The 144,179-nt window shown below is 36.7% G+C and overlaps 1 protein-coding gene across 11 annotated transcripts; it reads left to right on the plus strand.

Moving 5' to 3' along the window:
• The first annotated feature begins 5,161 nt into the window (after window positions 1-5,161).
• On the plus strand, window positions 5,162-102,845 carry chl1b (cell adhesion molecule L1-like b). Of its 11 annotated transcripts, none has more exons than XM_058779313.1 (30): window positions 5,162-5,388; window positions 31,497-31,597; window positions 67,502-67,696; window positions 69,029-69,046; window positions 69,972-70,080; window positions 71,531-71,721; window positions 73,064-73,186; window positions 74,897-75,067; window positions 75,374-75,418; window positions 75,829-75,940; window positions 76,386-76,570; window positions 77,120-77,251; window positions 77,493-77,636; window positions 78,775-78,886; window positions 79,945-80,111; window positions 80,228-80,387; window positions 80,468-80,592; window positions 81,005-81,106; window positions 82,029-82,226; window positions 82,456-82,526; window positions 83,611-83,833; window positions 85,358-85,473; window positions 85,648-85,852; window positions 87,138-87,260; window positions 91,148-91,324; window positions 97,206-97,313; window positions 97,765-97,926; window positions 98,291-98,422; window positions 99,638-99,710; window positions 101,603-102,845. In XM_058779313.1, exons 3-30 carry the CDS (start codon window positions 67,603-67,605, stop codon window positions 101,802-101,804), a joined length of 3,780 nt encoding a protein of 1,259 aa, XP_058635296.1. In that variant the 5' UTR covers window positions 5,162-5,388; window positions 31,497-31,597; window positions 67,502-67,602; the 3' UTR covers window positions 101,805-102,845. The 11 variants fall into 11 exon arrangements, with proteins under 11 accessions (XP_058635296.1, XP_058635294.1, XP_058635300.1 ...); XM_058779317.1 differs by lacking the exons at window positions 5,162-5,388; window positions 31,497-31,597 and adding exons at window positions 49,701-49,984; window positions 99,817-99,873 and having other exon boundaries at window positions 101,603-101,741; XM_058779312.1 differs by lacking the exons at window positions 5,162-5,388; window positions 31,497-31,597 and adding exons at window positions 49,703-49,984; window positions 52,150-52,206.
• Window positions 102,846-144,179: the final 41,334 nt, after the last annotated feature.

A 144,179-nucleotide genomic window follows, 5' to 3' on the forward strand; every position in this document is an offset into this window, starting at 1 on the left:
TGTGGTATGAAAAATGGTTATATTGGTTTGCAATCTTTTGACTTCCATATTTTTTCAGTAAACACAGACACATCCCAGTATTCTGAAGTAGAATGTTTGACAGTATGTGTTTTTATCTTTTTGTGCCTCCAGGTAATGGAGGATTTGACATCCACCCAGGGAACCAACATGCTTTTAGCCTGATGAATCAGAAATACAGCCTTGATCTACCACATACTCAGAGGGAATGAGAGGAAGTGACCAAAGGTCTACTTAAAACCCTTCAAAGCTTCCTAATGGCAGATGAAAACAGAGTAATCCCTTTTGCAAACCAGAAATGCATGTTCTGCCAGTTGAGACAAAGAACGTGATCATTTGTTAATTATGTGTATAAAGACTTGGGCACAATAATTCAGTCCTGTGTTTTTGGATTACTGGATTTATACAGACTAGAGGATATTGTAATTGTGAATTAAAAGTGAGAGAGAAACTAAGCTGTTGTAAATGTGAAATATATACAGTATATATATATATATATATATATATATATGCACTCTCTTAAAGGGAGTGCTCCTAATCTCAGTTTGTTACCTGTTTAAAAGACACCTGTCCAAAGAAGCAATCAGTCAATCAGATTCCGAACTCTCCACCATGGCCAAGACCAAAGAGCTGTCCAAGGATGTCAGGGACAAGATTGTAGACCTACACAAGGCTGGAATGGGCTACAAGACCATCGCCAAGCAGCTTGGTGAGAAGGTGACAACAGTTGGTGCGATTATTCGCAAATGGAAGAAACACAAAATAACTGTCAATCTCCCTCAGACTGGGGCTCCATGCAAGATCTCACCTCGTGGAATTTCAATGATCATGAGAACGGTGAGGAATCAGCCCAGAACTACACGGGAGGATCTTGTCAATGATCTCAAGGCAGCTGGGACCATAGTCACCAAGAAAACAATTGGTAACACACCACGCTGTGAAGGACTGAAATCCTGCAGTGCCCGCAAGGTCCCCCTGCTCAAGAAAGAACATGTACAGGCCCGTCTGAAGTTTGCTAATGATTCAGAGGAGAACTGGGTGAAAGTGTTGTGGTCAGATGCAGGGACGATTCTAGGATTTTCATTATAGGGGGGCTCAGCCCCCAATGAGGGTATAATAACAAAAAAATAAATAAATATTTACAAAAAAAATGATTGAAAATTTGTACAAAAAATTAACAAGCAATTAAAATGAGTGCACTGACTGAGGGCTGTCGGTCACTGTCTTTAATCATTTCTATGCATAACTGTATGGTAGTTAATGCCACATGCACTGTAATATTATGTTCTATATTGAAAGCTAAATTTCCAAATGAAAATAGCAATAACGTGATCGTTTTATAAAGTATGCGTTCATATGTGTTAAGGGCTTTCGCTGAAGGAAACAGCTGTGGTGTGATGAGTGGTGAATGCAGCGAAAACTTTATAGTAGATTGGAAACCGATTGCTCTCCCATGACTTTTTGTAAACTGTATTTATGACAAAGAACTGCATAGATGTAGATATTATAACAATCTATCGATAAACACACACCTTGTCCTCTCCTCTGCGCCACCGCAGTCTGTGGATTGAAGAACGCGCAGAAAGATGCGGAGGAGCCGAAGTCTGCTGCCGTTTTCATTTGAAATTTAAAGGGAAAGAATCGCAAGATTTTTAGGGGGGCTGAGCAGAAATTTAGGGGTGCTAAAGCCCCCCTAAAAATGGCCTAGCGACGCCCATGGTCAGATGAGACCAAAATCCAGCTTTTTTGGCATCAACTCAACTCGCCGTGTTTGGAGGAGGAGGAATGGTGCCTATGACCCCAAGAACACCATCCCCACTGTCAAACATGGAGGTGGAAACATTATGCTTTGGGAGTGTTTTTCTGCTAAGGGGACAGGACAACTGCACCGCATCAAAGGGACGATGGACGGGGCCATGTACTGTCAGGGCCAGGGCATTGAAGCCAGCCAGGGCATTAAAAATGGGTTGTGGATGGGTATTCCAGCATGACAATGACCCAAAACACACGGCCAAGACAACAAAGGAGTGGCTCAAGAAGAAGAACATTAAGGTCCTGGAGTGGCCTAGCCAGTCTCCAGACCTTAATCCCATAGAAAATCTGTGGAGGGAGCTGAAGGTTTGAGTTGCAAACGTCAGCCTTGACACCTTAATGACTTGGAGAGAATCTGCAAAGAGGAGTGGGACAAAATCCCTCCTGAGATGTGTGCAAACCTGGTGGCCAAGTACAAGAAACGTCTGACCTCTGTGATTGCCAACAAGGGTTTTGCCTTTACTAAGTACTAAGTCATGTTTTGCGAAGGGGTCAAATACTTATACAATTTATAACTTTTTTGAAATGCATTTTTTTCTGGATGTTTTGTTGTTATTCTGTTTCTCACTGTTCAAATAAACCTACCAATAAAATTATAGTTTATCATTTCCTTGTCAGTGGGCAAACATACAAAATCAGCAGGGGATCAAATATTTTTCCCTACTGTGTGTGTGTGTATATATATATATATATATATATATATATATATTGTGTGTGTGTGTGTGTGTGTGTTTGAGTAAGAGCATTGTTTGTTTTATTGATGGCATTTCTTCCAAATTTTAAATTGAAATGCTGTCATTTAGAGCATGAAATGACAATTGGTCCAAATAACAAAAAAGACATGTATTCAGACATGTTTATATGCATATTAATTTTGGGGCACATAAATAAACAAACAAACAAATAAAATCCTCTAAATAACAGTATATATATACATATACTATTTTGTACAGTGTTATATCATAAATTCAAATTATCACTGAATAAATTATTTTGTGTATGTATCACGTATCACTTCAAATTATCAATTTATTGCTAAAATTCCTTTCTTAAATCACGCAAATGATTGCATGATAAACATATCAGGAAAATATGTTTAACTAGGTTAAATCGTAATCTAGGTTGTTTGTTTGATTTAGGGCTTTACTCCCCTGTTACAAATGTAAAATATTGCTTTCTAATTGCAGTATACCTCCAGGGTCACATATAACATCTTTAAAGTCCAGCATTTTCTTTATCTCAGATGGAAATGCATATTCAGACCTAGCATACGGTCAGCAGACCGCAAACAGGCTGCATATTTATTTCCACATCATTTATTCTCATTACACAGTCCTCAGGATGTCAATGGAGCCATTTCTGCTCCATTGATACACCAGTGTGTGAGAGAGGGAGGGAGAGAGAGAGAGAGGCGAGATAAAAGGTATTATTGTGTTCAGGTTGAACTGGTGAACTCTGACACTTTTGAAAGAGGTTGTAACTATTTGCTAGCGCAGCGATGATTGTTCATTTCTCCATTTGTCACTGGAAAACAAATCTCTAAAAGAAAAATATCTGAAGAAAAACAATTGATGTTTTAATTTGGCAATTCAAACTGGAATAGTAGAAAACAGATATGTTAATAGTACAATTTAAATATTTGTCTCATATATACTGTATATCAGTATTTCAGGTTGTCCGTTTTACTTTACACACCCTCTGAATCCACAGCGATATTCACACCGCAATTAAGCTTGACTAACAAAAATCCTACTGAGATACTGTTACCAATCTGCTTCCAGCTGAGCAACATGTTCTGCTACACTGGACATAAGTCTAACCTTTTAGTCATCACATGTCTGATACTCATCACTATAGATTGGTGTAGTGCAAGCACTTTCCTGCCTCTGCAGTAGACGCTTAGATGTGACAGGTGTCCGCCGGCTGACAATAAATCAATTTGGATTTAAGAGAGCACCTACTGAGGAGCAGTGGGCCTCATAAAACGATCCAATTACATTTTGTGCTGGGTGAATCTATGATCTTGTAAGCCTCTCAATTAGATTAGATCGGCCCAAATTAGATTAGTTTAGATTTTCGCTGGTCATTTGCTGCCTTTGAGGGGATCCACCAGAATGAGCTAGGCACTCGTTTACCAGTTTAGCAGGTATGAATTTCCTCTGTTAATTCTGATGTGCTGGCTATAATAAATAAACTCAACTAAATGGGTTCAAATAGGGGTATAACTGACAAAAACTGTCAACACCAGTCTTGGCAATGTAAACTGTTTATAGATATTACTACAGTGGCCCATTTTAGACATTTAATATCTATTTTGTATAGATAGATAGATAGATAGACAGATACAATGTAAAAAAAAAAAGAAAATGTAGTTTTTACAAAATAATTTTGGCAGTTGTGCATTACCATGATATTAAAGGTAACAATTAACAAAAACAAATTAAATTAAATTATTATTTTTTTAGATATAATAATCAACACTCAAATGAATATATATATATATATATATATATATATATATATATATACATACACACACACACACACAGTATATATGCAAACATGTAAATCACATATAAGGCAGTTTTAGCATTATGTTTCTGCTCCAATTTGTTGTTGAAATATAATAATTTAAAATTCAGATAGATACAATAAGTGTTCTTGTGTTATCTTTCTTTATAAATGCCACTTGGTTCAATATTTTATGTAATGCAAATGAAATGTAGCATTTTAATTGTCCTTTTTGGGACTTTCTTCACTGTATATAACCTTAAACCCATGGTCACTATAGTGCATATTTCCATGACAATATAGTGTCTGTAAATGTTTAGGCCCACTAGACATAATCCAGAAGCCACCAATTGTGCTGCTGTCTAAGGTGCTGAAAACACAACAGGGGCATTTTTTTTTTTAAGTCCTTTCCATTAACATAACAGTATTTTGACTCTGCTGGTCTTAGCTGGTTTAAGCAGGTCTCCCAGCTTGGTCAAGCTGGTCTTCAGGCACTCCCAGCCTGAAAAGTCCCTCTAAAACCAGCCAACCAACTGGCCAATTGGTAAGACCAAAAAAACTGTTGTGTTTGTTTGATTGTTTTTATTATTATTATTATTTGTTTTTTAAAGGAACAGTATTTTAAGTTATGTTTTATGCCCATTTGATTCCATAAAAGTTTATATATTTATACATATTAGAACTGTATTACCCGTTTAACACAAAAGTGACGAAAGAGGAGCATTATACAGTGATTCAGTGCACTATTAATACCCCTAAGTCTTCTAAGAAATTCATAGTCAATTGGCATATTGTCGGCGAGGTAGAGTCACTGTCATTGAGGAAGGGGGTGTGTTAACCCCGGTCACAGTGTAGCGAAGTTGTGGAGGGTTTTCTCGGTTGCCATGGATTTGTAAAAGCTATTGACTGCGTTCAGCCTTTCACTGAACGTGTTTGTAAGAGAAACGCACCACTGAAGGGAAAGCATCATCGCTCGAGACATTCCGCTGTCTAGCGCTGACTAACAGCTCGAGCTCTGCGCACTTCGCACACAAACTACTGCGAAAGGTAAGCAATTCTTTATTTTTTGGCGAGGAGAGGTTTTTATCCTCGATATGTCATAAGATACGCGTGTTTTAACACTTTGAAAACCTGTTATGGGATGTATGAGAGTTATAGTAAAGCGCATCTGACAGGTGAAATCAAATCCGGTTATTTCCTATTCCGATGAGTAGCGTTCTTGCTCTGGAGTCCAGCTGTGATAGGAAACCCTACTGTTAGTCTTTTTTGACATACTGTGTGCTTTCACGGATATTAAGGCTGTTTAGATGATTCAAATATGGAGACAGAACTATGTTTGAATGTATCTGGCATCGTTTAAGTGTAGGTATTGTAGTCAGAACTGCATCATGTGAAATTAAAGATGGATTTAAGTGGCCATATGCATATTGTAAATTGCATTGCTTTTTGCTTGAGCCATACAGATGTATAGAGAATGAAGGTGTTAGATTTGCAACTCTTTTTCTCTTGGTTTATAGCATAATAGTGTATCAGTGGCGTTCTGTTCAGTCTGATGTAGTACAGTCTGTGAATCTAAAATTGATGCTGGCTTGCAGTTCTTTCTATGCAGCACATGTGGTACTTGCATTGCACTTGTGGTGCTTTAAGCATATTGTGCTTTTGAAAACATGCCCTTGGTAGCCCTTGACATCCTTACCAATCTTGAATAGATGCTAATTTTCCTCTACAGGATTGATCTCTTGTGTTTTTGGAGTGCTTGGCTTGCTCTTGGGTTCTCTCTGAACCCCAGGCTATATGGTCTTAAAATAAACATTTCGGTTAAAAGGAAAAAGGGTGTTAGAGCAAGCTGGTGAAGTTCCACAGTGTATTTTCTATTCTCTAGTTGAGAAAATCATCTACAGTATGTATTGCAGTGGCATATGGTGAGCTTTTGAAACGAGGAGGCAAAGTCCCATTCTTGCATTGATGGAGGTTTTTTAAATTCATGTTTCATTTGATGGTGAAATGGTTTCCAGGTTAATGAAACAGGTTATGAAATAACATTTATATTACATTATATTATAAAGCAGTCAGCTTTTTGAGTGAATAGTCATCAAACCCTCTGCAGGTGGATGCCGTTTATATATTGAGTAATTTCAGATCAATTTTGATTCAGATGTGACCAAAAGTGAAGATGTCTGTGTGGGTAAATTGTTTTCTTTGTCTATTTTGACCAGTTTCAGGCTGATATGCACATCTTTTATGAACATCATAGGCAGGTATTATTAAGCTGACGGTGTGATTAATAACCAATCCTCTCTCGTAACTTTTCACTTGTATCCCTAAACTTTATCCATTGGTTATCCATTCTTATCAGATTATTTTAGAGAAGGCAATACTACCTTTTCTTCCTTTGAGAAAACCCTGATGTATTGGTATTTTCAAGAACACAGAAACTAATATGTTGATTGAAAGAACTTATAGCCTGATGAAACATCAAAAACCATTGAAGAAACTTTCATTTTAAGAGTTTAGTTACACAGAATCCATTTACATAACACGTAGGCTTTGTGAACTCCTCAAGTAGACTCTTTAATGTAAAACATATTGAATGCAGCCCTCAGAGTTGAATTTTGATGTGATTATGAAGCCTTTCTGCCTATTATGAAAATCAGATTCTTTCTAAATCTGTGTCATGACAGCAAGATAAGTTACTCTACTGTAATGAAAACAATTAAAGTCGCATTAGAGACAGAAGGCAGCCTCGCGTGCTTTGAGACTTCACGAGTGAATTCGGGAGGATGAATTAGCACGATGATTGGTCTCTTCTTCGGTCCACAGTAAAAAGTGTGGAAAAACCAGATAAGAAATGAGTTGGATGTTCCTCCACTGAGACAGTGGGTGCGATTTGCTACTAATGAGTGGTGGCAGAGGAATGAACATTGTGCTCATCTGAGCTTGTGAGAACATCAAAGATTGCTGGTTTTCTATTAAACGTTTTTAAAATCCCACTTCCAGGAACAATAGGCTTCATTTATTTCAAATTCAAATCTTGCTTATGTATGATATCCAGTAGGGCTTATTATCATTATTATGCAACAGTTAACTTGATAAATTGGGTTGGGTCATACATTCGTGTGTTTATTTACTGGGTGATTTAACTGCGAAATTATAAATCATTAGGCCTGCACATAGTTTGAAAGCATTATGATTCATTATATGAAATATATTTTACAATAGCAAAGTTCAGTGCATTTTATAGTAATAAGGTTGAAGGCTTCAGAGCTCATGAGAAGTTCTAATGAACGTTATCCACCTTTCAAACCAATGGGTGATGTTTCTTTTTGGATTTGATGACCAAGAACTAACATACCCATTTAAGCAATTAAAATTTTATTGGAACTGTTGTTACGTTTTATGTTCATAATGTCTTATATAAGTTTTAACTGGAGTTCTTTCATGGCACAATGGCTATTTATTTGCCAAATTCTGCCAATTGAGGCCACTGTGAGGAAACTAGGGCAAATTCCTCTCACCAACAGTCCACAAATAGAACAATGCAGAACGCCACCAGATGTCTGCCATCCAACAAAATGATTTTCTATGTGTACAGTTTATGTGAGGATCAAGTAATGTCGCTTGTTGAGGAGAGGTGTGCTGTTTTCTAAACATTCAGATTTATGATTTAACGTGGCAGATGATAAAATGACTAGAGAAGAAGGTACTTAAGCATTTCTAGGGACCAGAACACCCCAGCGATTGCATAGGAACCTCCCACAACACCCTAGTTTCATGCTAGCGGGTCTTGCAGTCAAGCACCAGAAATCTAGTTCTTTATACTCTTTGAGGATCACTGTATATCGATGTGTGATAAGACCTTTTTCTTATTCATGAAATACTTTTATCTTATTCAAAGGTTGCAAAAACAATCCAGATTTCATTTTGTGTGGGAGATAACCTCTGTGGCCGAACGCAGTGTAGGCTAACTGATTTTCACTGTGGATTCGAACCATCGCAGGCAGAGATGAAACCTACAGCAAGGCCTCTCATCTCCATGTGTGAAGCCATATTCACTCAGACATACAAATTCAATTGAGGAACACCTGCGCCCTAAGCTACAAAATATGCTGCATCTCGCTTTTCATTTTCATGCGAGCTTAATGCAGGCGCCAAAGTTTTCTAAAGCAGAACGACACCAAATAAATAAATAAATGAATGAGGGTGGCATGCCTGAAAAGAATTGCAGATATGAAGTATATCCGTGTGAAAGGGAATGTGAGAGGGAGGAAAAGTTATTCAGAATGAGCTTTTTAGTCTGGTTTGCAAATGTAACATTACTGGAAATGTCACAGAGTTGATATTTTCAAACTTTGCAAACTGGATTTGGTTTGGTAACAAACACAGTATCAGTTCTAAATCATTTTTCTCAAGGACTAAGTTAGAGAGTATTGTTGTTAAGCTAAACATACAAATCGCTTCAAAAGAATAGTTCAGTCCAAAAATTAACATTCTGTCATTACTTATTTATCCTCAAGAATAAACCTGTATGGCTTTGAGCATATAGTGGAATCTCCAAAAAAGTACAAAAAACTCTGAATGACATATGCACACTGTTTTAAATTTATGACATAGCTTTGTGTGTGGAAACATAACCAAATGTAAATATTTATTCACTATATATATAAAATAACTTTATTAAATTTCATAAATAATATTTTTTATTTTTTTCCATTTTATAATGGCATTACTACATATTTTTAATATTTTATATAAAATTAACAATGCATTTTTGTAATAATATTATAATATCCTGTATTCTATATATTTAATTATAGTGCTTTTTTGTACTTCAGAATTTGGTTTATCAGCAGAAAAGAGAAAGTCTTACAGGTTTGAAACAACATCAGGGTCATAAATTGTGACTGAATAAAAACATTTTTGTGAACTATCCCTTTCATAATTGACCTATCGGTAAGCCCCGCCCCCCTTAGTTACTGTTGCTCCCTCGGACAAACAAACGGAGTTGCTCACTGTCTTTCAATGACAGCTACCTTGTCCCACAATGTTTTTGCACAATTTTGGACACAGAAGGCCACCAAATGGGAATTAAATATTCCATGGAGGGATTTATAAAATATTTAAAAATAAATCTGGTGGGTAACTCGAAGCGAGGGTTTACAAGATTACAATGTAAGCGGGAGAAGTCTCATATTACGGTCAGTCATCACGATCGCGGATGTCAACATGCACGATCAACACTGTTCATGTATTGCAGGCTACGATTAAATTAATGTACATTTAACCAGTTTAATATGGAGAGGCACTGAAATGTAGATCTACGTTTGTGTGTTTTTGACCTACACTGTACAAGACGCGAGAACAGTCCGCTATTTAGGTTTGTACGTTAGCATCACTAACTTTACCGTTAGCTAGTTTTAGCCAGAGATACCTTGCTAAAGCACAAGATAACATTAACGTTCTGTTTGAGCAGATGAAAACTGTAACTTAATGAGTGCATGACAACCAGAAAACGAACGTTTTTGTCTTCATTTGTATTGGGGTGAATACTTGGGGACATTTTGCTGTTTTGTTTGGATTCAGGAAATGTAATAAAATAAATTCCATTGCCCATCCTCTCCGGATATCTCGAATCAGTATTACAAGTACCCCAGGCACATCGTTTTACCATTTTTGCGGCACAATCACCACAAAACCGACGAGAACTCGCGATCTTCCAATGCTTTTCTATAGCGCTGAAACCTAAAGATGTCCGAGTTCCGGTCCCCGTGCAACTGATACTCGACTGCTATTGGCTCATCAACATTCTAGGGGAGGGGCATACCGATAGGTCAATTAGAACACCTTGGACCTATGCTATACTTAAGCCTTTGCTTAAGGTTTTCTATTACATCCCACATAGCAAATATTTTCTGGCCCAGCTCCAGGCCACACAATCACTTTTCCCTCGGCCCAAGTACCGTAAAAATTATGGCCCTGAAGTGGCCCAGAACTGGATTAAAGACAAGGGCCACACATGGGCCCTTAACACATTTGGGCCGTTTTCTATGTGGAATGAAATTACAATATAAGCTTCAGTTGTCAATTCTGAAGATATTCCTCACAGTGGCAGCACCTATAGAAACTATTGTTCATGATTACTAGCTTGAAGCCACTATCTCTGAGATCCACTTATTTGTTTAGTAAATTATTTTCGCCTGGGTGTTTGTGTGTAGCCTGTGTATTCTGTGGTTTTGAATGTGGGGGTGAAATAGATCAATTTTGTCTGTTCAGCATTGGGGGAGGGGAGTAACGGTAGCCGTAGTAAAGATTTGGTGATTATAGTGATGGAGATTCTCCCCTATACCTTATTTAACAGGCTGGTTGTCATTGGAGTTGCTCAGTCACCGTCATCAGTTACACCAAAAGGAGAATTAATATGATGAGGTAATACTGAAGGACAAACCTGAAAAGGAGGTCAGTTTTATCAGACATGTTCAGGGTTCCCTTTATCCATCCTTTCCCAAGAGGCAAACAGAAAGCAGGGAGAAAACCAGGCCTAAACATTTCGCAAATGCCTAAGGCAGTAGGAAAGCACAGTTTCTGTACGATTCATCTAGCGTTAGATGTTGTTTGATCATTCAGTATTATTTGGGGATCTTGAAGCACTGGATCATTAACTATTGGAGTTAACAGTTTTTTATGACTGTGAGAAAATGCCCTTTGGCTGTTTGTGTATTTGAGGTAATATAATATCTGCTGCGCACAGACTGTATTTCAGAGAAGCATCATTCTTTTTAGTTTGAAGTCAACATAAAATTATAATCGACCCTGTTTAATTCTCTTTAATGCACATTCCTGGTCTTATTGTGCACGTATAATCATAATTTAACATAATCATCTTTTATTAGTTATAAAAGCCTATAATCATAATTTTCAAAATGTAACAATTCTTTTTTCTTTTTTTTTTTACATTAATGCTAGCCAAAATCGAAATAGAGTGCTGTAGCCATGATGTCAAAACCCAGAAGACTAATTCGCCATAGGTTCCCTCAAGATTTTCCTATGGGTTTTTATAATGGGCTTTTTCAATTTATGAGTAAAACAAGGTCTGTGGAAAATATAAACTGACAATACTTGAATGTTTTGTAAATTACGCACACCTATACTAAAAATGTAAATATTGAAGCAGTTACTACATAAGAATTTTTGAGTGTGAGTGTGTGCAGTGTATGTTGTACAACAAATCATTCAAGTATTGTCAAGTTATGTTTACCACATAACTTATTTTATTTTACTTATAAATTTTATTTTATTTTGTATAGCTATTTTTTATGGCTGTTTCTTTATTTATTCTAGTGTGGAATGCCCATTATTCACTAATATCCAGTCAATTCTCGATAGATAGTGTCCCTGTAGATATACTTTTTTTTTTTTTTTTTAAATCTGAAGATCCCATTTCATTCAGACACATGTCACAAGTATGTTTCTTGTAATTTCCACTTTATATCTAGCAATTGTGATTTTTAGCTCCTAGTGTAAATATATATCTCACAGTAAGAATTTATTACTGATTTCAAATTTTTTTTTTTTTTTTTACTATTATTTTTTATGTGGTTTACCAACCATACCTCTCAACAGTATAATTTGAGTCAAGTTAAAAAAAAAGAGAGTGAATGAATAAAGGTAACGAAAAAGGCAATAGCTTCTTATTAATGTCTTGCCTTTGCATTCTTATTCATGTGTGACCTTATCAAGTTAGCTTGGATATAGGAAGTTGAAAGATCAGCATCTTTTTAAAAATAAAACATCACATTGTTGCACAGGGCTGTGAGGCAAACGCCAGCGGCAACATTTCCTGCAGGTGCCCATCCCCCAGCATGCCTGTGGTTAGAGTTGTGATTAATGGTCCTATCTCTTTCACAAATCTCCACTTCCACAGATGCACTTTAAATCTTATTCATGAGGCAGGACATATCAGTTAAACAACAGGAGATACGATTCTGAACTTTTCAAGACAGATCTCGTACTGCACCGCAGGGTGCCGCATTAAAAAATCATGCTAGTATATGTCCCATAACATGATGTGAAATATAGCATGCTTATGATGTCTACAATATAATGTTCCCTGTGATAGAGATATGAAACGCAAAGCATGTGACACTGATGGAATTTATACGAGCCATTATTCAAACCAGCAAGACCCAAACTGTGAAGAGAGCAGATTATATAAATAAAAACAAAAAATTATAAAATGACGAATGGGCTTTGACCGCTTATGGAATAGCGACATCTTTGTCCCTGGGGTTCTCATAAAGGAGGTTGTGTTTCAGGGTATGGGCAAGCCTGGAAAGGCACTGCAAAGATGGAGTGGAGGGAAAGAAAGGATGCTAGAAAGAAAGGATGAAGGAGGATAGATGTGACAGCCATGGGGACCTAAAAGTTCATGGCAGTGAAAAGGCTCATTGTGTCCGGGGACGTGATATGAAACATGCAGAGGTCTGCTTTTGCGCCAGTTTGTCCCTCTCACTATGTAAACAAGGATGTACCAGTCACAGGACCTGCAAAAAGACCTTTAATGAAGAAACATTTAGCTCTTGCGTTAACAAGCTCCTTTATAAATTTAAATGGATAGATCACCCCAAAATGAAAATTCTGTCATGTTCTTCCAAACCTGTATGGAATTTTTTTCTTCTGTGGAACACAAATAGAGATGTTTTGAAGATCATTCACGCTGTTCTTTTACCATAATGACACCAGATAAGAACCTGGGGATGGCTGCATGTTAAAAGTTAAAGTTTACACCTAGTGTCATTGTAAATAGTATTCGTAAGTTAAAATAAAATGAGCACTAAGTAAAAATGTATGCACTACTAATTATTTGAGTGTGCTTAGATGAAACATAGCTCCATGAATAAACTACAATGTAATCATTTTTCAAAGTTATAGAAAAAAAAGATTATTGGAGTATGGAGAAATAAATACTTTTTAATAAATCCATAAAAATAGAGAACAAAGTACAAAGTAATACAATACTGATTTTTTTTACAGGTTAAAATTTTGCACTTCATTGCGTTGTGTTGTAGGGTTAACAGAAATGCCCGTAAAAATAAATGGATAGCAGAAAAAGTAATTTTTTTTTTCAAGCTTTCACATTTAATTCAACGTGTTACTTGCCATTTCTTTGTAATTATTTGTTAAATTTACTAGCAATTTCTAAGAAAAAAAATCCACAATTCTACACCACAAGTTATTATTATTATTTTTTTTTGTGTGTATGTGCATGTATTTATGAAAGTATTTTTATGGACCTTAATTAATTGTATTTCTTTTTTTTATTATGTACATTTAAATATACAAATTATTTTATTTCATGTTTATTTATACACTCTATTTCAATGGAAACTCGTTATTGTTTTCAGTTATTTGAATTTTAAGAAAGGCTGTTGCAACACAGGAGCTGTCAATCTCCAAAATGAACAAAAAAAGCACCATAAAAGCAGTCGGTACAACTCAGGATCTATATTATAAGTCTTCTAAAGCTAAAGGATAGCTTTTTAAGTAAATATAAAAAAGTAATTATTGACTGACTCTTGCTTGACAGCTATGTTTACTATTCACTATAATCGTTCATGCTGTTTTCTTCCATAAAACTTTTTTCTTTTGTATCACAAGGAAGAAAGAAAGTAATACAGGTATAGAATAACACAAGGGTGAAATTATGAAAATATAATTTTTTTAAAGAATTATCCCTTTAAGCATGACTGCTAGGATTTAAATCGACAAAGCAGCCAAAACTAAGCTAAATAATTTAGCAAGGGCTTGTGGGTCATTAACTTGTTTTATTGTCTGAGGTCAACCTTCATGCCAGAGCTAAGGACTTCAGCTTGTCTTGCATCACATTGTAAATCAGTTCTAATGGGTATGAACTCCATATGCGCACACATAAACAAAAACAAGACCAGCAGGTGCAGTCCCCATGTGAATGAAGCCATTTCTGCCTTCTCTAATGCCCACTTCAATTTGTTTAGCATGCGCTATGGTCTTAACAAGCCTCTCTATACAGTATATCCAACTTGGAAACCATGTCTATCAGAATGACAGAGTGTGAGACCCATATATAACACCCCCATTGGGACCCATTACATTGAAGGTGTTACAAAGAGACACGCAAATGCAAAAAAAAAACACAACGCACATACTGCTAATATATGTGCGTGCCCTGCATAGAGAGAAGATGTTTACTAGCTAAGAGCAGTAAAGCGCTATTAGCCGGGCATCAGAGGGTTGATGAGCATTGATTAGAAAGAAGCATGGAAGGCATAATAAATGGCTCGCAAAATGAACTTCAGTCTCTGTCAGTCTCTCAATGTGCACTTAAACCTTAAAGACACTGTTGCAAAGCAAAGCGTCTTAAGGTAATTAGATTCAGCCTTTTATACGTGAAGTGTTGCACAAATCTCAACATATGGCCAGAGTTTGTGTGGAAATGTAATTGGATTTAACCCAGCGCTAATCGAATTAGCTAGTTAAATTATCTAAATAATTACATTTGAGTCATTCGGCAAACACTCATTGTAGATGTGAGAAGAACTTGCATCAGTCTTCAAAACATGATGAAACTAAATGCATCTCAATAAAGCCATAAAAGCATTATCTTGAATGTAAATTTGTGTTTTTAACCAACCAACCAGAACATTTTATCGATATCTATCTATCTAGCTAGCTACTGCTCTGTCTGTCTGTTGTTCTGTACGTCTAATGTTTATGCTTCTGTCTATAAACATTCAAATTTGAAAGCTAAAAGAAAACAACAACTTTCAAACAAGGCTTTGTTTTGTAAAAAAAAAAAAAAAACCTAGCTTTTTCTAGTTAATTGCAGTTATAAGAATTTCTTTTAATTACAATTTTTTTACATTTAATTTTGAATTGCAATTCAACATCCTGTTTGAAACCTCAATTCGAATAATTTCATAATACAGCAATAGAATCGTGATTAAAAGGCATTCATTATGTGACAAATTTCTCTGGAAATTTACTGTGTTCCTCCCTGTTAGGACACCGTTTAATCTCTGACAAAGAGTTTGCGGAAGGATAAGACAATCTTTGTGTCTGTCCTTGGCACTGTGCGCACCTAATCGTGCTTAGGGCCAGAAGCACAGCGATATTCAAGATCTCAATGTTCACATCCTGCAGGAACAGCAACTGTTGTACAAGAACACTGCCAAACCAATAATTCAACACTGCATTCTGGGACCAAAACCCCATGTCCCTTTCTGACCCCTCTGAGAGCCCACAGCCCTGTGACCTCATTACAATTTCTTCTGCAGGTCCCTGTGAAATCCCCTAAATTCAAGACAGATTCCAATTTGTTCAATTTATCTTTGTATTTAGAGGGAATACAGATGTGCTGTTAGTTCCCATATGGGTGATTGTTCGCTAATTTGGGAAGCCTTGGGAAATAAGGAAACTGGGTTCTTGAGTTACTTGGGTAACAAGCTTTTGCTTGCAGTTAATTGTGATGAAAAATGCTGTTATTGCTTTAGTTTCCTACATCCCATTCCTGTTGCTCAACTGGTGCTATAGCTTGATTTTAATACACAAACTGATAAAATATATATTTTTATGCACTTGAACAAAAGCATGTACAGTAAATATATATCTCAAAAACTTAAACCCTGCTGCAGTTACCTTATTTCAAATGTCATTATTGCAGAACTCAGGAGGGGATGGCATTCAGTTTAGACTTTATTTGAAGAAATGTAATCACTATGCTTATAGTGGCAATTGCTACATGGCAGATTTAGGTACATAAAGTACCAGAAAACAGAGCATAAGTGATGTTACTTTCAGTTTAATTGTTTTAGCTAATTACAGACATGCAGGTACAACAGCAGAATGCTTTAGAGTAGTACAAACAAAGTGTACTGATACAAGATGTTCACGTTTGACATGACTGTACAGTTGCTAGTAGTGCTTTCATAGGATTCAGATTGATGTAAGCAGAAGCAGGAGACACAGGTTTAGTTTCTTTTTTTGTGTGTGTTTTTAGAAATATAGTATCACAGGGAAAAAAATGGTAATACATTTGGTACAATAATTTTGAAATTATGATTTCATCTCATGATTTTGCCTTGTGTCATATTTTTTTAACTTTTTGTCTCATAATTATTACTCAGTATATCATCATGATGATTTATCATAGCATGATTTATTTATTTTTTTTAATTATGTGGCAGAAATGGGCTTAATGTTTACATGCAAAATTTTACTTTTATGTTGTTCTTTTGTAAAATGACTTTGAAGTGTGTTGGCTACAAATGTGAAAAATTTGAAGGCTACAGAAACAGTAAATTTTATTTATACATTCTGCAGAAAATCTCAAGATACTTCAGACTGTTTTGGCTCAAGAGACGTCAAATGGTAAAAACAGTTCAGAGTTACATTTAATGTTATGTATCATGGGAAACGATTGTCCTACTTTAGAATGAGGATATATTTGAACTATTATCAGACACCATGGCAATAAAATAAGTTGCTTAAAAGCAGAAACTATGGCATGCTGAGTGCCAAGCCTTGTTTGTTGTTATGTTGTTTACTAGTAGGCTAGTAGTAGCTACTCAGCTGTTGTGTTCAGCGTTGTGTGAATACCCCTTAGCAGTCAGATTTAAGTGTGAAAGATCATGTTTGTATGGTTATTTTAAGAAATGTATAGAATACTAACTGGTTCTTTATCACTCTCAGGCCAAGAGAATGACAAAAAAGATAGCTATAATTGGTTTTCATTACGGACTGTCCTTGACAAAAGAATTTCAAGCAAAACATCTCACAATTAACCCTAATTAGTGTATACTGATCCTTTTTTTTTGCCATTCTGCAGTTCATTTTCTCTTTTTCTTATAAGCTTTAGCTGTCTACCCATTACCTGTGTCTTACGCAGGTTTCCGCACTCTCCTAATTAGCATCTAGCTGGGAAAGCGAGCGCAGATGCGTTACTGTCTGCGCCGAAGCCCCTCAGAGACCTGCTGTTATATGACTCACCTCAAATATGGCTGCCAAAGTGGTTTCACTTCTTTGTCAGTCATTGTACGGGTTGACATGGATGAGAAGAGACACGAACAAAGCAGTTTTGCACACTTCTTTCCCACTAACGATGTTTGAGGAGAACAGTTATGTTAGCTTTCAACACAGTCTTTTTCTATATGCTCATGTGTCTACATGCATAGAGAGGCTTTGTGTTGGGCTAAATGCGTATGACAGCATAACAATATCCGTTAGGCATTTCGTCAACATCATTTGCATAGATTGTTCAGATCAAAAAAAGGTCTTTTGTGTCACTGACAAGCATCATTGTAACAGTCGATTTATATTTTAATTATTTATATATTTACAAAATAGTTTTTCTTTTCTTTTTCCATAATTACAAACCAATTTCTGCCTGTCGTATAGTGTATGTTTCAAATGTTCAGCAAAGGTTATCTGAACCCCCCTCATTTAGAAATGTCACAGATCCAGAACTGTCAACAAACCCAGTGGTAAATTGCACGATGCAGGTGTTCTTCCTACACCCGAGGTCTGTTAAATGCGACCCTTGTGGTGATCTGGCAGCGTGTGGTGGTAATTGGACGACGGGGCTGTCCATCATACAAATGGGGTCGAGAATCAAAAAAAGACCTGCCTACGCTTTCACAGGCCATCAGCTATGATTGACACGTTGAGCTCTGCTGTGCAATAACAGCCCCGAGCGGTTTGTATCTGATTCATTACATTCACTAACTGAATCTTTCAAGACTGCTGTGTTTGAAGTTGTTTTCACTACTCTTTAATGTATTATTTTCCATTGACTGCAGCTAAACCGGTTACTATGGGCAACCTGTGTCACATGGGACCCTTGATAGAACTACTAGTGTGTGAGGTGCCTGTGGCGTAAATACACCGTTTCTCCACACGTGCACGCAACAGAAAGAAGAGGAACACTGTTTCATCTGGCTGGTACCATGAGAGAGAATTCATGCAGTGCAGAATTCAAGTATTGTTCAATAGAGTTGATAAGAGCTGCTTTTAATTTTCAAAGCAGTTTTGGCAAAAATGATAATTCTTTCATCTTTTATTCACCCTCATGTTGCTTCTAATCCATATGACTTTCTTTCTTCGGTCCGACTTTATATTAGGTGGCCTTAACTACTATGTACTTACATTTAAATTAATAATTTGATACAAGGCACTTATTGTACATACATGTTTTTACATTGTACTTATATTTTTAAAAATACCTATATGTACTTACATCTGTAATTAATTTCTGTAATGTTTTGCAATACAATATGAACACAATAAGTACATTGCACTTATTTGTTGATGTAAGTACATAGTAGTTAAGGCCACCTAATATAAAGTGTAACCCTTTCTTCTATGCAACCCTAATAGGAAAACAAAAATTCTGCCCTACAAAAATGATTTTTCAAAGTAAAAAAAAAAAAAAAAATACAACAATTTCATGTTTAATTAAAGCTGCAGTCCATAACTTTTGCCTCTTTGTCGCCATCTCTGTTTGAAAACCTGGAACTGCAGCCGTGTGCAGAATTATCTTAATGCTTGGGGTTGTGAGTCAGCACGGCTTCAGGGCAGATAAATCTAATGTTCTGAAGAGTAAGTGTGGCAGTCAGTCACCGCACCGGTGTGGATATTTACTGTAGCCTACTTCGAAATCACAGATTCTAGCTTACGCCTTGGAATATATGACCCAAATAAGAATTTTCACCGTATAATGCCATTTGAACAAGTAAGAAATAAGTCTGCCACATTTGTTTTGACCAACTGAGGAAAAAAGCATTAAAATATCTCGCTACCAATGGTGATTAAATCTAAAGATCGGTTAGCTCATATCACATCAAACCATGCAAATTATTATTATTGTTATACTTTATTCTCAAATTATTCATGTTAACAACATCAGCATTGCTTGTAGCATTGAGTATAGTGTATATTAGCACGTAGATTTCAATTTCTGTAGTGTAATCTAATTGTCATGCCATTCGAATTTCTTAAGAAATTATTTTAACCCAAAAAGCAAATTATGCTACCTTCGAACTGGTTTTCTTTAAAATACAAATTGTGTGTAATCCCAGGCTATCTGTAATCGGAAGCATATTTAAAACTGGAATATACTTTCATTTCATTCACATGTGTTTTATAAACACATAATCCTTTCTGGATTACGATCCACTATCAAAATGATACATTTAATTATTCTAGCTGCTGTGAGAAAAGGCTATAAATGATACATCTCCTGCAGGATCCTCACATGTGATAGCCTACTAGCTGGGACAACTTCTTTATGTTTACAGACGTGACGTAATGACGCAGTGCCATGCTCGAATTTCCCGCGAAAACCTACCCGTACCACTCAAATTAGAAAACATTATTATAAGATAAACATTGTGAATCGGGCTAAAGTGAGGCGATAGTTTTGAACACTGGCTGGTTATGTACTTTCTCAGATATTGATTTCGGATAATTTTTAAGCAAACGTTACGGACTTCAGCTTTAAGTGTGTTGCTGTTTTTTAATTATTTATGAAATATAGTAGCAATTTCTGAGTAAAAATTGTCCATCCTACACCAATCTTTTTTTTTTCTGTGTGGAAACTGTGCCAGTCACTTTTTTCTAAGTGTATAAAATAGGAACCGGAGCTATTCAGCTTCTAAAAAGGATGCAAAATCTCCATAAAATTACCTAAAATTTATAGTTTTAAGTTTTTTGAAGTCATATGATAAATTTGTGTGATATACTGTCTGAAATTTGCATCATTATTCACTGATAATCTTCTCTTCCAGCTGTTAACCACTGTAATCGGATCATTGAGTGATTCAGAAGTACTAACCAGATTAGTCAGGTTTCCTGAAAGAATTGTGCAGACTGAATCATTTTGTGAATTGAATCATTTGTTCAAGAACTCAACTCAAGAACTTTGTTCAAGAACTCAAAGAATAATTAGTTCACAAATTATACATTGCTACCTCTCTCATGAACATACTTATAGAGAAATAGAGCAGATGTAAATGATTTTAAGATGTTTTTTTTCTTTCTCCTTTTAATCTCATGGCTTTAGAAGATTTTGAATGTAGCAAGATGAATTTGCGCAGCTTTTGCTTCATTTTTTGAAGTTTGAATAGTCTAGTCAATTTTAATTACATGTAAAGAGTGACCTGTTGTGTTCTACAGAAAAAAAAAAAACTAAGTCCATGGATTTGGGTGAAATAGGTTGATTAAATAATGTAAGAATTTTCTTTTTAAGACTTCCATGATCAACATGCCATCATACAGTCATCCACAGTGGTCACCAACTAAAAATAAAGAAATAAAGAGGGAGAGATTGGAAGTGGAAGGCATAAGGAGAGTGAGGGAACATACTCATGTTCATCTCCCGCTGATCCGTATCTAATCTCATTACCGTAATACAACGGCACCATATATAATGTCACTTTTTGTTTGGACAAAGATAGAAAAACAATCCCGCTCCCATGTCCCCCTCCCTCCACCTGTGGCATGAGAGGCTTTGAGCTCCGGTGTGCCAGCTCATCCATTAAAACTCACATTCCACTAAGTCTTTTATGCCACCCTATAAAGGGCACTTGGGCAAGCTCTTCTCCATTCACTCCCAAGTGCTCAGCATTCCTCTCACTTGACATGAACATCCTTTGCTGGACCCAAGTGGCCTTTTATTTGAATTGTGTCTTCAAACAGAAGCTACGCTGTTATGGTCTTGTTAGTAACTTTCTCAACCAGGCTAATTTGGAATAGATGCACTTCTGCTTGCTTTCCATCAAAGGCATTCTGAAGGAACTTCAATATTCTTGAAACATTTTGAGTATTCCAATTTGCAACCAAAAAATCCATTAAAATTAATGTTAGTTGGCATTTGCAACCCATTTTACTGCAGCAATATGACATAAAAAGAAAGAAAGAACAATAAATAACCAGAAAGGACCATCATTTTAGAGGCAGATTAAGTTAATAAAGTACATTTTGACATTTTTTAAAACTGTAATGATAACAATATTTCCATTCACATAATGCTATGTTATTTTGGGAGTGTTGGATAAAAAGGCTGGATGGAAACAGTAATATGCATATAATATTGCTAAATTTATATGGAAACTATTATTTTAAAATAAATCAGTCAGCAGATGTGCATAAACCATGATGCAATCACATTTACGAATACATTTCTAGATGTGTATCAGAAAGGTCATTTGACTGAATAATTCACTCAGAGAAGATATTGATTTTAGCAATATTCATTTTTTTAAATTAAAATTTCAACTTGTATATGTATTTAATGAAATGTGCACAGTAACTGAGGTATGGTTAACAACCTGTTTGTCAAGTGTGAAATCACAGAGCATGTGATTGTGTTTATGATATTCTATTCATAAGTATCAGTCTATTAATAATGTAGAAAGTGCTCTATAATGATAAATTATGCATTGACTTAAACATAGTTATTGTATGTGCTGTGGTAGTCAGAATGACCTCTTTTGTGACTGCAGTATAAATAATAGAAAATGGTCTTGTTGCTGTACACTGCTGTGAGTAATTTAGTATTAGCATTGGAGTCACGTCACCAAATTGCTTTTGTGCTGTGATGTGTGGATGACATACGGTGAGCTTAACCAAACCTAGCAGTGAATGCTAACAACAGACTTCACCTTCACTAGACCGTTGAACACAAATATCATCCGTTTGTACAGCAAAACCACAATTTTGGGATACAACAGCTTTAGCAGATTAGCATAGCAACACCTAGCACATCAGTGTAAAGACCTTAGTGTTAAGGTTATCGCTCCATGCATTACTAGCATGATTGTTGCCATTTTAACCCCCACTTCACATATTATCACATACACAGTTTCTTTGGTAGGCTACTAAAGCTGAAGGAGATGTGGCATTGCAAATGGATTTGTCTCAAATCTACTAGCGGTTCAGAACAAAGTAAAAAGGAGTGTGTCAAAAAAGGGCAAGATGAGATTTTTTTCATGTTTTTATTTAGTGAACGTACATATTTGTCCACTTGGTCTTGTCCACCCTGCACAGACTGTGAGGGGGAATGATAATGGTTTGAAAGAGCCGTGTCTACCTGCCGTTATCAATGGAAGACAGCTGGTGTGAGGAGATACGCTGGGAATTCATAAAGGTCCCAAGCTTGGCAAGATGATTGCTCTTCACACTGCCTGAAATGAAACCCCTCCCCCTTGTATTATTTTATATAGACATGTATTAAAGGATCTGTAAAGGAAATGGAATTTGAGAATGCAGCTGGCAAGATCCGGTGTGATTTCCGCAAAACAATCATATCTTTAGGGAAAATTGGGAAAATGACTAATTCTGAGAACAGATGTTCATAACAAAATGGCAGTACTTGAGTCTGTCTACAAAACGGGTGCTTCTAAAGAGCTTCTGCCAATTTTTTATATTAAAAATATTATTTCTTTATGTTCTTTAGTATATTTAATAATTTCTATAACACTTTTTCTTTAATCTTGAGGTCTTGAGCCAATATTTACATTTTGATCACCTTGATAAATGTGTGGAAATAAACTATGGATTTGTGTTTTGTCTTTATTTTTCCATCGGTCTGTATTCTTATTTATCTATTTATAGTTAATCTAGTTTTTATCTATTTATTTTAGATTTTTGTGATAAAATGATTAAAAGTATTTTATTTTTCCTCATAAGTATAGTTCCTCATATATATATATATATATATATATATATATATATATATATAATACATATATATACTCTAATTATTATATTAGCTTTACATGGCACTGTGTAATTTATTAATAATTTTTTCTGCCCATTGTCATTACAAAAAAAGCCATATTCAGTAGATCTTTATGTGTCAGCTAATTGGTTAAACATTGAACGGGTGCACAATTAACTGGCCTGATCAATTCTCTTTCACAAAATGAGAAGAATACTTAATCATGTGAAGTGCATCAGTGACCAGAGGCATGAAATCTGTCTCATGTGGCACAAAAACTAGAGGCCAATCAATACTAGCTGAACACGCAAAGACGAAAAAGACAGGCAGAGAGAACGTGCCCAATGCATGTAGCATCACAGACATTCAGGGACAGTTTTCTGTTTCCCTGCATGCTTAAAGTTTGAATTAAGACAGGCAGCACAATCAGCAACCTTGTTCGCCAGGAGTGGGGGGATGCAATCCCAGGGCTACCACGAAGTAGAAACTCTACAGCCATCATCATTAAAACGCCACCAAAGGACCAGAGACCATAATGCGTCCTTTCTGCAAGCGCTGCAGTTTTATCTGGCTCATTTGAGACTGAGGAGACCATAGCACTATGAATTATTGGCTATGGGATGCTCCTTCCCGCTAGCTCTTGGTGGTATCCAGGAACAACCACAAGAAGGAAGCATGCCATCCTACTGCAGCAGTTTTTTGCCCTTTCTTTTCAACCCTACCACCCGTCAGCCATCTAATAGGGGTTTTAGTCTTCATTTATCTTCATTTAGGATGGGGAGAGGGGATGGTTTTGTTTACTGTTCGAAATATTACGCGTTTGGACAAGGGAGGAGGGGTGGCCAATGTAGGCTGTGTTTGATTGGGGGGGAAGGGCGCTTTCGAGAGACTCCTAGACTCGCTTTTCCCCCAGACTCCTAATTACTCTGAAACATACTTCCATCGTCTCATAGTCAGTGCTGACAACGATTCAGAATTAAAGATCCTGGATGCCCACAAATGGTATTATCATGTAGCTACAACAATGCTATGTGCATTTATCATGCTGTCGACAGTGCTATTGAAAATGGAGTCAGTGCAATAAGATGACAATACACATTAATCAATTTATATATATATATATATAAATTTAAAATACTATTATATTATATTATATTATATTTCTATAATTTTTGTTGCAGTTGCTCATTGCAAACCGTAGTCTCAGTGCAATAAGATGACAATACATTAATCAATTTATATATATATATATATATATATATATAAATTTAAAATACTATTATATTATATTATATTATATTTCTATAATTTTTGTTGCAGTTGCTCATTGCAAACCGTAGTCTCAAAGATCCTACCAAAGTTTGTATTGGTTTTATTGGACCACAAACCAATAGTACATTGGTCCCCAGTTCTACCCTCCCCCATCCAATTGAACCCCACACAATCAATGAGAGTTTGATTTAACACTTGCAGCTCCAGAAGTCATGAGGGAGCTTTGGCCTGTCCCGTGCTTAGCAATGCCATTGATTGTTACTCTTAGTTGAGCCGCTGCTGTCCTGTACGGCTGATCGATTCAGGCAGCTATAGTGCACAGAGTGTGTCAGATATTGAGAGTGTATTTCAAGCTAAGGCAGACTCTTAAACAAATTAAATGTGCTCATGTGGATCTCTTGCTTAGCATTAGAATTATTGGAGTAACTCTTTATTTTTGGCCCACTTCGATCAGACCATGGATTCCTCATCAAATGCTTAGATAAGGGACATTGCAGAGTTCAAGTGAACTTTCCTTTGACTATTTCCTGTCTTGGCTTGTAATCAATAAGCTGTATATCATTGTCTAGATGGACCCTGTTCCTTTAAAACCCTTTCAGGTTCAGTAGTGAAAACAGTTTGAAACTGTTTATTTGAGGAAACTTTTGATTTGTTAAGTAAAGTGCACATGAGGTGATGGCAAACAATGCAAAAATGCATTCCTAATAAGTTGTTCTGTCTGATTTTTCACTTAAAATGTTTAAAAATCTTTGAAGCAACTTGAATTTACTTGAGAAGCAATATTACATAAGATATTAGATTTATTTACAGATATCTTCAGGCATCTTTATTATGAGTGTGGTTTCTCTTACTGTACTGCCAAACTTTTTCACCTTTACATATAAACAAGTAAAAAGTAGGGAATCTGCCATTATAGAGCAGTAAAAAAAACAACAACAACAACACCAAAAAAAAACAAAACAAAAAAAACCATACAAAATATTTTATATACTATATATGAAAACATCTTAATGTCTTATGTAGTTTTGCCTCTGAAGTAAACACGTATAGTTTAAGGATTTTTAGATATGTATACTGCAAAGCAAGTAAAAAAAAAGAAATTGTTTTATTAAAAAGGAGCCTCTAAAAATTGTTTACCAGGAGAAGCAGGCTGATCTTTCACATTCCTTGTTATTGTGTTATAAGTGTTATTGAAGGTAACAGTTTAGAGGAGGAATTTCTAAATATGAAAGCAAGAGCTATAAAATATTACACGTTTGATAATTAAAAAATAAGTGGTTTGGTAAAAATACAGGAAAAGTACAGGAAATACAAAATTACATAGCAAAAACTTTAGAAACCATTCTATGTTTAATGAAAACACTTCCTTGCAATACACAAAATGTGGTGATACATATCATATTGACAAATGAGTTTAATAAGTCGGATCTACAACACAGTTTGAAAGACTGATAGTTTCCCTCTACTTAAGAGATTAAAATTTTATGCTAATCAGTGCACCAAATAAATGCACACTAAGTGCACTGTGATGATTTGCATCAATCAAACCAATACTTTTAGGGCCTCTTAAAAGTAGTGGTCAAAACCACCTCAAAATGATGTATACATTACTGTATACTGTAATGCTTGAAAAGTAAGTCTGTCTGTGCCTGAAGGGGATAACTGAAGCTATGAGCCATCAATTATGATTAGCCTGTGGCTGCTCATTGTCACTAATCAATATTTTTTTTTCCTAATCAACAAGCGGCTTTGCCATGCAGAACGAGGCCTGACAGTGCGCCAGTAATGGCACTTGCTCCTTTGATTCGTGACCCCTCATTTTGTGTGATCGTATCAGAGACATAATGCCTTTCTTTGGTTTCGCTTCATTGGTGCTTCTGTCTTGTACCAACAAAGGGTCATTGCTCATTTGTCCCTGTCCTTTCTCTGTGTTGTCTCTCATTTCTCATATCATTCTCCTTCAGGACATATGTTTGGTTGGAAAATGCGTAACCCTGTGATGGACTGGCCACCTGTCCAGGGTGTTTCCCTGCCTTTGGCCAAGATTCTAGGATAGGATCCAGGAACCATGTGACCCTACAGATGAGAAGCAGTATAGAGAATAGATAGATGGATCGATGGACAATGTCTATCTGGAGGATTTAAAGGAATAGTTCAACCCAAAATGAAAATTCGGTCATTATCCATGCCCTCATGCTGTAAAAGCTTTTTTTTCCTTTGAAAGACAAAAGCAGACATTTTTAAAGAATTGTTATGCACTTCTTTTTTCAGGTTTGTGCACCATTCAAAATTCAATTGAGAATGTGTTTAAAATTCAGATCAATTCCTTAATTTGAGTTGAATTTGAATTCACATTGGAAGTTGAGTGTAAGTTAGTATAATTAATTGAATTGAAGTTAAAATAAATTTAGGTAACGCTTTGTTTTGAGGTGTCCTTGTTGCACATGTTAAATGTACTTTTTATTATAATAACAAAAAATTATGCATAATTACATTCAAGTAACCCCAAGCCAAACCCTAAAGCCCCGTTCACACCAAGAACGATAACTATAAACATAGCAATATTAGCGTCCACAACAGTGGACGACATTGTCAGTTTATTTTAAGTGCACACGTGTCTGCCGCTTTAAATTCTCGAGCTCGTGATAGTAGGATTGATTCTGATTGGGTGTCAATGATTTTATTGTTCATCAACTGAAAAATGGAAGTGATTCCATTTATTGTTTTCTTTATAATTATCGTCCTTGGTGTGAACAGGCCTTAATCCTAACCCTATCCATATAGTAAGTACATGTAGTTAATTAACATTACTCAGTACTTGTATAAATGTATAATTGCACTTCAACAAGGACACCTTAAAAAAAAAAGTATAATCAAAATTGATGTGACTGTATTTTTTATATGAAAAATAAAGGTGTTTAATTAGTTAACTAACCCATTATTATCTAATAATGAATGATACATTTGTTACAGTATTTATTCATGTTTCTAAATGTTAATAAAAATACAAAAGTTAATTGTTAATCATGTTTGCCCAGGATGTATTAGTAACTGTTGAAATTAACATTTACTAAGATTAATAAATGTTTTAGAAGTGTATTGTTGTTTCATGTTAACTAATATTAACAAGTTACATAACTAATTAAATAATACAACTTATTGTAAAGTCAAAAGTAGGTTCAGACTTCAAGTCTTCAAAGTCTTGTTTAAAAGTGTGGTAGATGGATGAATGGATGGATGGATGAATTTTTGTATATAAATATCTCTTTAAAATGCAACACGGATTAGGCTATGCTGTACTTTACCAACATGCTGAATAAAACAGAGCAAACTGTGCACAAAAAAGATGTCACCTTAAGGGTAAATCCCTATTTTCTTTTATTTCATAGACCTGTCACATTTGATGGGTGAACAGCTGGGTTTGGGAGATATTAAAACCTGAATGCAGCATCCTCCAAAGAGAGAGTTCCCGTCTATCCTTTAAATGGCTCAGCTCTGGCACAATAAATCTGCTAGACCTCTGTATCACTCTGTAATCTTCTTATCTAAAGGGCAGGGGCCCTACCCTGTCAGCAGTAAAAGATGGACCATTTCCAGAATCACGCGGCTCCTCTCATACTGTAGGTTTTTGGATAAGTCAATAACTAGTCTGCAGCCAATCAATTGTATCTCTCCCGCTAACCTCATTTTAGTTCTGAGATCATGATGCGAATCAAAGCATCCTCACAAATGTAAATTCAGGTGGATCTCTAACCTTTCATGCCATTATCACTTTGATTACTAGAGTATGACATACATTATGCATGTTTTGGGGGTAAAACAACAAAGCAGATTTGCTGACTTGAACTTTTGAGTGTTGTTGGATGAAAGCTGTGGGCGATATAGGGTGTGACGCGCTGCTCAACTGAACAAACTGTCCCGCTGTGTTACACAGCGTGGGTTTGCATCCCAGGTCAATAGCAACCATCATTAGTGCCAAAAGCAGTCAGATGGGATGTCGGCCTTGTCTCTTTCAGAGCTTCCAAAAGATATTGGGATCAAATCCATTAAAAACTACACTGTGGTGGGGCACGTTTTATTCGGTGTGAAAGTGGAATATAATGGGGAAGTGTACCATGTCATCTGAGTGGATGAGTATATTCATCAGCATGGAAATGACATCATGTGTGACTTTCTGCCTGTGCCTTTTCAAGCTTGATAAACTGAAAACACGGTGTGTTGTAGATTTTAGTGTTATTTTAAAATGTGAAGTTCAGATTTGTTCAGTTTTTACATTTTCAATTTGTTTTTACATTATACATGCAACAAAACGGATTAGATTTGTGGTGTTTCGAGTGTTTTGTGTGTGTGTGTGCTCGTACGTGTTGCAGAGTGGTTGTTCGGTAGTTGCTTACTGCTTTTATCAACTATTTTTTTTCATGTTATGACATTCTTGTATTATTTTAAACCTATACATGTATATCCACATCTATATATATATATATATATATATATATATATATATATATATATTAGTGCTGTCAATTGATTAAAAAATGTTATCGCGTTAATCACATTTTAAAATACTAGGATTTACCTGTAAATGTGTTGAAAAAGAAATGCATGACAAATTAGTTTAAGGAAACAGAACCTTTCACACTTCCGCCAGGTATTAGACATATGTAAGGAGTAATTGCGGGAGAGAGAGCGGGAGAGATAGAGTATGTGCTTTCCGTACATAATAAAGCGTAATTTTGTGGCAAAAACATGGACATGACCTGTCGTTTTTATCATATTGTTTACTATATTTATTTATTTGGCCAGTGTCGTTGTGGGTGTTGGTTATTTTGCTGTTGTAAGACCTTTGAAATAACAGAAATCATTTGGTGAAGTGATATGGTCATGTAATGCGGTCAAGAGCTGCCTGGAACTACGTTTGCCGTGTGTTTCCCTGAAAATAATTGCACACCTTAGAACGTTCGTCAGCCAATCAGATTCAAGCATTAAACGGCCCCGTAGTATAATCCTTATTATTCTTTTATCATTATTCTTTTGTTTTTATTCAGCCATTATCAGCCTTTAAACTGGCAATAAAACGTTTACCAAGCCACATCGCTTCAATCCCAGTATACATTTACCCAACTATTATCAAAAGTATTTCTTAATAAATACAACAAAACATTTCTTGCGACCTTACGTGAAGTATTATGACAAAATGCATTATAAAGAAGAATTGGACCTGTTCTGCAGGTGCATTAGAGCTAATATTAGCATCATGCTTCATAAGACAATTTATGAGATTAATAGTACACTTTTACTCAGAACTCACTTCAAACCACCATCGAGTGTTTGTAATAACTTCCTTTTGCGATCACATGTGAAATTTGGTCGTTTACTGTTGTTAAAATATGCTATTTATAGCCTTTTATATCGCTGCACAAATTAGCATTTCAGATGTACACTTTTAACTCAAGAAAATCACATACAGACCATATCTATCGTAATCGTGTGTTTATAATCTTATATAATCTATAGTGGCTGTTGTCATGTTTATTTCTGCTGCTCTGGCTGAAACTCACGTTATTTGATGTTACAACCGCCTCTCTGTTCTTAAGTTGCCAGGGATACATTCCAAGTATAATACACATCAGTAAATGGATCTATTTTAATTTTTATTTGTCTTTATACACTTTGGGTGGCCGTGGTACATTATAAAAGTAGCCCCAAAAACCGCAACCCACGGCTCTGTAATTTTTTCCCACGACTGTATTTTCAAAATAACCCAATTGTGCCTTTACCCTGGCAACAATGGCTCGCTGTACTCTCATCACACAATGATAGATAACCTTCCGCGCTGCGATGACGGTAAGAAGTTGGGGTCAAACCTTATCAAACGATTAATTTGCGTTAAAAAAATATTAACGCGTTAAAATTTTTTGATTAATCGCATGCATTAACGCGTTAACGTTGACACCCGTAATATATATATATATACACACACATACATATATATTAAAGACAAGCTTTTTATTCTATTTGAAATTAATACTTTGTGTGTGTGTGTGTGTGTGTGTGTGTATTATGTATTGTGTGTTGCTATGTGGTTGCTAAGGTGTTCAGAGTGTTTTTTAGTTTTGCAAAATGATTGTTTGGTAGTTGCTTACTGGTTTCTACACTGTAAAATTATTTTTGTAAACAAAACAAAGAATATTGTAGTACATTATACAAGAAAATACTAACTTATTTTTTTCTACTTCAAAATTTTATTTTAAATTCAGTGTATAGCTTGCCATTTGTTTATCATTTATGAAAGTTACTAGTAATTAAATATTGTGAAATGTTTCTACTCAAAGTTTGTTCATTACATTAAGTATTATTTTAAGTTATTATTTTATTAGTGTATTATGTTAGTACAGTAGTCTATTTTTAACAAGATTTAATTTTGTACATGTATTTTTTAATTTAAAAATGTTTTGTCTGTTGATTCTTGATCAAGTGTGTTAATGTAAATGTAAAACTTTCATAATTCCTTCTAACCTATCCTAAACATGTCAAAGACAATGTACTTCCATAGCTTTCTGCACTAACAAGCGCTTTAACTAGCATTAAAGTGGATTTCAAAATACTGCCACCTTGTGAACCTTGAAGCTATTTCTATGAAGGGCAAGATGAAAAGACCTGACATTTGCATTCATATAAACAGCCAGGAAGTGTTTGTCCTTTTCGCTTGCGATTTTCCCCTTATAATTTTAAGATAAAGCCCCCGTTTCTAGGACACGTCAAGCGACCTGCCAGAGAACGTAATTGACTGATGAACTAATAGGGGGAAAGCAGGGGGAAAAACCACAGTGCCTGATTTACTGCCTGACTTTAAAAGTATCACAGAGGCAAACGTACATCAATTGTCAGACTTATCATCCTCATAATCCTGACTTCTGAATATGAACAAGAATCTATAAACCATCTTAGACTTAACAGAGTCTTTCACTGAGGCGCAGGAAGAACAAATACTTTCATTCAGCGCCTTCCAAAATGCAAATTCCCCTGGCTCTTAACATCTTTTCTTTTTTTTTTATTGGGGTTCCCATGTCACAATATGGCCTCAGTGGGTCTTGCGTGTGGTGCCTCAGTCCTGTGGTAAACATGAATGTGTTTTCAGGGTGAAAACAAGACTGTTGGTTTCCTGTGGTGGTGAGAGGTCTGGTGACATTTCTTCACTTGGACAGAGCTGAACTTTTATTCATGCTACAGCAGATAAAGGTAACTTTTTGTTGTTGTTATTTTTTTTAAGTGATGCATTTATTATTTATTGTATTTATGATTTGACTTTTTTGGAGGGGAGGTAAATATAGTTATTTTTTTTCTTTTCTTTTTTTATTAAAATCACAAGTAACTTTTTTATTTTTATTTAAAACTGTTCTATTTAAAAAAAAAAAAAAAAAAAAGCTGCAATTTCATTAACTTTTGGTTAATCCATTAATCAACAGTAAATCTGTTATTGCATTGGATTTATCAATGCATCAATAAAAATGCAGCATGACCAGTGTAGTCCGATTCGAATGAATGACTTACTGGATCTTTTTAATAAATCTCAGAAAGACTCATGACTCAGTTTTGAACAGTCTTGAGTTTAAATCAGGGAAAAAATCAGTTTGAATCAGTCAAATTACTCAATTTGAATCAGAGTGGTTCTTGACTTACTTGCTACACTTGTCTCTGTCTTCTGTTTACTTAGTCTAGGACTTGAAACCAAAATCATTTATGAAACATTGAAAAAAGTGAAACGGAGACTTCAGTGTGGATCTGAACAATACCTGGTGGCTCAGTCACACTCAGGTAGCCTCTTAGTTCATTGTCTCTGAGTTTTAAAAACCTTGTCAAGAGAAGTGCTTTGCACGCTTGATGAGAGAACATTCAGTCACGTAATGGAAAGTTAAAGTAATTATGTCCTTATCTGGGACTCTTCAAACCAAGACTTCCTCTTCATTGAAAGGCAGATGTGACTTTAGCATCACAGCCTGACTCTGCTCATTTTTGCTGCCCCAGATTCACTTTTGCCCCTTCCAGCTCTTCATTGAAATGAGCTTAGTAAGTTTTTACATAACTTGATATTCTAAGTGCTAAATGCAAGAGCAAAATCTAATTTCCTATATTATAAAAGGTTGGAACCCTGATAGTAGACTTCAAAGCTATCCATCTGGCAGTTATGTGGCCTCTGGTTGCCCTCCAGAGAACATGACTACATTATTTTAATATATGAGTGTGCATTCCCACACTCTAGATCAGGGTTTCCCAACCTTTTATGTCAGCTGAACTCCTGTGATCTCAATGAATTTACTTGAAGTTCCCCTGAGATTTTAAGTCACGCTAACTATATATAATGAATTTTGCAACCTCTTTGCATATTCACTTATGAAATCTATTTTTAAGCCAGTACAGTAGTCTACTTTTATATAGATTTAATATTGTACTTTTTTATTTTATTCATTTTTTAAAATGAATTTTATTTCATTAAAATTCAATTCAATCCTTCACACAGACTTCTATGTAGGGCCTCAGATCAATCTGTGACTCATTTTAGTGAATCATTTAGGCCTGTTTTCACAAAATTTGATTTACATGAACCACCTGAAAGAACTGTTTCATAAATATGAAAAACTATACATTTAGGTTAGTTACTCTCTATGCCAGCATCATATTTTGCACAAGAATGTGCATATACTGGACCAATATATTTTTTCCTTTGTAGCCCTATATTTTTCATTGTGGCATTAAGCTCCATTTATGTGAAATGGTTCTTCTGAAACTACAACAATGAAAATCTGACATCATTGGCAAACACTCAGGAGGACTGCGCTCACATGTCATGTGCTTTCATCTGTCATACGCAAAAACCATGCCAGTCAGTTGTAGAATATAAATACATAAATATTCTAAGCAGGGTATTTACTTTACTGTTTTTCTCCATTCAAATGTCTTTTATTCAATGAACCGAAGGACTCAAAGCTTTCTCTTTCAGCATATATGAATTTTAATGTGTGTCAGCAAGGGACCTAACCTATTTTTTTCTTTTCAATACACCACGTTTTACTCAAGAGGGCAAACATACATTTTTGGGATATTTTGCATTGTTTGAAGATGGAGTACTTAGAAAGTTTAACATAGTTGCTGGGTGTGTCTAGCCAAGTATTAGACTGTCTGGCGGTTTTAAAGAGCCTTACATCAAGCAAACAATTCACCACGCACATTACCACTGCTCACTTTATCAACAGCCTGTGACAATAAGCATTTTTCTGTTTTCCTCCATAGACGAACATGTTACTCATGTCTTGTAACATCTGTTCCGTTGCTGTCACTCTTATATTTATTTTGTGTACGGCTTTCATCTTTGAAGTCTTTGTTGGAGGGTACACAATGAGCACTTTAGAGAATGCTGATTGCTCAGCTGTACAGTCCAAATAGCTGCATTTAAAGTCACCGAGAGCCATTTTCAAAGCAATGTCCATCTATCCTTTCATTTCCTGACACATTGTGAAAGCAGGATGTGCGCATGAAGAAGTCTTCATGATATTGCTGAAAACATTTCAGAAAAAGATAAAATAATGAATGGTTCGGATTATGAGTGAATGCATATGGGCTGAATGGACTAAAACTGCTTGGCCACATGATGTGTTTGGATCCGTGTTCAGAAACAATGCTTTTAGCCATTATTGAAAATCATTTAAATGATGATTTTCTCGCTAAAAGAAAATTTTCCACAGCCTTAGTTCCACCAGATAAATAGCGCTTAGTTCTGGCAACAATCTATAATTAATCTAATTTGCATAAAGGAGGCGTGTTTTGGGCTAAAAAAGAATGAGAATTACTTTTATATGCAGCTTAGTGTAATTTAAATGCATTTAAGGTGCGGTTAATCTGAATTGTGGGTGGTTAGGCTGTTTTGTGCAGAAATACACAACTCTTCAGTAGATTTATCCCATAATGCCCCCTTAAAATCTTGTGTTATTCCAGTGCAATGTCTATCCCCTCTATCCCCATGACTCTCATGCATTATTGTAAACATGATTTTTTGATTGTTTTAACAAAACGAAGGTTGAGTAAATACTATTTCCTGTGGTAACCAACATAATAATATAATATAATAATATGACATAATTCTTCTGCAAAATAAAAACGTTACTTGTATTGAGCCCTGAACTCTCTTGATGGTTGTCGTTTAGTATATCTGTTTTTATTCAAATTGGTATATTTTACAGTTTCTTTCCTGTCATTTGGCACATAGTTCATAGACTGTTTTGCCGCAGGAAGCCATTTACACAAATGTCAGTTCCATGTTAATGACATGTAGGCGTAACATCCTATGCTATCATTCATTTCCTAGTCGAGTAAATGTGAATTAGTAAATAGGAGTGTAAATAGTCTTCAGATCAGATTTCAAATGTGATTAACCAACCCTGTGTCTTTTTGGACTTATTGCAAGGACACAGTGTCCTTTAAACCAGTAACACAAAGACTCTCGAGAATTTCATTCATTAGCGTCCATTCAGAGCACATGCTAATTGCAGCCAAGATAACCCTTCTTTGCTCTTTAACCTTCTGACCAGCGTTCATCGAATTCATTCAGCACTCCTTAATTCAATCCACACTTTGGTTGAGGATGCAGACGTCACCAAGAAGGGTAATATATTTAGGCTTCACTATCAGTGTTTTAACATCTGCTCTCCAAATGACATTGTATACGAGAGCTGGTGGTCTCATGTTAATAATGAAGAGAGGATATGGTTTGAACTCAATGCATTGGCAGCAAGCTATAGCCTTAGGCTGAACAATGACAGAACATTCTGAAGGGATGCCAGTTGAAGTGCCCCCATGTGATATTGTCCTCATTTTGGCGGGTAATATCCATGAATTATACAGTGGGTAATGTGTTGCCACTATGAGACAGGTTTAAGCTTGTGATTTAAAGTTTTAGAAAAAAATATTCATTGTGAGTTGGGTATTGTTTAATAAAATGACATGTACTTTTAATAATAACTGCATGTATTAAAATATATATATATATTTAATTAATTTAATTAACAATGCATGTAAAGTGGACAAAAGATCAGTCTTAAGTCCATTGACTAAAAAATTAAGCCCTATTAGAACAGGAACAGTCTTCCCTGAAGAGGTTGTAATTTTAATTTTAATCCTGACCTAATCATCCATGTTTTTAATAATGCTTTCTGTAAAAATGGCTATTTTATGTTTTTATAATTATTTAATATTTTATAAATTCATTATATATTATTTCAAATACTTATATGTGGTAATATATATATATATATATATATATATATATATACACACACTCACACACACACACACACATATATATATATATATATATATATATATATATATATATGAATATATATATAACATTGTTATCTATAGATGCATATATCAAATCATAGATAACAATTCCAATTCAAACATCCATTAGAAAATATTTATTTGCATATTATAATTTATATGTGTGTGTAAATGTAATATTATTATTATATATATAGAAAAGTCCTATCTTAACAATTCTAGTTTAAAGTAATCCTGTCCAAATAGTGCTTTAGACTTGCATTCAAGGTTCTTTAAAGATGTCAAACTATGATATCATGCAGTGAGGAACAGTCTTGGTTAAAGAGCCGTAAAATGTTGGAGATTTCCCAATAGCTCTTTCAATAGGGTTAGCTCTGCGTGTACACAGGGATATCTCGACACCACAACAAACTCCCACCCATGCACTGCGAAACACAAAGCTAAACTATTCACTTTCCAGACGCAGCCTTTGATATGAGTTTGACAAAGACGCCTCTGTAAAAGCCCTCTTTTCACTGGGCTCTTTAATGCCGTGGCTCTCCTTTCAAGCATCCCGAAAGATAACTTTCAATGTTCTTGAGTGAAACAGGCACATGTGTCATCTGTGAGACACCCCGCAGGCCGCCAATGAGAGACTCTAAAGCCTCTTACATATGTTGAGTTTAGAGATTACTTTACATTATTTGAAATCATCAGGGTGGAGGAGACTGTTGAGATTTGTGGAATAAGCTGCATAAAACCCCAATCTCTTTTTTATCACACAGTGTGGAGAAGATAAGGTGTAGAATGTCACACTCAGGCTGTTTTAGGGTCATATAATAAACCAAGATGATTTTTTTTTTTTTTTTTTTTGGGAGTAGGAGGAACCCAGCATGTGGACCATAAAACTACATGATACCTTACCCTCTGAAATGGCTTAAGTGGACAATTACAAAGTTATATGTCCATGTCCCATAGTGCTTGTAAGGAAACCTGCACTTTTGGCCCAGGGGGTTCACAAATACCAGATGTGCACTGCAGGTGCTGCTATATTTTCAATCATGACTTCTCAAATGTATCTGCAGTGTAAAACATAGATGGCTCGGTTACCAAAAGCATTTGAGGATGTCTGAAATGTTGGCAGTTCTATAAAATATAGGCTGTTTTGAATGTTCAAATGTAGATTTGAATTATGGGGTGAATCTCAAGGGGAACATTACTACAAATGATTAGGAGATTACTTTACATATCTTAAAGCATTATGGAATTCATTTTAGTACCATGGTTTGTTAAAATAGCAAATTCAGCTTCTGCTAAATTATTTTCATTTTTTTTTTTAGAAACAAATGTTAGGCAGGGTTTAAAGGGCACCAGTTATGCCCCTTTTTACAAGATGTAATATTGGTCTTGGGTGTCCTCAGAATCTGTCTGTGAAGTTTCAGCCCCAAATACCCCACAGATCATTTATTATAACAGCAGGAAAATGTCATTTTTGGGGTGAGTCTAAAAAAGAGCTGTTTTAGAGTGTATCACTTTAAATGCAAATGAGCTGCATATTCCTGCCCCGTCTCCGGAAGGGGGCGTCGCGTATACGTCTCTCTGCATTGCATATCTACAGCAATAAACAGCTGGTAGAAGCAACATAACTGAGAGCGTGAGAACCGGTGTTTAGCTGTAACTTACATAAGGGAAGTCAAATGCACTGAAAGTTGGACCAAACAGTGCGATGTTACAGAGCTCACGCCCGCGCTGACCTGTCATCGGTGTGGATCAATGGACCGAGACGCGCGACCGCGCTACCGAACGAATCTCACGCTAAGAATGGTGTGAACTAATCTCAAAAGCGCGATGCTCATCAGTTAAAAAATACTTAATGTACGCACACAAATACGGTTAAAACGCTAAGCACTATAACGACATGCCATTCACATAAGAGTCTGGAGTGATACACGTATTTAGGTAGATTTTGAGTTGCATTACCTTGAAAAGTGAAAGTAATCCACAGCGTCCTCAGCAGCTCAGATGTTGGGAGAAAATGAAGACTCTTATGTTCAGTCTTACATCCAAACACAGAGCACGGGGTTTGCTTGCGAGACATTGCTGACGTTACAGCTGCTCGAGCGTGGAGAAAATGAAGGACAGCGTAACCGCTGAGGGCAGAAACTATAGCAATGCAGGGCTGTCAATCAACCCCCGTGGCCCGGCCCTCCGAAATGTGACTTCACACTGCGGTGAGAATCAAAACGGCAGGCCTAATGAGACAGACTTGGTTTAAAGGGGGTTAAAAAATTAGGAATGGTTGAATTTTTTCATTGTAGGGTGGTTGTGTTCACACACTGCCAACACACATTTATGTCCAAACTAGAGGTCTTCACGGGTCCAAAAATTTGTATACCCGAACCCGAAGAGAAATGTGCCGCACCGAACCGGACCCGTATTTAATTTCAAAGTGGGACCCGAACCTGTGTAGACCCGAGAAATGCCTTAAATGTACTACCCGGACCCAACGCAGACTGACCATTATTCGAAAGTTGTACCCGAACCCGGCTGGGAAAACACAGACCCGACTGCACCTGATCGGCGCATATTTCACAGCAAACTGCTATTAAGTTAATAACAAGTTGCGAGAGAAAAAAAAAATCCCCTTACTACTGTTAGTAGCCTTCTCCCTGACTGCGATGCATACAATCCTCCTAGCCAATACATTTACATCCATGTTAGCTGTTCGTTCCTCTCTATTGCGCAAAATCGCTAGCCCGACGTCCCGGGGCTATTGTGTTTTCCAGTCGGGCTACCAAAATGTATCACCGCCTGCCCGACGGGCTACCTTAAATACAGATCTCCCGCGGGTCCTTAAAAACTCTGAAAGTGAGTTGTATCAAAATTAAGGCCATCAAAAGTTTTAAATACGTTAAATGGTATAAGAAATGTCTTGATTATAATTTCAAGAGGTCTTACAGTTGGGGACGGAAAGACAAGAGTCGCGATACGGCAGGATTAAACTAAGGCAATGATGTCATTGAATAAATAATGAGCGCTGCACGTTTCAAGTCAAAACGTGGCGCGGATGTCTTTATGTGAATGTATCTGAAGGTAACCGACTGTCCTCAGAAACGTGTCCTTGGCATTTTAATTTCGTATTACCTATAATTCCTGATAAAGCAGCATTTATGAGCGCGGAGCTGCTTTGTGTACAGCATTTCCGGGGAAACCGCAATATTCGTGGCAGAGAATGAATTTGCATTTTCAATAAGCCTTTCTTGCTGTTTATGGTCAGATCAATGCAACTTTTTACGCAGCAAACACATAGAGTTGTAAATGAGAAAGAAGTTGATGTGCCTTCTAAAAATCTAAACAATTAAGACAGTGATATTTATACGTTTTAAATTAACATAATAATTTATATGCTTGATTGATCCCTTTTCATAAAAACGGTTTATAGCCTGAAACGCTGTTGTATAAGATTTGTTTTTGTGAAAACCTGTATCTGAACTGTAAATCATGTAATTTTATGGCTCAAAACTGTTACCATAGACATTGTCCAACCCCGTTCATTCTGTGTTCATTTTACTTGTGCAGCTCTTAAAATGGGTCATAAATTGCCTTAAATATATTTTAAAAAATTCTGCAGATACCCTGTAAATAGTGAAATAAAATTCCTTCCTTCATATTTGTTGATATTTGTGTATTGAAAATATTTTTGATTGACATTTAAACTCCTATCTGATTTTCTATTTTTAAAATAAATAAATAAAATAAAATAAAATAGTAGATTTTTAATTCGGGCTAGTTAAATTAATTTTCGGGCTACCAAAATCTGAAAAGTACCTGCCCGAAGGGCTACCAGGGATTTTTAAATTTTGCGAGCCCTGAGCCTTCTTAATCCACTGATTATTGCTTTAAAAGTCTACTTGCTGTCACAGTCAGTGACGGATGACTAATGCAACTTCGCAGTTTTTTTTTTTTTTCTCCATCTTCTTCTTGCCATCAATTCTTTTTTAGCACAAAACGTGCAGAACAAGAAGTGCGTTACACTTTACTGCATGCATGTTCAATAGGCGTCTCTTCTTCAGTTTTGTTTCAGCTTTTTTTCCCTCCAAATCACTCATGAAGGAATCCATGATCACCGTCTGCGTGCAGTAGGCTACATTAACTCCTCCCGCGTTCTGCTTCTGGCGGCTCGAGGTAACGCGTGTTTTTTTCTTTTTCTTTTTTTTTCTTTCACCTTATTTCCCGCTCACAATTTTCTCATCCCAATTTTACAAACTGCAAGTTACAAAACACACGCATGCTGACTGACACTGATCACTGGCGGGTGCGGTGTTCTCCGATCGACTCGGGTAGGCTATTACACACAATGTTAAACAGACCCGGGACACGAAGTAATAGATTGGGACCCGACCCGGACCCGGCTGACCATTTAAAATATAGACCCAAACCCGTACGGGTCCCGGGTCTTGGGTCCTCGGGTCTTGGGTCCTCCGTGAAGACCTCTAGTCCAAACACCATGTAAAAGTGGATTTTGCATAATAGGTGCCCTTTAAGACTAAGAACATTATCTTAAAGGGCCGGTCACATACCATATACCAGGGATACTCAAATCTGATTTGATTAGGATTGGAGCTAAACTCTGCAGGAAAGTGGATCTCGCGAGCCCGATTTGAGGATCACTGCCATATACCATGATCTACAGTGACCAGAAGCCATTTTCAGTTCATGTCAATTGCAGTGCTGAGTTATAGAGACTTTGGAATGCAGTGTAAAATCGCTGTATATGTAAACATGACATAAGGAAGCACTTAACACATTCTTGTTGTTTAGTGCATCATTAAAATACCTCTGTGGCTCTCACTTTTCAAGTTTCCTGTGAAATTTTTCTTAAGCACAAGTGTGTGTATTAGATTCTGTTGGTTGCAGAGTAATTGATCAATTTAATGAATCTTGGGATGTCAGTAGGTACATTTGCATAGTAATGCAGTTTTCTAAAGCATCTTATAAACTTAGCCTGTGGCTTCTTTCATTTGCTATTTGTTAATTGGCTTTGGGGAAGAAAAAATTACACCTTGTTGAGAAAGACGAGACTGTATCTTTCCCACCATTAAATTGCACCTGAGGCTAAGAACTACTGGAATTTTTATTTTATTGTTGCTCTGGGCACTTTCACAGGATTCCTAATTATAATTTCATAATTTAATTTGTTGTTTCCTTTATCCTGTTCATAACCTACGGTATGTATCCTATCATTTCATTTGCATTTATATATACGTATATACAAATTATTTTTAATATTATGTTTTAATATAACTGAAGTATATTTATATAATTAGATTACAAAATATGAGGTTTTTTGAAAATGATTTCATATGTCAAGCTTTACAGGGTAAATTATTTCATGTTACCAAGATTCCCACACTGCTCTCACGACAAAGAGTGGGTGTTTATGTAATATTTCAGCTGTATTTCCAAGATCTTGAATCTTCTCAAGCATTCTCTCGATAAGCTGAACGAGCAAAATGCTCTGAGGGAAGTTTACCATCTTCTCCACACTGTTCCTCCGTAGTCTGACTGAAGAACACTTGTGCATTCCAGAGGCATACATGACTGTGACCCGCATGTCAATGCAACACCTTGCTTTCCCTCTGAGTGTGGAGACCTCCACCTCATCAGGAGAAACTTGCTCATGCGAAGCTGATCCTTGATACATTATCCACCGCAGGATTAGAGCAGTATTACAACATGCCCTTCCATTCCCCTACCGCAACCCCCCAGCCTCCAAAGACACACCGCTGCTTACCCTCTCCTTAAAAGGCATTAGCTAGATGCTTTGCCTTATCACGAGCTTACTAACCGCTGTGTTTTATCTTATTAAGGGAAGAGGAAGAGAAGGATTGATATAGAGGCCTCCCAGAAACATGCATCTCACTTGTGAATCTGATTTAACAGGAACTGAGGTGTCTGTAGGAGTGGTATGGATTCCACCTGGAGTGCTTTATGATAGAATTTTTCTGTGATGATAGTCAGTGAAGCACTTGGCCTGCAGAATCATTCCATTAAATTACTATCGACCACTTTTTTTTTTTTTTTTGTAGGAGGAAACTTGAAAACCAGCCCTTGAAGCTTTTTGTACATGCACAGGCAGTTCAAGCGGGGATAGGTTGCCATGTACACTCATTCGTTTGGAAGAGACATGGTGGTTATTTTAATGAATTTGTCTTCACAGCTTTGTGTTTGTATTGCACTCAGACTGCTTGTGTACACATTCAGAGTACTTCAGGATGGGAGACCCTCTTCATTGTTGAGGTTGACCCAGGGGGAAATAGTTTATTGATTTCTGGGGTAACATGATTAAAATGGGTTTCAGGAAGACCCTGACTTGTCAACTAGATGAGAGACTTGGGGCAATAAAGAGAGCCGCAGAGGTGCCGCGTATCAGATAGGACACTACTGACCATTTTTTTCCCCTTTATGTTTAAAAGTGCTTTGTAAGAAAGTGTTAATATATATTAAAATTCTGGTTTATAATATTAAGCTAATATTAAATATTTATTAAGCTAATATTTATTATTAATTAATATTTATAGACAACAATGTTAATCAGTTAAATTCCCAATATTAGCTTATTTACACAATACTGAACACTGATAAATTTAAAAATCACTAATATCGGTGGATGTAGTACCTGTATTGTTTATCCCTAACTGCACTCACACACACACACACACACAAATAATAATAATAATAATAAAATAATTCACACGCAATTTTCACTCAAAAATTAAATTTCATAAATAATTACTAATATGTGTAGTCTAATATGTTTCGTTTTTTAGCCACTATCCAATATAAAGCTTGCAAAATATAAACCTTTAAATCTCAATTCAAGACAATTTGACAAGTTAACTTGCCTGTTTTGACACCCCAACCAGGATATCTCAGCGAAAGACGTTTGTTGAATTGACATATGTTTGCACAAGATCTTTGGTGGGGTGGCTAATCAGGAAGAATGATCACATGCTCACTGATGCCAGTGATTGCAGAGAGTGCCATCTGTGAATAAGGCGGCCAGAAAGAGTCTGAGCTCTCTCGACCTCTCTCTCTCTCAGGTTGAGTTATGCTAACCATATGGCACACTAAGCCTCACCCAAACCTCACCGAGCACTTAAACACACTTAGCTTTGTTAATTCCATTTTGAAGAAGAACATGGCTTTGAGTTGATGGCTTTCTCAAAAGCTGTGTCGAACATGCTATATTTTCGTCTCGGCACACTTGTAGATTGTGTAATGAATGCCTACAGTAAATTGCGTCCTGTATGTTGCTGCTTCTATAAACGTGCGTCTGGAAACAATTTAGATGCTATCAAAGTGTCAAGGCTAATGGGAAATTGCATATAAACAGGCAATCAAGACAATGGGTATTTTATTAGAATGGCATATGGTGTTAGAGTTCACGGAGCGCTACACATCAGATAAACGATAATTATAACATGTTTGAAAGAGTTCAAAAGGAGGTACTTGGCGGCAAACCAAATTAAGTTCTGGGGCTCTGGAGTGAATCAACCTGATAAATTATTTGAGGAAATTGACCTTACTTAAAATAAATACTTAGGAGAGTATTTTCTACAACTCCACAGGAGGCCATTGATCAGTGTTGTTTGATTTCAGTGACTCAATCAATGGTAACTAGAGCATGTCAAACAAGGTAATTCATGCTAACTTTCTTTTGTATCAGCAGCTGTTTTACTCTAAAGACAAACTTGAGAATTAAAATACACCAGGGAAGCACTGAAAACTGGAAGTGCATGAAAATATGTAAAAAGTTATGTTATGTTATATTATGTTATGTAGATTATTCAAAGGCATTACAGTACTGTGATGAGTAAATGATACAGAAAGTGGCTTTAAAAGTCAATATATTATTCATTGTTACCTAAAATTATTAATTGCACTATTAAATTACATTACATTTAATTATGTAAATGTAACAGTAAAAAATTTTACTAAAAAATTTTTTAAAAAATTATCAAAGTTATTTTAGCAGCTTAAATACTTTTTCAATAACCGTGCATCTCATTTTCCACAAAATTAAAACTTGTACACACATTCCGCTCATATATTATTGTAGCACAGTTTGAGCTGAATCAGACTTGAACTGAAACAAACTGTATGTAAGATGTAAGAAATATGTAAGAAACTGAAAAAAGCACAAATGTCAGGGCATGTCAAAACTTTTACAGGACCCAAAACCCCCCCTCAGACCCCAGAAGGTTAAATGTGTCTGTTGCACAACATGTCATGACATATGCATAAAGCATTATCAAAAGCAGTGGATATGTCTAATTACTGTTTGTTTAGATTATAAAAGTAGTGTAATTTGGCGGTTCTGTAGGTCTGGATAGAGTTCAGTTCAGTAATCATTGCACGCTGGATTAGCGTTCAGTCAGCAGGAGAGCGTCCTTATTCGGTCTGGTGAGCTGGGTTCGTCCTGCCCCTGACCTAGCACATGCCGTACAGCGGTCTTTATGCCTCAGCCTATATCGCCAGCTCTGAGACACACTCTAAATGCTGGTGCATATATCATCTTGACATGCTGGAGGGCATTGATCAGGGCCCAGGTGAGCTCATTGTGTAGGTTGTCAGCATTGCCTGAAGGTTACAGGGGGTTATTTCTCATAGAGGAATGCACCTGTGTTTCACTCTTCTGTGCCCTTCACTGTTTTGTGATTTTTGCAGGTTGTGCATTTTCCCCTGTCTGTCTATACAGTTATGGTTATTAGCAAATGTTAAATGGACTATCCTCAGAATAAGGTTTGGACATATTTTTGGACACATGCTTGTTACTATATTACTGTATATAGGGAAAGTAAAAATCAAGAATGTTTTCTACACTAGATGATAAAAGCCACTTCAATTGATGATGCAAATGAATCATTGAGTTGATTTATTTGAACAGACACTGGTTTTGTGTAAATAAATCTAACTTGCTAACCCTTATACTATGCTATCAAAGTTTAATTAACTTAATGACTAAATCTCAAAACACACACACGCACACACACACACACACACACACACACACACACACACACACACACACACAGTATAGACGACGCTATCTTTATATGACCAGCAAATCATTTAAAATATATCACATTTCATTTGTTACTTAATGCCATATATTACAGTACAATATATTGTATATTGAGGGGACATATGAGACTTCCTAGTTCTTGTTCATTTTAAACATTCAAACTTGGAATAGCACACACGGTCATGTGGAATGAATGAAATGTCATCATGAATGAAAACATCATATGAATTTGTGGGCCAAATTTCATATAGGCTATATATCAGCAAATTAGGGGTGTCCCCGACTAAGGATTTTCATAGTAGATTCGGAATTTTCGAATCATGCCGATGGTCGACTGATAGTCGAATCATATGTTTGGGGGCGGGGCAAAATACATTACCGAGAGTCAAGTCAGACATTCGACAGTCATAAATACACAGGGAAAATGTGTATCGGACGCCTCGCAAACGGGGTAAATAATGTTTTATGTTTTGATTAAAAGATAGTTAACATTAAACGTCAGCGAAACCCTTAAGAATTAGGGCAGGCTACTACAATGAAGCGCATTACTGTAGCGTAACTCAACCAAATGCATCTTATACAAGATAAATAATATATACACGATATATATAAACCGACTGAAATGTTTTGAAATTACTTGTTGTACCCTACCTGATCGAAAAAAGTCTTCCACTCTGCCTGTGTCAATTTGAGTCTTGAGATTTCAATCCCTGCCGCCAAAATGCTCCTCTGTCGGTGACGGATTAGAAAGCGAAATAGGGGAAGTTGGATTTATGCACGCACATTAATATTTATTTAAAGCTTCTTTCTTTTAAGATTTTTATTTACAGCATTATCATAATAGGCTGTATATTAACTTATTGGGAGAAAACCGGTAGTTCAATGTGAAATCAGACACTGAGCACCCCCATATAGCCAAAATGGCATGATCATAACACCCCGCGAATATTCGACTGTGAGATTGAGAGTCGAATCAGGCTCCTCGAATCGAAGCATCGAATCGTCGACTATTCGGGGACACCCCTACAGCAAATTATGTTTTTTTCTCACTATTCAACATTGAATATGGTGTCTGCTACACTTAATTGATACTTTATGTTTATTTCTGTGTATTTATATTCCTTTAATAATTCTAATTCTTGTACATTTATACTACGTGTATGCTGCTAAAACTCTAAAAGCAGCAGCAGCAGCCCTAGTAGACAAATTTAGAAGACATTTTGTGTGTGAGTGCCTAAGTATGTCAATGTGCACTAACGGTATTGTATGAGCATTATGCTACGTAATCATATTTGCTTCTAAATGGTCTTGTATCAAGTTAAAGCATTTTTAAATAGTCATTGTTACTCCTAGTACAGACATGTTAACCGCAGCACTCAATGTTGTTTTTGTTTGACTCCTTTTCATAAGTGAGGTTATTCAGTCATATATCGTTTATTCAATTACCAAGCAAGAAAACAAACAACATAAGTGGGCGTAGAACATGATAATGACAGATCAAACAACCTCAACCGAATCCTCCAAAGCGGAAAAGCGAGAGAGGTTTCTGACTGTGAACAGTGAATGAAATCGAGGAGCAGAGGAAAAGAAAAAGAAAGAATGGATGTGATCCCCTAGGCAGCGCCCAAAACAATGTCAGGTTTGTTCGGCCTGGTTGCGTGAGGACTAAGCTTGGTGGAACTGGCAGTTCGCCTCCCATTCGCTCTCTATACTCCCTCCCGCCACTCTATTCTAACCCTGTTGCTTTCAGGAAGAAGCATTCCTATGAAGTTCATCAGCCGTCTTTCTGTTTGTGTGGCCATAATGGCAGCTTCATCCTCCGAGCACTTAAAAAGGACACGCTGGGGACTGGAAGGGCCCCGTCAGTTCACCACCAGCACAGTGGCGCTTTGAGTGTTCTCTCTGTCTGGCAATCTGCTCACGCTATCAAACAACACTCTCTTCCTGCCAAAACCTGCCTCTGTCCCTCCTTCAACCAGTTAAGGGGGGCATTTTAAGGGTCTTGTTCACATTAACGCCCAAGTTCAGATGAATGGCCTCTTTGCAGAACAGCTTAGCATCAATAATAGATGCTATATTTGTTCGCTGTGCTTATTAAGACAAACATTACTGTTATTGCGCCTACTTAGTATCTAATTCATTTAACTCAGTACTTAGTATTTATCTCTTCCTTGTTTGTGCTGTGATTGTTTGAATGATCATTTTGATGATTGACAACCACTCAGAACACTCTAGCAACCTTTATAACACCACAGCAACACCATAGCAACATTATAAAACTACTCCAAACAGCAATATAACCGACCACTTTTTTTTAGCAACCTTGATTCCAAAAGTATCTTTCCCAATTGTTTTTTTTTTTTTTTTTTTCCTGTAGGGATTTTTAAAAAAAGTTCTCATTAAAGAGTCATCAGACATGAACCAAACAAACCAGCTACGAGGTGAATCGCAATATTATAAACTTTGATTTGAAACAAAAAATATTTGAAAATTAGACAAAATGACAAAGGTACAAGACTTTGGCTTTAATGAGGAAAAGAACTACAATCCCATGAAGCATTGCAAATGATATAAAATGCAAATAGATGGCTTCAGCAAAAGCATACTGAAAACATTGGTGCAGATCTGTCTCTAAGATTTATAAGTTATTGTCAAAAAATAGATTAAACCTTATATAAGTTTTACAACAGGAACCTTACTGTTGCAATCTATTGGTAGAGATTTTTGCAGAATCATGGGTAATGTAGTATTTTGCCATGACCTTTTGACATTAAACATGATCATTTAAAAATAAGTTGAAGTAATACAAATGCGGATTACCAAAACCACATACAATTAAAAAAATAAATAGATAAATATATAAAAAAGTGATTTTTACTTTCTGAAACCCTAAGTAATCATTCCTTTGTTATTCAATTAACATTCTGAGCATGTTAAATAGGAAAGGGGAAATGGTTTTGGCTTAACGAAAACATACTTAAGTCATTAATTAACCTAATCAGAAGCAGATCAAAACATCTGTCAGACACTGAGTAAGAATCTTGCATGGGAAAATATGTAAAAGTCCTTTATGCATTTTAGATGATCTTGTGCCCTGTAGCGAGTAAGAGTCACAGATAATGAAATTAATGGTACATTTAAATAGCGAGAACATGAAAGAATCCGTTTTAATTAGGAATGTTTATGGTGCCTGTTCGTTTAATGATGTTTCCTGTAATTGATGGCACATCGTGTGATCTCACCTCACACGGAGAGCATTTGACACATGGAGAGCATCATTTCCTGAAAACCTGAAAGACTAATTATACCTTTACCTGTATGGGCACTCTTCCATTTGACAGACACGTCAGCGGCACCTACATCAGCATAATTGAAGCAAACATGTCAAGCCTCCCTGATTTCAAGCTCTCCCCACACCCATTCACACATGACGGCGAGCCTGTTCCAACTCAGCACTGCAGGATTGGGTGGGGCTTTTGTGTTTAGATTGTGTGACCATGTCCTGCCCTGTGCTATTTGCTCTGTCGGCAAATCACATGATCCCCAGAGACCCAGTCCTATTTGTGAGGTACAAATGAACTGTTGCTGTCCACTGGCTTATGTCAATCAAGTGGATTTGAGACAGAGGTTATCATCATTATTCGGTCCATGGTGACCCATTTTTAAGTTTCAAAATTCTTGCATCCCCCTAATGCAGAAGCTACAGTCTATATGTTATGATCTCACAGGCTGCAAATGATATTAAGAATGAAATGTTATTGCTATCTATGATATAATTCAAAATTGATTTTTCAGTTTCATTTCAGTTATTCAATCCATTTTAATTTTTCTGAATGATTATAATTGAAAGTGCACAATCTGAATCATGTAGCTATAAAAGTATGCTGATAAAAATATGTATGTATAATAAGAAGGATGCAGTGTATAGAAATCTTCCACAGTCCCATTTGCATCTCTGGCGACCCTATGCGGGGTCATGAACCTTAAGGTTGTGAACCTATAATTTAAAGGGGTAGTTCACCAAAACACGAACATTTTGTGATCATTTACTTAACCTGTTGTTGTTCTAAAGTTGAATGCCTTTTCATTATTTTTAGGAACACACACACAAAGATATTTTAACATTGTGGTCCAAATAGCTATGGACAATTTGACTTTCATTGTATGGACAATATGACTGAACGGCATGAGATAATTTTTATTTTTGCTTGAACTAATGTAACCAATTACGTGACATTTTCTTGAGAAAATGTGAAAAAGTATCTAAAAATCACTAAACTACTGCTTTTCTCAGATGTGTATTGTATGTGTATTGTAGTTTTTGCATAGGATAGCATCACTGTTGCTTAGGTCTTTGAGGTCTTTTCCAAGAGATTTTCTTTCCTATTTACCCTGGCCAATGAGAAAATGAGTGAAATTCACTTAAATGAAGCAGTGACCCAACCCATATCTGTAGACCACCATATCATAGACTTGGGGATGGGCCCTTTTGATCACCCAGTACAAGCTAGCAACCGCATAGCAACTAAAAATCATATTGAACACCTTAGCAACTGCATAGCAATGCCCTTGCAATCACCCAGAACATCATAATCGCTACTCTTGTACCAGCAAATGCTGCTCACGTTGCCTTAAAATATAAAATGTGAAAGACTAAACTAATATGTATATTTATCCTTTCTTTTTAATATCAAACAATGCTCAAATAAACTTCAGATTAACCCTATTTAACCATACTGACAGTGTTACAAAAGGCAAAACATGGATCTTGACATCCATGGCACAAAACATGGACAAGTCTCCCCATGCACGAGTGCTTTAAATGCAACTTCTTCCATCTAGAATTCCTTCACTCTCTTTCATTCTCTCTCATTCATTCATTCTCTCTCTCTCTCTCTCTCTCTCTCTCTCTGTATTTCTCCTTCTTTGTACACTCCATGTGAAAAGCGCTCAGATCTGGCTTTGTGGGAGTGATTGTCACTCGTTTAATGAGCTTCTTTGCCAGGCGAGAGGCTTTGGCAGCATATGTCTCCCCAGTGCCTCTCTCGCTCCGCACCGTTCCGCGCGCTAGTGGTGGGGCTTCTCTCCCGCGTATGCTGTGGTAGACGTTTCTCTGGATTTCCTCAGCACTCTCTGTGTTTCACGCCTGTGGGATTAGACTGTGCAGAAGAGGAAGGTTCGTCTGTCTTTTTGAGGACGAGTGGACAAGAATGAAGCAGATTCCTGTGAGTATTTAGGCTTCTGTTTGATGGGTTTGTCTGAGCTTGATATAAAAGCGTGCCGGTAGAGGGAATTACTACTGTAGTAGTGTGTGCTGTGACACCCGCACGTGTGTTACAGAAAGCCTTTGGAGGGACAGTGAAGCAGTGTGTGATATGCAAAATGATTTTATTTTTATCCAGTGCTTATATAGTATTTAATATTAAGTGCGACCTTTTATATTTTTGCACTTTATTTTTTTTTCTTGCATATTTCCTGTGACTAATGTCCATGTCAGATGAATTTAACTTTTTATTTCACGCTCATATTAATGTTTTGGCTTATTAGCTCTCATGTTCTGTTATCTGTTTTATAAAAAATAAGGTAGATTGTTATTGTTAATGACTTTTTTAATGTTATGAGAATTGATTAAAAACAAAATTATGACTGTTAACATGCTTCAAACATCTTATGTTTGCAATCTTCGAGGCCACTTTATGTATGTAAATAATTTTTTAAACACTTCTGTATAAAGATAGACTGCTGATGTGGATCCCACATTTCCCTCCAATAGAAATAAATGTAATATATCTAAATAAGTGTGTGTCAACTTTGTGGTACAACAGAGGGTTAAACATTTAAGTAATATCTGCCCACTGGATTTTGATACAGTCCAAAAAACATTTTGGGTGTGGAAATTATTATTATTATTATTATTACTATTATTATTATGAGGAAAAATAAGTGTTTAATTCGAAATCAATAAAGCCAGTGAAGTCAATCTTAACAGTACATGAATGTTCAATTCTGTTTTTCTTGATTATTTGTATGCATTTTTCTTTTATTATTACAATGTTGGTTATTTGGTATGAGAAGAGTTGCGGAAATGGTTTATTTGCTCTGTAACTTCACTCTTTAATCTTTGGGATTTTCTTAATAAGCATCTCAATGAGTTCATAAAAGTGTATCCAATAAGCAATTTTTTGGATTTCGCAGTTCTGTGTCATGTTCTGTTTCATAATACACTAATAAAAAGGCCAGTGGTTTATCTTATCATTGAAATGGTAAAGAAATCCAGACTATTTTAGTGCTTCCGACAGAGCTGTCAAATAGCTTATTTAAAACAAGATTATCCAGATGTTAAGGAACAAGCTGTAACATGTTTTACATTAATAGCTCATATGAATCACCTTCTACACACCACAAAAGTCAATAGACACAGGTGTGCCATTGTTTGGAAAATATACAGAGGGGAATTAGTGTGGTATTTACTCTATGACAAACACTAGATATTTCTTTGCCTTAGGAATAAAAAATTCTGCCTTCAAGAGGAAAAATAAATTAGCTTTAGATTTGTCAGGGGAAGAAGATAATCTTGGGCACAAGTTCCATTTATCTTGTCTGGCTACAGCCAAGTTTCATCCTGGGAGATTGCCAACATCCGTCAGATCTGAATGAACGTAGCCAGGGCTCTTGCTGTGTCAGTTCCCACAAAATAACACTCCTGTCCCCCTGGTGTGCCTGTTTCCAATCCCCTCTACTTCAGGCCACTCAACACGGATAAAAGCCTAATATGATCGCTGTCCAGGGCACGTAGGCTTCCACTCACCTCAAAGACTTCAAAGAAAGAGGATAATGAAAAAAATATTATAAAAGCTGAGACACAAAAGGGAATTTCTGACTCAGTCAGTTCCTTCTCACATGTACTTGAAGTGGCACATATAGGGACATTTTTACGCTCTCTGTCTCTCTCTCTCTCTCTATCCCTCCCCCTCCTTCCTACTTGACAGCACATCTGTGATTGCCGAGCATTTGAACGATCTCTTTCATTCTTCACAGCCGTCTTCTGTGACCTTAGCCATGCGGACAATTTGTTTCTTTCTCGCTCTCAGATTGGGCTCTATGCATTTGGGCCCAACAACACATCTGTAGAACATTGCATTCTGGTCGTGAACTTGTTTTTAAATAGCTGAAATTGTGAAAAACTGACTAGCAATGCAAGACGCCTGCTGTACATGAACTTGTGTGGATCTAATACGTCACAGTTCGTTTCATTTGGTTGGTAGAAATGCAATCTGGCCTAATTTCCGTTAGTGAATACTGAGTATAATGAATTTCTCATTACCGCTTGTTTTCATGAAATTGCCTTTCGCAAGCAACATTGTTTGTTTCTTTTTCATTTGTTTTGCAGCAGACAGAAGCAAGTGCCAATCTGTATGTGTTTTGGTTTGGTAGTAAAACCAGTAAGGTAAGAACATGAATAAAACAGTGAAGCTTGTACATTCTCCTGAGTCATTATATATTTACAGCTGTAAACAGTTGGCAGTTGAACTTGAGTTGATGATGTAAATGTATTGTAATTTGGATACAACAGATACTTGTGAGGGCAGAAGAAGGGAATCTTTTCCAGAAGAGTAGAGCTGAGGACTTTGATTCCTCTGAGTGACTCTTTTTGTTTACAAAAGATTTGTTCAATAATTCTACAGGTTAAGTCATTATGCCAGTGAGTCTTTTAGGTGTCATGAGTAATGCCAATGAATCATTTACTCAAATGAAAATGGACTCACATGTTTGATCTTGAACGAACAACATGCCCTACAGATCCCTCGTTCAGTTTGTTCACAAACAAGATTTATTCTCATTCAGTCACTCTCTGAGTCTTGTTTAGTGAAGGGCTGTGCTCACTTTATAGTCTTTAAAGACAGGAAAACAGTCACATGTTTCAAAATTGAGAGACTTCAGTGAACGTTCATTTGTTCACTTGTTCAAAAGATTGTTTAGTAGACTATCAACTTATTAGAAAACATTAGTAGATACATTGTATTTAGACCATTAATTTTGAAATGCAGACATGGACAATGAAAACAATATGGACTATAATTAATATATCCTTTGGTTATTCACCTGGTGTGTATTTTTGCCCCGGCAAGAACATTTATGAGAGGAAGTGAGACCTTTTCCACTAGGGACCCACTCCATGAAATCAAGAACAGCATGTAACAGGTTGATACTCAGGAACTGGTCTTGGTTTGATGGCACTTTTAAAATAAATTGCACTGTTGACCAGGGGCACGTTAATCTCTGTCATAGCAGTTCTCAGGGGTCACAAGGTCATCTGCCATCTCTCCAATGGGGACTTAAGGTTAGGAGCTCATTTCATTGATTATAGTTCTCTCGCTCTATTTTCTCATCTTTTTTCACACTTCTTCTTCTCTAGCTCCTTCATAATCCATCTGTACGTCTCGGTCAATACGCCTTCACGTCATTCTACGTTTTGCTCATCCATTCTCCCACTCCATCAAAAAACAATCTCTCCACTTCTCCGTACGGCAAGTTCATGATCCACGCCCACACCATTCCTCGCCCCCATCCATCTACGTTCTGTCTCCTCCATTCACTCCCACATCCCTCTCCCATCCCCTGTCAACGACAGAGACAGTTTATGACTTCTGCTTCCCACTATCCTATTCCAAAGCTGTCTTCCACCTGCCCACATCTTTTTCTATTCTTGCCCAAATGCATGCTTTCTACCTCTGAGCGCAAAGCGTCCCTGCATTCCTTACTCGTCCCCCTGTCCCATTCCCCCCTCAAAGCCTCGTTCAGGCTACTGTATTATTGATGGGCTGGTAATTGAACCGTTTAGTCTCTGGCATGCATGTTAAAGGAGATTGAAGCGGAGTCAAATCTGAGTTAGCTATAGTTATTATTTAATATCGCTTACATGTTTTAATCTCATTTAGATTTATGTCTCTGCTTTGCCCAAACAGAAGTTTTAATAATATATATGTTGTGTAGCTGATGCCTGTTGAAGGTGGTATTTATGCAGTATTTATGCTGATTTTTAACAGTTTAGCAGCATCTTGAAGTGTTAGAATTGCAGATGTTTTAAGATTAATAGATATTGTATTGTAGAATGATAAGGACAGACAGATACTCATAATAAAGAAAAAAAATCAGAAATCTCTTTAATAATAACATCTTTGTTTCTCCAAGAGAGTAATGAGATTAAATTTTTGTGTTAGTTTCCCGCTTATTTAAGAAAAAACACAACTGTCAACTCTTCTGAGAAATCTCAACGTCTCGTGCTCAGAACAAAAAGTCATATATTTCTCATAACATTATTCAGTTCAAATTAGCTGATGAACAGCAACATTTACTTGATAGTTCTATACTCTTACTGCAGTCTGCATGTGATGAATAAAAAGTTCAATAGAACAATGTTTTTTTTTTTTTCATTTTTGCTGCTTTCTTTTTCTTTCTTTCTTTCTTTCAATGGTAGGGCTCCACAGTTTCCACAAAATATTCCACAAAAACTCTTTACAATATTGATAACAATAAGAACAGTTTCTTGAGCACCAGATCAGACATCAATTAGAAAATTCAGAAATAAATTACAATTTAAAATATATATATTTTTAAAAGTATACATTTACTATGCTCATTCACATAACATGTGAATATACCCTAAAGGTAACATCTTTATCCATTTTCTTCTATTTTTGTTCTCACTGTAATCAAGCTAAGCGAGAGATTAAAGTGACTAAATGGATGAAGCACTCTAATTAGAGCACAAAATGAGGTGAATTTGCTAATTGCTCTTCAGTGTGAGTAATCTCACCAATTTTTTAAATGTGCTGGAGAGATTAGAATCTGAGTATTTTCCAAAGGTTTGAGGAGAATACACAGCCATCAAGACTCTTCAGGCAGCAGAATATATTAATCCAGTTTGACAAGACAGGGATGGAGCTAATCCCATTAGTGGCCTTCACAGTGTGCACACAAAGTTTTCATACTAAAAGGCACTTAAATGCTGAGCGTGTGCTGAATAGAAGATATCTGTCTACTTATTGACAATGCAGTGGTACTGAGACCATTTGAAGAAGAATTACTGTAAACAGGCAGCTTTGCTTGCATTGACTCTTTCCTTGCCAGTTGTTAAGAGCGCCGTCATGCACTCTTAAAGAGATAGTTCACCCAAAAATGAAAGTTATGTTATAATTTACTCACTGTTATGTTGTTCCAAATCTGTATTTGTATTGGAACACAAAAGATATTTTGAAAAATGTCTTATACAATGAAAGTCAATGGAATCCAATGTTGTTTGGACCCCAACTTTTGGCTACACTTTATTGTACAGTACGTGTACTTATAGTGCACTTACAGTGTTTAACCCAAGTAAGTAGTGGGAGGTACAAGGTAATTACATGGGTTAATGTTAGGTTTAGGGGTAGATTCAGGGTTAGTACCTAGTTATTACCCAGTTATTGTAATTGTTATCCACAATATGTACAGTACATGCGGAACAAGAATGTAAAATAAAGTGCTACCCAGCTTTCTTCAAAACGTTTTTGTTCCACAGAAGCTAGAAAGTCATGCAGGTTTGCAGAACAGCATCTCTTTAAAATTTAAAACACTTTCATAGAATAATAATCTTTTCTAATATTTATCTCTATTACTGCATTAGATGCTGGTTTAATCTGGGAATTGGCTGGGTGATAAATATCCAATACTGATACTGATATATGCATTTAAAAAAACACTGATATTAGTTAATAACCAGCAGATGAATTGTGTATCTCTACATGTAAGCATCAGATGCATTTCTTCTGGTTATTTATTAAAATACGGCCAGGAATAATCAGATAAATGGCGATGCTTTGGCGGTGATGGATCCTGTTGTGTGAGGAATAGATGTGATTGTTTTTCCTCATAGAGTTGAACAGCCAACTGCTTCCCTTCCACTGCCAGTTTGCTTCCTATTTTTTCACTGTCCTGATTTACGCTTATCCTCCATGCTAAATGAGTCTTCACAGTGGGCGAGGCGAGTGCGCAAGGGGCAGGACGCCATCAGTCAATTGGGGAGAAAAGCTTGCTCTTGATTTCTCTCGGCCCGGATTCTACCTTCTCCTCCTCCTCTGGCTTTTTCTCTAGACCGCTTTGCCCAGGCAATGCCAGGTCAGAGTTCACGCAGACCTTCCCACGCTGGGCAGCTTTTACCCCTTGCCAGTATCATTAGACTGAGATGTGGGGATTAAGAGCAGGCTGTAGTTGTTAAGAAAGTCCCACTTTGTTGTTTACAGGGTATTTCTTAGATAGGCTGTATGGGGATGAGCTTTGTTAGTTTAAATGTTGCAGATTGAAACATTTAGAGGAGCTCTCTGGTTGCAATGTTGTCTTACTGACATTTCCTTACAAATCCACTTACGAGTGGATAGAGTTGATCTGATTCATGCTGATCTATTTGTAAGTGCCAGATTTATGATTTATTTATAACTGAAATGCTCTTTCATAGGCCTTCAGGCAGTCTGTCTTGAATATTCCTATGAAGACATTTTATGACAAGAGGCTCAGTATAATGTGTGATTTACAATGTTAGGAACCAAGCGAAGTAGCAAAGCTACTAACTTTGTATTGTATTTTTCAGTAGTGTGACAGTTGTTTTTAAAATAAGAAAGTATTACTTTTTCGAAATGAAATTCATTCAAGTGAATCGGTTTCTACGACATAACTCTTACACATGTTGCACTCTTACACATGTTTGTGCTAAATGACTCTCTCTTTCACATAGTGAAGGAAAATCTGATTCATTCTTGTCAATCGATTCATACTAAATGATTCTCTCTCATATATGTTGCAATGGAAAGTGTATTCTAGTGAATAGGTTCATACTAAAGTTTCTCACGTATTTTACTATGGAAAGACTGGTTTATTTTGCTGAATTAGTTCATACTAAATTACTCCCTCACATATAATGCTACTGTATGGAAAGACCAATGCATTTTAGTGAATCAGTTTATACTAAATTACTTATATGTTGTGATGGAAAGTCTGATTCATAACTTGTTCTCTCAAACATGTTGCTATGGAAAGTAATTCTAGCGAATGAGTTCATACTAAACAACTCTTGCTTGTTCATTTTTTTTGTGATTGAATCATACTAAGTGACTCTTTTTCTTTTATGCGTTGACATGGAAAGTGGTTGTCACGGTTGGTACTAAACAGCATGTTTCTTTCTCACACGTTGCAATGGAATGTCTGATTCATTCTGGTGAATTGATTCATTATGAAGGACTCTCATATTTTGTGATGTAAAGTCATTGTAATGAATTGTTTTGATCAGATGGTTCATGTAAATGAGCATATTAACATAAAGATTCTCTAAGTGTAGCACTTCAGGTTTCATTGTGACTAGTGCAGTAGTGAAAATCCAGGGTGCATTGTATTGGATCAGGATGATAAACATATGCCACCAGTAACACACTGTACTGGCCAGTAAATCACAATCCAATTAGCTTAGCGCTTTACCTTTTGATTTTAATCTGGCCTCTAAAGCTAGACACCATCTGTGTGAGATTGAGCAGGCTTGGGGCAAGCGGTAGAGCCTCAGGGATTGTCTTTGGCTTCAAGAAAAGCATCCAAGTCTGACAGACCGTAGCCACAAGCCTTTCAGTATGACAGTCAAGTGGTGCAGAAACCCATCCTTTCTAGTGACATCACAGAGGTCATCTCAGAGGTCACCATAACCAGCACTAAATCACAAAAGCTCTCCGCGGCAGAGTTAATACCATTATGAAGAAATTCAGGCATGTGGAGCAGAGTTCAAGCCCGTCAGAAAACAAGAGCCCCCACTGAGGAATGAAGCGAATCGACTCATTCACACAGTGGTCAATTATTCAATTACTTCTCCGCTTACTGGTGTTTGACCTCTGTGTTTCCTATCAGATTTGTTAAGCAGAGGAGAAGATTAAGGGGAAGATGGGCTTCAGAAGTCTGGCTGGAAAAGCTGGTGATTGAAGCAGCTGGTGGGGTTAAAATGGAGGGGCAGCGAAGTGTGGTTATCTCTCATGACTGGCCCTGAATGCTGAAATAAAGAGAACATAACAGTCCTGCACCAACCAAATCCTTCTTTGGACTTTAATTATATGCATGAATAAATGGTCTCATCTGGTTTCAAAGAGTCATCAATGGTTTTCTGTGAAAATGTAGCTCCTGAAGGGGTGGGAATGGCTGATAAAGTTGTATTTTGTGAGCTCTGAGCCTCCCTCTTTTTCTCTCTTTCTCTATCTGCCTTCCTCCCTGATCCTCTTTTGTTCTCAGAGTTAAGTGCGGATCTATTTTATTGTGTGTTTAACTAATTAAAGTCAAAAAGGAAGTGACCTAATGAGCCTGGGGCTCCAACCTACATGAGAACGGCTATTGAGCACCAGTGAGACTCTGTTGCAAAATTCGTATAGAAATACCGCCATTGAGATAAAGTCTTTGTAAGTAGTCATTAACAGACAATTATATTCAAAGTGACTTCCAGTACAGGGACAATCCCCTGAAGCATACTCCCCCAGCAGTAAGTGCCTTAGGTGCACAATGGTGATGGATCAGAATCAGAATCAGAAAGAGCTTTATTGCCATGTGTGTTTACACACACAAGCAATTTGTCTTGGTGTTAGGAGCTTCCAGTACAGAAAGTACAAACATAGTGCAGACAACATATAATTAAGGTAATAAAAACACTAATAATGAAGAGAATATAAAATAAATTATAAATAATAGTAATAAAAAAAAAATATATACAGAAAAGAAAAAATGTCCATAGACAGAACTGTGAATGTGCATGTGTCCTATGTACAGATGAAGGTTTGATGAGTTATTTACAGATGTACAGTACTGGGGTGTGTTATGTGTTGTTTAGGTGGGTTATGGCCTGGGGGAAAAAAACTGTTCTTGTGTCTGGCTGTTTTGGTGCTCAGTGATCTGTAGTGCCGGCCAGAGGGCAACAGTTCAGAGAGAGTGAGCTGGGTGTGAGGGGTCCAGAGTGACTTTCTTAGCCCTTTTCCTCACTCTGGAGATATAAAGATCTTGGAAGTTGGGTAGAGGTGCACTGATAATCCTCTCAGCAGTCCTGACTGTCCGTTGTAGTCTTCTGATGTCTGTTTGGTAGCTGAACCAAACCAAATAGTTATAGATGAACACAGAACAGACTCGATGATGGCAGAGTAGAACTGTTTCAGCAGCTCCTGTGGCAGGTTGAACTTCCTTAACTGGCGGAGGAAATACAGCCTCTGCTGGGTCTTTTTCACAACAGAGTTAATGTGATTGTCCCACTTCAGGTCCTGAGAGATGGTGGTTCCCAGAAATCTGAATGATTCTACTGCAGCCACAGCGCTGTCCATGATGGTGAGTGGGGGGAGTGCAGGGGGGTTCCTCCTGAAGTCTACTGTCATCTCCACTGTTTTGAGCGTGTTCAGCTCCAGGTTGTTGTGACTGCACCAGACAGCCAGCTGCTCAACCTCCTGTCTGTAAGCAGACTCGTCTCCGTCCTTGATGAGGCCGATGACTGTAATGTCGTCTGCAAACTTCAGAAGTTTGACAGAGGGGTCCTTTGAAGTGCAGTCATTGGTACAGAGGGAGAAGAGCAGTGGGGAGAGAACGCAGCCCTGAGGGGCGCCAGTGCTGATGGTGAGAGTCCTGGATGTGAGTTTGCCCAGCCTCACTAGCTGCTGCCTGTCTGTCAGGAAGCTGATGATCCACTGACAGATGGAGGTGGGCACAGAGAGCTGTGTGAGTTTGTCTGAGAGAAGGTCAGGCATGATGGTATCGAAGGCCGAACTAAAGTCCACAAATAGGATCCTTGCATAATTCCCAGGTTTGTCGAGGTGTTGCAGGATGTAATGCAGTCCCATATTGACAGCGTCATCCACAGACCTGCTTGCTCTGTAGGCAAACTGAAGAGGATCCAGCAAGGGTCCAGTGATCAGGTAGGCCAGGACCAGTCTCTCAAGTGACTCCATGACCACAGACGTGAGAACGACAGGTCTGTAGTCGTTAAGGCCAGTGATTTTGGGCTTTTTGGGGACGGGAATGATGGTGGAGCATTTGAAGCAGCAGGGAAATTCACACAGCTCCAAAGATCTGTTGAAGATCTGTGTAAAGATGGGGGCCAGTTGGTCAGCACAGACTTTTAGACAGGCAGGCGAAATACCGTCTGGGCCTGAAGCTTTCCTAGATTTCTGTTTTCTGAAGACCCGGTTCACATCTTCTACACAGACCTTAAGCGCAGATATAAAGATGGGGGAGGGAGGGGTTGCAGGGGCGGTAGGTGAATGTGTGAAGTGCAGATCAGAGCGGGTGCTGGGTGTCAGTCTGGCCTTTTCAAATCGACAGTAAAACACATTCAGATCATCAACCAGTTGTTGATTCTCCACAGACTGTGGGGGTGGTGTCTTGTACTTGGTAATGTTCCTCATACCAGTCCAAACTGACGCCGAATCGTTGGCTGAAAGCTCTCTTTTCAGCTTTTCAGAGTAGTTATTTTTAGCCACACTGATCTCCTTTGTTAGTCTGTTCCTGGCCTGGTTATACAAGATTTTATCCCCACTTCTGAAAAGCATCCTGTTTGGCATGATGAAGCTGAGTTTCCCAGTAAACCACGGTTTATCATTATTGAATGATAAGAATGTCCTGGTGGGGATGCACATATCCTCACAGAAACTGATATATGAAGTTAGTCTCTGTGAGCTCGTCCAGATCATTGGCAGCAGCTTCAAAAACAGTCCAATCAGTGAGGTCGAAACAACAACTTGTAAATCCCGCTCTGTTTCATTAGTCCATCTTTTAACAGTTCTTATTACAGGTTTAGCTGATTTCAGTTTTTGCCTATAGGTTGGTATAAGGTGAACCAAACAGTGATCAGAGAGCCCCAAAGCTGCCGGTGGGACAGAGTGATATGCATCCTTTATTGTGGTGTAACAGTGATCCAATATATTACTGTCCCTGGTGGGACATGTAACGTGCTGTCTGTATTTTGGCAGTTCACGGGAGAGATTTGCTTTATTAAAATCTCCAAGAATTATTAAAAGAGAGTCTGGGTACCTTTGCTCCATTTCCGATATTTGTTCGGCCAGCTGTTGCATCGCGGCACTCACGCACGCGTCCAGAGGCACGTACGCATTCACGTACGCATTCACAAAAATGAAAGAGGAAAACTCCCGTGGCGAGTAGAAAGGTTTACAGTTTATGAAGAGCGCCTCTAAATTAGGAGAGCACATCTTCTTCAGAGTTGTTGCCTTCATTTATGTAGAAACTAGTGCTGTCAATCGATTAAAAAATGTAAGCGCGTTAATCACAGTCATGGACTGTGATTAATCATGATTAATCGCAAATTTAAAATACTACAATTTACCTGTAAATGTGTTGAAAAAGAAATGCATGACAAACTAGTTTAAGGAAACGGAACCTTTCACACTTCCGCCAGGTATGAGACATAATCCTTATTATTCTTTTATCATTATTCTTTTGTTTTTATTCAGCCATTATCAGCCTTTATACTGGCAATAAAACGTTTACCAAGCCACATCGCTTCAATCCCAGTATACATTTACCCAACTATTATCAAAAGTATTTCTAAATAAATACAACAAAACATTTCTTGCGACCTTGCGTGAAGTATTATGACAAAATGCATTATGAAGAAGAATTGGACCTGTTCTGCAGGTGCATTAGAGCTAATATTAGCATCATGCTTCATAAGACAATTTATGAGATTAATAGTACACTTTTACTCAGAACTCACTTCAAACCACCATCGAGTGTTTGTAATAACTTCCTTTTGCGATCACATGTGGAATTTGGTCGTTTACTGTTGTTAAAAATATGCTATTTATAGCCTTTTATATCGCTGCACAAATTAGCATTTCAGATGCACACATTCAACTCAAGAAAATCACACACAGAACATATTCTATCGTAACCACGTGTTTATTATATAATATAATCTATAGTGGCTGTTGTCATGTTTATTTTTGCTGTGTAAAAGCCTTAACATGTATGCTCTGGCTGAAACTCAAGTTGTTTAATGTTACAACCGCCTCTCTGTTCTTAAGTTGCCAGGGATACATTCCAAGTATAATACACATTGATAAAAGGATCTATTTTTATTTGTATTTGTCTATATACACTTTGGGCGGCTGCGGTACATTAAAAAGTAGCCCAAAAAAACGCAACCCACGGCTCTGTAATTTTTCCCGCGACTGTATTTTCAAAATGGCCCACTTGTGCCGTTACCCTGGCAACACTGGTTCGCTGTACCCTCATCACACAATGATAGATAACCTTCCGCACTGCGATGACGGGAAGAAGTTGGGGTAAAACCTTATCAAACGATTAATCTGCGTTATATTAACGTTGACACCCCTAGAAGAAACATAGTCCACCACCTCTCGTTTTCCCCGTTAACTCCGCGATCTGATCTGCTCTGAACAGCTGGTAGCCCAGCAAATGAAGCGCGTTATCCAGAATGGCTTCACTCAGCCAGGTTTCAGTGAAGCACAATGCAGCAGAGTTTGAAAAGTCCTTGTTTGTGCGGGTGAAGAGAAGTAGATCATCCGTTTTGTTAGGAAGGGATCGGCGATTCATGAAATGAATGCTTGGGAGCGCAGTTCGGAAGCTGCATTCGCGGAGCTTAACCAGCCCGCCGGCGCGCTTCCCTCTTTTCCGTCTGAGCGTGTGTTTGACTAGGGCCGCTGCCCCTCCGACCAAAACATCCAACAAAGTGTCTGAATAATCAAAAAATTGTCCGGTGTGTGTTGCCTTATGTCCAGTAGTTCGTCTCTGGTAAAACTGATAGTAAGAGAATGACTAAACACAGAACAAACAAACAAAAACAGTAAAAGAATGGGAGCGTTCCACACCACGGCAGCCATGCGCGGCGCCATCTTCACTAGTAATCGAGGTTTGGTTCTTAGGGGCCTCAAACTAACGGGCACAGTAATATATATACTATATCACAATAATGGGGCACAGTGCATTACATACAGTACTTCAATGTTGAATGTGACAAAATATTTTAAAATATTAAATAAGTTTATAATATATTGAATATATTTCATTTTAATTAAAGACGTCACACGGACAGACGGCTCGATTTGAGAAAGGGGTAAAGATTTAACGAGATTACAAAAAAAAACACTGGGTGGATTTTTATCATTATAGGGTGGTTGTGTACACACACTGCCAACACACATTTCAGTTCAAACAATTTGTAAAAGTGCATGTAGCATTATATGACACCTTTAAAGCTGTTGTCCGTAAGTTTTACCTCTTAGTCGCCATCTCTGTTTGAAAACCTGGAATTGCAGTTTTGTGCGGAATTATCTTGCTTGCGTGGGGTTGTGTGCTGGCACGGCTCCAGCGCAGATGAATCTAATGTTTTGAGGTGAATGTGTGGCAGTCAGTCACCGCACCGGTGTGGATGTTTACTGTACTTCGCAGTCACAGATTCTAGCCTACGTCTTGGAATACATTATTATTGTAAGTATTATTATTGTTATACTTTATTCTCAAATTATTAATGTTAACAACATCAGCATTACGTGACTATGAGTATAGTGTGTATTAGCATGTAGATTTCAATTTCTGTACAGTCTAATCTACTGTAATTGTCATGCCATTCGAATTTCATATTAAGAAATTAGTTTAACCCAAAAAGCAAATTATGCTCCCTTCGAACTGGTTTTCTTTCAAATACAAATATTAGCTGTTTGATGGTTTTACAGCTGCAAAGAAGGCAATAATACAAAATTGGTTTACTCCACACGTGTGCAAAAACGTTTTGGATACTTAGTCTCCTTAAAATAGTGACTTGTGAATGTAAAACAGCACGAATTAACAAGGCTAAACCTAGTACCATTGATGCATGGCAATGTTTCTCTTCCAACATTTTGGACTATATAAAGGAATGACCATATAAAGTGGTTTGTTTGTTTGTTTTTTTCTCTCTCTTCTTTTCAGATTGTAAAATTATTGATAATATGCCTGTTGCTCCCCCTTCCCTGTCTGTTTGTTTGTTTGAATGGATGTTGTTTTGTTAATCTAAACACAATAAAAAGTTGATCACAAAACAAAACAAAAAAAGCAAAAAAATACAAGTCTTGTGGAATAAAGCTATCTGTAATCAGAAGCACAATTGAAACTGGAATATCATTTAATTTCATTCACATGTGTTTCATAAACACATAAGCCTTTCTGGATCCATTTTCTTACAATCCGCTATCAAAATGACACATTTAATCATTCTAGCTTCTGTGAGAAAAGGCTATAAAGATCTGTCACCTGCAGGGTCCTCACCTGCGATAGCCTAGTAGAATTTCTTCAACAAAGACAACTTCTTTATGTTTACAGACGTGAGGTAATGACGCAGCGCCATGCTCGAATTTCCCGCGAAAACATACCCATACCACTCAAATTAGAAAACATAATTATAAGCTAGCCGTTGTGAATCGGGCTAAAGTAAGGCGATAGTTTTGAACACTGGCTGGTTATGCAGGGTAAACACACCAAAATCTACATTAAGACATTTTTAGTGCACAAGATATTGGTTTCAGTATAAAAAGTTATGTTAAAATAAAATATTAATCTCTCACACAAAAATATTTAATTTTATTTGAAATGACAAAAGCATTTCAATTAAGATATACATCATTAAATTCAAAAAGTCTGGCTGTGCTTAATGGGTACATTTTTGTACCATTTAAGCACACCCTTATTGCCATTAAGCTCACATCATGTTTTATTAAAAATTCTTGTTTATTTTAAACAACCTTTTTAAAGAATAATTGAAAAATATTTTTTTGAAGGTACAAAGTCAATCACAAAAAAAAAGAATCAATTTGATCAGTTATATTCATAATGAAGTGTCATTTAAGCACATTGCAACATCTATACTAGTCCACGTTCAGCTAAGTAACACATTCAAAAATCAAATAAAACTAACCAATAAAACGTTTAATTCATGAGGATGAACACAGAAACTAGCCTCATTATGAAGCCTCTTTTTAAATTTATCTATAGTCTCTTAAGGCTGGAATAGACTACACAATTTTTGCCCCGATTTTCCACAGATTTACAGTCTGGAAAAGTTGATGCTAGTTGCCAAAGATCAGAGCCAGTCTGCAGATTTGAGTTGACAGATTCCATAGAAAATCGATTAACTTAACTTTAAGTGACAACCATCAGTTTATATGTAAAGTCTGTTTATGAAGTATTTACACAGACGTTCAATGTGGAAGAGCTTAAAGGGAGAACACTGAGGTTAATTGGAGCAGCAACAATTTTTAATAAATTGAATGTAATATTTATTAAAATGACAGGATTTTGCTAAATAAATAGTCTAGGTCATGTATTAAGTTCATACATATTTTAATATGAACAACTATCATTAACAATATCTATGAAATTATACTTATTCTTATTGATGTCACACTGAAGCTGTGTGATTTTCATAGTAGTGCACCCTTTAAGCTCACCTTACAATAATGTGAAATCCTCAAAAATTACAGCAGTGTAAAACCACAGACCAGCAATAAACTGTCAGTTTATAATATTATGGTTTTAAAAGTACAAGCCAGTAATGTCTGTCAAGTAATATATTAGCGTAGCACACAATCTTATACAGCTAGTCAGCTAACTGTGTTCTGTAGCATCTGCGTGTTGCTAACATGTTGCTAAAACTATCTTTTGGATCTGACTCTAATTATTTCCCACATCCAAGTTCCAGGTTATAATATGCAAAAGTCTGGACATTAATCTCTTAATTTTACATTAAGTAGTGAAACCTACCCAAAATAAAGGCTTAAACATCTAAAAAATGCACATTTAAGGGGCTCCTCTTTTGGTGAAAGTTTTTAGACAGCTTTCAAAATGGCCTCCGGACAGAGTGAACACATGGAGACCCATATCTTAGTGTGCAATGATCTGATTGATTTGAAATTATAGGAGGTATATAGTAACAAACATATCAATTGGTTAAGACATCAAGTAGGATAATAAATTATTTTTTCTTTTTATAATCTGAGCTCAAAAATGGAAGTGTGCTTAATGGTTATGTGAGCTTAATAGGTACGTTTACCCTATTTGCTCAGATATTGATTTCGGATCATTTTTTAACCAAAAAAAAGTTACGGACTGCATCTTTAAGTTGACACTGTATTTATGTACAGTACTGTATTTTATTTGCCAATAGAATATATTATTTTGCGATTAATCTCACATTTTTTACTGTATTTTTTTTTTTTTTGTTTACATTTTTTGCACTGGCATCAGCAACTGGTATGCCATTATTTGTCATTTACCACACATTCCTTGTCTTCATGTTTGTCTAGCATACAAATCACATTGTATTTTATTTATTTAAAATGTCAATAAAATAAAATAGTGTGATTAATCTCATTTTTCATTTTTGTTTACTTTTTTGTACATAATTTGCTACTAGTATGCCTATTATTCATATTATTGTAATTCTTTGGTTACATTTTTCCACATAATCAGCAACTGGCATGCCCATTTTTTGTTATTCATCATACCTTGCCCTGTGTTTTTGCCTTGCATACAAATTACACTATATATTGTGCATAATCCACTATTGGTATGCCTATTATTCATCATTCATCACACATTCCCTACGCTGAGTTCAGTAAATAATGTGACAACCAATAAGTGCTCTTTGCTCCGATTAACATATTTAATTTTTTTTTCAAAATCCATTCCACAGAATCCCATAGAAATTCACTATAGAAAAACTCTGCAGATTCTGTCTGACCCTAATTATAGATGTTGCAGACCAACAGGCACCAGACATTGTATCGTAGTTTTAGAAGTACAAGGCTGATTCCCAGTACACCATGTAAGGTGACCTCCATTAAAGTTACTCCGATCAACTGCAGCATTTTATTGCCAGCGCTGTTATGAATCTGATGGGAAAATGGGCGTGAACTCTATTTGTCTCCAGCCAGATGTCTCGCTGGCGCCAGATTCCAAAAGGTTAAAGCAACTACTGATCCCTTACCACACATGACATCACGAGACACTGCTCAAGACGACTTTAATGGCAGCAAACATGACATTTAACTCAAAGTTCATCCACTTTAGTATAACAAAGCGGCATATTTCTTACTGCATATTTAAGCACATCTGCAAGCTTTGTGATTTAACAGCCGTGTGGTTCTGCTCTCTCTACTGCATCCAGCTAATCAAAATCTGTCACTGTTATAGTGCCATGAATTCATAATTCAGAATAATTTCTGCAACAGCTGCTGCACATTACCATAACTGCAGGGGGGCTCCATTTATTTTATTTTTTTAAGGTTTCATTTTTCGTATTCAGCGTTACGAAGGAGAAACGGAGGGAAGAAATGTGCCTGCCACACATACACCGACAAACAATTTGCAGAAATACAATTCATGTCTCCAGGGACTCGGTGATAGAGAGCTTTAATATGGAGATTCCTCTCACAGATGCATTTCAAGTAAATACAAGTTGGGGTAGACATTGACGCAAGTTACTCAGCAGGAGACATGCAGAATATGCAAGTCTTTGTGTCTGTGCAGGTGACAGGGTTGTTTTTATATGTGATGTTGTGGGCCAACCGTAAGCATATGGTTGCTCGGAAGTCTGTGTATTGTTTATATTCACATGGGCATGCGTGTGTGGCAATGACTTCTTGTTTGCAGCTGATGTCTGGGTGCCAGTAAGATCTGTGTTGTGTTTTGTGCAGGTAGAGAGACCCCAGACTGTGTTGGAGTGAGATGCACTGACTCCTGGCAAACTGCAGCATTCCCTGTCATCCTCCGCTCTCCTCCGAGGCTTTGGCCAGTCATGCGGTTGCTACGGAAAATCCTCCTCCTTTTGGGCGCTTGCCTTAATATGAGCTGCAGGTATCAGAGTAATGCCTTGGATATTCCACTTGAAGGTAAGTTGAATAAATGACTTTCTGTTCTATGTATTATTTCTGTCGTTTTTTTCTTGTCTTTCTCTGTAGTTTCTTACTGGTTTATATATTTGATCAGATTTTCAGCACTGTTTCAATTTAGTTGTTTGCCATTTGCACAATTTGGCCTGTTTTTCTTGCCCTCTGAGAGAAAAATGAGCTATGGAAGCCTTTTCCTACCTCAGATTAAAAAATAAAAAGGAAATTGTGACTTCATATTACACACAGTTGCACTTTATTTCTTACAAATCCTACTTTTTATCTCACAAATGTGACTTTCGATGCCAATTAAGACTTTCTGTCTCAAAACTGCAAAATCATATCTCACAATTATGACTTCATATTTATATGAATTGCAACTTTATTACACTTTCGACTTTTCAACATTTTCGAATATTACAACTGCAGCTTCATATTCTGACAAATGTGATTTCATGTCAGTTAAGACTTCACATCTCACAAACACGACTTCATACCGCAATTGAGAATTCATATTTGTTATTTGCAATTTCATGCAAACACAATTAAGAATTTATATCTCATTTGCAACTTCGTGTCCGACAGGTCAATTTTTTTCATTAATTTTTTTATATCTCGGAAATGCTCCTTCATATCTCAAAAATGTCTTTATATCTCACATTTATCTCATAATAATGAATGTATCACAATTGCGACTTCATATCCCACAACTGCGACTTTATTTCTCAGAATTGCAAGTTCACATAACTCAATTGTTATTCCATATATAACAACTTTAACTTCATTTACATATCAGTTGTGACTTTATATCTCACATTATATCTCATAATAGCAGCTTTATTTCTCATAATTTTATCTCGTAATTATGACTTTTTCTATCGCAATGTGATATTATTTTACGTTTATCACATAATTGTTTGTTTTATTTTTTACTCTGAGAGGGAAGCAGGCTTCCATATTGAGCACACTGTTCTTACAACTAATCTGTTTGAAACTGGGTGTTTGTATGCAGGTTCACTCAAGCTGAGAGCAGGTATAATTTATTGCTCAGGCTATGCATTTAACCGTTTCCATGGAAACCAGATAAAAGTGTATTTTGTTACGGTTAAATTATTCACCATATATCTTTAGGACCTGAAAGATATCTTACGGGAACACAGCACTGATCTTTTTTTTCTGTTCTACTTTTATTTAGTCAATCATGGACCTGAATTTAATTGTTTGATGACAATAAATTATTTTTTAGAAGTTCAAATGAAGTCATATCTATATGGTTCTAACAAATCCCTGCACGTTTGTTTCTCTGTATTCTTCCTGCTGCGGTGGATTTGTTAGTTTTAGCGCGCATGAACAGTAAGTTTGTAATGCGTAGCCATCCATAGAACTAGTAATTTCATCCATAGAGTCCATTATCATCCACCAACCATCAGATTTCTTTTGAAAATCATGCATAAATGCAGAGATTTGCTTTTCTTTTCTTGGGGACATTTACAATGAAGTAGCTACTGCCTTGATACTATGGTATCAGGTAAGGATACCATCGCACTTCATAATTATCATATCCATGTTCCTTGATGGTATTTGGATACCATGGTGCTACTGTGGTACATCCTGAAATTTATTTTTATTTTTTTTATTATGAAATCATATTTAAATAATTGTGTACTTTTTGTTAACACAGTCTAATTCAAATGTTATTTTTCATAGACAGAAACAAATTAAACACTGTTTTGTTGTGGTGGTTAATTTGTAGAAATGTTAACCTGAATGTTCCCTCAAATCAAAGCATTTAGATGATTTTAGATTGTTTTGTTTTTTTTGTGTGCATAGTGGACAACCTACAACATCAGAGCCAGCAAACCACTTTACATTTGTCAAATTGTTACTAAATACCATCACTCCATCATGATTTTGATAATGCATGTCCAATTTTACACTCAAGATGTATTAGCCATTAGTTTCTTCCTGTTCTACAGTAAACCACAAACAAACTCTCATTGACATTATTTGTCCGTATCATTTGCCATTTCCTGATAACAACTCACTCTTTGGCCAACAACACAATCAATGATTCAATATCTAATTATGTTCTCCAACAAACATTTTGTTTACCTTTAGTCTTGTATGCATTGAGCAAAACAGTTGACCTGATTGTGGAAAATCATTACAATTGAACTAAAGCCATTTCACCTCACCATTTGCTGCATGCAGGTTGCATGCTACCATTTTTCCTCTGCAGTCTACTGAGCTCTTCCTCTCTGGCTGTTTCTTTATCTAGTGGAGCAGCTGCCCACAATTACAGAGCACTCACCTGCCTCTCTGATCGCCTTCCCTTTCGAAGAGAGCTTTCCTATGAAGTGTGAGGCCACAGGAAACCCTGGACCAGAGTAAGCAATACACACACACACACACACACACACACACATACAGACAAATACGCTACCATACAAAAGTTTAGTACATTTGAAAGTCTCTCCAAGGCTATGTTAATTTGATAAAAAAATACAATAAAATAAATTAATAATATTGTAAAATATTACTGCAATTTGCACTATTTGTTTTCTACTTTAATATATTCTATAAAAAAAATAAAAAATAAGTCTGTGATGGCAAAGCTGAATTTACTCCAGTCTTCAGTATCACATGATCTGCTGCTCAAGAAGAATTTTATTAATATCAGTGTTGAAAACAGTTGTGCTGCTTACAGTTTTTTTCAGCTGCTTACACACATTTTCAAAACTTTGCCACTTTTTTTCAAAACTTTACACACAAATCCAAGAATTGCAAAATGCCTCACATCTCTTGCAAAATGAAGCACTGCATTCAAAATATGACAAACACATCTCAAAAGCACATTTGCAAACAACTTTGCCATAATATTAATTCCTGTTAGATTTTTGTTTGTTACATAGAGAATTGTGTGTTGTGTTTTGCAAAAAGTGTTTTATGAAATTGAAAACGGAGTCAAAGGCCGAGAATTAGTGTATGGTTTTGCAGATTTGGTGTGTGGTTCTGGTGTTTGAGTGTCAGGTTTCAGAAATTGTGTGACAAGTAAAGATTTTGTGTGTAAGCACTTGAAAAAAAAAGAAAATAAAATGTAATATTTTGGTGGAAATCATGATTTGTTTAAGCTTTTAAGGACTCTGATGAATAGAAAGTTCAAAAGAAAAAAAAATTGTATTTAAAATTCTTTACATTTTGAATTTCTTTAACAAACACTTCTGTTTTCCCAGCCTCAATCTTATTATAACAATTGTATTAATTTGTTCCAAACTGATTAAATTGGATCAGATTCAATCATGAGATAGTCATATGTTATCATATGGTATGTAATCTTAATAAATGCATCTTCAGCTTGAAGTTGTCTTATCATTTGTCTTCCTTTGCTAATTACTTGCTTGTGCCAGTTTTGCATCAAATACTAGACCAGAGATGGAGGGAACGACCTTCAGAAACGACCGCAAGAGCATCATCATAGTGCTTCCATGCTGGTTGATCAGCATCACCAGCTATTTTACGGGTGAACAGTGCAGCTGTGGTAGATCAGCACCAAACCAGCATGGAAATTCATCAGGGTAGCTAGATCATGGGTAGAAACAGTTCATAATATATGTAAAAAAAAAAAAAAAAAAAACGTCAGAAACACCCCACTGGCATTTCAAAGCACATTTCAAAGCCTAGTCTGGGTATTTGATGTCATTTTAAATTTGAAAACCTGAACGTGGAAATCCTCTTTGCATGGTTGTGTTGTTTTCATCATATTTCAAAGGACGCACGCTGAGTGGTATAATGTCATTTAATTACTGATCATTAATTACTGTTTTATTCTTTTTTCAGATTCAGGTGGACAAAGAATGGTCAAGACTTTGATCCTTATCAGGACCCCAGATTGATAAGATTAGATGATTCCGGAACATTCATCATTCCCAATAATGGGAATCTGACAGAATTCCAGGGCAATTATCGCTGCTTTGCAACCAACAAGTTAGGAACGGCCATGTCGGAAGAGATTGAATTCGTTGTTCCGAGTAAGTAATGTATAACTTTGTGCTGTATGCTCTGTAACGACTCTTTCGGAATGATTTAGAGAGCAGTGTCCAGTAAAACAACCGCTCTGGTCCTTAGTGGGATATCCATTTTACTTGCCTGCTACATACCCTGGAGCTTTTCTTTCCCTTTCATCACAGTGTGTATGGACCGTGAGGAGAGGTCTGATGAAAAATGAGTTTTCTCCTCTCTCTCCATCATTTTTCGACGTCACATTTCTCATTGTGTTCTGAAATACACCACATAAATCTCCCCAGATGTAAGCAGAGCAAAGAGTCATCAGTTACCAAACAAGACCGGGTTTCAATCACTTGTACACGTACAGTTTCAGCAGCAGAGTGATGTGATATTGGCAGATTTTTGGACTGAATTTGGGAAATTGGAACGAATAATCTTTCTAGGAATGCCTAATGCCGAGTTCACACTGCACGATTTTAGCCCGATTTTTCACTCGCCGACAGGTTTTGATAAATCGCCGACAAATGCCCGACATCGGAGGCAAATCGGAGCTTGTTCACGCGAGTGACAATCGCGCAGTGTGAATTATCACAGACGTGATCTGAGGGAATCGCCGACATGTCGCCGACGCCTGTGAAATATTTGGCATGCTAAATATCTGGAGCTGTCGGCGATTCACAATCACTGTGTGCAATGATTTCTGACTGACTCAATGAGAGACAAAGATACAGGGCAGAGGGAAGTTCAGTGAGGAGTTATAGACCATATCAGTATTTTAATATGTTCAATTATATCATACAGAAACAAGCACAAAAGCTTGACCAGCCGCAACATCAGCATAACAGTTACTGCAAATTATTATTTACCACTCTTTGCAGAACACAATCCCTGTTCCCTGCATCTCCCTCCTGCATAATCTGTTTTTGTTTTTGTAGCTGGAAATCAGCGCACAGACAATTTGCGGGCTATATTTTTTTAATACTTCCAGTCTCGCTGGAGAACAACGGGCTGACGCACGCAGGTTCTCGCGTTATTTCCTTATCACTTCTCGCGTGTGTATTGTTGTGAAACGTAGTTTGCGGATCAGACAGAGTTGTCGGCGATTCTTCCTATTGTGAAATCGTGCAATGTGAAAGCCCCTGTCGCCGATCCATCGTGCAATGTGAACACAGCAGCGACTGAATGCTTCCCCAGATAGTCACGCAGTGTGAAAACAACAGCGATCCGACGAGTTTGAAAATCGTGCAGTGTGAACTCAGCATTAGGAGACAAAGTCTGTGTTATACTGCCACCTAATGGTGATTTAATTTGTAAAATGGTATAAAATGGTTTGTATCGATTCATTTTGCTTGCTCATTTCTGCAGGTGTTCCGAAGTTCCCTAAAGAGATCATTGATCCGATTGAGGTTATGGAAGGTCAGTCAGTCATTTTGGAGTGCAACCCACCTAAAGGAATCCCCCCACTGCAAATCTACTGGATGACAATAAGTAAGTTCAAGTTAGGTTATCTGGGTTAAATTTGTCTAAAGCACACCCACAGTCTGCCCAGTCTGCCCACAGTGTATTCAGTGATCATCTGATCAATATTGCACAGTTAAAATGATTGACTGGCCCCTACTTCTGAGTCGAGTATGCAGGTTTTTAATAACCCTCCTGGAAACAATTGTTTATGAATGATTTTATATTATGTATTTATTGTTTGTTAAATATATATATATATATATATATATATACACTGTAAAAAGTGATAAGTTGACTTAACTTAAAAAAATTTAGGAAACCCGTTGCCTTAAATTTTTTAAGTACCTTAAATGATAATTAAAAAAATTATTTAATTGAATTGTCAAGTTCACTTAATTTTTAATTTTTATTTTTTTATTATTATGTACTTAATAATTTTAAGGAAACGGGTTTCCTCAATTTTTTTAAGTTAAGTCAACTTTCACTTTTTACAGTGTATATTGAAATTAAATATATATATATTTTAATGATGTAATCTTTAAATAATTTATTACCTTTGAAAAGACAAAGGCTGCGTTTACACTTGGCATTAACATGCGACCTGTATCCGGATGTTGTCCATTGAAAAGACAAGTGTAAATGCGCTTCTGATCGGAATGTTATCCAATCAGCGTGTCCTGGTCCAGAGGTAGTCGAGGACGCATTGTGATCAGATCTCAGTGTAATGTAAATGCAATCCAGCCATCATGTCTGCATTTGCAGGTCGGCGTCACGCAAACGCCCGCCCCCTCTCTCGTGAACTGTCAAAAGAGAAAGGCCGTGGAGCACTAGGGAGACTCGTAGTTATTTTCCTTTGTTAAATGTCCAACGACTGAAAATGGTTTTCAAAAGAAAACCCACCACTTCAGGTCGACTTTGCCATCCTCTGCAGACTTATTTAAATATTGCTTGGAAACGACAGATCCGATCGGGTATCCAGATAGAGAAGTCAGCTGATGTTGCCAAGTGTAAATGCGCCATGTTCTGATTGACTGACGATCCGATCTGCTTGATCGGTGATCGCATGTTAATGCCAAGTGTAAACGCAGCCAAATGTGTGCAACAGTGGAAAACCTGGCTATGTGACACTAAAGAAACTTTAATAATGTTACAAATTATATTACTTACTTGAAGGACTAGTTCACCCAAAACTTTAAAAAAAAATTCCTCACCCTCAGGCCATTCAAGATGTAAATGAGTTTGTTTCTTCATTGGAACAGATTTAGAGAAATTAAGCATTACATCACATGTTCACCAATGGATCCTCTGCAGTGAATGGCTGCCGTCAGAATGAGAGTCCAAACAGCTGATAAAAACAATACAATAATTCACATTAATCATTTTCCCGACCATTGTTTGTGGCTTCACATGAGGTTAACAAGTGGACTGGAGTCTTGTCGATGTTTCTATGAGCTGGTGGACTTTCATTCTGACGCCACCCATTCACTACAGAGGATCCATTTCTTAGCAAGTGATGTAATGATAAAATTCTGTTCTGATGAAGACCCAAATTCATCTTCATTTTGTATGGCCCAAGGGTGAGCAAATTTTCATTTTTAGGTGAACTATTCCTTAAATTGTCCACATCCATTAATACTCATTAAAGTAATCATATTATTACTCTAATATCCTTGTTAATAAGTTAAAAGTTTATTGAGATATATTTTTTAAAATCTGAATTTCTGTGAAACATCACAGGTCTACAGCACATCGAGCAGGACGAGAGAGTATCAGTGGGTCTGAACGGGAACCTGTACTTCTCAAACGCCATCGAGACAGACAGTCGCAGAGATTACTGCTGCTTTGCTGCCTTCCCACGCATACGAACCATCGTCCAGAAAACCGCCATGTCTGTCGTGGTCAAAAGCAGTACGTTAAAATACTCCTTTTTAAGAGTTTGATTGCATAACATGATCATTGCTTTACATGACCAGCATCAATTTCAAACATGTCGGGCATGTGCATCTGATACATCCCCCCAGTTTCTCATATAGTCAATCTCCAAGCACTTGCTGGACTTCAGCAAATCAGCTTGGAAGATATTGATGCTTCCTGTGCTTTCATAATACTTCCTGTGATTAGTTGTTTCTGTATTTCATGTCCATATTATCTATTTTTTTAGCTGTTTTTGCATTTGCCACACATATTTTATTTGTCTCCATTTCTTCATCCAAGACAAGTTAATGAAGGACTCAGACTCTGGTAGCGGCAGAGGTTACGGTGAGTGACATTCATTAGGGATGCTATATGGGTGTAGAGCAGCTTCTTTGTTTTTAATTAGTTTTGATGAATTATCTCATTCCATGTCACATCATACTCGCCTACTCTTTAGCCTAGATTTGAAAATCTCAAAGGTTTTCTGTAATCAATGGGAATAATTCATAGGTTCATCCATGACTCATTCTCTATACTTGTTTTTGTTTTTTTCTATGTTAAAACACTTTTCATGAGTAATTTATTAATGCAAAACAGTGTTTTTGCAGCTCTTTTTGGTGATGCTAGTGGCGCAGTAATTAAAGCATTTAAATCAACACAACTGAGACAACTTGACACAACTGTGCATGATAACTATATTATATTATATTTTTTTCATGCATATTTATATATGTAATCTTTTAACTGTTATAAAGCAAACTCTCTCTTGGAGAGGAAGCCCAGTCTACTGATGCCCACAGGAAAGGAGTCACATACATATCTGGTGAAAGGCGAAGATCTTCAGTTGGAGTGTATTGCAGAGGGCTTGTAAGTGTCATTGTCTAATTCATTTTATTAATTCAGTTAATTTGTTAATCTAATTAAGAGTTTGGCATTCATCAATTATACCACTTGAAATGCGTTTGAAATCTAGAGGGAATATTTAAAATGTAAAAAATGTAATTAAGAGTATTTAGATCAGGGGTGTCAAACTCGGTTCCTGGAGGGTCACAGCCCTGCAGAGTTTAGATTCAACCCTAATTAAACACGCCTGATCCAGCTAATCAAGTAATTTAGGCTTATTTGGAAACTACATGGTATGTGTGTTGGGGCAGGGTTGGAACTAAACCCTGCAGGGCTGCAGTCCTCCAGGAACTGAGTTTGACACCCCTGTTTTAGATGAATTATAAAAATGATTGAATAGTTCATCTCTATTTGATCACAAAACTTTATTACTAGACTTTAAAAAGTTTTGATTGTTTCTGTCTTTCAGCCCCACACCAAAGGTGGAGTGGGTTAAAATAGGCTTCCACAAGCTTCCAGAAAGAGTCGTGGTGGAGAGTCATGGGAAGCTGCTTACTGTAGAGATGGTGAATGAGGAGGATGAAGGGAAGTATATGTGCAGAGCCAAAAATCCCCATGGAGAGGTTGTGCACTATTTTCATGTTACAGTAGAGGGTGAGTCATATTGTTGATCACATTAATCTCATAATTTAACTACAGTTAATGTGCCAGTATTGCTTTATAAATGGTTTCAATATCATGTCTGCATTAAAGACACTCTTTGTGGTAAAAGAGTGCCATCTTCTGGTCAAATACAAAGTATGCATGATTAATTTTGGGGATGATAAATGATCATTTTCAGGTTAAGAGAACATTTATGCATGCATATAACAAATTACTGCTCACAGCTGATAACCTTATATTTAGTGTTTCTGTATTTTCATCACATATAGTGTCTGTGTTTTTCCAATATAGACCTTAGTTAGAGTAAATGCCATACTGAATTTAACACAGAAAAAAAACGAGACTGTGAGGGATAGATGTATCTATATTTTCAAGCAACAAGAAAGGTCAGGCCACATGATTTCCACACACAACATCCTGACCTTTAACAACTGCTTGTGTTCAAACATCGGTGACCATTAGGAAATATCCAAGCACTGAATGCCACAATTGACTAATCAGAATTATGTCATGTAATTCTGCTGAATTCTGCATGAACAGAGCCTCCTGAGTTTGAGATTGAACCTCAAAGTCAATTGGTGACGATTGGAGCCGATGTGGTCATTAAGTGTGTTGTGAAAGGAAATCCTCAACCTAGTGTTACGTGGAGGGTCAACAGCCAACCTCTGAACGGTAAACATTCCTAATTCCTGTTTCAAATTACTGAACCTTCCATTGCATTGTACTATATAATGTACCGATGTTTGTTAATGAAAACTATAATTGTCACCACTTTTTTTGTTTCGTTTATGTAAATGGGTGTAATTGTATTCAAATAATCAATTTACTTATGATGATAATTTTACAGTAATAGTTTTTATAAAGATATCCTGCCATACTGTACTTTAACTAATCATTTAACCCACATTTTCAGATGTCCCATCATCCAATAGGAAAGTCTTAAAAGATGGCACCATTTCCATCCACAACACAAAGCCCGAAAACAGTGCTGTTTACCAGTGTGAGGCCACAAACAGACATGGCACCATCCTAGCCAACGCCAACATCATGATTATGAGTAAGTAAAACTGTACACGGCTGTAACTATTAGCAATCAAATGAAATATGGTGTCTTCCTGGTTTGAGATGAGCTCTAATCTAAAATTGTGATTGCATTCATTAATACACAGATCTGCATGTTGAAAATAAATTTCTGCTGATGTGCAAATAAGACTTGATATTACTTAATTTGATGATGCAATGTAAAAAAAGTGTTATGTTATGTTTTTTTTTTTTTTTTGCAAAATCATGTCTGGTGATTAAATGACAATGTAAGTGTAACATGCTAGAACAAAACAGGCATGATTTTTGAAATCAGCATCCCAAAATATGTATGATGCAGGGCAGTGTTATCATTTTCTTGTAGAGATGTCTTGTTCCATGCTTAAATGCAGTTCAGAGTACAGCAAAATGTTTTTAAGCTCGGCATCCATCCATTTAAGAGAGACCCGTTGCATTATTCCTTGCCTACTTATGGGATATTCATGGTTTCATTCACTTTAGGAAAAAAAAAATAACATAAAAAAACACCACGGTGTTGCCTGGCTGTGAACAAGCATCTGTTTTTTTGTTAGTGTGGACAGAGCCATAAGCTGAGGTGTGATATGGACAGTGGACGGCCCTTGGGTTTGTTCAGAGAGCATAAGGTCCTCATGATAGCACACAGGCTTTAGGGTGGAGCTCTTCTTTCAGTTCTGATCTCCAGACACACTCTCCCTCAGGCAGCCAGACGCTTTTATGTGCGAACAATTTTGCCTTCCTCCATTCATATTCAGTTGCTAGAACCAAAGCATGTGTTGCTTTCATCTGGGAGATAAAATAAGCTGCTAAGGATCTTCACTTTAAAAAAATATATATATATATATATATATATATATATATATATATATATATATATATATATGTGTGTGAAAAGGAAAAATAAAATTAAATAAAGAAGAAGCAGAAAAACATATCTCAACTCTCTCTCCATAACCCTACAAACCCACTTACCTCCCCTGATAGAGCAGGAAGCTGCTTTTCCAAGGACAAGGACTTTTTTTTTTTTTTTTTTACTAAACTGATAGCAACGTGCATCACAAGAAAAGAGATAAAGAGACTAATCCAATCGTGTTTTGTCATGTTTAATGGTGCAATGCTGATAACTCTTTCCCCAGACATCCAGCCCCTGATCTTAACAGAAAACAATCTGCAATATATGGCAGTGGAGGGGAAAGGTGTGGTCATGCACTGTAAGGTCTTCAGCTCGCCAGCATCCAGTATCACATGGTGAGTAGAGTATTTGCACAGGCCAGCAGAGGGCAGCACAGCTCTAGAGGTGTTAGTGCTGCAGTGATAGAGTGTCTTGCATGTGGTTTCGCACTAGTGAAGCAGTTTACTCAAGGGTGGGCCCTCAGGCTGTGTTCAGCACTGTGATAATGAGGTAAACTACTCATGTGGATCTGTAAGTATATGCTACAGTTAAGTTAAAGCAGTAACAGCAGAAGTGTTGACTGTGGTGGCACACAAGAGAAAGCAAACGGAGCGTTTTATTGAATTCATAAAATGCACACTATCGTTTAAAAGTTTGGGGTTGGTAATATTTTTTTTTAATGTTTGTAAAAGAGCTCTTATGCTCATCAAGGTTAGATATATTTGATTTTTTTTAAAATATATTTTTACAATTAAAATATGTTTTATATTTGAATGTAATATATTCTTGTAAAGGCAAAGCTGAATGTTCAGCAAATCTGATTTAGTAGAAACCATTTTTTTCTAGTCCAAGAAACGGCATTTATTTGAAAAAGAAAGCTTTTATTACATTATAAATATCTTTACTGTCACTTTTGAGCGAGTTGAAGTGTCCTTGCTGAGTTAAAGATTACATTAATTAACTTATTTCAAATCTTATGGACCTTAAACTTTTGAATAGCAGTATTTCTAAAAAATAAAATTAATGTTTTATTTTAAAAGTTCTGTTCCTTACACACTAAAGAGAATGAAATCTATTAAGTAGTGTATGTTTTGTGTACTGTGCAAAAGTTGCAAAAATTACCTGCAAACACTGAAGATGAAAAAAAAAAATGACAACAATAAAAGCAAATGCAAATGATTAACAACATTTTGGTCACCTTCTTTAGTGCTAATTAGGCACTGTTTTTTATTTTAGTTATTTTTTGCAGGTCTTTTCCCCAACTTTTTGTATACATGGATTATTGTGGTTTACAGGCTTTTAAGTGCAGTGAGGTTTTATTTTTTCCCCTGAAATTTTAGAAAGACAGGGGAACACTATACACACAGTTGGTGCTGTTTCCTGAAAATGACCCAGTTGGTTTTTGGTTGCACAGGAGTAAAGCTGACAGTGCCAATGCAGTGGAAGGAGAAAGGTTTTCTTTTCATAAGAATGGTTCGCTGGAGATCCACAATGTGATGAAAGAGGACATGGGGGAATATTCTTGTTTTGCTCAAAACACTGAGGGCAAAGTTGCCATTGCTGCAACACTTGAAGTCAAAGGTAAGAGAAACAGATACTCTTTTGTAAATCAGTCAAGTTCAAGGGGTTTACTCGATTCAGAAAATCAAATTAAGTTAATCCATATAATCCAAAATGACTTTTGTTTTCCTTGTCAGATCCCACCAGAATAGTTGATCCTCCACGCGATTTGCGGGTTTTGGTTGGAACCACTATCCAGTTTTCATGCCAGGCAGAGTTCGATCCCTCCATCGGTGATGACTTTGAGATCCTCTGGGAAAAAGATGGCATGGCCCTCAATGGCAGCGAAAACGCGCGGTAAGATACAACAGGATGTCATTCCTTTACAGTAGCGAATATCAGAGCTATCTAATCAGTGTCTTTGCTGGTGTCTGTAGATATATCCTGGACGATGGAGTGCTTGAAATCATTAATGTGAGCTTTGGAGACCAGGGCTTTTATGTTTGTGTGGCCAGAACACCAGTCGATCAGGACGTGGCGGTTGCACAGCTTTCAGTTGTGGGTAAGTTATGTGCTTTTGGTCTTCACGGTTTAGGAAAGTAAAGATGGACAGAAGTTTTGAGAGCTGAAATGGGTTCAGCACACGACACAGGCGGGATTCGGATACCTGCTGCAGCACGGCTGGAATTATACCCTTAATAAGACAGCACCATGTAGTATTTGTACAAATGAACTAGCTGGAGACATGCCCTGGCAGGTAGTGCATGAGCTCTGACATGTTTGAAACCAGCTGGAGTCATTTCCCAGACCCAACCTTCCTCTTCTATCATTTCCTTCTTTTCTCCCACTCTCTCCTAAATATCTATAAAATGGCAACAAAATCAAAAAAAGCAACAATATCATGTAATGAATCTGATTGAACTTGAGATGCTTGATCGATTTACAGCCTTAAATAAAATTAGCTGTTTCCTTAGATGTTCCTGATCCACCAGAGGATGTGATCCTTTCCGAGCACAATGGCAGAAGTGTGAAACTGCAGTGGATTCCAGGAGATGACCATAACAGCTCCATTACTGGTAACATAGTTATAACACTCATTTTGTCCATATACTGTGTTGAACAACCTCTTATATAAATATATAAATAATAAAAATTATATATTCTATAAATGAATCAACATAAACCTTTATGGTTGGTAATATTTTTAGGTTTATTAAGTCTCTTATTCTCACCAAGGATGCATTTTTATTTTTTTATCACTGTAAAATCAATACTATGGTGAAATATTATTACAATTTAAAATAACTCTTTTCTATTTTAATATATTTTAAAATGTAATTTATTCCTGTGATAGCAAAGCTAAGTTTTCATCAACCATTACTCCAGTCCTCAGAGTCACATGATCTATTAGAAATCATTCTAATATGTTGATTTGATGCTCAAGAATCATATTTTATCATTTCAATTATAAAACACATTTGTGGTGCTTTTTTTTTCTTCGTTTTTCCCCCCAGGATTCTTTGAACAAAGTTCAAAATATATTATTTTAACTTGAAATCTTTTATGACATTATAAATGTCTGTTACTTTCACTTTTTAAAGTAATGCATTATTGCTGAATAAAAGTATTAATTACTTTTATTAAGCCTTACTGATCTTACTGAACTTTTTAAATGGTTATGTAAAATGTAATTAAAATTATATTTAAATTTGGGGCGTTACAAAGTATTATACAAAATGAATATCACATAGCTACACTGGGATGCAGTTTATGGACAGATTCATTTTATAAAAGATTGGAAATGCGCCGTTGTTACTGTTTTGTTACTGTTACTGATCTGTTTTCTATCTGATTTATCCTTCAACAACAATTTTCATTGGTGTGACCTAATGTAGTTAGTCTGAGTCAGTCAATTTAAACAATATTTACTGACAAAATCCAGTTAATTAAAATGTTGTGCATGTGTTGACTCCAGTTCTAATTTCAAACTTTGTGCAGAGTTTGTTATAGAGTTTGAGGAAAGCCAACATGAGCCAGGCAGCTGGAGGGAGATGATGAGAGTCCCGGAAAACCATCACTATGCTCTGCTGAAGCTTCACGGACACGTGGACTACCGATTTAGAGTCTATGCTATCAATGAGGTGGGAAGAGGTCGGCCAAGCCAGGCCACTGAAAGATACAAAACTCCAGCATCAGGTATCTATGAGCTCTCCTACTGTTTCTCCTAACCACATTGCCTTTACAGATAGCAGTGAGGCCAACTTCATCACCTACTGAACTTTTAAAACATTCAAACTTGTGAGATAATTGATTTTCCCTGTCGTTTAAGCTCCAGTCTATAAAGTGCATATTTCACAGGCCATTTTTCTTTCTTCCACTAACAATTTCTCCTCCAACAAAATCCATATTTCTGCTCTTTCCAAAGCACCTGACAAGAACCCAGAAAATATCAAGATCGAAGGTCATTTGCCACATGAAATGGATATCAACTGGGAGGTACGGTGCTAAACGTTCAATTCCAATAGTCTTTGGGAGTATCTAACGTTCAAAGCTCTGGAAGGGCTGCATAGATAAAGAAGTACTCTCAAATACGGAATTTCATTTAGTTCTCAGAGGGGGAGAGAAAACTAACAGTGTCAGTTGTTAGGTTCCAATTATCGATAAGCGCATTCCCCAAGATAGGAGTTTTTGCATAGCAAAACACAGCTATCTCTATCGCCGTGCTGTTGGGAAAGTTACAAAGCCCTGCTGAAATGGATCTCTCTGGACACCGGTTCCCATCAAAAGGAGTCCAGAGTGAGTCTTTGATTAAAAAGTAAAAGAAATGGGATACATAAATTTAGATTTTCACATAAGGGTGAAACTCTTTTACAGTTTCTGAGCTATTACTCTGCCATTTTTTTCATGCTAATACACCTACTTTCTAGAATTACGAGGAATCTCATTGTTAATGGTGGATGTTAATGAATCATTGCATTTTGCTCGGTCTTTTGCTGCAAGATGATTGTAAAAGCATAGTTAGCTGTTAGAGCTTTGCTAATAAAAGTAAATTGTGAAAAATCACTGACAGTTAACCAGATATATCAGCACTGAACATTCTGCAGAATTTTCCACAATAATAGACCTGCATAGACAAAAATGAACTATAAAATCAAATAATTATAAAATGGAAAAAAAAGAAGAAGAAAAAAGGAAGTGACGAATCAAAAGTTTTGGGAATATTAAGGAAATATTAACGTTGGAAATGCTGCTTGAGCAAAATCCACATGTTGCATTTGATTTCTGAAAGTTAGTCTAATGGTAAAGACTGAAGTAATGGCTGCTGAAAATTCAACTTTGCTGTCACTGGAATAAATGACATTTTAAAATGTATTAAAGTGGAAGAGTTATTTTAAATATATACTGCTGTTTATAGAGTTGTTTTAAATACACTCTGTTTTCACTCTATTTTGATAAAACGAGAGACTTCAGATTAAAAAAATCTGAGGCTGAGACAATAAAAACACCAAGTGTAAATGCTATTTCCTTTGATTTACTGTTTCCTGTCAACTTGCTGAGCTCTTTCGTTCTCCCGTCACAGCCACTGTCACCTATTGAACACAACGGGCCTGGTCTGGAGTACAAAGTAAGCTACAGAAGACAAGGCACTGGAGAGGACTGGACGGAGCACATGGTGAAGAGGCACTCATTTCTGGTTAAAAACACCCCAACGTTCGTCCTTTACGAGATCAAAATTCAGGCCAAGAACCACGCGGGCTGGGGTCCGGACCCCAAAATAATAACAGCGTACTCAGGAGAGGATTGTAAGTAGGAAGAAGCTGTGTCTGAGCTGTGGAGATGAGCATGCATTCAAATAAGCCAATACCACTGACATTTCATTCACTGTCAACGCACTGTGCATGTTTACCTTTGAGAGCATACAAAGCAGGTGAAGATTTTGAAAGACGCATTTTTTTTTTTTTCTAACCTTTTCTTTGTCTGTAAGGGTCTTGTTACATTGCAAATAAGCATTGCCTGTAAACGGAAACACCCGCCCTCCCTCTAGCGAATGTGCAGTACATGTGTGACGAGAATATCAACAAACCTAGAGGGCAGAAAATGCTGATGAAATACCATCTTGCCTTTACACAATATCCAAACAGTTGCGCTGATATGCCGATTTGTTTTGCCTTATTGAGGATATTAAATTGCACAAGGGGGAACGATTTCCTCACTCAGAGTCTTTGTAGACTAACAAATGAAATGTTATCATGGCTATGAGCTATTTACATTTGTGGCTATAATTATTCTCTTGCCTTCAGTTTTCTTTTGGAGTTGCCCTCCCGATGTTATCTCAGGTCACTATGTCTCTGTACAGTACGATTAGTTTAGTCCCCCTTTCTCTCTCAGTCTCTCCCTCTTTTTTTATTTCTCTCTTATCTTAGCACATGTTTGCCAGTGTTGGGGAGTAACTAGCTAAAACTAGCGAATTAATGATAAATTGCTGTTTTGCACCTGCAGCTTTAAAGCTGAGCAAGCTGATGGTATGAAAGTATGATTCATTCTAGTGAATCAGTTCTTTGGACAGTTAAAGTACAGTAAATGACCACATTCAAAAGATGAGTCACCTGTCTGAATCCCTGTATGGCAGAGTTTTATCTTTTCTGATTCCTTAATTCTGTTTATAGTTCTAGTTACACTTTAGAATAGGGAACACACATTCACTATTAAGAGTTTTAAGGGATCTAAAATATGGTCATGCAGAACAAGGCATTATTATGTGCTAAATGCATGTTAATTCTAGAGTTATTTATTGAAGAAAAATATTGCTTCCATCACTATAGCTAGCTACTTTTTCAAAAGAACAGCTTGATGTAATTATGTATATTTATATGTAGCATAGCTTGGCAAGGTAGATTTTCAATGTTGCTCCTCCAACACTGGTGTTTACTAGATTTTATTCCATTATAATCAAATCTCTTCCCATTAGCAAGTGTCATATATGGTGTCTGTGAGATTGTGAATGTGATATGTTGTTTATATAGATTACTTGGATTGTGTATGGTAAATCACTGTTGTGTAGGCAATTTGCCAAGTGTTTGATAACGAAATGTAGTTACAAAGCATAAAAACAATATGATAGTCCATAACTCCACATAAACAACTATTACCCCGCCTCAGTTTTTCCCATGATTACCCACAAAATTACACCACATTTCTTGGTCCTTATTACATGGATATAGCTTACTCTAATTCACTGGCATTATCTTGATGTAGGAACAATGTAATTTGAAAGCAGCTGTATAGAGCCGTTTGTAATATTTCATTTGCATGTGATTTGTCCATAGTCCCCTCGGCTGCTCCAGAGGATGTAGCCGTAGATGTGACGAACAACACCATTGTGAAGGTCAGATGGGACCATGTTCACAAGGACAAACTCAATGGACATCTGGGGGGCTACAGGGTAATTCCGCACCAACATGTGTTTTGCTCTTTAGCCATGGTTTAAAGGCCAGTGACCCCTTTTTTGACCTTGAAGCTCAGCAAGCTGTCAAAGCTATCCACATGTATTAAACGGTGGTGGTGTTTTACTGATATTTCACTACCTATGGACTAATCTAATCTCTTGTCCTTATAGATAAGCTTTTGGAGGCTTCGTAGTCTGCTGGACTCAAAGAAAACACATGGTGACAAACACACATTGACATTCTCAGGCGAGAGGAACCATGCAGTGGTTACCAGGCTGAGGCCGTTCTCTGAATACAGCCTCATTGTCATGGCCTTTAACAGCAGAGGAAATGGGCCTGGCAGTCATCCGGTCAGCTTCAAAACACCTGAGGGAGGTGAGTGAGGAGAGGATGTGTGTGAGCACAACCTGAGGATGTGTGCGAGCTAAACATAATAAATTTGGTTCTGTGAGGTTAAGGCTTTTGCAAAGTTTTCCCCTGATTTGCAGTCAGAATGAGTAGATGCTAGTTGATGAAAGTCAGAGCCAGTCTGCGGGTTATGGGCAGTTGGATTTGACAGATTTCATAGAAAATCGCATCATGTACTTCGGGCACAGACTCAGATTTTTTAGCTTCAGACTATCTGTCCAGTCAGAGGATATCAAACACATTTGTTTTTTGAGGTGATTTTTAGAACACACATTCTTTTCATTTGTCATGTTTCTGTGAGTTTATTGTTTTTGAAAATTCTAGTAGTATGTAATCCACAGTCATTATACAGTATGATGCCAAGTTGTTCTATGTAACCATTTCCAAAGTCAACAAGTGTATGATGCCTAGTGTTATATTCCAGTTTTAAAATTTGTGTTGTGTAGTTATTGCTAACCAGTGTTTGAAATTACAATTGTTGTGTCCTAAATCATAGTATGTTGCAAATCTGTGTACATGCTAATGGCTAGTATTGCCCACAAGCCATTGCACATTGGACAAAAATTTGATTATAACTACAAATAAGAATAAAAAGTGTTCAAAAACTACAAACATGGCACATGCGAGACCTACAGTTAAGTAGAGAGATTTAAATAAAGGGGTAATGAATAAATATTTTTTTCAGTTTATTTGCATCTGCAACAACATTGGGAACATTTATAAAGATACGTTTGGTCATTAACATGTTACTGAGTGCTACTTAATTTTTCTCCAATATGGCAGGAAATTATATGAAATTAAAGATTGTTGACTGTGACAAGATGACAACAGGGCAGTTTAAATGGTGGCAGGATGCATGTAACTAAACAACAGTGCGGTCTGTTAAAGATGCAATTATCATGAAGTAGTATCTCCCAAAGGTTACCTGTTCTTCCGCTACACACTCAAAGTTATGTACTTTTTCTTAATAAAAAGAGTAAATACTTTTAAGAAATAAGTATAAGTAAGTGAATTTGGATGCAGCAGTTGGTTCTGCTTTGTCACGTGACCATTCTAGTGACAGCACGTTTGAATATTTGGAAATGCAAATGTGATGCAAGACCTTTGATATAGGGGAAGATGTCTTTCACAGAAGAAAGAAAGTCACAAAGTTTTGGAATGAACAAATGAATAATAATGGCCATTTTTGTGTGAAATGTTCCTTTAAATTATTAATATAACTGTCAACTCTGTTTCTTTCCCTACCTTTTAGTTCCTGGTCAAGTAGCTGCTTTCAGTGTTACAAACATCCAGAAACACAAGGTCACCTTGACATGGTCTCCTCCGGTTGACGCAAATGGAGTCATAATTGGCTACATCCTGCAATATCAGCTAAGTATGTGAACATTGCATTTCAAATTTGTTCATAACCCTCACTATAAATGTCTGCATCTTGCTGTGAGGGTTATGCGCTGGGGTTTGAGTAAACAGCTTTTATTACTGATATTTATTTCTGACGTGGCCCATGACACAGCAGCATTACTGGTCATTACAGCGATTCTACAGTGAAACCGCTGGATTTGCATTGAAGGTTTTTAGGACTCCGCTCATGTCACTTAAAGGGCCAGACTACAGAACATAAAAAAAAGCTATTGCCCTGTGTCAACATGTTCCCTGTTATGCAGATGCGGATTTGGACATACAAAAACAGTAACGTGCTCTTTGATGGTTCATGTCTCATTACATCGAGTGATGCCTACGTCTCACCACTAGGAGATATTGTTGTGCCACCTACCTTAGGGTTGGCAGCTGCATCTTGAATTCAAGAGAGACTACAGTAGTATGAAAATAACTGCACAGGACCTCAATAAGACACAGTTGTATATTTGCTAAATGATTTATGGAAAACAATTACTTTGACTTGTTAAAGTTGCCTCACTCAATTTGCTTATTTTTATTGTACAGGTCCTGTTATATCGAACTGAAGGCACACTAGTGAATTAAGCAGCTATTTACTGCATGTCATTAGAGTATGCTTTGGTTTTAATAGGATTTACAGTGAGGAACACTGCTGATTACATAAACAGAGTGGGTTAACAATGCACATTGTATTAATTGGTAAGTGATGAACTGTAGGGAAAAGCAAAACATTGTGAAGCATATCTGTAAATATCAGGGGAATTTTTATTTATTTATTTTTTTTTAAATATAGATTTTGATATTCAAAGTATGGCAAAAATGGTAAGATTAAGAATAATTACAGCCGACCACATAAAAACAACTTTTAGGCTGATGATACACGGGGCAACTTTTTAAGCAATGTTGCTGGGCAACTTTGGGCAAAATTGCCTTCTATGGGCAACCAGGTGAGACACAGAGTATCCAGATTAAAATGTGTTACCCATTCTCAGTGGGAAGGTGCCTAAGCAACATTGCTCAAAAAAGTTGCCCAGCAAAATTGCTCAACAAGTTGCCCCGTGTATCATCAGCTTTAGACCAATCAGAAGCCACTGTAAACCAGTTGCATGCAAGCATCATCAGCACTCAAGCTTTGTTTATACTATGGCTATTACACTGCACTAAGTTTTAATTAGTATTTTTTTTGTTTGTTTAAATAAAATTCTAAAAATTCTTGAAACAAGAAAGCAACTTCATGTAATACTGTGTATTAAACAAAGAAAAATAGAAAAATGATTGAAAAATCTTGTTTTGAAAGACATTTTAATTTAAAAAAATTAAATTAAAATATTATACTACTGGGTGAACAAATTAATTATTTAATATTCATACGCAAAGCTAATAAGTTTTACAATGTGCTATCCCACCACTTTTCAGATTGTTTTAATGCCCCTAGGGAAAATGTTTATGAAAAATTGGTTTCCCTTTATTTTTCTAAGAAATATAAGGTCTGCTCGTAGTCTGGACCAGGGATTGCCAAAGTTTTTTGTCACCCCTTTAACCTAAAATATTTAACTTACAGTAGCCCCCCGAGATTTTAAATACATTTTTAAATTATTTAAGTTCTCTCATGTCACTTAGTGGTCAAATGACATGCAGGTAAACAAATAAAATATTTAACTATTTTTAGTAAGCATTTTATTTTGATTTGATTTTAAATGTATTTGTTTTAATTTGATATTTTTATGGTTTAATGAATTATTCACTTTCCAAAATCCCTGCTGTTCCCTTACAAACCTTCACAATCCCCAGTCTGGGAAACCTTGGTCTACACGATTCTGGCACAGGTATTGCAAAGCGCTCATGGGAAAGACATTCGTGACCTGATATACCATTGTGATCAAGCCAACCCGCTTTCTCACGCTGACCCTATGCTGTTCTACATGCATTGTATCACAACACCAGGCTGGGCATGTGCACCGCTCAACACGCAACCAGATCCCAGCAGGAGTGATGACGGAGCTGATTATAATGCGTACAGTCTGGGAGGCCTCGTCAGCTAATTGTGTTTGATGCTGCGGCTGATCATTGAGGCCAAGTGTCAGGTTGCGTATTAAAAGAAGCGACATTTTCATCAGGAGAGCTTGCTAGAACCATTGTGCTCCCTTTGAAGTGGGCTCATTGAAGTCCCCTTGAAGAAAGTGTTGTGTAAAATGCTGGCGAGAGAGCGCACAGCTGTACCCGTCGAATGGAAAATAGCAACTGGGATTAAAGAGCCACTGCACAGATGGCCCGCAGCCAGATCCAACTACGCTGAAATCGCACAGAGTTAACAATTCACACATTGTGAATTACTTATGGAGGATTCAGAAATAGTGTTTTTTTGTTTATTTATTTATTTTTTTGGTTGACAGACTTATTGGGAATTATTTGAAGGAAAGGGGGACTCCGGAACATGTTGCAGTGCAGACCCAAACGTGTTTACACAACATAAGCATAATGGCGCAATAACACATCATTAGCACATGGATAAGAAATGACGTTTTAATTGGTAGTATCCAATTCAGTACACAAATGCCTGCCTGACTGACTGACTGACGGTTACTTTCAAATGCACACATGCTATGTGTGTGCATCATCTGTAAATAACGCTCGTCCCTTGCTGTGAAGCGTGAAAGGTCAACTGCAGTTCTTGCCAGGGTTATTAATGCAAATAGAAGAGGTTTGTCACGAGTGAATGCAAAAAAGACAGAAAGAGAGAAAATCTGGTTTGTGTCAAAATATTTTAAATTTGTGTCTACATGCTATACTCAATTTAGAGATTTTGGGTTATTTTGCTACCATAACATGTCTTCATACTAGTGGAAAGAAACCATCTACACATACACATTTAAGTGTTTATTTTATTAAACTTTGTCTATTTGCGATTTCAATTACAGTACATATGTTTTCTAAAAATATGAGTTTTTCTCATGCACTGAGCCAGAAATCTCCACTTCAGTAGCACTTACATACACTAAACTTACATACACTAAACTTTGTCTATATTCTGAGAGTTTTTACACAAGGGTTTGCATTTGCCTAAATTTTTCCCCTAAAAATATTTTGAACCTGGCTTGATCCAATGTTCAGATTTCTGTTCTGGAAATTTACTGTATGCAAATTAGTGCATTATTTATTAGATAATCCCGTATTATTTAAACATAATATTTTAGAAAACTTGCAATACAAAATTAAATGTTTTAAAGTACTGTGATAAATTAACTAGTGTGACAATATCTATTACAGTAGTTAGTATTCACCTGTGGTGTTTAGCCTTTATTTATTTATTTGTTCCCTATTGCTGACCGTTGGAATTTTTTATTTATTTATTTATTTATTTATTTTATATTTATTAATATTTACTAATGAAAGAAATGTGTTCAGTTGCAATTTGGGTAAAATATCAAAATAATTAATATAACAAAAATAAATGTTTAAATATTTATTTATATATTATGTAACCAAACAATAGCCACAACATTTAGTCCATACAATAACATTGTGATACTTTGCATCACACATAAGACAACCTTATTGTCGTCCACTGTCAAACTTTGAGTATTGTGACAATCCTAGTGCAGTCTGTCAGTCTGTGTCTGTGTCTGTGTCAGGAAAAAATAAATAAATAAAAAAACATTGAATTTGACCTCTGGCTGACTAAACACATCTGACATTTAGATGACATGGCCTTCCTGCAACCAGTCCAGCTGAGCGACCAACCATAACACATGATGAACACATGCCGCTTTGCTGCATAGCTTTATTTTTTGTTTATGTGATCATCAATGCAATAAATAGTTTGGATCGCATTGACCGTATGCTCTTTTTCCTTTTCCTGTTTAGTAAATGACACAGAGGAATTAGGTTCTCCGATGACCCTCAACATCTCTGCTGACAGCAATAAGCTGCACCTCCAGGATCTGGAAGCACTGAGCAAATACAAGTTTTACCTACGGTGCTGCACGCGGGTGGGCTGCGGACCAGCTGTCAGCGAGGAGCGCACCACTGTCCCCGAAGCGAGTGAGTACGGGCAGCAGCTGCTCAGGGGTGGGGGTGTCTCGGGGGAGTCAGCCTGTGGCATTCCAAAGGACAGGGAATCTGGCGCTCTGACATGGATGACCAAGTTGCTGTTGTTATGGGCATCGACCCGGCGAATGCAGGGGACATTATTTCGACCTCCCATCTCACCAAGCTTTTCATATGCCCATCTAAGCATTTCTTTATAGCTAAACAATATCATAACAGTGTGCGACTGGGCTGCATTCATCACTGTCTTGGAAGACCAAGCACTTATTGATTTGAGGGTAAAAGCTTGCCTGCAAAAAGGAAGAAGAAATGATATGTTGCCTTTGGGGATGGAAATGCTGGATTGTTATTAATACAGACGTAGAAATAAGTTGGTAATCAACATCAAAAAATATATTAAAAGAAAAAACCACACAACTGTGAATTCACAGCACATTTATCATGATTAATGGTTCACGCTGCCATACTTATCATCGGCAGTTAGCAGATTGTTGATAAAGTGCTGTTTATTTCCGTTTCGCCGAGGGTTCGTAAGGAAGTTGTGTTTATGGAAGAAATATGATCGAGATGAAAATCCCAAGACATAATTCCAATATTTGGCAGAGTAATAGAAAACAGTCAAGAAAACAAATGACTGCTCTGATGTGAGGGGAGATATCTTTATGCGTCAATGGGAAACAACCTCCTAAACTTGACCAGTATACATCAAGAAAATCAGATGATTTCAAATACAGTTAGTAAAAAATTATTTATGTACATATGGGAGCATATGATAGAAAATGTCTTATTTTAAAAAGTATCATGGTATTTCATGTATTTCTGGACATGTTACCATAGCAATACCATGTTTTTTGGCCATGAAACATGGTGAAACCATGTGCCTTGTACATACCATAGTAAATTAATGTGTTATAGATAATATCAAACAACAGTGCTGCCAAGAAGATTATTTTAAGGAAGGCACTACATGCAAAAAAAAAAAAAAACATTTTCTTTCATTCACAGTCAGATTTTGAGATATTGGGTATACTTTATCTTTTTGCATTTGTAGATTTTAGTTACAGTTACAGTCTAAAAGTATCTTGGTATTTCCATGTGAAGAGTTCATTTGCAAAAACGGATAACTCCATTTTTAACAATTCTCAAAAATCATGTTTTTTCAGTGTGCATTCCAATTAATCTTAAATTGATTTTTTATTTTATTTTATTTTTTGACTAGGTTAAAAAAAAACTTTAAAAAAAACAAAAAAACAGCTAACTAACACAATAAAAACATGATAACATAATAAAAAACATGATTTTTGAAAAAGAAAGAAAAAAAAAAATGTTACCATAGCAATTTCCTGTTTTTTGGACACAAAACATGGTGAAACCATTGTATTTTTTTAAGTACCTTAGTTTCCATGCACATACCATGGTACAGTAAATGAATATGGCAGTTTTTCCCTACTATATATATCACATACCACGGTATTTCCATTGGATACATACAAAATGCCTTTCAAAACCCTTCTTTAATACTTTCATATTTCTGGTGAGACATTTAAAAATATGACATCATATTTTTAAATACTTTGGAATGGAATTTTCCAAGCTTCTTGCTATTGCTTTCTCGCTTTAATGCTTCGGTAACAGGCACTGCTTTCTTATAAACAAGCTGTCTTATGAACTAAAGTTGTTGTGATTTCAGTGTCTTTCTGTCGTCTTTGCAATATGTCTTTTTCATTGCTTTATTGCTTTTGTTTTGCCAGCTTCAACAGATGTGGCCTCTTTCAACATCAGTATGAAGTCTTCTGTTTTCTTTAGCACTAGAAATAGCTAATACCCTAGACTAGAAGATAAAATTGTAGCTGTATTGTAGGACTCTATCTTGAAAATGCATGTGTTCATAATAGGGTAATATTTTCATTTTCATATACTGTAGAAGCATTATGTTTTTGTTTTTTTTTCTTTTGCCCTGTCCTTGTGAGTCTAGCTGACAGTATAGGTCTTGACGGTTGCTAAATTAGATAAATCTCACTATTAACCTATCATCTGCTCTTTGCTGGTAGCTGAAACTAATTGATTTATTTCATTTAATCCTGTTCAATCCGTTCAAAATATTTCTTGCATAATGCTATGGTTCATAGACAATTTTTATATTTCATTTAGAACCCACTTGTTTAGTACATCACATGGCTGCTTCTTTCTTAGCCACATAACTCCTTTAGAATAGTTCAAACCGTTTAAAATGCTGTCTTTCTTTCCAGGAAAATCCGGCTCACGATTTCCTCCAAGAAAAACCACTGTTTCCCCTGTGGCTAATGCTACTCTTTCTTCTATAGGTACTAAACCACACAAAAAATAAGTCTCAAAAGAACAAATGAAAAACAAATTGGGCTTCACTCTATATATAGCACTAAAAGTGGTTATTTGGCTCGTAATCATAGGGGAACCACTTTTGGTGCTGTATAGCACCAAATCTTGGTGCTTCCGTGGTTCTTCAGCAGTTCTTCACCGGTTCTTTGGCATGGCTGAGGGGCTATTAGCAGCGCTACCATATACAGAACCTGTTAAGCTCCTGTATGGTTCTTCAGCGTTTCTTCAGTGGTTCTTTGGGGTGATTAAGGTGCTTTATGCCATGGTCTGTCTGAATACTGGATTCTGATTGGCTGGTAGGTGTTGATTAAATTCGTTGAACCGCACAGGTAGTTCCAGGTCAGTTTAATCACGTTCTATATTAATGCGCTTCCTATAAACATTGGTAACCATAGTAACATACAGTTACAGTTGAATAGTAATACAGACGAAAATAACGTCATTTTTATCGTTCCGGTCAAATATTGCAGCGCAAATATTATTAACATCTTTAATATGTGAATGCTGGGAAATGACCATGGCATAAACGGAATAATCAACGACTAGCTGTGCATTAAACGATTTGAATGCACTTCTTCGCCTCCACGTCGTGCATTCAAATCGTTTAATGCACAGCTAGCCGTTGATTATCCCTTACATATAGCACCACTGCCGTACAAAGAACCTATTAAGCCCCTTTAAAGGTTCTTTACGAGCCAAAGAACCACTGTTGGTGCTGTTTAGCACCATTTTTGTTGAAGAAATACAATGCAATATGGCACCTCTTATGGTTCTAGATAGCACCATTTGACAAAGGTGCTGTACAGCACCTTTAAAGAAAAGTGGTTCCCCTTTGATTACGAGCCAAGAACCACCTTTAGTGCTCTATAGCACCATTTTTTTTTTTTTTTTTTTTTTGAGTGTTTTATGCCAGTAAACTCTTTTTAAATGTTTGGGGTTTGTAAGATTGCTTTTTAATATTTCAAAAAGTATGATCATCTAAGCTGCGTTAATTTGATCAAAAATACAGTAAAAAACTAATACTGTGAAATATAATTATAGATGTTTTCTATTTTAATACATTAAAAGTTTAATTTACAAAGCTGAATTTTCAGCATCATTACTCCAGTTCAGTGTCACATGATCCTTCAGAAATAATTCTAATATGTTGATTTGATGCTCAAGAAACATTTCCTATTACTGTCACAGTTGAAAACCGTGATTAATATGTTTGTGAAAACCATGGTATAATTTTTGATAAACCAGAAATTTCAAATCTTTACTGTCGGAATGCTGAATAAAGTATGAATTTCTTTAAAATAAGTAAATAAATAAAAATCTTACTGACCCCAGACATTAATGTATTTATGGATGAAGTGTCAAGGTCTGATTTGTTGGGGCTTATCGGGGGACTGAGGAGCAGAACAGCTGATGTAGCCCAGAAGTGGCTTTTAAATGGATAAGAGGAAGCCGTTTAAATTCTGTTGCTGAATTTCCCTACAAAAGTGGCTTTCAGGACCAGTCTCACAGGACACGTGTGGCGCGAGCTTTCCTCCCTCCCGCTGTGGCGGCAGATGCGGACTGACAAACCTCCAGCTAGCTCGCTCAATATTTATAGCGCCATTTCTGTGTCAAGCAAAGGTGTCACACCGCACCGATGATTAACACAATTTCTAGAATAACAGGGTGGATGGAAACGCATCACAATTAGAGGATGTCATTCAAGCATGGGGCGATGGGCAGGATAGCTGCGGTTCTTCGGTGCAGATGGATTCCTGAAAAGAGCCTGAGAATAAATGTGTTCCATTTGCATGTTTTGCCCAAAGGGAGAGGTGTTGTGTGATTGAGATGTGTGGTAATGAGTTTTGACAGCAGACAACAGTCTGCCTAATTGCTACACCTGAAGGTGATGAAAACACAAGTTATCTGTGATTGATATAGCTCCAGTGGCATGCCGTGAAGGTAGCAATTGTCCAAGCCGAATACTTTTGGCTTCCTGAATAGAAACAGTGTACGCTATATTCAGGTCTTTCTGCGGCTTTCAGAATTTGGTGACTGTGTAATTATTACTCTGTGACTCTCTCTAAAACTATCTCCTATTATTTCCTCTTATTTCGCCCAGTGTAACGAGCACATCATTATTTCAGGTCGTTAATTAGTCATTTAATTACAGAAGACTCGCAGCTACGTTGCTGATGGAAATTAAACCGCACTCCATTCTATCATCTAAAGATTCACCATTTGTTTGTGCCATCCCATCATGTTAATTTCCTTACGCTGTTTCCTAACCAGCCGCGACACACGGGTTGCCAGTGACCAGTAATTAGTCTGACCAGTGAAAGTAAAAATGCTCTGCTACGTAACAAGCTACCAGCCAATCAAAACGCAGTGTTCACACAACAAAATTACAGTAATTATGAGCTCCTAAGTAGTAAAGAATGCCTTTGTCAAACTGGTAATTACTTTGAGTTAGTTTGAATGCTCCAGTGTTTCTTACTTCACTGGTGATGTCACATACTAGTAAAATGTATTTATTAATAAATTACTATGAGGGTTTCCGTTGAAGCACATTATTTTGTCCAGTGATGTGAACAACTCAAAAAACAAAGTTTTATTATTATTATTATTATTATTATTATGATAATTCCAAGATAACATGAAGCTGCGCAGTATTTTGTTATGCAGAGTACTTCGGACCAATCAGGTTTCATTGAGGCTTTAAAAACAAGTTGTATAAAGACCTTTACATAGAAAATTAGCTTTTATTATTTTTGTCTCTGGTTTCACGCCTGGTTAGCACAGTGTTAAGGACCGTTCATACCATGAACAATAACTAAAAAGATAAAGATAACTATAACTATATTAGCATCCACACCATTGCACAATATCATTATGTTGATTATAAGCATTGCTGCATTGTCTGCCGTTTTAAATGCTTGAGCACTTTAAAGTAGGATGGATTCTGATTGGCTGTCAATGTTTTTAATGTTCATTTTGAAAGTGATTTTAACAATATCCTTTCTCTGTTTCGTTATTGCGATAGTTGCGGTGTGGACTCTGCTATTCTTTTAAATTTATGGAATGATTTCTAAACTCTGACTTTATAGTTGTCGTCCTTGGTGTGAACGGGCCTTTACCGCAATACATTTTTCTTTTGCAGTGCATTGCAACTCTAATGCATTAGAAATCATGGCTATGCCAATAAGCAGCGTTGAAGTGACATCTGGCTAAGTCCATGTATTAGAGTGAATATAAAGAAGGCATTCTTTCTCCTCTAAGTCAGTGGTTCCCAACCACGTTTCTGGAAGACCCCCAACACTGCATGTTTTCCATGTCACCTTAATCAAACGCATTATTATTAGTAGAGACTCCGAGACCTGAACTGTGTGTGTCAGACAAAGGTGAGATGCAAAATGTGCAGTGTTGGGGGGCCTCCAGGAACGTGGTTGGGAACCACTGCTCCAAGTCATCTAACAAACAACCCTTCCTCGTGTCATTTACAGTACTAACACTCTCTGTCATTTCTCTCTTTTCTCAGCTGTGTTGAATATTAGCACCTCAGTTAGTCACAACTTTGCAAATATCAGCTGGATTCCAGGCACAGAACAGACGGAGTCAGAGTTATATGTTGCCTTTATGAACAACCGTAAGCTTTTCTTACTGTTCTCCATCCTTGTTCTTGTAAATTAAACCTTGAGGTTTGTGTAGTTTAATCATGGTAAATTTCAATCAAAAATAAAATAGTTCATTAGTTATTTGTATAGCCTTTAGAGCATTATCATAGATTTACAAGTAGCTATATATCTTTATATCTATGTATCCTCATTTTCATCATAATAATTTATAGTTTATACTGTATATTTAAAATGTAATTATTAAGGCTGTCTTTTTTGAGTAAATTACATACTGTAATCTAATCTTAATGGAATTTACAAATACCTGTTGGTTCAATTTTCAATTGCATTACTTACTTAACACATTAATTCGGCAGCCATAATAATTGTTCACCTTCCCCATATGCAGAATAATTATGTGTATATATAGTAGAAATTTCTTAGAATACTAACACCACTTCACCCACTATGTACATTCTGTAGGTGAAGGTAACTGGAAGATTTCCGATGCGCTAAATTCTTCTAAGACTTTCCACATCATTGAAGGGCTCGAACCTGGGACTGAATACACAGTGCGTCTTATGACTAAAAGCTGGGTTGATAATTCTAGTATTTTTGAAGACGTTATCAGGACCAGTGTCAAAGGTGAGGGGAACGTAGTCTCCGAGATGACAGAAATGCAAAGCAAAATCGTCTTTGTCTCTTCTTTTCCCCATCTCATCAAAAGTGCGAGCAACATCCTGTGATAAAATTATCATGCGTGGTGTGCCTCATGTCCATCCCAGAGCATGTGTTCTGTGGACTTGATAAAAGGAATTATGCTTTATCAGCCTCTGCCGTTGATTAATTAGACGTGCTGTCTGGCAGTTTAATATTAATATCTGCACATTTCCATTCTAGAGTTTGACTGGTGTCTCTCATTTAGTGTAAGATGTTCTCGGTGGATGTCAACATTCGGTGAAGTGTCCTCAGGAAATGTCAAACTAAGAGGATGTTTTGTCTCTCGCAGGTCTGGCCAGTATTCATGGAGGCATCTCCAACCAGGGCTGGTTCATCGGGCTCATGTGCGCCATAGCTCTGCTCACCCTCATTGTGCTCATAGCGTGCTTCGTGAACCGAAATAAAGGAGGAAAGTACTCAGGTATTCTCTCACACAATGAAACAAATCAGTTGCTGAGGAAAATTGCAGAGTTCTTTTGTGAATGTGAACTGAATCCATTAAATGGCAGTCGGAAAACCCTAATAAATGTCTAAACTGTCTGGAGATTTTCTTTTAAGAATAAAAAAGCCAAAAGGTTTAACTAGAAGTAAAAAAAAAAAAAAAAAAACACACACTGAAAGTAAGATGGAAAAACATTGTATATCAAATTCACAGCTCGATCATCACAGCAGCACATGGAACATGTTAATGCGTTTATATTTAGAACATTTTTCACATCTTCGTTGGGGGCTGCAAATGATTCAAGGTTCTACCCAATAACGTTGTGTTTTTAACTAGATCTTCTAAACCGCTGTAACCTTTAGAACTGTGAAAGTTTTCTAATTACTGTACAGAAACAGCATGAGACAGATCTGTTCATTTACATGTGTTAATATGAGCTTGCCGATGTGCTTGTTGATGCAGTACAATTTTAATTGTTATAATAATATAGAATAATAATAATAATAATAACCATAATGAATGAGAAAAAGTTAATGGAACAGCTGGTATAAAATGTAGTTACAGGCTAACCTTAAATTACCTTAATGTATGTAAAGGTAATTTAAGGGTAGCATATTTGCAGCATTTCTTGATTGATTAAATGCACATTATATAGCTTTACACACTACTTTTCAAAAGTTTGGGGTTAGTGCATTTTTTTATTTTTTTTTTATAAAATAAATTGATTAATAATTAAATAAATACATAAAAATAATAAGTATAATAATATAAAAATATTAAGCAGCACAACATGTTTTCAACATTGATAATAATAAGAAATGTTTCCAATCAGCATATTAGAATGATTTCTGAGGGATAATGTGACACTGAAGCCTGGAGAAATGGCTGCTGAACATTAAAACATTTTCTGAAATATTATTACAATTTAATTTTTACTGTATTTGTGATCAAATAAATGCAGCCTAGACTTTTGTCAAATACTTAAAATCTTACCTACCCCAAACTTTTGAATGGTAGTGTGTTTATATATATATATATATGTGTGTGTGTGTGTGTGTGTGTGTGTGCGTGTGTAAATAAATAAATAGTATATAGACAGTGTATATAAAATGTTAATAAATATATTGTATGTTAAAAGATAAAGAGTATTTGTTAGTCTCTCTAAATTTACAATGCTCTCTTGTGTTGATTCAGTGAAAGAGAAAGAGGACCTGCACCCTGACTTGGAGTCCCAGGGCATAAATGATGATACCTTCTGTGAATACAGGTATTTCAAACCACCACCGAGATTTACTGCACACATAGTGGCAGAATGACGGCAACCTCTGACACTGTTTCCTTGTAATCTGTGCATTTCTTCTTTGGTTTGAAAGCCAGCACCAAACCAGCCTGAGCTCTGGACGTGCAGCAAGCTAAAGTAACCACCACACGTATGTGCTAAACAATAACAACAAAACCAATGTTGTTCACACATCAGTGCCACTGATGTGTTTCTGTTTCACGTGGTGCTTTGTGAGTAGCTAGAACACATGTAGCACTTTAGAAACAATGGCTTTGCTGTAAAAATGAAACTGATGTTGTATTGAGATCGAGCGAACAAAAGATTTCCCGGTTGGATGATGGTAAACAATCCAGTTTAGTTGAAAGACACTTATCTTGAGGCCGGCAAACGGCAATAAATGTGTTTCTTGTTTCATTAATCGTTCGGCGATCCAATAACAGTCTCTTCAAGAACAGTGTGTGTAGTAACAATTATGAATCTGAAATATTTTGAGCAGATTATCTGAGACGTGTTCATGATGAAGGCTGAACTCTAGATGTGCCCAGCTCAGTGTCTTATGTTTCACTATTTGAAACACAAGGCTTGTTTTATGCAGACGTCAAACAGTGTGTGAATGCATGCGCTTCGCGGTTTGAGTGAAGATAATGCATGCTCAAATGCACCCATCCACCTTCAGAATATTTTATATTTCTATCATATTAGTCATTCCATTGGGTTTGGGGCTGGTGGTTTCATAGGCACATGCACTGTGTGTTAGAAACGGGAATGAGTTGTCATGCTGGAGTGTTTCTCTATTGCTCTTTTTAAAGAAGTTGTTCACACAATACTGGCAATATTGTTATTATTTACTCACCCTCATGTTGTTATGGACCTGTATGGGTTTTTTAGTTTGTTATATTTCAGGTCTTCTGAATACAAGTAGCAGATCTGTGTAAGGAACAGACAAGAGAAGTCATTATGCATCGTAAATTATTCCTTTTGTCAAAATGAATAACATTGTACTGTAAATCAGCATTTTGATAATGAATTTTGGGCACAAACAAGGGCTGAACTGTCTCCTCATTATATTATAAGTGAAGCACAACTTAAATTTCAATTTCTTTTCCTCACACAAAGTTTGCATACGACTTCAGAAGGCTTACCATTCAAAAGTTTGGGGTCAGTAAGATTTTTTTTTTTTTAATGTTGTGAAAGAAGTCTCTTATGCACATCAAGGCTATTTAAAATACAGTAATATTGTGAAATATCATTGCAATTTAAAATAACCATTTTTATTATTTTAATATATTTATAAAAGTAAATATTTTTTGAATTTTCAGCAGTCATTACTCACATGATCATTCAGAAATCATTCTAATACGCTGATTTGGTGATCAAGACACGTTATTAATTTCAATGTTAAAAACAGTTATGTTTGCATAATTTTTGTCAGCATTTGATGAGTAGAAAGTAAAAAAAACAGCATTTATTTTGAAATAGAAATTTTATGTAACATTCTGCAACATTAGTGGTAGACTTTATCAATTTAATGCATCCTTGCTAAATAAAAGTATTAATTTCTTACCTTTGTATTCTTTCTTTTTTTTTTTTTTTACTGACCCCAAACGTTTAAATGATAGTGTATATAATTATCTGTGTCATATGGACTAATGTTCTACTTTTATTATGCTTTTTTTTTTTTTTTTTTTTTTTTTGGAGATTGACAGGTCACTATTACTTATATGGAAAGAGCTGCATTAAGATTATTCATAAATTATACATTATCCAGCTCTATCCTCTATATCTACTAGAGGAAAGTACTGGTTTAGCATTAGACCAACCGAACGTAACAAGGACGAGACAGCCAAACTCAGTTTTGTTTCCCATGTCTTACACAGCGACAATGATGAGAAACCACTGAAAAGCAGCCAGCATTCGTTGAATGGCGACTTGAAAGGAGGGGACAGCGGAGACAGCATGGTGGACTACGGCGACGAGGACACTCACTTCAATGAGGATGGCTCTTTTATCGGAGAATACTCTGGGCGCAAGGAGAGGGTCTCCATGGAAATCAAGGGAAACAATCAGAGCACAGCATAATGGACCACGGACAATTTATTTGTTGGACAAGCTCTTACAAAAGGTCAGTCAAAAGGAAACGGAAGGAAAAAAGCACGGCATAACGGCACCCGAAGGACATTTTTGCAATTAATGTGTTATTGTCAAATTCTCCGTCATACTCACATAATTTTACAAAGCTTAGTTTGTTGCGCGTGCTGTAACTGATCAATCATGTCAGTTGTGTATACTTTTGTGGGGTGTTTTTGTATTAAATCTTTGCAAATCATTGGTGACTTTGGAGCTGCCAGAAAGTTTGCTTTTTTGTAAATGCAAACTCTGTACACTGTTTTTGCTTTCTTCGTGTCATCATGTAGCCAAGCAAGTTTTATGTCAGGGTATGAACTTTGTATTTTTATTTTTTGTTCGAAGCAAATATTATTGACATTTTATATTTCAGATACTGTATACTGTGCATTCATTAAATGTGGGTTATTATGTGTACAAAGGATTTGTTGCTTAAATAATCATAATTTCTGTTGAAATCCAAAAAGCGTAAGACAACGTAAGGGTTGACTCACAATTACTCACATGCTTGTTTGAAAGTTTTTGCATTGAAATGATTATTATTAATGGTTTGGGCTATACTAACAACTGCATAGCCATATTCAGTACCACATAAACCCTACAGTGAGTCTGCTGCTCTTAACCCATTAGCCATAATACAGTATATCATCAAATAGGCAAATACTCAATGTTCATATGTTTAAAAAAAAATAAATAAAACACCTCTTTTGCCTTAGAATGACCTTGATGTTCTGGTAAGTATGACAAAACGAATTCTCATGGATTCCGTGATACAGGGTTGGAATTCCAAAATTCCACAATTCCACATTGGCATTAAATCCTATCAAATAAGTCCTCCAGGAAATGCAATTTTGTTCATTTATGTATGTTTTTGGACCGGCTCCACATAGAGTCAAACCCAGATTCTGTACAATGTTTATGTAAATTCTGTTTGCATGTTTAAGGATGTTGAATGAGGTTTGTGTGCAGATTTGACATTAAATTGTATCATTTTTTTCTTCACTCTGGACTTGCTAAATGCAGCATCGTAGCCTTTTTGCTTCTTGAACCTTCTGTGCTGATTAATGCCTTAACGCATGCATCCTATTGTGGTGCTTTTATGAGCTTGCGGAAAACATTTTACGTGGCTTTCATATTCCAGGCCCACCGCTGGATACATTAAGGTAAAAGCAGACTGAAGATGACAAGGACTTTAAAAAACACTGGAGTTAACTCAGCAAAAAGTATTGGATACTGCAGGCAGAGTCTGTGAAAAGATATATCGTAAGTAAAGATCTATAAAATAGTACATCTGTCTGAGAGCTACGCACTATAGATTCTGCTGTATTCCTGGAATATGGTTTTACCAAGCATATTAGACATTGTGCCCAATAAGCTTTCATCCCAGAGGAAATCTATGTATTTGGCTGTAAGAACACGGATGTGCTCTGTCAGGGAAATAACCTCAGTGAAAGCGGTGGAGCAGTTGGAAATGAGACAATGAGAAGAAGTATGGAGGGGTCAGCCACTCTTATGATGTGTTCAGCATATACAGATACAGCATCTCGCAGCAACACAAAGATATCAATAATGCAACATTTTTACTGAGTGGGTAGCCTGAGGATAACAATAGATGAAATCCGCTAAATAAAAAGCTGATATTGTATTAGAAAGCCCAAAGATCAGTCTCTGTGGAGCAACACAATAAAATGAAAATATCTGCAACTTCAATTATAAGGTAGGATGGATAGACAGACAGAAGACGGATAGATAGATAGACAGATAGATCGAAATTTCTTTCTGGACATCTGAAAGAATCATCTCAGCATATTGCAACTTCGCAATAAATGAATTGGTCCCCAAGTCTAAAGGGCCGTCAGCTATTCACTTCAGATGAAAGCTTAATTCATCATCATTTTTCTTCTATGTAAAGCAACTTCAGCAAAGTAAAGAAGAGAGGAGTTTTTATAGCAGTTTTTAAAATACAGTATGCGAAAGTGCACAAAGAGATAGAGTAGTATTTACTGGTAACATGATCTCAGCATAGTGGCTACCTGAGCTGACCCTCTCCATGGAGAACACAATAGCTTTTATTTGGCTACTGATTCAACTGAAGATTAACTTCTTTCAAACACTGAGTCAACTGTTTGTAAAAACTCTGAAAAGGTATCAGCATTTTAGTTTCTTTATCTAAACCTTAGCTTGAAACTTATGCATTGGCTTAACAGTACACAAGATATCTGCATCTCTTTATACAGTATCTCTATAATTTCACATTTCACACTCCCCAAATTCTCACATTTTCTATGTGAGCTGAATTTCATTACTGAATTCATGAACAGAATTATAATTGCTCTGTCCCCTATTAACATTTATTTCTCTTTTGGAAACTGAAACACATACTGTACTAGTGCTATGCCTACATTTTCTATAATGAGGGTTTGCATTACATAGAGAGACATTAGATGAAGCTTCTGCAGCATCCAATCAACAGCCATCTCGTTTTTACAATTAGGAGTCTAGACAGCAGCCTGACCCTGAGATGCTGAAATATTTGTGTATTTAATTAATTTCTGTTTCTCGCATGTAGCTAGAAACAGACCTCAAGTGAAGATGGGGCCGCAGCGCAGTGCTCACAGAGACAGTGTATTGATTGGATTTTCGGCAGTCTCTGTCTTCATTACTTGCTGGAGCTTAGCAATGCATATTTTCTTTTGCTTTAAAATGCGATACCTAAAATAAAAGTGCAAGCTTCAAATTAATGATGAGTATGGGTAAAAGTTCAGTATTATTTATGGTGTCACTGAGGCATGTTTAGCTGGCATAGTATTCATATACATCATTTTTTAGGTGACTAAGTACGTATTAAAATTTAAGAATACATGAATCAAAAGGTTTACTGACCAAGTTAGTCACACTTATACAGAATTTACACTAAAATACAGACATCAAATATTTGAGTTAAAAAATATAATATTACTTGTATATTATCGTAAATGTTCCGAGATGTAGGCTACAATGTACAAACCAACTGACCTAGCAACGCAATGGACACTACAACAATATTAAGACTAATAATACTGAAGTCCTCTGAGGTCATTGTCACTACACCCCAGAGAGTGAGCAGTGTTGGGGAAAGTTACTTTTAAAAGTAATGCATTGCAATATTGCATTACTCCATAAAAAGTAACTTATTGCGTTACTTAGTTACTTTTTATGGAAAGTAATGCATTGCGTTACTTTAGCTTTACTTTTTGTTACCTGAGCTGGGCTTGCTTATTTATTTTTGATAACAAAACTCCAAATGTTGTTTTTTTGGCATCTGTAAAGTCCCTTTCACACCAAAAGTGAAATTAATATGCCTCAGCCTGAAGGAAGTGCCTCTGCCTCTGCAATTTCACAATTTCTCTCAACATGGGGACAGGAGAGGTGTCAGCGAATAAATGGCAAAACAAAATAACTTGCGATATACTTATTTGAAAAAAGTAATTTAGATATTTTCTTGTAAATTTAAAAGTAATATTTTACTAGTTACTAAAAGTAATCTAATTACGTAACTCATGTTCAAGTTGGTCATGCAAATTCGCAAATTTTTCAAATGTGACCACACCACATGTGCGAGATATGAAAGTTGCTGCGTTTTTAGTTAGCTGGATGAATGACAGCCAATATTTAGAAATATCAGAATGTCATGACTGACCAATTGAGATGTGGTCAAATAGAGATATTTCAGTAAAATTTGGCTGGAAAAAGGTTCAAAGTCAATAGCATAGCGATTCTTAAAGCACAGTTCTCACAGAAATTACTTTCAAACCAATCAGTTTTTTGTTGGTCAATGTAACAAATTCACAGGTCCAATTTTTTCGTCATTGTGCGAGACTCCATTGTGCGAGCACATTTACCTTTGTTCTGCCAATTTTGGTGGGCAAAATCCAGTAATTTCAATAGGAATTACACAATTGGGAATTATGAGTGAGGATGAAAGATTTCTCCACTGGTGATCATGCAGATTTGCCAAGTTAACAAACAGAAAACTTATTGTCTTGAAACTTACTTCTGTGTGAGATGTGCTTCATGTATTTGCTGCACTGTTGACAACACGCCATGGACCTTTTTTGGTGCAAAATTTGGGTAATGTGACCGTATTTTAAATGAGACTGCACCTTTAGAATCGAGTATTCTGATGTTGCTGATAATCCAAGATCTTGGTTTGTATATATTCTGGAAGAAAGGGCCAGACTGCAACCAATGATTTGTTACAGAGCACGTGGCGTGGCTGACACCAGGCGCTTATGGTGAGGTGAGAATTGATTCAACAATAGCAGCGTAATACTAAAGAGAACTGCAGAACCGCCTGAGGCAGATTGAACTTCTTGAGAAGTCTCAGGGAATACAACCTTTTTAGTTCTGAAGACAATGTTACTTTTCCATTTGAGGTGTTTAGTAATGATACCTTCAAGGAACCTTAAATTCTAGACTGTGGTGACAGTTTTGGTCATTGAGACCATAAGATTGAGAAGCTCTGGAGACCTTCTGAAGTGTGTGATCATCTCTACAGACTTAATAGCATTTATCTGCATCAGGACACCAGATGTTCTACCTCCTTTCTTTTATAAACAGGTTCATTACAGTCGCTTATAAGGCCAATCAGTGTGATTATGATTATTTCTGATTATGTGTCGACATAAACAATTTACCATGCTACCTGAATATAATTATTATTAATTATTATGTTGATAGGCAGCTGATTAAAAGTCCTCAGGTTATGGAAGAGGGTGTTGGCTGTATATATATACACTTTGATTAATCCGACCAATGCCTAATGATGAACCCGTTTCTTCTATGGTGCATGGCATACAAATAAACACCTGTGTTTATTTGACAAGTGACTTGACAACAAGACTAGTGAATTATTTCATTATACTGCCTTCAAAAAGCAGGGAGCATATATAGCTTTATATAGCCACATCATTCTAATATTTTCTCCTTGTTGATTCACAGGGGAAATCGAATGAAATGTAGTCAGACTCTGATGCCATATGCATACCTCGCTGCCTCGATGGAGTGGGAAGGGCAGACTCAGTAAAATACCATTACTCAGATAAATAGAGCTAATTGAGCAAAACAGGTCCTGGCTTTATTGAGCAATAAATCAGACCCCCCCCACCACAAGCAAAGGAGAAATTTAGAGACCACTACTGCCTGTGACAACACTACTTAATATCTGCAATTAATGTGTGTGCCCGGTCAAAGTATTAAGGGTTTATGAATGTTCTATGGAGAGACAAATAGAATATATGAGTCACAGTCATAAACAGAAACGCCCAAGTGAGTGGGTTTTCAACAGGGTGTTTCAATGTATTATTGTGCCTTGTAGAAACAAGCTATCAAAAATTCAAAGCAATTTCCAGGCTTTTCAAGTTCTGTATGTAGTCCTTAGCACCAGCAATCAATTGCTCTGCTCTAAAATTTAGTGAGCTGTGTATGGAGGCAATATTTTAAGCCATCAAAAATGTAGGAAAATACTCATGCTGATTCTAAAGATAGTAGTTTTATTTTTTTAAATAAAACTACTGTAACATTCAATACAACACTGAAACGCCATTTATGAATGTTTTTTTTTTTTTAAATATAACTACTGTAACATTCAATACAACACTAAAATGTTCTATGAAATTAAAAATGAATGATTTAATTATTTTAAATTAATTTGTGTGATGTGCATTTCGTTTAAAAGAAGGAAATATATTTTATTTTTTAAATAATTTGACATGATAACATTAAACTATTGGAATCAATTAATATATATATCGATCACTTGCTAAAAAAATAAAAATAAATAAAGAGGGTCTGTGGTAAAAAGACTTTTTTTATTGAAAATCTCAGTGCTGCCACACTCAGCCCTTAGATATGTACTTACTTTTACCCAGCAAACAGAATGCTCGCCTAACAGTAATGTACGGTTGGCGTTTTTGGGTTTTATTTTTATAACCATAAAGTAAGACTTTGGCTGTGTTTGGAATCAGAAGGCCATGGCTACAACATCAGGGACCATTCACTCAGAATGCGTTTATGCTTTGAAAAACACTAGACAGGCAGGGGAATGGGAGAAAGAATGCAAGGTTTCAAGGTCTTTTTAAAAAACTGAACTTCTTTCTTTTGCAGCATCTTGTGCATTTTTAGAATGCTGTTTCAAGCGCGAAACATGATGTTATAGGTGATCGCAATGGTCAAATATGTCCATCTACTGCGTGTTTAAAAACAATCGGAAAGTAGCACAGTGGAATGGAAAAAAAGCATTCTGTTTGAATGGCTCCCTAAGTGGCAAAAAAGCAGGTTCTCCTTTCACAGCATACAGTATTTTGGAAATATATATTTGCAAGCATATAAATCAGAAAATCATTATATTACAGAAGAAGTTTCACCAGTGACCGGTTTTTGGGGGCTCTTATAACAGTGTGAAATAGACTTATGTTTTTCCCTGTCTGCTGCAAGCAGTTGTAATTTAGAGTAATCAGTCACATGGAATTAACGGCTCAGGTGATTTGCTCTAGACAAATTGCATCCAGAATTGAGCACCCCTGAAGCAAAGATGGAAGGTATCTGGTCACATGCTTCAAGCACTGCATGTGCCAGGCGAGCAACTGCCATTGAATTAAATAGGCCTAGTTCTCACCAGAAATTTTAGACCTCTTTGAGGTCTAAAAACTGTGATTCGCTTTTCGTGAGAGAGTCAGTGCAATTCACTACCAAAGATTAAAAGACTGACCAATATGAAGAATTTAAACACATTTACACAGAGGAAAACGTAAAGAAAACATCTTACCATATAAGTGCAAGTAAAAGTTGTAAAGTTAGTTTATAGAGTTGATAATATTTATAGGTATAAAAACACTTAAAAAATCTAAGCTCATATGTAGTCATGTTTAAAGCTATTGATTCTAAAACTTATTTATATTGCATATTATCTGTATTATATATATATGTTTACATTGATTTTATATAAAAGCTTAATAATTACTATTAAACTAAGCTGGCTTGTGTAATGGATTAAGGGTATAATAATTATATAAATAATATAAAATAATTATAAAAAATAATCATCTCTAAAATCTGATGATTTTACCTTTAAAAATGTTTAACTATGTCGTGTCCTAATTTGGAGTAAGAGAAACTGAAGGAGTGGCTTTATTGCGTCAGAGACGTGTCACTTTGCTTGAAGCTGATTGGTCAAATTTCGGTTTGAGATCTCTAAACCAGAACATAACCTGCCCCGGAGCAGGTTAGCTGTGGAGCTTAAGTTACTATGGCGATGAACACTGCTAAAAGCCAAACCACTTTCATGGTACCTAAAACCCAGAGTTGCCGCAAACTAAACTGAAACTAAACCAACTTCATGGTACAGGCCCCTGATCAGGTGAGCTGGAAACAGATAAACATATAATGCTGAGGATATTTTTTGGTTTATGCTTCTTTACAAACTTTAATGTCATTGCTGACTTTGGATGTTGAGCCAGATTTCGATTACTGGATTGTTTTCTTTAAGTCTTTAAAGGTAAGGTAGGTGATTTCGGAAAGGCTAGCGATAGCAAGATAGCTTTGAAAGCAAGATCCCCACCCTCCCCGTGTAATCACTCTGCAAAGCCACGCCTCCTCCAAAACACATGAACGCACTCAGGCAGACCAGAGACTTACCTGCACCATGATGAGAGATGCTGGTTGTGGAGGATTGAATGCAACGCTTTCAGATTACCTCATGTCTCATTCACTAGTGAGAAAACATTACAATACAAAGCGCATAATGTTACAATAATAGCGCCTTTCATTCTCACTAGAACTCGCTGATGACATATCATGTCTGCACAAACAGGGTGTGCAGAGGTATGCAAATACATATTTGACAGGCAGGCAGGACAGCCTATCGTAATGTTCGAACCAAACATTTTGATTTGTCGAACATTTTATGGTCCTACGCTTCCACAGATGATATAAATTCAGACTACACGATTTTAGCTCAATTCTGGCACGATTTGCTTGACGTAGGGTATTGTGGGGATTCATAAACAACTACTTCGCACATGCTTTCAAACAAGCCGAAATGAAAGAGAGACAATGGTATCGGTCCTGCTATGTGTAAATTTACAATGGAGGAAATGTTCGTGGATCTATGGCAATAATACTCTGGCCAGTTAAAAACTATTTTACCTCAGTTCAGTTACAGGGCAGAACACGCTGTTTGCTAGCCACTGTTTGTTTACGCTCATGCCACCACCTGTCTAGTCCTGTGCTATCGATGAAGAATGTTTGGGTAGAAACGTAGTCTGATATATTTCTTGTTCACAACATGACAAGATTTTAGGAGTCAAAATCATGTAATCTGGCACAGTGACTGTTGTAACCGACAGAAAAATCGTGTAATCTGAACCGGGCTTTAGTGATTGCTATTGGGATGTGAAGAGACCTTCAGCTAGCATAATAAAAAGTGTTTTTGAACCAAATCACCTACCCTGCCTTTAAGTCTTATAAATGTGCATATAGCTACTTGCACATACTGTATATTTAAGCGCTGAGTTTTGTATGTGACTTGTGTTGCAGCGTGCCACAGTGTATCGTGTTATCTATTTAGAAATGATTTGTTCGCCATGTTTTATACCGCAATATATGCAACTCTGTTTAGGGTACAAGCCTGACACTACAGAGATAATGACACCTGAATTCCTGAAATTCTATTTACTTTATGTATTTACAACATGAAGGCAGTAAGACAGCGTCACAGAGACATACATGTCAGCTTCATTATGTCTGGCACAATGTTTCACAGGTTGGAAATCCTGCATCTGACCTTCATGGTGAAATGATGCTATTAGATGCGACAAAGCCATTGTAGAGAAAATTGCTGGGAAAATGGAATGTAATCACCACAGATTATCTAACTGGATGCCTTCACCCACTGTCTGCCCACAGCACCTCCGACAAGGAACATTTAAGAATGTGCTGTGAGCATCAGGGGCTAGGGTTTGACTGGGTAGCTTTGACAGTTATCCCCTGCTGGCAGGTGCTGTAACTGCACCATTATGGGGGCAGAAAGCATGTTTCTTGATTGACGACGACTGAAAACGAATTAACTGTGTATTGTAAAATGAGCATACATGGTTAAATTATGGTTAAATATATATTTGAAATGTCTTTAAAACTAGAAGTAGGATAAATGATAAATGTAGCTACGATATTACAGGGGGGGGGGGGATTTCTTAACTTAATTTCTTGCCTTGCTATTTTATAAGGTTTCACATTGTTGAAGTTAAAATAGAAATCAAGTTCAATCGAAAGCATTAGAAAGTTCATTAAGATTTGATGGTTGAACTTGCACATCAGTTGGACTTTATTTTATTAAAGAACAATGGGTGTCCTTCTCTGTGTGTGCGCACATGAATTTGTGTGTGAGATCTATGTACCAACATTTTCACAAACAAATCATGATTCATCAATCACACTAAAATCATACTTTCGTACTACAATTTTGGAACCTCTGAGATCAAATGTATGCAAAAATCACATACTCTGGTTGGCTTTATAGGAATATGTATAGCTGGCTAATCAGAGGTCTGTAATCCGTGTCTGTATAAAATGTTTTGTGTGTGTGTGTGTGTGTGTGTGTGTGTGTGTGTGTGTTTGAACTGATTTTAAGATAGCACTTGGCATTGAAGATCTCAGGCAAGAAAACATCTTTAAAGAGCATAACATGTTTTCTGAGAGTGATGAAAGACTAAAAAAAGTTATGTGAAAATTGGGTGTGTTTTATGCTAATTATTAATTTAGAGCAAGCACATTTAAAATTCAAATTCATTAGAACCAGGGTTAAAAAACATTTTTTGTGCTCATGTACATGTTGTGAATTAAGCATAGGCTAATTTTTAGTGAAAAGTTCTCCAGTGTGTATAAATATGAAAAATCCAAAAAATTATTAATGAATGAGACACAACATGTCAGTGGTGAGATTTCTGATACTATTTTAAATCTGTCGCTGGTGGTTACAGATGGTATTCACTGTTATTATGAAAACAGAAAACTTTGTTTCTCGACTTTATTTATTTATACAGACTATGTGAACGTAGCCTGTGGTTATTATTCTTCATATTTTATTCTTACATAAATTATTATTCAAAAGAAGTAACCGTGAACAACTTTTGTGTCAGTTATTAAAACTTCCCATTATAGGTACAAAATGTGGTCTATGTACTACCACACACCAAACTCCTGAGGGAATCCTGAGGGTAATGTCACTATAGCCTAGTGCTGTCAAGATCCTGCCAAAGCCTAAAGCTTGTTTATATAGATCTGCATTGCAGTATTAGCTAAACAGTCAGCATGGGACAATCACTGACAAAAAAACAAAACAAAAAAACCTTCCACGTCACCTGTCAGCTCGAGGCAAAAATGTCAATGTCAAAATGACAATAACAAAAGTATTACCTGTCTGAGTAGAAAACAGTGCATAACCGTTTAAACATACACTTACAAACTGCGCTGCTTATCCACTCGTTCTTTTTCCCCAGGATTCTCAACACAAGAGCTATCGAAATTCCTCTCTGTGTATCACATTGGGCTTTCTTTGATCCCTCTTTATGATGGACAGATCTTCTAAGCTGTGATTCCTCTACCAACAGATTTCAAAGGCAAGGTGTAAAAGTTAACCGGCTGAGCTTTAGCTTCACGTCCGGGTGCATTAGCTTTGTGACATTTTTGATACACGGTTCTAAGCGAATACATTGCCCTGTGTAGTCTCAGGACTACAGGAGCTAAACATAATGTGGCAAATTAAGTCAAATGTTTCACGTTCATGACCTGCAGCCATAGAAACATTCATGAATGGCGTCTTAATTGGGAAACAGGGAGTTTCAAAGCTCTCATGTCTGACACAATGAACAAGAAGGCTAATGTCACCTCGCTTGTGTTAAATGCAGATGTACATGGTTTGTTTTATTCTATAGAACCTTTAACTGGTTGCTTCCATTGTAGATACAGTGCAAGTGGATGACAGATAAATAACTGTTTAGTCTGTACACTGTAAAAAAAAAAGAAAAAATATGTATATTTCAAAGTTGTAAATAAAACAAATTATTGGAGTACGCTATACAAAATAATTTCAGTCTCTCCTACTTCAAAATTTCTTATTTAATTCAATGTGTTACTTTCCATTATCTTGCCATTTGTGAAGTTTACTAGCAACTTCTGTCAGAAATTTGTCAGAAATACCATTTTTTCAGTGTACTCTAAAAAATCTAAAAGGTTTTCACAGCAATGCTATAGTAAACAGTTGTTAAAATAACAGGTTTTTTTCTTAGTGTGAAGAACTTTTTAATAACCCGAAAGACTCTTTTCCACTTTGTAGAGCCTTTTATAAAATAGAAAAATTATACACTCATAAAAATAACGGTTCCAAAAATTATATGTATATTTTTCAGCTACCTAAATAAAATATGGAATTTTACATTGAATAAAAACTTCTTCATTTTTTTAATGAATGCAGTGTTTTCTTAGTGTGTTTAAATAATTTAACATCACACAACTATTCATGGTAAAATCTGAATGCTTCACATGTCAACAAATATTTTTAGGTTTTCACATTTTTGACCACAGCTTTGGTGCATTTTAACCTTTTAGTCTGTGAAATGCTTGTCTCTTAGGCTTATACTGTGTTTTACATTAAACTATTTTGCTTGTTTTTACAAACTGAAGTAAAAAAAAAAAAAAAAAAGTTCCAAAAGTGGGTTTTTTATGCAATAAGAATCATTTTTGGTTCCACAAAGAACCTTTCAGTGAACAGTTCATAAAAGAACCATTTTTAGCCTGAAGAGCATTTTATTGACGTAAACCTAAAGGACCCTTTTCTACGGTAAAGAAGCTGTTGTGCAATGGATGGTTAAATGTTCTTCATGTAACCATATGCCAATAAAGAACCTTTATTTATTTGCATTCCACTATAGACCTGATCCAGATTAAAGTTAATTTGTAAACAAAAGCTAAAGTGTAAAGAGCTTGTTCATTCAGCAAAATAATGAGCAGGTTTGCTTGTTATGAGAATCAAATGAGAAATATTGCCTTCTTTCAATGTTTGAGGCACATTTCATTGATAAGGTAATGAAGTATGACGCAGGTCGAGTGCAGAAAGACAGTCATTTACCATCTCTTGATGTATTTCAGGGCCACCATCTGTAATTTTACGCTTGATCTGGAGTCCCTTTATCCTCTCTTTACTGCTGAGCCTTCACTATCAAATGTACATCAGGCGTCTTTGCTCGAACGCAGATTCTGCCACAGCAGCAAGACAGATTTAATTGCCATGGCAGAGATGCTCCGTGAGGGACAATGCAGAGGATATGGCTGGGAGGCTCGGTAATAACGTCAAGAGCAGTGATGAATTGTGACTCTAAACAGAGTAACAGCTGATAGAGTATTGAATTTGTTTATATTTGCAATGATAGATATAATCCAAGGTATGAGGAGGCCAGTGCAGAGTATGAATGATAAATTCTAGGGACATTGGCTTTCTTATTGATTTCATGTATTATGTTTTATTATTATTACAGGCAGTAAGATCAGCCAGTGGATTATGGATGACTTTGATCTGCTTCTTCAGTTTAATAGTATGCCTTGCTTTGCAATGGTGAAGAAACAGTTTTGAATGTTTACTGTCAGTGACAAAAAAAAAGTATTTGGAAGTGTACCAAGTTCTTACAAATGTAATCTTTTTTGATATAGACTTTTTATAGACTTAATCTGATTGAATTGTCTTTAAAAATGTCATAAGTATTTTAAACAGCTTCCAAGGCATATTTGAATATACTGACGTTTTCTTAGAGTTGTTCCATATGAAATTTGAAAATAATCTTCCAATTTCTAGTATCTTATGTAAAAACTTTCCGGCCTTAAAGTTTTGACAAGCAACATAATAAATATTTTTGTAAATTATATTTAATAATGAAATTGCATTATATTATTTAAAAATATATATATTTTGAAAAATAGTTTAAAGAAATTATATAAAATCTTATCAAACATTATTATTTTATTTTATATAATTGTTTTTAGTGTAAAATTACAGTTTTTTTTTTTTTTTTTTTAATTACAATACACAGGCACATTGAGAATCTGTAGATATGATTGGTCTACCTGGTCTCACGGCATTTACGTACCTGGGTGCACTTTTTAGCGTGACATAAAATACGTACGGACTAAGGAGACAAAGCACCGGTTCGAATCCCGTGTAACTACGGTTCAACAAAACAGTTCAAATCTGCATAAAAGGAAGTTCAAATGGCACAGTTGCATCAGCTAATACGTTTTTTATATCAGTTTTGCATTTGTTAACACTATCGGGTAGGTTTAGGGCTGGATTTGGTGTAGGGCATATTTCCAACATGATAGAGCATTAACCTTTAGCGACAGTCCCCGGATATTTGAATTCTGAACCGTCGCAATACGTAGCCTATCTGAAGCAACGTAATAAAACAACAGCAATACGTACCAATATCTACGTAATACAAATGTGTCAGGGTTCACATATTGAACCTGTGTTTTAGCGCCACTCAGTGGACATTTATATTTGAAACTGCGGCAAAACGTGCAGCAAGGTACGTAAAACGGTGTCGCACAAAAAGTGCGCAGAGGTACGTATTTTTATGAGACCAGGTTGGATTGGTTGTTGTGATACTAAAAACAATATCAGCATGAAGGCAGCAGAATTACTGTATAATAATGTTTTATGCAATTTATACTCCTTTCTCCCCCAAAGTATTCTGAATGAAATCACAGTGCTGACTGTACAGTGTGAGCCATGTAAAGCAGAAAAATTGGTCATCATTTTTTAAACTGCTAACAGAGAGATGAGCTTATAGCCATTATGATTGAAAATAGAGAAATTACATAAATGATCTCAGCCACTTCTTTAATATGTCATACAATAGCTATATATTTCATGTGGTAATAATTATGTTGTCTCAAAATTTAAAGCCTTTAAAACCAAGGTCTTCTATAAACAAGCTGATGAAAAACATAGCAGGCAAATCCTGATTTCAATCACGAGCTCGCTCTCTACGCACATAAGACACTCAGCCAAAGCTCATTTTGTGTGTGGTTTGATGCTTGACTCTAGAATGATTGTGTTTACCATCCTTATTATTTCCTCAACAAATAACTAAATATTAATCATCCTTATTTGCATGACTCGCAGTAGGATTCCATACACGTCTCTAATGAGATTTGATTACGCGAGATGTGACTCCATGGCACCCCGCCACATTTCTACCTCTCACACCTGTTTACTGTGTAAATGGCTTGACTTCTGATTAAGATTACAGAGAGCAAATGTCTGCATAGAAAGCACAGATAAAGTAGTAAATGGAAAGTAACTTTAGCATATTGACACTGGTTTTAATGGAAATGGTTTTGTTTTGTCATCCGTTTTCCCAGCTGCATTGAGGCTGACGTGTTCACGCTGTGTTTAGCAGTTGCTTATTTTAAAGGATTTTTCTATTCTATTTAAAATGAGTTCAGTTCAACTCTGTAGACAGCATCTGTGGCATTTAGACAAATCAATCATATTAGCCTTATGTTAAGTCCTGGTTTATTCTTGGTGTATCAGCATAACCACTTATAGGTTCGCTTACAAAATACAACATCAGTGCACATTCTATTCTAAGTGTGTTACATTAAATGAATAGTTCAACCAAAAAAGTACTCACCCTCAGGCCATCCAACACTCTAAAAAATGCTTGGTTAAAAACAACCCAGTTTGGGTTATTTGGCAACCCAGTGCTGGGTAAATATTGGACAGAACACATGCTGGGTTATTATGACCTAGCTGGTTGGGTTAAGGGGTCAAATGATGCAATTTCAAGTTTTCCCTGAAGTTGCAAAGACTAAAGTCTCAAAACCAAAGAGATATTCTGTATAAAAGTTAAGACTCGACCACGCCCCCCTGAAACGGCTCATTCAAACACGCCCCCACATGTCTACATCACGGTGTGGGAAGATTTGCAAAACACATCTGCAAAGAAAGAAGGCGGAACTATTATTCTCGCTGTAGTATTGTTGCTGCTGCCAGTGCCATGTCCTGGAGACGCTGTGTTTCGTTGTGCAAGCAAAAGTACTTTGTTTGGGCTTCTAAAAGAGGACACAACTAGAAATCAGTGATTAAGTTGTATTTACAACACTGTTCCAGAACAGTTCAACCCAAATATTCAAGTGTGTGCAGCACATTTTACGGAGGACTATTTCCTGAACCTGGGAGTAGCCTGCCAGTTATGCACAAAGGCTGTTTCTATAAAGTGGGGCAATTCCAACTTTGCAAGGACAGTCTGGCGCTTCTGACTCACAGTCTGTAAGTATGTTTTCATATTAAAAGAATTTCGACATTTCAGAAAGGCGGAGCATAGAGGAGCAACAATAATGTTCAGTATGTGGAAAATAATGTGTTTTTTTTTATCTTAAACCGCATAAAATCATTGCATTACACCAAATACACAAAATAATGTTCTTTTTAGCAACGTCATATGACCCCTTTAAGGAACTACGAACTTCAGACCGCGGCCTCGTGTTTCACTCGTAGCTGAAAGATGCCATGACTGACTCCATAACTTGCCCATAAACAAACAGTACTGAGATTAAAGAACATATTTTAACATCAAATTAAATTAAACTCAGTATTATAAAGAATAAAATCCATTTATGTTATGCAAGGCAAAAGGCCTTTCCAGCACGAAACTACCCCTGCTGACGCAGCTGACTGACATCTCGTCCTTATGTTGCGTTGTGTAAAATAATATAATTTACAACACAGTAAAATGAAATAAAATGGTATACAAACCTTTATTTCGCTGCACCAAATTGGCGGCGGTGGTGCTGAGAACTGCTCTCTCCTGTAGTGGACACAAAAAGCCCACACTCAGACTGTAACTGCAGCTGGGTTGTTTCGTTGGAAACCCAACGTTAAAAATGACCCAGCAACTTAGTTATAGAAAAACTACCCAGCACCTGGGTAAAAATATTAAAAAATAACCCAATAAAATGACCCAACAGGCTGAACCCAGCATTTGGGTTAAAAAATAACCCAGCATTTTTTAGAGTGAAGATGTAGATGAGTTTGTGTTCTCATCGGAACAGATTTGGAGAAATTTATCATTACATCACTTCACTTCAGCAATGGATCTATGAAATGGGTGCCGTCAGAATGAGAATCCAAACAGCTGATAAAAACATCACAATAATCCACAAGTAATCCACATAACTCCTGTCTATCAATAGAGGTTATGCGCAACAGACTTCCGTATTCTGCTAACCAGGTTTCGTTGCTTCCGGTTCACACGTTTTGCAAATGCCCCATTAAATATGAAGCTGTTTTACTCAAGATGCCTTCAAAGTAGACACTAAAGATAATCATTACCAATGTCCATCACATATGTGGATTGATATATAAATTATTTTTATTTTTATTCTTTTCAATAACATTTATATATAAAAGTCGAATAAAACGTCAACAATAAAAACAGCTAGCTAATTTAACTGATTACCTTAAAAGTCCATTGATATCGCCATTATTTAATACTGCTATTAATACGTTCTCCGACAAGCGGAAGCGATGAGACCTGTTTTCCGGGTTTGGTCAGGTGACGTTCGACACATACCCAATTAACATCTTGTGGAATGAAAAGCCGCACCCATTCACTGCAGAGGAGCCACTGGTGAGCAAGCCTGGACTGGGACAAAAGATCAGCCCTGGCATTTTTTGGTCCAAGTGGCCCACCACTACAATCAGAATTGGTCCAGCCAGACAGCACCCATATATAGCCTAGGACTGTCATTCAAAATACACACATACACGTGCGCACGCAACGCAAATTCAACGCAAATGTAAATTCACGGCGCTTACTGAACAGGCAATACAGCGTTTCCTGGGTTACCGCTGTAAACAAAGCAGAGTTGTGCTCATGAACATTACTTTAATATGCATCCTTCAGAGTCGAGATGAAAAGACAATGCCATCGAAACTTATCTAAAGACAGTCAGTTCCCCTCAGAGATACATTCATGTAAACTCCTACCCCCAACTATATCGAGATTTGTTTGGCATCTCAACCGATTTGAGTAGTCACATATTTTAATTGATTTTCAACCTGCTCGCGGTGCATCGCATCCCTAGTCTTTATCGTGTCCCGTCTTTGGCTTCTGTTAACGTCCTGTTTACAGACTTCATAACATTTCCACAAATTCCCAGCTTTTTGAGACACAAAGGTGAAGTGTGGAGGGGTGACGCAATCTTATAGTTCGAAATACTTCATCACTCCGTCTATATCGCATTGTGATTGGGTGGTTTACACTGTCAATACAGGAGACAAACCAATGAGCCATTGAGTGCTAGCTGTCCCTGCGTGATGGTCCTTGGCAAAAATAAATAGATAAATCAATAAAATAAACCTTAAAAAAAACAACAACATTCTGTCGGCCCACTGGGAAAATGCCCAATATGCCTGTTTACCAATCCAGCCCTGCTGGTGAGCAAGTGATGTATCTCCAAATTTCTTTCGATGAAGAAAAAAAGTAATCTTTGTACATCTTAAATAGCCTGAGGGTAAGTACATTTTCAACATTTTTCATTTTTGGGTGAACTGTTCCTTTAAACCATTTAGTTTTTGTTTTTCTATTAGTATTTTAATGCATCATGTTTTTGTTGTTGTTGATAGAGTTTAACTTATGTTGGAGCCAGGGGCGTAGCCTAAAAACAGATGCAGAATTATTATTTTTTTAATCGTAATAAACATGGGCGGCGCTAAGGAGGGGCTAGCAGATGCTTCAGCACCCCCAAGAAAGACCAAAGCACTGCCATAGCACCCGTAAGAAATTAAATAAAATAAAAACATTTTACTTATTACGCATTCATAACTCGTGCATTGCAATATAACGTGACGTGATTAGCAGGCGCACTTTTCGAATTGTCAGCATTTTATTTTAAAAATGGATCGGTTCCTTGTGCCAAGTAGGCCTGTCCCCGACTAAAGATTTCACTAGTCACACGATTAATATAATAACCTAGGCTACTAACCGTTCCTTTAATATATAGGCGTATAGCCTATTCCGCGCTCAAGCACACGTATAAAACTTGCAATGGCAAAAGTAGGCTAATAATTACGACTATGTTGGGGGAAAGGGGAAAGAAAACATTTTAATTATTTGTTAATAAACTAGTGATTTATTCTCAGTCAGTGTTGAAAAGATAAAGATAAAGTTGCCGAATGTGACGCTACACTCGCCATCTCCACATGAACTTTAATAAAGAAATGCACCTTTTCATTCCGACTACTTAATTAGAGATGTTATATATTTTTACAGGCTATATCAGCCCAGTCTGTTCTGTTCTGTAACGTTAGTAATACACAGTCTTGGTGTTTTTTTTTTTGCACATTAATCTGACGGTAAATGCACACCCAGAGTCTCTTTTCTGGCTACGCTCCTGGAGCTTTCCTTTAACTACATCATTCACCATTACTGATTTTCTACAACACCTACGACTTGGTTATTGATTCCCAACACACAATTAAATGCATGACCATGGGGGAAAAAACGAGAAAAAAAAAAAACAACAACACAGAAACTGTGAAACAAGGAAGTTCAGTCATTTTCCATAACTGGGTCTGGGTGGCTGAAAATGAAATTGCTTTTTTTTTTTTTTTTTTCTGTTCAAAGTGAGACCTATGCTCACCCTAATTATACATTTGAAAGTGCTGCGGCAATAGACATCACTTCTCTCTGGTATTCTTTTCATATTTGCATCTCAAAGATAAGATGGCCTTGCCCAGATAGCCTTGATTGGTACAGACAGGAGCTGTCTTTCTTTTTGGGAATGACAGAGAATAATGGAACATATAGATATGGTCTGCTCAGTTGCTCTACTGAAATATGACATTCTGGGGAAAATTGGATCCTGACATTGCCTTCAAAAGCAGATAACTGTGAGTGAAAATATCAAGGTAAAAACTTCCAATAAAGTCAAGCTTTTAACAATACATCTGTGATCATTAGTCAGCTTAGAACATTATGCAACCAAAAGTTCCTGTAATAGCACATTTAAATGCTTAGTAGCATTTTTTTTTAGTCCTCTGATACAAGATGTTCTCTTATTCTCAATTTAAGTTTGCTATTCAGTTTGCTTATGCAATATGATGTATTTCTATGTGACAAAAAGAAATTAAATGTAGGCCAGAACTTGATATTATTAATTGGGAATCGATTTGATTTAAAAAAAAAAAAAAAAAATTAATTAATTAATTTAATTATGTTGGTTAACAAAGTAAATAGCACCCATTTTTATTTCATTTTTAAAAGTTTAAAAACTTTATACTATAAAACCAACTTTAAAAATATAATTTAATCATTCAGGATAATGTGTAAGTTATGGAGCAACTATAAAAACGTCTCTGTCCAATTCTCTGGCTCTTTATAACTCATGCCTGGTTGACAATATTTCTACAAGGTCACATGAAAAGATATTGTAAGTCATAAAACACCCAAAATGAAAATGTTCCAAAACAAGTACATCTTAATTATGTCTACAATACCTGGTTGTACGATTGATATTAGTTTCCCTTAACCCAAGGATAGTCATTTTCTTTTGAGGGCACTTGTGCCATAAAAAGATATTCATTAAGGAATCCCTTGAGACTGGAGGTCCTTCAAAACTCGTTCTCAGAAGCTTTTCAAAACATCTCTGAAATGTCAAAGATTCATCCTGTCTAGCTCACCAGGCACTTGTTTTTCTAAGGGCCTCGTGGAAAAGCAAGTATTTACCTGTTCGGATTCGAGGTTTACAATAGTGTTTCAATTGCACAATCACTTAAAAGAAAGAGAAGCTGAAGGATAATAAGCTCATCAGAGAATCCGGTGACCTCCCTCTTTAGGTTAATATTCTCTTTACATCAATTGTCGGTGTCTTGGTTCACCTTGTTAGCGTTCCTAAGCCATAATGTTGGTTTTATTGAAGTTGTTTGTTTTTATGCCTTGAGACTCCTTCAGACCTTGATGGAAATGAACTCTGTGCTTCTGTATTCACAATTCAGATATGCAATCATGATCTGACTAATTGAGAATGTGGCTTTTTGGGTGCCAGGGTTTGGGACATGGTTCCTTCTTGACAATGGCCATATTTTTGGTTAAACTGTTCCTTTAAATTGATTTTGGTTAAACAGTGTGATATATTCCAATTCCAAGATAAGTTTAGTGGTGGGTTTCAGATCAAGACCTAAACTATTTCTGTGCAGGCCTTTCATTGCTCCGTGGCGAGATAAAGGTCATTTGCTGCACTAATCCTGGCATTGTCCGGGATTAGTTCTTTATCCTGTGTAAAATTGCTTTCTCTGTGGTAAAGAGGAGCTCACCGGATCCTGACAAGAGAGCTTGCCCTTGAGCTTTACAAGTTTGGCCTTGACTTTAATCTGGCTAGTTAAAAGATCAAGTCAGAAAGCACAGTGCTGCCCCAAATCTTGTGATCTTACACGAAGAGGAGCATTTCAAACATTATTTAATGAAACTCACATTATTTTAAGTTCATAAGTCAAAGCAACAAAGGAATAGTTTATGCAAAAATGAAACTTCTGTCAAAGTTCACTCACACTCATTACAAATCTACATGATTTTGTTTCTTCTGTGGAAAAGGAGAAATTCTGAAGAATCTACTGTAGTTGTCACAATGAATGAAAACTGGACATTTAAATTCAAATAAACCTCTCAAAATATCATAAAAAAATGAAAATGTTTCATAAAAGTCTGCACTTCCGTGCTGTATCAGTTGATTAATCAGCAATTACTAGATTCAAAAGAATGATTCGTACATGAATCAGAAATTATTACTTCTACCATAAATGTGCAAATAAGAGCTAAGGCATTGATGCTAACATTTTTCATTAATAATAAGTATGCCCTACATTCCAGCATCTGCTTCTCATACAACTACTTTCAGTAAATGAGTAAGGTGGACAATTTTTATACTACCTTGTCTAGTTATTTATTTAATTATTTTGTATGTGTGTTTGTCATTTCATAGTTTGACAGCTTCTCTCCTCGTTCACTTTCATCTGTATTGAAAAAAGTAGCCAGAATAGACTTAAAACCTTTTCCACAAGAGAACTAAATTCATAAAGGTTTGGAACAGCATGAGTGAAGGATGAGTGAATAATGGGTGAGCTATTGCTTTAATGAATCTGCATTATAAAAGTCACCTTTCTTATCACAGACTGTGGCCTGCAGGTGTTTATATGTTGATGCAAACATTTAGAGAGTGAGCAAGACTTCTTTTCCCCCCTTCAGTGCTGTCAGCTTTCATTCACTGTGTGATTTCGCATCCATATCAGAGATAATAAATTCGGAGGAATCTCCTCTGAAAATAATTTACTGAGCTGATAGTTGTCAAGAACATCCTACTGCCTATTTTCTGATGTAATCCCTTCCACAAATGTTTGTGCAGGAATTACACTGATTGCGTGGGAGTTTGTGTGTGAATGATGTTTTGTAGTCCTGGGACGGTAATGAAATGAATGAAAATATATAAATGGCTCCAGGCTGAATGATTGGTTGTGAAAGCCATGATAAATGACACCATCATTTTAGGGAACAATAGTAATTCCTTGGATGAAAACATTCTTGATCACTCATCAACTGAAGCACACCTTAGAGATAATTAGTGTTATGTGGCCAGTTATGATGGATGATAGGAATGCTTTTCTTCATACATTATAATAATTTTAGAAAACACTCTCCACTCCACAGGAATTTCTTTGAGGAATTGCTGAAAAACTTCTCTGGTTTTCCTTCTCCTTCCTTTCCTTTGGTGCTTAAGTCTACGTTATAATGTTTATAACCCTCTATGGCATTAATTAAATTAATATTATGTTTCAGGAATGTGTTTTTTGTTTTTACATAAAATAGTTCCAGTGATTATAATAAAAAACATGTCAGAACTGAAAAAAGGTCCAAGCTACTCTATTTTTCATCTTTAAATAATAGATACATTCATTTGCAACTCCTACAACAATGAATAATTTGTTTCTTTATAATGTTCTCATTTAGTTTATCCTCTCTGCTAAACCATTGCTGCACACTGTTTTAATTATATAATATAAATAGACTCACATTTTCCATCCATTGCTTAAAAACACACATATTATCGGTTACTTTAAAGCTGAAATGTGTCATTTCTGTTTGACGTTACAGTAAAAAAGTCCAGCTTTGCATATGTTTAATAAAGTATGTAGTGTTTTGTTGCTTTCTCTCCCTAGCCATTAGTCCTGTGCCTACACCTGCTCTATCGCTCTGACTGCTCTCTAGTGTAAAGCCTATTGAAGCACCAGCTGTGTCAAATGTCAAATTTGCGGAGACATAACTTGTATGAAGGATTCCGTATTGGCCTCTCGCTATGGCAGTAAGTAGATTAGAAGTGTGAACAGGGATTTAATTTGTTTTACAACCCAGCAGTGACATGGGACATTTGGGGTGTGAGCAAAGACTGAGTGAACACTGCAACGCTCACCGTGTCTTAGCATGTTGACCTTGGAAAAAAAATTAAGGAGCTTTGGAAATCGGTGAGCAAATAATGCTAGAAAGAAACAAACAGCAGATGGCTGTCAATCCACTGTGTATACTTTTGTTTTCCAAATATGCTATGTGACCTAAATTGCAGTACTTCTCATAAAACCTTCAATCTGCCCCATTGGAAGTCCAACCAAAAAAACTACAGCTATAAAAGGGCAAACAGAGAAATGTTTGTTCTTTTATTGCTATAGGCTCACTCCAGGGATAGGATGAATATCATATAGCACTGGTTGAAGTACTGTAACAGTCTGTAATGTTGGACTTTGGACCTTCTGAATTGGATACTTTATTGACTATCCTCTGAGACTGAAGAAAATCAAACACATTTTTTTTCTCTGATCCGTGTTAATTTCATTACTGATGAAAATGTTCCTTAAGCGAGTTTTGTTGTTGTTGCTAAACTGTAGTAATCTTTGCTCAAGTTGCTTTAATTGCCTCAAATGCATCCTAAAAAGTAAAGGGCATTCAAGATGGAGATAAGTTGTCCTCTCATATCAAGACATTTGTTTAGAACTGTTTTGGACTGTTTGTAAACAGTGCTTGATCTGTGCATATTTCTCTTCACTTCATATGAGACAACTTCACTGGAGAAAGCAATATTATGGATAGAGGACTCATATTTTAGCTGGAAGCAGCAGTTTGAAATTAAAAACATCTACAACAACAAACACGTAGCTTTTCGCTTCACAAGACTGAACTCTCATTCTGACAGCACCCATTCACTGCAGAGGCTCCATTGGTGAGCAAGTGATGTAAAGCTACATTTTTACATACTTAAGTATCGTGAACATAAATTTGATGTTTTTCGCATTTGCACATTCAGTGAATTGAATGTTTCATGATGGTCACATAAGAGCTGTAACAACTTGTATTTTATGGGTGCATTTTTATTTATTTTTTTCTCTCTTTGGCAACCCTCTTTAGCAAATTATGCAACCCTTCTAGAACCCTAGACTAAGTTCATTCATCCATCCAATTTATAAAATAATTTCCAACACACTGGGTTGTATAACGATGCAGACAGGCAATAAACCCTGTGGTTACAAAATGCTGTTTACATTCTATTGATTATGTCCACACTGTAAGTAATAATGCCTTCCTTGAGTTTAGTTTCTGGGCTGCTTTGTGTTTGATTATTAATTCGTGGGCCACGTTTGTTGTGTTGGGACAATGCAGTCAATGTAATGCACAACAGCAGCTTTGAATGCAAATCGTCTCACCTACCTCCAGTGTAAGACGTGGAATATGTTGCTTAAACACAGAATTTCAATGACTATAGGAATTTCTTAGACAACTCAATGTTCCCGTTCACTAGAACTCTAGTTTTGAAAAACAAGCTTAGTGTTATGATGTATGATAGAGCCGCCCAGGTTCTGCTCTACGCCACATCAGAAACTGTGACGAATGAGCCTCGGGCTGGTGATTGGAAAGCACAGTCGATAGTGCTGCTGCTGCTATAGCTTTATCCAGATGGCCCATCCCTCGGTTAACGCCCATTCATCTTATTCATGCAATGATGAAACTGTTGAAAACATAAGGGATATATTGTGGTATAGCTCATATGGGCAGAGGCTGCCAGATGGACAGCCCATTTGTCCTCTAACTGTCTTCTAGCAGAGGACCACAATCAACACTCTGAAGCCCTGAACCTGAAATGGAAAACAAAAAGCCATTTTCTCGTGAAACTAACGCAATGAGAACTGATGAGTGAGAATTTACCATTATTTCACAGTTAGAAAATACATGCAATTGGCTCGCCACCTTTGATAGAGCTGCAATTTCCTGTAAAGGCTTGGGAATAACCAAACTTCACAGACAATCAATAAAATTGAAATATGACTTTTTTGTCATTTTCAGGCTCATTAGGCTGTATAAAAAACACATTAGAGAGGTAGCAGCTCATGAATGGATCAATGAGATCGGTGTTGAAATTGGTCTCAGGTGTTGCATCATGTTTCAAAAAAAAATAAAAAAATCTAAACCTAAATCTGTTGCATGTCTTTTGCATTTGTTTCTTTTTCTTAAACTGGTTTCCGGGCTGAAAACTTGTGTTTTGGTTTTTTTTTTTTTAAATAGCTTGAATTTATATATGATTGATTTGTTGGCACAAGTAATGATAGTAAAGCAGTGTGCATTTGTGAATAAAAATGAGTAAAAGAAAAAAAAAAAAAAACTTCTTCCCAAATTAACTGTTATTAATGTTAAACTGCACAGTATAATATCTGTTTCAGACCACATTTACAAGTGGAGCAGAACAACTGCCACTGAGATGAATGGGAATGATAGCTCTCTAGGTATTATAGACCTCCTTGGTGGAAACAAGGATTTTAAAAGCCGTTCCGAACCTCGGTTTCAGGAGAGACTCAGTTGCTGGTGGCTGTTCTATTTCTCTGATTCTTTTATTGCCTGTTCCTGTTTTAAATCTATGATACTTGTTGTTGTGGATTTTTGTGTATGTGATCTTGAAATACATATTTTATGAGGACACAGATGTTTATGGCATGGGTATTACAACATAAACATGGTTTATGAGGACACGTCCTCAAATGGTTTAAAAAACATACTAAACAGTGTTTGTTTGTTTTTGTTTTTTTAAATATATTATAAATACATTAATATAAATATAAATGTAAAGGCCAATGGTATGAAATATCCTAAATTCTGTGAATAGCCATCATAGATCACATCATATATCACTGTAATTAGAAGTTTTATCCTCTGCTGAAGCAAGAAACTAGGCCAATAGTTTTGCATATTGTAATGAACTATTTTCATGCTTGTCTACAAGTAAGACAAGTATTTAAAATCTAAATTTATATCCATATATGTAGCTAGTTATTTGGTAGATGGCAATGGAATAAGCAGGATAATTTATATTCAGTAAGTCATTATTGCAAAATAAACTCAGGGTGATCAGAACCCTGTCACAATGGCGATAATGACTGGCTTACTGTACATTATCCGTTCGTTACACGTTACATAATTATACAAACAACAGGATAGTTGCCCAGAGCTAAGTACAAGACTAATTAGTAATTATTTTGACTCTGTTCATTTTACTAGTTATTTTTAATAACAACTGTTGTTGCTCCTATAGTCTGAACAAGTGTAGTGATTGGGATACACAGACTTCAGATTCTCGCTAAAGGCATCTTTATTCTCCTAATTAAACTATCACAAAATGTAAACACATTCCGAAATTTCCCTCCGAGGCGTAAACACAGGCAGGACTGGTTTAAATTCACAGTAAATCACAATTTTTGCTCTATTTGAAGATGCAGCTATTGTGAGTTGAGTCATGGTGATGTTTCTTTCACTGGTGACAAAACACAAGGTTACAGTGAGCTTGTGAAATGTACAGACCTTTTCTTCCTGAGAGATGTTTATTATAATCCTTTCATTAAAGACCATTGTATTCTCTAGCAGGTGGTTTTTCAAGTTTCCTTACCGCTTGTGAAGAGGCAGTCTTTTTATGGTGGCCTTTGAGAGACTGCTGTATTCAGAAATCAAGGCCCAGATGATGCATTCTAAACTGTATGTTGCTCATAGTGATGCTCTGTATTCAGTCTTGCAAAAAAAAGTGAGACCCTAAAGCAAGACTTTTTCAATCAACACCTACTTATTAAAGCACATCTAACATGATGACAATTATCTAACAACTGAGATTACAGTAATCCTATCTGACATGGTAAATTGCGTCACCGCCATGTGACATACAGAGAAGTCATGCCTATGTTAGTGTGAAAACTCAGAAACTAAGTTCTTAGACAACTGACAGTGGGTTGCACCAAACTAATCATTGTTTTGAAGTTGATGTTGAAAACTTTTGTAACCTGTCTCGTCAGAATTGAAGAACTTAACCTCCATCTGTCTAGCTGTCATTCTTTCAATTCAGTTCAGTTCAATTCAGTACAGTACTGCCAAAGCATAGGCCATTAAACAAACATGGACCAAAATTAATGATGATTACATAAAAATAAATACACACATTTCACAAAGATATATATATATATATATATATATATATATAGTATACCACTGAAGTGAGTACACCCCTCACATTTTTGTAAATATTTTATTATATCTTTTCATGTGAAAACACTGAAGAAATGACACTTTGCTACAATGTAAAGTAGTGAGTGTACAGCTTGTATAACAGTGTAAATTTGCTGTCCCCTCAAAATAACTCAACACACAGCCATTAATGTCTAAACCGCTGGCCACAAAAGGGAGTACACCCCTAAGTGAAAATGTCCAAATTGGGCCCAATTAGCCATTTTCACTCCCCGGTGTCATGCGACTCGTTAGTGTTACAAGGTCTCAGGTGTGAATGGGGAGCAGGTGTGTTACATTTGGTGTTATCACTCTCACTCTCTCATACTGGTCACTGGAAGTTCAACATGGCACCTCGTGGCAAAGAACTCTCTGAGGATCTGAAAAAAAGAATTGTTGCTCTACATAAAGATGGCGTAGGCTATAAGAAGATTGCCAAGACCTTGAAACTGAGCTGCAGCATGGTGGCCAGGTTCCACTCAGAACAGGCCTCGCAATGATCGACAAAAGAAGTTGAGTAGACGTGCTCAGCATCATATTCAGAGGTTGTGTTTGGGAAATAGACGTATGAGTGCTGCCAGCATTGCTGCAGAGGTTGAAGGGGTCGGGGGTCAGCCTGTCAGTGCTCAGACCATACGCCGCACACTGCATCAAATTGGTCTGCATGGCTGTCGTCCCAGAAGGAAGCCTCTTCTAAAGATGATGCACAAGAAAGCCCGCAAACAGTTTGCTGAAGACAAGCAGACTAAGGACATGGATTACTGGAACCATGTCATGTGGTCTGATGAGACCAAGATAAACTTATTTGGTTCAGATGGTGTCAAGCGTGTGTGGCGGCAACCAGGTGAGGGGTACAAAGACAAGTGTGTCTTGCCTACAGTCAAGAATGGTGGTGGGAGCGTCGTGGTCTGGGGCTGCATGAGTGCTGCCGGCACTGGGGAGCTACAGTTCATTGAGGGAACCATGAGTGCCAACATGTACTGTGACATACTGAAGCAGAGCATGATCCCCTCCCTTCGGAGACTGGGCCACAGGGCAGTATTCCAACATGAAAACGACCCCAAACACACCTCCAAGACGACCACTACCTTGCTAAAGAAGCTGAAAGTAAAGGTGATGGACTGGCCAAGCATGTCTCCAGACCTAAACCCTATTGAGCATCTGTGGGGCATCCTCAAATGGAAGGTGGAGGAGCGCAAGGTCTCTAACATCCACCAACTCCGTGATGTCGTCATAGAGGAGTGGAAGAGGGCTCCAGTGGCAACCTGTGAACCTCTGGTGAACTCCATGCCCAAGAGGGTTAAGGCAGTGCTGGAAAATAATGGTGGCCATACAAAATATTGACACTTTGGGCCCAATTTGGACATTTTCACTCAGGGGTGTACTCACTTTTGTGACGAGTGGTTTAGACATTAATGGCTGTGTGTTGAGTTATTTTGAGGGGACAGCAAATTTACACTGTTATACAAGCTGTACACTCACTACTTTACATTGTAGCAAAGTGTCATTTCTTCAGTGTTTTCACATGAAAAGATATAATAAAATATTTACAAAAATGTGAGGGGTGTACTCACTTCTATGAGATACTGTATATGTATGTATGTATGTATGTATGTATATGTGTGTATATGTATATATATATATATATTACAATTCAGAATGGCACACAAGCCTAGTACATACTGAACATTTCCATATTGTTTTCCTTCAACTAACACAAATTCACAATTTTTGTTTTTGTAATAATTAGTCATACAGCATATTTTCAGTTGTAAAAATGTATTTCAGCTTGAGAGAATTTGAAACTACCAAGGTTTTTGGAAACTTTCTAGATTCTCCAGCAGATCTCCAGACTTTTCCTGTGTGCTGTCAAAGAGTTGACGTTAATTTACCTCACTTCTCTTTGAGAGCTGTTGATATTGAAACATGCTGGGCTTGTCACTTTTCTCTTTTGAGAAGATGAAAAAAGCAACATTTTTCACCTGGCCAAATAGTATATGCTGCGTACTTGTCAGATGATGTTTGATGTGTGTTCTTGCTGGTAAGGAGGTGGAGCAGAGGCGTTCGACAGGGATAGTAGAGCTGTGGCTCAAATTTACTGAGGTATGGTAGATATTTTTGGATTTTGGCTTACACAGATAGACTCTAGGAGTCCTTTTTCTCTCATGCCCTGCTCTTGTCTGATACAAAGATTAAGGAAGGAGATGGAGCAAGGGGTAAGCCATTTTATTGCACACTAGGAGCAGAAGTGCTTTGCTCTAGGGCACAACAGCAGTGGAAAAAGCTCTAACTGGAATCTGAAACACCACATTTTTGCACTGTGGTGTGAAACCCATGTAGAGCTGTCAAAAAACACAGATGTACAAATTGATGTTTTGCCTTTAGTGGTCGAGGAGACCAGGAAGTGTTGAAACACATTGTGTTTCAACATCTGTAATGTTTTTTTGGTCCCACTTTATATTACGTGGCCTTAACTACTATGTACTTACATTTAAATTAATCATTCGGTACAATGCACTTATTGTGTACATACATGTTTTTACACTGTACTTATATTTTTAAAAATACCTATATGTAATTACATCTGTAATTAATTTCTGTAATTACATTTATAATTACACTGTTGACCCATTCCTTACACCTTAACCCACCCTTAAACCTACCCATACCATCAAACCTGTCCCTAACCTTACCCGTATCCCACCTCAATAGCAGCAAAAGTGTTTTGCAATACAGTATGAACGCAATAAGTACATTGTACTTATTTTTTGATGTAAGTACATAGTAGTTAAGGCCACCTAATATAAACTGTGACCATTTTTTTTTTTTGTCTTGAACTTTGATACAATATTCCCATTCTGATATTAATTAGCTTAGAAATCTGCTACTTGTCCTTAAAGGGATATTCCACCCCAAAATGAAAATTTTGTCATTAATCACTTACCCCCATGTTATGTCAAGGTCCATAAAAGTATGAAAGATGTCGTCAAAAGAGTCCATCTGTCACCAGACGTGCAATCAGAATTTTATGATGTGACGAGAAAACTTCGTGCGCAAAAAAAAAAAAAAAATATTGACTTTATTCAACTTTCAGGAAGTGTCACGGAGGAGCAGAAAAAGTTGAATGAAGTCGATATATATATATATTTTTTTTCACAAAAAGTGTTCTCGTCGCATCATAAAATTCAGATTGCACATCTGATGGCAGATGGACTGCTTTGACTATGTTTTACATACTTTTATGGACCTTGACAGTGCAATTTACTATGCAGACAATGGGACAGTCACAAGCCTCCTGGTTTTCATCTAAAATATCTTAAACTGTGTTCCGAAGACAAAGAAAGCTTTTACAGGTTTGGAACGACATGGGGGTAAGTGATTAATGACAAAAGTTTCATTTTGGGGTGGAGTATCCCTTTAAGTGTAAATTATTGTTAAGAGTGCTGTTAAAACCTATCCTGCTACCATGATAGATAATAATACTAATATAAAATATGGATAGAATTGTTTTGTATTTATGTTACATTAGAAATGCTATATATATTGATAATGAAAATTATTATTAATAGTAATATAAAAATTATAATAATAATTATATCTTCTTAGTATTATTATTATTAATATTATTATTATGATGATGAACTTCCACATATTTATACATATTCATTACACATAAAATGCTTTAAGTAAAACTCTGAAGCTGTTCAGCTCCAAAACAAAAGCAAAATGAAAACCTGTTTGCTTGTTGCCAGAAATGATGCACACATGCAGTTCCCAGGGAGCCCGTCTTAGATTTGGCTGTTCGTTCCGCATTAGCGTGGGAGCCATCTTGGATCTGGCGGAGAATTATCACCCTCCTGCTGTTCGCAGCTGATTTGCCTCATGCCACTTATCAGCACTGCTGCAATCACAGCTTCAGCCAGATTAAGCATTCATCGCATCTCTTACTGAAGTTTTATGAAACATCTCACTTTTTTTCCTGAGACCTTGTGTAGCCTCTTGCAGTCCACTATAAACTACCATAATGAGCTGCTTTCAAGTGAAATTCAGACTTTTAAGACCTTTGGGTTCATATTCTAGGTGAAAGAACATGCCATTACTGTACTCTTTTGAACAGTGTTCAGGAAATTTTTAAAAGTAACATTGTTTTTCTGTACCTAAAGACCTACAATTTATACCCGAAGTGTGGTTCCAAGAGTACTCATATATAATTATATTATTTTCTATTTCATATTTTTCTTATTTATAATAATAACAATATATATATATATATATATATATATATATATATTCCTTAATTATTTTACTTAAAGTACATTTCATTCATGATATGTTCTCTGAGAATATTATATTCATTTAGGAATAGAGTTGTTAAGGAGAGACAACCAGGTTGGCTGTATCCCTGCCTTTTAAACAGTTTAAGCCTTAATTATCTGAGCAAATGTTTACATTATGATTATTTCAGTTAGTTATTTCATCATTAGCATTAGGAGCGCTTTCAAGCCTCTCAGGAGACGATACCTACATACACTCCTAAAAAAATATGGACTTATGAATTCAAATCCTCCAAATACCTTCAATCTGGAGTCTGACTAAGCTTTGGCCATTGGGCTGCAGTCCCAGGTTTTTTCAGTCGCCCCAGATCTTACTTTGTTTTAAATGCATAGCATTTCTTTCTTTTTTATGTGCGCATTTAATTGCAATGGCAGTTAATATGCTTGTATTTGATGATTTAGTCCAGGACTCTATTTATTTTTAATAGTCTTGTGAAAGCAAGTTCCGTCAATGAATGAGCAGTGTGAAATTATCCATACATTTTCTTGTATGACGTTTTTTTTTGTTTGTTTTTCCTTTTCAACATTGTTCTTATTCCCTAATCACCAGTTTCATAGATATATGTAATATAAAGTTCTCTTTTGTATTAAACTGGCAAATTTTCCTCAATATTAAGCAGCCTTGATTTGGTTATATTTTAGTTTAAAGAGTAAATTTCATTCATTGTGGTGCTTAACCGGAGATTAAAAAGCAAGAGAGCCTATTGTTGGCAAATTTAGCAGGATTAGAAATATAATCAGTGCGTAATTTAACTGGGATGTCTTGGAGGCCTAACATGTTCCATGAGCTCAGCTCGTAATGTATTATTGAAGAGCCATAAACCTTGGCCACACATGATGTTCTTTTGATGCTTGTTTTATGCATCCTGTTTATTTGGTTCATACATATACAGTAAGCTGCATCCCTGCTGAGACCGTATACAAGCTGACAAAATTTTGTGACCAGACACTAAGTGAAAATCTAACTGTGATTTGCGAAGTATCAAGGGCCATTCCCTTACTAACATGATTTGTCTTGTAAATATAGCGCGTTAATTGCCATGCTAAAGAACAGCAGCCAAAATAGCCTTCAGATGGTCCAGGGTTGAAGCACTCTTCTTATTGCAGGAGCAAAGAGATAAACAACTGCCAAGTGGTAAAATTCAAAGACTGTTTTGTTCTTCTCAGAATAAGCTATTAACCTTGCACTCTCAAACATTAATTATGAATTCTCTCCGTCACTTGAAGAAGAAAAGTGTTCGTTAGGGCACAAAGTTACACTTGGCAGCTCGTCAAAGGCTACGTGAAAGGACCCTCTGCAGGTTTTTAAATTGGGCAAACGGAGCAAACAATGCATTTGAAAAAGCCACTCTGCAACTTCATTTTCAGAACAATAGCGGCCGTGTTCCCAGAGGTGGCATTTCTCATTTTTCTTATCTGTGCACCTTGAAGGCTGTCAGAGCGGTGAGCGGTGTGCCTCTGTTGTTCGGCATGGATCGGAGAAGTCTCCTGAGGTGAAGGACCCGGCTCTGGTATTGAGTCGCGGCGCTTTTGAATTTCATCTACAGCTAGGCCTTTCCTATCAGACTCATTTGAGAGCGGGGTTTCAGATGGAAAGAGTAACACTCTACCCTCCCAAACTCTGACTTGATGTCGGTGCATTGTGACGTTGTAAGTGTGCTCTGTGATGCCCGTGAATTGCTTTCCTAAGGGATGTCAAGAGGGTAGAAAATTGCAGCACTTTAGCTTGACTTTAACAGGCTTTTCCTCTCTTATTCGAGCTTGCTGAGAGATCCCATTTATCCTGTTATGGAACCTGCATTGCATGGGAAAGAGAATTCCTTATGGGCAATGTATGGATTGTGATGATGCATCTGCAGGAAAAAGCATTAAACATAATGATTGACTTTTGGGGGGGTGGTGCCTCATGGGTATAATTAGCAATCAGCGGAGATGAATTTAAGGTTTCTGAAAGTTTCCTCTTGTTCTCACTTTTTCCTTTTTTTAATCATGAGGAAAATTTTGTAAGAATAGTCTGGAGTACGATTTGTAAAGAAATATCTCCAGAATGGCAATATAAATATAAATGATCTAAGTATTTTAGATTTATATAAAATATGTGTAATATCATATACACTTTTTGGAGAGGTGTACATATGTGTGTAAATATACAAATTACAAGTCAAAAGTCAACAACTTTTTTGAACTAAGTATGCTATACTCCCCAAGGCAGAATTTATTTGATTAAAAATACAGAAAAAGTGTGATACTGTAAAATACTACAATTTAAAATAACTTATTGTATTTTTATGCGTTTTAAAATGGCATTTATTGATGGTAAAGCTGAATAGGCTGAAGAAAGAAAGGAAGAAAGATTAAGTAATTAAAATATATAAATATGACATTCAGACATATTTAAGCCCAACATACTTTTTGGAATCACTGTGTAGATACAACATAGATATAACATTTTTGAAATTAATTTTACATTTCTGTTCTTTTCTTCTCAATTATCCAATTTTGCTGTCGTAATGTAATTAACAACTATGATCCAAAAATACTGTGTCTTCACAGCAGGATATGTATGTCTGTCTTTCTTTTTTGAAGTATGAAAATTATGGCCCATGATTTATAATCAGTAGTGATTCTCCTCCGTGCACCTTTATTGTTGTAAACATAATTGCTTACTTTTGTAGTGTTTCATTACTGGGAACATTGTCTTCCAATCAAATCAGTGACAGCCTTGATAGTTATAATGTTAGTTTGTTTGTTGTTTATAATTGCCTTTTAATTACACTCTTCTTGTATGATTGTAATTTCCCTCTCTTCTTTCTCTAACTTTGTAACTTTGAGGAGGGGAAAAAAAACTTGTTTATCTAGAACTCCATACTCTGATGAATTAAAGACTTCAATCTTGGTGACATGAGTCTACAGGGGAAGTGGTATCATAAGCTTTAGCTATGTCTGCAGTATGTTTATTGTGCGCTTCATCTAATTGTTTGATTAGACAAAATTTATATATTTTTTATAAATTTATTCATTTCACCTGTCCAGAATGTTATTATTTCGAAGTGTATGGTGCATAATATGAAGCACACTATAGTAGGCTATTCCATTCTGAACAGAGACAGTGTCTATATAAGGGCTATCAAAACATGTTACGTTTAAATGAATAAATTGTGCTAGACTAAACAGAAATACACTTCAAAAGCAAAAGGTTTTCACGACATCTAGTTGAAAGGAGGCGAGCTATGAAATTGAGCATTTTGAATTTATCAACAAGACTTTCAAATGGCATTTTGAAGTTCACTTGGAGTGCATTTGTGGTTTAAGGCAATGCATGGTGAGTGACTGAAGAAGTGTCTAGAGATAGACCCTTTATTACACACAAACACACACACACACAGAGAAATGATCCCACGAGCATCAGGGAATGAATTAAATATTATAATGCAAATTAGGCCTTTAAACCAGTAGTTCATCAAATATTCTGTATTGTTGGGCCTTCGGAGTTCTAGGAATAACCACATCTGAAATATTAAGCAGAGATTGGCAAGGGTTCAGTGAATATTGTCTGCCATGAACATTTTTAGAAAATAGATTACTAAATAGTCTAGACATGTATTCTGCATAAAACTACTGTTTTGACTGTCGCTGTCTATAAATAGACAACAAAGAACGTGATGTAGCTTAAAACATCTTGCTCATACCAAGACCTGATTATATTTTAAACATCTTTGAACTTATGGAGAACTTATGTCATATCTATGCGTGCCATATAGTTTATACACTACCATTCAGTCAGCATGATTTTTGGAATTAGTAAGATGTATATATATATATATATATATATATATATATATATATATATATATATATTTTTTTTTTTTTTTTTTATCAACAATAGCACATTTTATTTTATCAGATTTGATCAAAAGTCACAGTAAAAACATTTACAATATTAAAAAAAAAGATTTTGATTTCAAATAAATGCTGTTCTTTTGAACTTTTGCATTCATCCAAGAATCCTAAAAAAATATATATCACGGTTTGCACAAAAATATTAAGCAGCACTATTTTCAACATTCATGATAATTAAATGTTTCTTGCATATTAGCATGATTTCTGAAGGATCATGTGAGACTGAAGACTGGAGTAATAGCTGATAAATATTCAGCTTTGCCTTCACATGAATGAATTACATTTTAAATATTTTAAAATAGAAAACAGTTATTTTAAATTGTAATAATATTACACATTATTACTGTTTTTGTTTTCAATCTCAAATCCAAAATCTGATCTCAAATAAATGCAGCCTTGGTGGCATAAAAGACTATTTTCAAAAACACTAAAAAATAGGGAACAATAGTGTTTATTCAGATTTATTTGCCTTTAGGTGGCGCTGCCGCCAAGCCTGTCATGTGCCCTCAGTGCATGACGTCTGTGACACCTACCAGGTTTTAATTTCAATATTCCAAAGTGTGCGAGAGCTCATTCACAAAAGGAAATTTGTATGTGCCCCCAGACTGCATGAGAGCTTCTGAGGCAGCCGTGCCTAAATTAAACTGTTTACATCTTATAATACTAAAAACTTCTGTGCTTGAGTACGTAGATGTTGGTGGCACTGCTCAATCATTAAATCACTCAGGTGAGAAATGAACTGAATTGCTTTTTTAATGTGAAAAATAAGGGACGCTAATTAACAAAACCATAACACACCCTTGAGTTTCTGATACTGTTAACAATCATATTGATTAACTTTATCAACAGGTAGGAGAGATTCACGAAGTCAGGAGAGGTAAATAAATGTTAAAAAAGGACTTTGCGTATGAATAATATTTTGCAGCCAAAAACAAATTAACTTCCGTTCATTATTTTAGTTTCAATAGCTAAAGACTGTAGTGTCAAGGGTGCCCCCTGAACATCATATTGACGCGGGGGCCCCCCACGATCGCTTTCCGGGCCCTTGGAATCATCCTAACCTTTCCCTCATTATGGCGCCCCTGTCTAGAGTACACTTGAACACTCTAATATCAATGTTGACTGCATTAGAATAGGTCAGATAATGCTGACCGAATGTCTGGCATCTGCATATGTAATATATGATTTTAAGTATATAATTGGTGTATTATAGTGAATTATAGCTTTTTCATGTTGCATTGCTGTATTATTTGACTTGATGTTGTTTCAAAATAGAAACAGGCTTTCAAGCTCTAAGCTCCCATTTGCTATATTATATATATACAGTATATAGTTATGTTATGGAGGTCAGCTGTGATCCATCATTTTTCAGCTAAGGTTTGAGGTCAAAAACAATGTGTAAGGCTTTAATGTCCCTTGGCAACATTTGATCCGCATTTGACAACCTCTGATTTGACTCAATGAAATACAACCTTGAAAAAGCAATACTGTGCATGCTTGTGTTACTGCAACCCCAGTTTAGAATAACTTAGTTTTTGTCTTTTTTCAGCTGGTACCCAATCATTTCAATCTCAATGGGGGATTTATCTTGACATCTTCACTTTTACTTTTCTGATCAAAAGTGGTGGATTTGGTTTGAACTATGTCAGTTAAGGCATTTTGTAAATGGAAATTATTTTCTGAAAATGAAGATGCAAAATAAGCCCTACAGTATTTGTTTAACAGGAACATCCTGAGATTAACGAATTCAATTTAAAAGACTATTTGCTGCGGTAGGTTCAAGGTTAATGACTAAATTTATATGCGTCGCATAACAAAATTGCTAATTTATTACTTTGTATATGACAACCTCATATTTCTTTTGAAGTCATTAGGTGTTAAAAAATAGAATAATTAAAGATAAACAAGCACCTCCCAAACAATAAAGTAAAGAGTATGCAGTTTTTATGCGCAAGCCTAAGGCAAGGGCAGCTTATATAGTCCACACGGCAAAAGCCATCAAAGAACGTATCAACACCTGGGTTATAATGTAAATGAATAAAAAACATTTATATGCAAGGCTATAATTTGCAAGAGTGCCGATGGTGACCAAGTATGACAAATATAATACTCACCAATGTTTCTTAAGATGAAACTCAGAGTTAAAGACTTTTACATTGTTAGCAAAAAATTATATTTCAAATAGATGTTGCTCTTTTGAACTTTCTGTTCATTAAAGAATCCACCAAAATATCAAGCCACACCACCGTTTTCAACATTGATGATAATAATAAGAAAAGTTTCTTTTTTACACTAAATCTTTTGTTGCAAATCTGAGTCTGACGACGTGAGAGTTAAAGGGATAGTTCACCCAAAAATGAAAATCCTGTCATTAATTACTCTCATGTCGTTCCAAACCCATAAGACCTTCGTGCATCTTCGGAACACAAATTATGGTATTTTTGATGCAATCCGAGAACTTTCTGACCCTGCATAGACAGCAACACAACTACCACATTAAAGGAACTTATTTGCAGTCACAATTGTTACACAGTAATATAATGCATTTCTCACTGCTGCTTGTCCCTAAATCAAATGTCCTCAGAGAGCCGCTCATATTCTTTGCATCTCTTGCAATCCACCCAACAAACACAAGTGTGTTTAAAGTTTTGGTGCTAAATCCATAGGGACAAATACTTCAATAACTGTGAAACTGTCATATTCTCTCTTCACTGATGATGCAAGCCCCAAAAACACAATGTTAAAAGAGACCAGCAGTGGGTGGATTCAAATTGATCCAACTGAACCAAAGTTATGGAGACTGAAAATCATCTTTTTCTCCCCCAATTGTTATTTCTTTGTGCATCTTTCACAGTTGCATCAGAATGAATACAGTTTGATTTTTATGGTACATTTGATTTGCAAAATCGCAATTTCAAGAGGTTAATTATTGCTGATATTGACCAGCTGAGGTAACCAGCGGACTCAATCACTTCCGGTGACTTAGCCGTCCTCTTCTGCCCTCCCCCACAGTCAGGCCTCATTGCAGATTCTGCAGAGAGATCAGTCTTTTAATGGGCTATCATTAGCTTCTCTTCATCTGCTCAGTGAAAGCGAAAAGAGGGGGAGTGGGTGGTGCTGGAACCAGAAAGCCACAGCAGAAGTGACGACTTGCTTGACCATGAAAGAAAATTAATGGGACATGCATGGGTAATGAGATTACAGAGCTGTATCTCGCTGGCCGGAGAGCAAGATCACCAGGTACTCCGGTTTAAGAATGCATAGCCAAGCCTGTGCTGCTTTAAACCAGAGATGGAAACAAAGCAGGCTATGCACATATGTGATAAATCCATAGAGGTATGTTCGCAGCGGGTGTCTGTGCTCATTTGATGATCTGCTAGACTCTCTTTCTCTCTCTCTGCTGGCAGTATGTTGGGAGTGTGACAGGGCAGGCTATTGGTTGCAGCTGTCTGGGGTTCTCTGAGGGCCCGTGCCATACGGTCTGCATGAGAACTAGAGTGGCCCGAAGTCCTGTAGGATCATTCTGACCATATTCTGCGTCCATTCTAGCGGTTAATATCAGGCACAGCCTGCCGTGTGGCTTGTTTCCCCAGGAAGAACCGCAGAAAGATCAGATTAGTTGTAAATTGACTTGGAAATGGCACAAAAGCTGTTTGAGAATAAAAGGAGCGTTTAATGCGGCGTGCATAACTCCAGAAACCCAAGGGTTAGTTCATGGGAAAAGGACAATTCTGTTCATTTACACACCTTCATTTCATTCCAGACCTGTGTGGAAACTACCTGTATGGAAATTCAGTGGGACTACATTGACTTTCATAAAAAAAACAAAAAAAAAACAAAAACAAATTCTCTTTATGGCTAATTTGCACATACTAAACATAGATCACGCTCCCTTTTGTCTTATAATAATGATTACAAAATACATTTTTGTTTGGTAGTATGTCATTCATTCATACTGTTCAAATTTTTGGGGTTAGTAATTGAAAGAAATTAATATTTTTATCCAGCAAGGATGCATTAAATTGATCAAAAGTGACACTAAATACTTTTACATTGTTACAGAAAATTGTTCCACTATTTTCAATTCAAGCAATTATTATATATATATATATATATATATATATATATATAAAATTGTAATATGTCACTATATTACTGTTTTTACCTACTAACCTGTATGGCAGGTAGTTGTGTGTGCCATTCAGAATTGAATTGAATAGGTGCAGTGGTGTGATGCAGTAGTTTCTCAAGACAAAAACATTTGGCTTCCTCCATTGTATAAATTACCCTTACAAATGTCCTTTAATTCCTGAACTATGGGCAGCAACAGGCAAGACAATGCACTGACCTTTGAATGTTCCATCATATGTGCTTCTATCCATCCTATCAATTATTTATCACGCTGCACATCGCTGCGAGCCATTATCCCGTTTGATATTGCAAAGGTGGGGAGAAATAACAGCTGTGTTTTTTTCCGCTATGTGTGTCGGCTGTGTCTGTCACAGAGACCTGTAGGGTGTGTTCAAAAATGAATGAGCTGTGCTTACATTGTAAATAAGCAGTGGGACGACACCTGAGGATGTTTAGATTGCAAACACCTGCTGTTACTGCTTTGATTGGTTGTTTCTGTGCAGTGGATTGCTTCCGATCACCGAGCTGGGCACCGAGCTTAAGTTTATAGGATTGATTTTGAACTGTAAGAAATTGGTTAAAAAGAATTTATATTAGAGTTAATTCTTCAAGTTAATTCTTTATCGGACTTTTTCTATCTTAAAATAAATCTTATATACCATCATTTTTGTTTCTATAACGTGTGAATATAACCCCTATTGCATTCTACAACAAAAACAACCAGAGCGCATTGTTATCACTAGTTTTATTTAGATTTCCGGAGTCCACAGTTTATAGCCCGTTAGCATCGCCAGCGTGGTTGGCGCTAATCTCGCTTTCACTGCTAATACTCTATTCACACACATTACCATTGTTTCACTCAGGCCCGGCTCCACGGGGAGGCCAGGGTGGGCCTGGCCCACCCAATCAGAAGCTTGGCCCACCCTGGCCCCACACATAACAGCCAATCACAAAATTGTTGTGATATTCAATTGAGGTTCATATATTTTTTTTCTTTTCGTTTTCTTACCGCCCACACCACATACGTGCTAATACTGTATTTTACAGCTAATACAGGGAACCACTATCAATATGCGCGGAATTGAAATCCTTTTGAATGAGCGCTCGCGCCTTTTACTTTCACTTTCGATTTGGCGATCACGCGTACAGTGCTCTGTGTAAAGGGAGAACATCTTACAAGATCAGATATTTGTCAATGAGCTAAGAATCTGTTGATGCATGGTTTCGTCAGTCTCAGTGGTGTAGTGCAGGGTATATTCAGGTATACGGGATAAGCCGGCTTTGCGTAGCCTATACCTACTTCTAAATACCCTCTGATGCGCATTCAGTGGTGTCTCGCATTAGCCAAAATAATGACAGTCCACCACATGATTTGCTAATCAAATCGTCTGTGAATAAATGCAAATATTCCCTAAAAACACCCAGTAATGCGGTCAGGACGCTCCGGCTTCCCTTTAAATATGATTGATGATTGCGCCCGCGCCTGCTTTGTCCCGAGACGAGATGCTGACAGAGATGCTGCCTCTTCAACAACAACAACTTCGAATGAAGACAGCCAAAGTGAACACTCTTTAATAACAGAAGCAGTGCTCGATTACGCATTAACTCCGTTACGCATTACCGGCACTTTTATATTTTGATCTTTATCGCTTAGAGTCAGAGCGTAAGTGTCAGGGTAATTAGAAATGATACTATAAAAATCAGACTACCCAGGAGGGGGCACCGTGAATTACCTCTCATCTCGACAAATCATGTGAATGCAAGCAGAGTCGGTCTGGGGCGTGAGAGTCACGGGAAGTGCGCAAAGTGGCAAAATAATAATTAATTATTGATTTCTAATTGGAATCAGTACATTATAATATGAAAAGAAAAATCAAAAGGACCAGGTTTTTCATTTGCCCGTCACTGCCATGGGAGAAACAGTCAGTCAAACATAGGAATATGCACAATTCTGGATAAATGTATCACTTTTTTTTCAAATAGAGATCATATTCTCCTATGATTCTCAATAGACAACTAAACAAATAGCTTGTAATTTACTAGAGGTTCTGACAAAATGTTAATTGCTGCGGTCTATTTAATTTTCAAAATTTGAATTATGTATTGCAAAATTTGCACCTCTGTTGTGGCTAATATTAATTTCATAATTATCCTTACTCCGTGAAGTAGCAAAGTTAAGTGAAAATGTGCAAATGCAAGTCTTAAATGTCACAGTTTATAATATAAGGCATTCATCCTTTCACTTTAAAAAAAATGGGGGCATAAAAAGAGTAGCCGTGGAGAAGCAGATCCGCGACCTGGTGGAGAAGCAGGCCCAGCTGAGAGAGCGGCGAGCCGCACTGGAAACATCCCGGGCTAAGTATACAGCGTGCAGCTAACACTCCCACCACCTCTACTCCGTGTAACAGGCCCCGTGCAGACCCATGACGCGATCCTCCCAGATGCCCTTAACTCTGGCATCGGGACACGAACGATGGACCCTGGGTGCACCAGCAGCGGAAGACGCGAGCCAGGCCCTGGTCGACGACCTCTCCCCCCTTCTCCGCCTCCGGCCTTCGAGATCTCCACCCGGAACCGCTTCGCTCCCCTCCGCGAGACAGAACGCGACGCTGTGATCGTCGGAGACTCCATCGTCCATCACGTCCGTGCTACCTTAGCTGAAGGTAAAGTGCACACTCACTGTTTCCCTGGTGCTCGTGTTCTCGATGTTTCTGTGCAGATACCCGCAATCCTGAAGGGTGACTAGAGCATCGGTGCTGTCGTGCTGCACGCGGGGGTTAACGACACCAAGCTGCGGCAGACGGAGACACTGAAGAGGGACTTCAGGAGCCTGATCGAGACGGTACGCAGCACATCGCCCACGAAGACGATCATCGTGTCAGGACCGCTTTCCACGTATCGATGAGGACACGAAAGGTTCAGTAGATTTTTGCTTTAAAGAATGGATATTGGCATGGTGTAAAGAACAGAAACTGCTCTTTGTTAATAATTGGAATCTTTTCTGGGAGCGTCCTAGGTTTTTCCGTGCTGATGGCCTGCACCCCAGCAGAGTCGGAGCGGAACTCCTGTCGGACAACATCTCCAGGACGCTACACTCCATATGACTAGTAAGCCAATTCTCAAATAACTGCTATGATGACTTTTGTTCTACCCACTTAAATGATAGAAGTACTTGTTTCGTCCAATCTATAAAGACTGTGTCTGTTCCCCGAATAGTGAGGTCAAAATATAAATTTAATGCAGGATCTAGAAAAAAAATCTGATCGTGATTAAACCAGAAAAATGCAAAATAAATG

Source organism: Onychostoma macrolepis, chromosome 06 (assembly GCF_012432095.1).
Source record: "Onychostoma macrolepis isolate SWU-2019 chromosome 06, ASM1243209v1, whole genome shotgun sequence".
NCBI lineage: Eukaryota > Metazoa > Chordata > Actinopteri > Cypriniformes > Cyprinidae > Onychostoma > Onychostoma macrolepis.

Coding starts and splice junctions, on each gene's coding strand:
- chl1b (XM_058779313.1), top strand. CDS start 67,603: ATGCGGTTGCTACGGAAAATCCTCCTCCTTTTGGGCGCTTGCCTTAAT. Junction 81,107..82,028: donor CCATAACAGCTCCATTACTG/GTAACATAGTTA, acceptor AACTTTGTGCAG/AGTTTGTTATAGAGTTTGAG. Junction 97,927..98,290: donor TATCAGGACCAGTGTCAAAG/GTGAGGGGAACG, acceptor TGTCTCTCGCAG/GTCTGGCCAGTATTCATGGA.